At 39.6% G+C, this 144,179-nt stretch overlaps 8 protein-coding genes across 14 annotated transcripts; 4 read left to right on the top strand and 4 right to left on the bottom strand.

Annotated features, from left to right (window-relative positions):
* Positions 1–2,943: 2,943 nt before the first annotated feature.
* On the top strand, positions 2,944–47,320 carry LOC121862028 (bcl-2-related ovarian killer protein-like). 6 transcript variants are annotated; one of them, XM_042359970.1, is made up of 7 exons: positions 2,944–3,119; positions 5,120–5,531; positions 5,841–5,945; positions 7,297–7,417; positions 13,317–13,408; positions 40,626–40,749; positions 46,804–47,320. In XM_042359970.1, exons 1-7 carry the CDS (start codon positions 2,944–2,946, stop codon positions 46,815–46,817), a joined length of 1,044 nt encoding a protein of 347 aa, XP_042215904.1. In that variant the 3' UTR covers positions 46,818–47,320. The 6 variants fall into 6 exon arrangements, with proteins under 6 accessions (XP_042215904.1, XP_042215919.1, XP_042215896.1 ...); XM_042359985.1 differs by lacking the exon at positions 40,626–40,749; XM_042359962.1 differs by lacking the exon at positions 46,804–47,320 and having other exon boundaries at positions 40,626–43,034.
* LOC121862066 (histone chaperone asf1-like) lies at positions 44,317–58,326 on the bottom strand. Its single transcript, XM_042360002.1, has 4 exons — positions 58,090–58,326; positions 51,139–51,254; positions 48,862–49,038; positions 44,317–45,061 (listed from the first exon to the last, which is right to left on the bottom strand). Exons 1-4 carry the CDS (start codon positions 58,196–58,198, stop codon positions 44,864–44,866), a joined length of 600 nt encoding a protein of 199 aa, XP_042215936.1. The 5' UTR covers positions 58,199–58,326; the 3' UTR covers positions 44,317–44,863.
* An 11,183-nt stretch (positions 58,327–69,509) lies between these two features.
* On the bottom strand, positions 69,510–80,631 carry LOC121862067 (espin-like). 2 transcript variants are annotated; one of them, XM_042360014.1, is made up of 6 exons: positions 80,543–80,631; positions 78,474–78,695; positions 77,958–78,071; positions 76,440–77,099; positions 74,363–74,696; positions 69,510–71,843 (listed from the first exon to the last, which is right to left on the bottom strand). In XM_042360014.1, the coding sequence occupies exons 2-6, from the start codon at positions 78,692–78,694 to the stop codon at positions 71,748–71,750; spliced, it is 1,425 nt and encodes a 474-aa protein (XP_042215948.1). In that variant the 5' UTR covers position 78,695; positions 80,543–80,631; the 3' UTR covers positions 69,510–71,747. The 2 variants fall into 2 exon arrangements, with proteins under 2 accessions (XP_042215948.1, XP_042215940.1); XM_042360006.1 differs by lacking the exon at positions 80,543–80,631 and adding an exon at positions 79,598–79,827.
* A 4,534-nt stretch (positions 80,632–85,165) lies between these two features.
* Positions 85,166–91,691, top strand: LOC121863580. Its single transcript, XM_042362300.1, has 10 exons — positions 85,166–85,383; positions 85,573–85,685; positions 85,935–86,117; positions 86,535–87,032; positions 87,595–88,208; positions 88,857–88,989; positions 89,316–89,424; positions 89,644–89,867; positions 90,515–90,682; positions 91,527–91,691. The coding sequence occupies exons 1-10, from the start codon at positions 85,182–85,184 to the stop codon at positions 91,689–91,691; spliced, it is 2,409 nt and encodes an 802-aa protein (XP_042218234.1). The 5' UTR covers positions 85,166–85,181.
* A 2,483-nt stretch (positions 91,692–94,174) lies between these two features.
* On the bottom strand, positions 94,175–107,714 carry LOC121862081 (isovaleryl-CoA dehydrogenase, mitochondrial-like). Its single transcript, XM_042360025.1, has 9 exons — positions 107,528–107,714; positions 103,223–103,312; positions 100,553–100,774; positions 99,786–99,947; positions 99,266–99,431; positions 98,862–98,955; positions 98,147–98,237; positions 97,247–97,415; positions 94,175–96,778 (listed from the first exon to the last, which is right to left on the bottom strand). The coding sequence occupies exons 1-9, from the start codon at positions 107,672–107,674 to the stop codon at positions 96,645–96,647; spliced, it is 1,275 nt and encodes a 424-aa protein (XP_042215959.1). The 5' UTR covers positions 107,675–107,714; the 3' UTR covers positions 94,175–96,644.
* A 6,281-nt stretch (positions 107,715–113,995) lies between these two features.
* On the top strand, positions 113,996–119,388 carry LOC121862088. Its single transcript, XM_042360038.1, has 5 exons — positions 113,996–114,980; positions 115,939–116,042; positions 116,480–116,592; positions 117,586–117,689; positions 118,086–119,388. Exons 1-5 carry the CDS (start codon positions 114,288–114,290, stop codon positions 118,899–118,901), a joined length of 1,830 nt encoding a protein of 609 aa, XP_042215972.1. The 5' UTR covers positions 113,996–114,287; the 3' UTR covers positions 118,902–119,388.
* Positions 119,389–130,962: 11,574 nt separating this feature from the next.
* On the top strand, positions 130,963–136,242 carry LOC121862092 (heat shock cognate 70 kDa protein). Its single transcript, XM_042360054.1, has 2 exons — positions 130,963–131,110; positions 134,058–136,242. Exon 2 carries the CDS (start codon positions 134,063–134,065, stop codon positions 136,031–136,033), a length of 1,971 nt encoding a protein of 656 aa, XP_042215988.1. The 5' UTR covers positions 130,963–131,110; positions 134,058–134,062; the 3' UTR covers positions 136,034–136,242.
* A 174-nt stretch (positions 136,243–136,416) lies between these two features.
* Positions 136,417–143,651, bottom strand: LOC121863587 (glutamate receptor ionotropic, kainate 2-like). Its single transcript, XM_042362311.1, has 9 exons — positions 143,519–143,651; positions 142,918–143,049; positions 142,410–142,575; positions 141,837–142,078; positions 141,257–141,441; positions 140,167–140,397; positions 138,604–138,782; positions 138,206–138,353; positions 136,417–137,540 (listed from the first exon to the last, which is right to left on the bottom strand). The coding sequence occupies exons 1-9, from the start codon at positions 143,649–143,651 to the stop codon at positions 137,367–137,369; spliced, it is 1,590 nt and encodes a 529-aa protein (XP_042218245.1). The 3' UTR covers positions 136,417–137,366.
* Positions 143,652–144,179: the final 528 nt, after the last annotated feature.

A 144,179-nucleotide genomic window follows, 5' to 3' on the forward strand; every position in this document is an offset into this window, starting at 1 on the left:
CCAACCTAACCTAACCTAACCTAACCTAATTAGCACACAAAATCAGTTAACAAAGGCTTAGTTATGTATCTTAATTATATCTACTGACTGGTAATAAGTATCTAATTAAGTTTATATCAGATAATAAGTGTGATAATCTTTTTAGCTGTTATGTTCTTATCAGTATTTATCTGTTTCATCCCTTCTGTCAATATAACAGAAGGGTAAAACAGTAAGAGACGGAGGTAGTGTTATCAAGAGAGTCCTGTCACTGTTGTATGAAGGTCGTATTTCCGGTCACTGACAGACAGACAGACAGAGAGACAGATGTCACTTGGTAACTATACTGTTAAGCAACACGATATCCTCCGTGTTTGTGGGGGAGGGGGGTCATGTAGGGGAAATATATGGGGGAGAGGGGTCATGTAGGGGAAATATATGGGGGAGAGGGGTCATGTAGGGGTGGTATGTGGGGAGGGGGGTCATTTTAGGCATAGGTATGAGTTATATTAGGTTGAAATTACAAAGCTTCACTCAGGAACAACAAATCCTATCCAGTATCTATTTTGGGATTTCTTATATACGTATTCATATTCAAAAGTACGTCTATAAATATAAATACACGTGATAATAAAAAAACCTATATTATGAAATAAAAACTTCATTAATGTATATTATTTCACGTGGATATAGGAAAGGGATTATATTTCCTCAACACCACGTGATATGTTTACATCCAGGATCACGTGTATGGTTGGTGACGCCAGCGAGTGTTTGGTTTCACACACACACACACGCGCGCGCGCTACTGCTGTACTCGTGGTCTTGAAAATAATATCATGCTACCATTAAGCCCCTGTAATGGCCTCTTGATGTTGACGTGAAGTAAGTAACAAATTGATATAAACAGGTATTAATTTTTTATATATATATACAGAATAGTTTCATTATCAGAAATCTACGTGCTTAATGCATATACAACCCGCTGACTGATAAAAGCGCGGTAACGAATATCTACAGCGGTAACTGTACAGATTAATAATAACAGTAATAATACAGTTTTATTACCTCACATTTATTATATACACTGTCTTTTACAACCTGGCTCACCAAGAGAAGTTTCCGAGTGTAGTAATAACAGTATTATGTTGACAGAGGTTATATATTACATGTTTCATTGCCTGGTTTTATGTCTAGTATGTCTTGTCGGTGTTATTAGTATCACTGATAAATCGTATATTTATCAAAGCTATGGTTTCCCGTATAGATATATCTACTGATGAATTATAATTATTATATGTTTTATACCTGGTCTTACTAAAAGATATTTCTACCTTCACAGGCAGTAAAAAATGGACGGCGCCAAGAACAAGCATCCTGCTTCTCCCGCCAGAGTTTGTTGACAAACAGTGTAGGCTCGCACGCTAGCCTCCAGGGGCGGGAGACTCGTTCATCAAGATGTGTATGAAAGTTCACCGAATCTTCTTTTTCTCATATTTGTTGGTTTACAGTGATGGTAACAGTGATTATTAGTGTAACTATAATTTATTCATTAAACGAAGTGATGCATTCGTTATGCTACAAAAATCAGTGAATACAGCAAAGAAAAAGAATCAGTAAATGCAGTGTTGGTGGCCCTAACACACAGATCATTGGATAAACTTAAAACTACGGTAATACAACTAAGAACAATGTTAAAAAACCACTGACTTTATGCGGAAAAAAATATAATAAAAAAAATGACTTGCGCAAACTTTAACTTCCATTGAAAAATTTTTAAAGGAAACAAAAAGTCGCTCGATATTGATTGCGTTGATAGAGGAAAAAATATAGAAAATATCTAAACTAAAACCAGGACTTCAAGATGTGTATGTTATGCAAGTCAGCCATAGAAAAGAGTGGGTGTTATGATGCACAGAATATGAAGCAGCAGGACTATGGAATTATGGGTAAGAGTGACATTAAACCATGAAGAGGAGAAAATAAACGATTGTGGATTAATTAAGTGATAGTGATGGCGTTGACGGTTGTTAGGTTTGATGATGGGAACCGCCGTCATTAATAGCTTAAATTAAACAAAAAACTCAAAAGAAATTGATGTGAAATAACCAAAAAACAAAACACTAACGCCAGGAATAATAATATCACAAAAACAGTATATTACGTAACCATAGCAACTAAACCATAGAAAACGACGGAAAGCGAACACCAAAGAAAACGGGAAATTAGACGAAAATGAGTAAATAAAGGAAAACATAATTAACGGAAAGGCATAGAGTTACCACACACCGCTTGAGATCATTTTTGTGTAAATATCGTAAGATTAAACTCACCAGATTCAATATTGGTTTTACGTGTTGTGTGTTGTATGATTTTAAGACCTAGTGAACGGTGCTTGATAATCCTAGCAGTTGAAGCCTCGATAACTAAGACCTAGTGAACGGTGCTTGATAATCCTAGCAGTTGAAGCCTCGATAACTAAGACCTAGTGAACGGTGCTTGATAATCCTAGCAGTTGAAGCCTCGATAACTAAGACCTAGTGAATGGTGCTTGATAACCTTAGCAGTTGAAGCACCAAATGCTAATGCCAAAACAACAATTTAACAGGCACGGGGTTGTAATTACCTAGTAAGTGTTAAGACGGGTGACTATTACCAACTACCAAACAACAACTAAGAAGAACGTCTTGTTGCCGTAACTACTACAACCATCGTGATCATCTGAGACGTCGTGAACAACCACCACTACTACCACCATCGCTACGACGACTATTACTACCTCTCCAACTACCATCATCACTACCGAAACGACGACCTTCCTCCTCGCCAACTTCCATAACCACCATCTCAACCGCAACAACCATCACTTTCACACAACACCACCACCAACGACCCTCACAACCGCAGACTACGATAACCACCATTTCTATAACCCACAGTAAACCCCCACCCCCCTTAACCACCATGTCGAGCGGTTCCTTGGACGGCATGAACCGGGTGGGTGTGGGCGTGGGTATGGGCGGGAGTGTGGGCGTCAGGTTGAGGAAGTCTTCAGTGCCCATCGTGTCGCCTCAGTCGCTGGAGATCCCTACCGGACCTCTGACACAAAGGTCCTTATCACGCAGCAGCTCCCCGGCCAGGTGAGGGAGAGAGAGAGAGAGTGAGTGAGGTAGGAGGGAGAGAGAGGGTGGAAGGAGAGAGAGAGAGAGCAGTAGTAGAGAGTGGAGAGACAGAGAGAGGGGTAGTAGAGAGTGGAGAGAGAGAGTGAGGTAGTAGAGAGTGGAAAGAGAGAGTGAGGTAGTAGAGAGGGAGAGTTTTAGAGGAGAAAGAGAGAGAGAGCGCGGTAGTAGAGAGTGGAAGGACAGAGAGAGAGGGGGGGTCTTAGAAGTAGAGAGGGTATGTGATAAAAGGAGAGAGAGTACTGTATGTGTGTGTGTGGAAGGAGAGAGAGTACTGTATGTGTGTGTGGAAGGAGAGAGAGAGTACTGTATGTGTGTGTGGAAGGAGAGAGAGAGTACTGTATGTGTGTGTGTGGGAAGGAGAGAGAGAGTTGTATGTGTGTGTGGGAAGGAGAGAGAGAGTACTGTATGTGTGTGTGGGAAGGAGAGAGAGTACGTGTGTGTGGAAGGAGAGAGATGTATGTGTGTGGAAGGAGAGAGAGTACTACTGTATGTGTGTGTGGAAGAAGAGAGAGAGTACTGTATGTGTGTGTGGGAAGGAGAGAGACTGTATGTGTGTGTGTGTGTGTGGAAGGAGAGAGAGTAATGTGTGTGTACATGTGTGTGTGAAGGAGAGAGAGTACTGTGTGTGTGTGGAAGGAGAGAGTACTGTATGTGTGTGTGGAAGGAGAGAGAGAGTACTGTATGTGTGTGTGGAAGGAGAGAGCGAGTACTGTATGTGTGTGTGGAAGGAGAGAGAGTACTGTATGTGTGTGTGGAAGAAGAGAGAGTACTGTATGTGTGTGGAAGGAGAGAGAGAGAGAGGTTTAGTGATCACAAAATATAAATGTGTATTATTATTTTTAATCTTTATTTTATTTATATGTTTGAGTCGATACATTATTTTATTATTATTACACCAATATTTGTTATGCCAGGGGTTGATAATGACACTGGTAACACTGTCTTAGAGGTTAATAGTAACACTGTCTTAGAGGTTAATAGTAACACTGGGTTATGGTAACACTGTCTTAGGGGTTAATAGTAACACTGTCTTATAGGTTAATAGTAACACTGGGTTATGGTAACACTGTCTTAGAGGTTAATAGTAACACCGGGTTATGGTAACACTGTCTTAGAGGTTAATAGTAACACACCGGGTTATGGTAACACTCTTCCATCACCAACATAAATCAACCATTTTTTTTTCTTTGTTTACCTTCCTTTAAGAGACCTTACGTTAAGAGAGCGTCACGTGGGCACTATAGCACCGGCAATAAACACGCGACATAACTCATTTTACCACTGGAACCAAACCAAGACACTCTGAATGCCTTTGGACACTTGGACGATAAAACTGTTACCTCTTACAACTCTTGCTTTGTATTGTATTAAATATATAAAGACCGTGTTAAAACATGAGGAAAGACGCTTGTGGACTTAGTTTCTGGTTGGTGGCGAGAAGGAAGAAAATAGAGAAAGATTAACTGGAATACGAGTCCCTGATTAAGGATTTTTTTTGTATTTTGAGGATGAATTTATTTATTTTTTTATTGTTAGTATACAAGTGGCCCGTGTGACGCCGTCTTTACTGACTTTACTGAACCTTACCTTACTGAACCTTACCTTACTGAACCTTACCTTACTAAACCTTACCTTACTGAACCTTACCTTACTAAACCTTACCTTACCTTACTGAACCTACTGTACCTTCCGTAACTCTCCACCTCCCCCCCCCCCATCTCTACCTGGCCATTTTCCTTACCTGGGAGCGTTACTCTCTCTCTTAGCTTCCTCCCTCCCTCCCTCTCTCTAGCCTCCCTCCCTCCCTCCTCCCTCCCTCCTTCCCTCCCTCCCTCTCTCTCTTAGCCTCCCTCCCTCCCTCCCTCCTTGCGTGTGAGCACTACACCTTCCCACGGTTCGTCCACCTCTCTCATCAGTCACCACACGTCTTCAGTATAACCACACCTCTCTCTACACAGTAACCTTCACCACATCTACTCGTCCTTCGCCAGACGGAGGTTCTCCAACGTGAGTGACGATCTGCCCAACAACAGCACACGAACACCCAACATGTCTTCCTCATCCTTCGCCAGACGGAGGTTCTCCAGCGTGATGGACTATCGGCTCAACTCCTCACTAAAACCCAACATGTCTCCCTCATCCTTCGCCAGACGGAGGTTCTCCAACGTGAGCGACGTGGTGACGAGGAAGATCTCCACGACTATCGGCTGGCGGAGCGTCAACGTGGAAGCGGTGGTGACTCAGGCCAAGTGTTTAGTGACGCAGTACATCAGGTCGAGGCTCAAGCGTGCTGGCCTCTTACACAAGAAGTTGGGGCTACAGAGACTACGGTCTGTCGCTAATCTCGCTGGGGGCTGGGAGGTCTGTGAGGTGAGCTGTGAGGGACTGACCGGGGGCTTAATGCCTTACAACTAAAATCGCTCAACCTAATTCTCTCTCTCAACTGTGTCTCACCTGTCATTAATATCTGTTCTCTTCCTTACAACTATAGTATCTCTCACCTTTGTCTCACCTGTCATTAATACCTGTTCTCTTCCTCACAACTAAGATCTCTCTCCCTCACCTGTGTCTCACCTATCATTAATACCTGTCCTCTTCCTCATAACTAAAATCTCTTTCCCTCACCTGTGTCTCACCTGTCATTAATACCTGTCCCCTTTCCCCTCAACCCCTCTACAGGTGTTCCCGCGGGTATCGGGTATCGGTCAGGAGCTGGAGAGGACCTACCCGAAACTATATGCTTCTGTGGCCCGTCAACTATCTATCACCCTCACTTCCGACAAGGTGGGTACTTTCCTTCATTCTCTCACCTTTCTTCTTTCCCTCACCTGATTCTCTTCATTCTCTCTCTCTCTCTCCCTCCTTCCCTCACTTCTCACCTCCCCTTATGACCCTCATCTTCACTCTCCCAACACTCCTTTTATCCCCCTCTCTCCCACCCCCCCCCCTTCCCTCATCTCCTCTCCACTTATTTCTCCCTCTTCCTCTCCCTCCCCTTCCTTTTATCTCTTCTCAACCTTCCTTTACCTCATTCTGTTTGCATCACTGCCGCCGCCACCGCGTTGTGTCAGTCTTTGTTGACAAGTGCCCCTTCTCCTACCGTCTACCTCACCTCGCGCCCTCTGCCTCACCTCGCACCCTCTGCCTCTCCCCACACACACTGCTTCTCCCCACACCCTCTGCCCCACCTCGCATCATTCCATATTCATAGTCGCCGCATCCCATACCTCTCCTGCGGCACCTCCCCTTCCCTCTTCTTCTCTTGCTGCACCTAGCCATACATCCTCCCGCAGCCTATGTCAGACCTCGTACATCACCTGTGGTACTTCCTCCTCCCTCTTCTCTTGCCGCAGACAAACAGCCGCTGTTTGTTTTGCCCAATACACCTGAGACCGACCACACACCTTAATTACAGTTTTGTGTGTGTGTGTGTGTGAGCGAAAGAGAGAGCAGGTTTTTCTTGAATGGAATTTATTAGGGAGACTTTCGATTAGCAATTAACTGACTATAGACTGTACATTATATACCTGCACTATCTATCTATCCACATAAGGGCCTACGGACGGACGGACAGACAGACAGACGCATCATCTGTACTGGTCATGTTACCAGCTATTTATACAACGTGAGGTTGTGAGGTGTTTGTGACCAACAGGTGGAGGGGGGACTGATAGGGGTGGAGGGGAGGGGACTGGGGGTTGAAAGGGGACTGTGGGGTGCATGGGAAGGGGAATTGGGGGGGGGTGGAGGGGAGAATGTGGGTGTGGAAGGGGACTGAGAGGGGTGAGGGGAGGGAGGGTCGCTAATGAATGCTAGCTGCTCATAGTGAAACAACAACCCCCTTAAAAAATCATATATATATATTTTAGACTAATTGTTATGTTTTGTGTTGTCAGTGTCACCTAACCTTTCCCAGACAATGCCAGTGTTATCGGATATGTTATTTATAATTATGATCAGAAAGAAAGGTTTCTGTGTGTCTGTGTGTGTGTGTGTGTGTGTGGTTAGTGTCTCTCTTCTATTCTCTATCCCTTCATCTTCCTTCCCTCTCCCCACCCACTATCCCTCACTCCCACCCCACCATCCCTCACTCCCCACCCCACCATCCCTCAATTAACACTCCCTCCTCCTACAGGTGGTGAGGTCAGTGATGGTACAGGTAGCAGGTCATGTCTTCAGGGCGGAGGTCACCTGGGCTAGAATCATCTCCCTCTTCGCTGTCGCCGCCGGTCTCGCCTCCGACTGTGTCAAACAAGGTCAGTGTGTGTGTGTGTGTGCTTGAATGTGCGTGTATGTATGAATGTACACTACCCACAGTTGACTCAGGCCAGCCACAACCCACTGGACTGCATTACAACAACTCTGAAGCAATCGAGGCTGACAGGTGGGGGGGGAGGTGGTTAGGTGTTATAGTTTATGGTGATTCGACTACCAGGGTTATTAAGTATATATACAGGTACAGTACGTGTGTGTATGGTTAAGCGTCATGACCCTCACCAAACAAGGGACAACAACTACTGTCTAGGAAGCCGTATATATAATTTCAACAATATGATTAAAAAAAAACACGAATTACTTTTATTTAACAACAGAACCCAATACAAAGCCTTCACCACCGCGTCAATCATTATATAATAAATATTTACCTTTGATGATTTGGTCCCTGGTGCAAAAAAAAAATACAAAATAAAAATAAATAAAAATACTAATTGAAATGGCACCTGTGTTATTTACCAGGAGTGAAAAAAGGTGTAATAAGAGTAGCAGTAGTTTGTGTCATCTCTTGTGTTGGTATTTATTGTTATTTATGGTTATTGGCAACATAGGTGGTGGTATGGGTAGGTGGGTGGTGGTGGTGGTAGGTAGTGGTAGGTGGTGGTGGTAGGTGGTGGTGGTAGGTAGTGGTAGGTGGTGGTGGTAGGTGGTGGTGGTGGTGGTAGGTGGTGGTGGTAGGTAGTGGTAGTCAACAGTCGAGTTAACATTAATAATACTCGGCCATCTAGCGGCGACAGGTGGAATTAATTAATCTCTTGATGTCATTCAACTTTTTTTTTTAATTATCATTTCGCAATTTTATTTAGGACGAGTAGTATTTCTATCAGTAAAAAACAATAATTTCGATTAGTAGTTATTTGTAAATAACTTTAAATACGTTGTGTTGCTAGGGACTTGAATGACGTCACAGAGACCCTAGCAACGGCCGCCGCACCGCCAACCCTGCAACGGAGACTGATTGCATGAATAATAATCCTTTAAATCTGATACACCATAATTGGACCTTAGAAATATACGAAAAGGTGAAACAACGACCTGAGGCAGTGTTTGGATCCATCTATTCATTCTATTGTTATTTGTCTGGGGCGCGGCGAGGCTCTCAAGTCAACTCAGCTGCATAATGGGAAGTGAACAAGGGAGTGTGTTAGCCATATTGTTTCCTTGTGTATTAAAGCTGGCCAAGTTACCATTATCAACACCCAGTCTTTAACGCTCCTCGCTCGAAGCATACAAAGTGTTTGGGTCTTGCATATTAAAAGATAAATAGAAGATTATACAGTTGTAAATCTTAGTGTCTCGTAAATAAGTAAAGTAATGATAATAGTGTGTGTGTGTGTGTGTGTGTGTGTGTGTGTGTTCTTACCATGGCAACACTGGGTCAAATTTAGCATTACTAGGGCCAAAAAGTTTCTCGTTTTAGACCTTGTTGCATATAGATTAAACCTGCCCGTTCTTGAGTTATTTTGAGGGACGTACATACATACAGACAGACAGACAGAAGACGAGGCCAAAAATAATACCCTGCCCCACAGTTACAAGCAGACTAGTAATAATAATGACGATAATAATAATAATAATAAGAAGAAAAAGAAGAACAACAACAACAACATAGAAACCAAAGAACAGTAATAAACAAGCATCTCATATATTCCTCCACACACACACACACACACACACACACACACACACACGTCCATGCATCTCATCTCCAATGTTTAAGGAGCACAATACAATTTATTTATTTATTTATTTTTTGTTGTGGCGTCAAGAGGCAAAAACACTGGAGAAAATGTGGTAGTGGAGTGTGACTTGCCTGGAGTCGAGGAGGACGTAACGTGGGACTTGATGGAGGGTGAGGGGTGAGGTGAGGTAAGGATGGGACGGAGAGATGGGAGGAAGGGGGGAGGTAGGATGAGGAAGAAAAGGGGGGTGAAGGAGGGAGAAGAGATTAGGAGGATGGGGTTGAGGTAAGGTGAGAGAGATGGGGTGAGGAGATGGGGTTGAGGAGGGTGAGGGAGATGGGGTTGAGGTAAGGGTGAGGAGAGAGATGGGTTGAGGTGAGGGAGATGGGGTTGAGGTATGGGTGAGGAGAGATGGGGTTGAGGAGAGATGGGGTTGAGGTAATTGAGGAGAGATGGGGTTGAGGTAAGGGTGGGGAGAGATGGGGAGGATGGGTGAGGTTGAGGTAAGGGTGAGGGAGAGATGAGGAGAGGAGAGATGGGGTTGAGGTATGGGTGAGGAGAGATGGGTTGAAGGTTTGAGGGGGTGAGGGAGATGGGGGGTGAGGTGAGGTGGGGTGAGGAGAGAGATGGGGTTGAGGTAGGGTGAGGAGAGATGGGGTTGAGGTAAGGGTGAGGGAGAGATGGGGTTAAGGTATGGGTGAGGGAGAGATGGGTTGAGGCATGGGTGAGGGAGAGATGGGGTTGAGGTAAGGGTGAGGGAGAGATGGAGGTAAGGGTGAGGGAGAGATGGGGTTGAGGGGAGATGGGAGAGTGAAGTAGGGATGGGAAGGAAGAGTGAGGGAGAGGTGAGGTGAGGGAGGAGGGTGGCCCTTGTACCTGAGGGTGTAGTGTACCTCCTCCTCCTCCTCCTCCTCCTCCTCCTCCTATTCCCCTGCCCTCCTCCTCCTCCTCCTCCTCACTGCCCTTGCTGACTATTCGCTAAATTGAGGCAAATTGCTTCGACCTTCTCCCTCTCCTCCTCTTCTTTATTCTATCTCCTCCCTTCAGTCATCTTTTCTCCCCTCCTCTCTCTACCCTCCTTTCCAATACTCCTACTTCTCTCCTTTCCTCTTCTTCCTCCTCCTCCTCTTACTTCCCCATCCTCCTTCCAATTCTTCTCCTCCTCCCTCTCTTCCTCTCCCTCTCCGCCTCCTCCTCCACCTCCTTCTCCTCCCTCTCTTCCTCTTCCTCCTCCCCTCTTCTTCTTCCCCTCCTCCGTTACACGAAGGAAGTCTTGCAGAAGCCACATCCGGCCTCTTGGCTCAAGTGTCCAGGTGGAGGAGATGGTGTGACCGTCACCTGATGGTCTGCTTCTCCCCACCACTCCTCTCTCCAACACTACCATCTCCTCCCTCACTCCTTCCCCCAACACTACCATCTCATCCTCCTTCTCCTACATCACCATTACCACCACCACCACCACTCCTCCCTCACTCCTCTCTCCAACACTACCACTTCCTCCTCCTACATCACCACCATTCCTCCAGCACTTCCTTCCCTTTTCTCGTCATCTCTCTCTCTCTCTCTCTCTCTCTCTCTCTCTCTCTCTCTCTCTCTCTCTCTCTCTCTCTCTCATTCACACAATCGCTAAATATAAAAATAAGCAATAGACGGATAAATAGCGAGGCGGAAAAATTTAAAGTGAACACAATTTTTATTTATTTTTCATCTCGAGTCCTGAAATATGTAGAAGGACAAATAACCAAAATGAACACTGTTTTATGTATTTTTCATTTCACTTCAGTAGTAATATTTGAGGAGAAAACATGGTTCATTAAAAACTAACTTAAAGTTGTTTTTTGGTACTACTACTACTACTACTACTACTACTACTACTACTACTACTACTACTACTACTACTACTAATAATAATAATAATAATAATAATAATAATCTTAATTCACAAACTCTGGAAGCCATTAGGGAAACTTATTAAAAAATTTATATGTACCATTTTCTCTGGGGCCTGTTGGACCTAAGTTACCCTGTTGAAGAGTCTAAGTTTTGGCTGAGGTTTGAAGGAGACTCAAGTTTTAATATAAAGAAAAAAAATGGAAGAAAAGTTTATTAGTCAACAATCTTTTGGACATTAGTGAGTGTATTGCCTTTTGAATAACAACAACAACAACGAGAGCAAAAACAAAATAAAATCAATAACTAAAATAACAATAAAACAACATAAAAACAACAACAGCAAAACAACAAGAAGTTAAACCATCGTTCTCAAAGGGTTAAACCATAGTTCTCAAAGGGTTAAGCCATCGTCCTCAAAGGGTTAAACCATCGTTCTCAAAGGGTTAAACCACAGTCCTCAAAGGGTTAAATCATCGTCCTCAAAGGGTTAAACCATAGTTTTCAAAGGGTTAAACCACAGTCCTCAAAGGGTTAAATCATCGTTCTCAAAGGGTTAAACCACAGTCCTCAAAGGGTTAAACCACAGTCCTCAAAGGGTTAAACCACAGTCCTCAAAGGGTTAAACCACAGTCCTCAAAGGGTTAAATCATCGTCCTCAAAGGGTTAAACCACAGTCCTCAAAGGGTTAAACCACAGTCCTCAAAGGGTTAAACCACAGTCCTCAAAGGGTTAAACCACAGTCCTCAAAGGGTTAAACCATCGTCCTCAAAGGGTTAAACCACAGTCCTCAAAGGGTTAAACCATCGTCCTCAAAGGGTTAAGCCACAGTCCTCAAAGGGTTAAACCACAGTCCTCAAAGGGTTAAACCATTGTCATCAAAGGGTTAAACCACAGTCCTCAAAGGGTTAAATCATCGTCCTCAAAGGGTTAAACCACAGTCCTCAAAGGGTTAAGTCTGTGGTTTGTGGTTAACTCAGGGGGTATGGTTCTCCGCCACGATCTTATACCAATTACTACACCTCCTACCTGTTAATTCACCTGATGACCGCTGCTGCCACATATAGTATACACGCTCATGTTTTGGTGTGGGTGTGTGGTAGTAGATATGGATAGGTGTGTTAGTGGGTGGATGAGAGTGGATAAGTGTATGAGTACGCTTAAATAGATGGATGCATGGAGTGGATGAGGGTCGATGAATGAGTGGATGGGTGGCTGCACTCTTAATAGATATACGCGGGTGGATGACGGTGTAGAAAGATTTAGAAAGATTTGTGTGTGGATGATGAGTATAGATGGACAGATGGATGAAAATAGACGGATGATAAACTAAACATTTGGATGACCTAAAAAATCTACCTAAACACACACATACAGTATATATATATATATATATATATATATATATATATATATATATATATATATATATATATATATATATATATATATATATATATATATATATATATTTGACCTTAATAAACTAACATGTTAAATAAATATTCCATAATCAATGTTAATTTTAACCATACGCTGTTAATTCACGTATAGTAATCTTGTTAGATTTAAATTAACACAGTTTTGTGAACATGAAAATGACCATATGATTTTAATACCATTTTATTTTTAACATGTAACAGAAATTTGGTTTATTTTGTAGTTTTAGTGTGTGTGTGTGTGTGTGTGTGTGTGTGTGTGTGTGTGTGTGTGTGTGTGTGTGTGTGTGTGTGTGTGTGTGTGTGTTGACTGGGTACACGACCAGACACACAGACAAACACTCCACCAATCAAACCCAGTTGGTCAATACCTCTTACCGAGAGAGAGAGAGAGGGAGAGAGAGAGTCTTGAGGGGAAAGTCTTTATTTAATTCACATAGAACTAACTTATTGTACTTACGCTGGTGGTTGTAGTAGTGGTAGTGGGAAGGGTGGTGGTAGATTGTGGTAGAGGTAAGGGTGATTCTGATAGTGTGGTGATTGTGGTAGAGGTAGGAGTGTTTGTGGTAGAGGTAGGTGGTGTTTGTGGTAGTGATGGTTGTGGTGGTAGTGGTGAGGCAGTGAGGTGAGAAGCATTCATCGTCTGCAGCTGCTGGTTGTGGTTGTGGTGAGTGTTGGTTGTAGGTAAGGTAGTGGTTGTGGAGTGTGGTTTGCTAGTGAAAAAGATGATTATTATTATTATGATTATTATTACTGGTATTATTATCATCATCATCATCATCATCATCATCATCATCATCCTCATCATCATCACTACCCGTTATAGAACACATATTACTGTCAGTATAGTTATCTGGTGTTGTTGGCAGGACACCCCGAGTACGTGGCTGGAGTGATCGAAGTGGTGGGCCTGGTGACTGAGAGGCATACAGCTCCTTGGATAGCTTCTCAGGGCGGCTGGGTGAGTACAGAACTGAATTGTGTATTTTTTATGTATTTACACACATATACACACATACATACATACAGTAAGTGTCAGGCCAAACGTAGTGTCGATGATGACCTACCCGCCTCAAGATAAACACAAACACACACACACACACACACACACACACACACACACGGAGACTAATTGTATTCTCGTGGTGTACTGCAGGAAGTTTTGCTTAGTGGCTTTCGTGTTTGTGATTCTGATCTTCTTTTTCTTCTTATTCTTCTTCCATTTCAAGTCCTCTTCAGCCTCCTCCTCTCACTTCCCCTTCCCCCTATCTTCCTCCATTACATAATCAACCTAACACAAAACATACAAGTTAATATCCATACAAGGTAAAAAAAAAAATAATAATAACTTAAATTAATGGATCATATCTACAAAATTAATTATCCCGGAATTAAGCTCAGATACTGTATCTACCTAATCATTGAAATAAAAAACTTACATGTTAATAAATAGTGTAGCTTAATGAGGAAAGATATAATTAATAATAAAAAATTAAAATATTGTTACGACGCCTCCCCCCCACCCTCGAGGTGTGGTGAGGATGTTGGTACAGACGGACATAAACAGATATAACCTAATTGCTACATTGTCCTCTCTTGATAGTAATGGTGCAGGATGGCCTAATTAGAAATAACAAAAAAATATATACATAATACTGTACATGTTTCCTGTTGGCGTTTTGTGTTTATATTAATAACAACGGTGGTGAGGTGTTGGTTGTGATGGTGAGGGGAAATAGTGTGTTTCTCTATATATGTCTGTTTATATCTGTGTGTGTGTGTGTGTGATCGTTGTCCTTGGAAGTGGTGGGGGAGTGTTGTTATCATGCGTGTGTGTGTGTTGCCGTGTTTGTATTTTTTACAGCTGGTAATGCAGTTTCCTTTGCGTCACGTCTTCCACCGACCACTGCACGCCACGCACTGAACTGGTCCCCTGTTGTGTCCTGAATACTGTATATACAAGAGGTATGCGTCTCTCATTGGCTAATTTCACTAACCAATGAGAGACGACCCTCAACCAAAATAATATATAGGGCACGAGAGGAAAAAACCGTATAACACAAAAAAAAAAGAAAATGGTTATTACTGTAAATGAAAAAGAATTTGTTATGCCAAGTTTATTTTGATTATAACTCGTCTCTCATTGGTTAACGTATCAGCCAATCAGAAGCTTTCGATTCCACCAATGCATATCTATTGTTTACATATACACAGCAACAAGGAACCAGTTTTTATCTATTATTAACTTTGGTTTTAATTAAAGAAAAACAAAAAAATTATAAATACATTTGTAGGTGAGGAGAACTAAGATGCTAATGAAGAGAAAGTAGATAGAGATAAGTTATTTGTAGAGTAGTGAGGGAGGGATGGAGGGTGTGATGGAAAGGGGGGGAGTGTGACGGAGGGAAGAGAGGAGAGTGACATAGGGAAGGAGAAGAAAAGAGAGATAGGTGGAGGGGGAAGGAGAGATAGTGTAATATGGAGATGAGAGGGAGGAGTGTTGGTGAGAGGGAGGGAGGAGAGTGTTGGTGAGCGAGGGAGGAGGGTGTTGGTGAGAGGGAGGGAGGGAGTGTTGGTGAGAGCGAGGGAGGAGGGGCGTTGGAGAGAGTAGGGTGGGAGGGGGGGAGGGTTGGTGAGAGCAGGAGGAGGAGTGTTGGTGAGAGCGAGAGAGGGAGGGAGGGAGGGAGCGTTGGAGAGAGTGAGGGTGGGAGGGAGGGAGTGTTGGTGAGAGCGAGAGAGGGAGGGAGGGAGTGGTGCGAATTGACGTAAACGGTATAATGAATGACGTGTATGTAAGGAAATGACTTGACTCCAGTGTATGTACAGTGACTCCATGTAAGTATGTGTACAGTAACTGCATGTGTGAGTACAGTGACTCCGTATGTGTACAGTGACGCCACATAATTGCCCTGTACTGTACATGTTAATTCAATGCACCACGGCCATTGTACCTGGAATTAGTAATTGGTTACAGGTAAGGAAGTGCAACAACCTGTAGTGTCATGCCTTCTGTTAATTGTGTGTGTGTGTGTGTGTGTGTGTGTGTGTGTGTTAGGATCAAAATACACATAGATTTAAATTACAGAAGGCTCACATGTGTCTGTGTATGTGAGAAGGTGGCTGTACACATGTATGTATATGTATGTATGTACGTATTCTTATTGGCTGCCTTCCTTACTCGTGTCAGTGCCAATTTAGCCAGCTGGGTGGACATCGAGTACCGGGTGAAGGGTCTTTTCAACATAAGACGACTCCAGGCAAGAACGAAGGTGTCGGCAGCTTCCATTACTGAACTTCAGTATGCAGACAACCTCACCCTTGTTGCTCACACTGAACACGACCTACAGGAGATCCTGAACACCTACGCAGACGCGTATGCACACTTCGGCCTTGTGGTGAATGTACGTAAGACTCAGATTCTCTTTCAGCCTGTCCCTGGTTCACACACACACCTCCACCATCCATCCACCTTAACGGTACTACCCTCTCTAATGTTGACCACTTTCGGTATCTCGGCTCCCACCTGTCCACCACCGCAAACATCGATGAAGAGATTCTTCATCGGATCAGATGTGCATCTTCAACCTTGGTCGGACTCCGAAATCGTGTCTTCAGCTGTAGGGAGCTGAAATTATCCACAAAGCTGCACGTATATCGAGCAGTGGTCCTCCCCACCCTACTATATGGCAGTGAGACATGGGTCACTTACAGGAGGCACCTCAAGGCACTTGAAAACTTTCACCAACGTAGTCTACGTTCCATCCTCCGAGTTCGCTGGGAAGACTAGAGAACAAATGCCAGTATTCTCGCTGACACCAACTGTAGAAGCATCGAGGCTACCATTATCCATGAACAACTACGTTGGACTGGCCATGTTACCCGCATGGACGACAGTAGACTGCCAAAGCAGCTACTTTCCAGTCACCTAACGAATAGTAAACGTAACGCTGGCGGGCAACTGAAAAGGTATAAGGAGAGTCTTAAGACAAACCTGAAAAAGTGCCAAATCGACCCCCTCACCTGGGAGTTGATTACTCCACACCATAACGCTTGGAGAAGCACCACACGAGAAGGTGTCAATACTTTCGAGTTAACCCGACTTCAAACCGAGGCGGATAAGCGCCAACGTCGGAAAGACGCTGCCACCGCCCCTCCCACAGTAGATGGAGCCCTCCACATGTGCAACGAATGTGGACGACGCTGCGGGTCCCGTATCGGTCTCTTTAGTCACCTCAAAACTCACTAACCTAGGTGACAACCCAAATAACTCATATCATTGTATCATAGCTGGATGATCGTCATACTCGATTCCGAGTGACAGCAAAGTAGTAGTAGTACGTATTTTGTTTTTATGTATGTATGTGTGCGTGTGTTTAATAAGATAAGCACCACCTCCTGTGTTTCCCCGGGTGTTAATTGTGTAGTTAGCGCTGAACGACACACGCACAGCACAGTCGTTTGTCTTAATTACCTCACGGGGAGGAGCGGAAGAGGACAGGTGGGTGGAGATGAGGGTGGTGGTGGATGGCGTGTGGGTGGTGGTGGATGACGTGTGGGTGGTGGTGGATGGCGTGTGGGTGGTGGTGATGGTGGTGGTAGGTAGTAGTGGTGGTGGATGGCGTGTGGGTGGTGGTGGATGGCGTGTGGGTGGTAGTGATGGTGGTGGTAGTGCTGTGGGTATTTTTCGTCAAATTTACACACACAGGACTTTATTATTTATTTTTGTATTTATTTATTTGTCTACATGTACACTGCAATTTCTTCCCCTCTCCTGCTTCCTACATCTGTTGACTCTTATGTATTTTATTCTCTTTTCGCGTATCTCAATTCCAGGGTTATTAATTTAACTGTTTATATTAACTTTTTTTTTAATTCTCTTCCTTTTTTTTTGGAGGGGGGAGGTACATTTTTCTGGGTTTGTTTATTTGGTATTTTTATTAATTCTCGTTTTATGTTTATTCTGAGTGTTGTTTCTTTTCTTTCATTAATTCTCGTTCTGTTTATTTTCTCGTTCTTTGTTTTTATTATTTCTTATTGCATTGTCCACTGAACGAGTGTTACCCAAACAGTGTTACCAGTATGTGGGTGGTGGTTTAACCCGCCCATACTGTGTTACCAATGAAGGAATCCCAGAAACTCTCTAGCGGAGGCCACCCAAACAGTGTTACCAGTATGTGTGTGGCAGAGAGACAGACACTTACCCAAATGGACTAAAATATATTGAAATGGAAGTAAAGGCCAGGGAGGGAGGTAAGGGCTTAATAAGGGCCTGGGGGGAGGGAGGTAAGGGCATTGTAGGAGGGAGGTAAGGGCTAATCATCTCTAACTTGGTGAGGTCTAATATTTGAGACTCTCTTCTTGTTTGACGCATCAACATGATTATCATTTGTGGGTGAACAAGTGTTGGGCCAAGGACGAGTGGGAGAGGGAGGAGAAGGGAGAGGGAGGGGGGATGGAGGTGGGGAGAGAGGGAGAGATGAAGGGAAGGAGGGAGTAGGGGGATGGGAGAGAGAGAGAGAGAGATTACAGTGTCATTACAGCTAGCATGTAAAGAGAGGAAACATTTGACTGGCTTACGTAAGACAAGCCAGCAATGATGGTGAACTTGCTATGAAACAGACAGACAGAAACCACCAACCACACACACACACAGACCCTCACCAATCATGCCAAACAGATAGACAGGGAGGGAGGGAGACAGACAGATAGACAGGAAGGGAGGGAGACAGATAGACAGGTAGGGAGGCAGACAGACAGATCAGATAGACAGGGAGGGAGGGAGGGAGACAGACACACTATAATGTAAGAGAAAGGCGGAAGGTTGAGTCCCACACTTCTCTGTTGTGTTTTACGACCTCGTGTGACCCCGTGCCATCCGCCCACCCATCCACTCCTATCCATCCACCCACTCATCCACCCACCCATCCACTCCTATCCATCCATCCACTAATCCATCTATCCACCTCCCTTAACACCACCTTCCTACCTTGGGAAACTCCAATTAGGCAGGAAATGAGTGGAGCTCCCGTACGATAGTGGTGGTAGAGAGAGTGATTATGGAAGGGTAATGGTGGTAGTTGTGGTAGGAGTAATGGTAGTGGTGGTAGGAATGATGGTAATAGTGGTAGAGGTGGGGGTGGTGGTAGCAGTGGCGGTGATAGTAGTGATTATGAAAGGGCGATGGTGGTAGTAGTGGTAGGGGTTTGTAGTGGTGATGGTGGTAATGATTATGGAGGAGGGGTTGTTGTTGTGGTGGTGGTGATGATGATAGTTGATACTTGTGATAGTAGTGGTAATGGTGGTAGTGCTGGTTGTTGTCGTGTATAGTGTACAGTGCGTGGTATAGTGTTCACCTGTTACTCTGTAGTACACTCACGTCTTAATGATTATAAGGGGGGTTGCGTTTTATCTTCCTTAGTTAATGGTTTAATTTGGTAGATTCACGTTGTTTTATATTGTGACTCTCTCTCTCTCTCTCTCTCTCTCTCTCTCTCTCCTCTCTCTCTCTCTCTCTCTCTCTCTCTCTCTCTCTCTCTCTCTCTCTCTCTCTCTCTCTCTCTCTCTCTCTCTCTCTCTCTCTCTCTAAACAAACCTGAGAGAGGAGAGCCATTAACATAACGCGTGGTTTAGAGTGGCAGCACAGGGATGAGTCGACAACCTTTTGAAGGCTGGGGAGAAACACTTGGTTGTCTGAAGAGGTTATGACACATGACACCGAAGAGGTTATGACACACTTGACACCTGACACTGAAGAGGTTATGACACACTTGACGCCTGACACTGAAGAGGTTATGACACACTTGACACCTGACACTGAAGAGGTTATGACACACTTGACACATGACACCGAAGAGGTTATGACACATCTGAGACTGAATGGATTATCACACACACACACACACACACACACACACACACACACACTAAGATCAGAAAATCCTACCAGCTCAAACCCTTTAAATTCTTATCACTATGTTAGGTTAGGTAAGGTCAGATCAGGTAAGGCAAACCAAACTCTAATTACCTTGTTCTAATGAGTTCTGACCCGAGTTATGATTTTTTTTCCAGCAGAGGATATAGTTAAGGTAATTTAAACATTAACCAATTTAACTTAGAGACAAAAAATCCCTCTTGTTGGGTTATTGACTTTTAACCTTATGTTTAGTGACGTCATCAGAATATTAACTAGCGAGTTGGTGTTAGAGGCGAAGTTCCGTTATTGCGTGTTGGTACATTAGCCTTAACGCCATGATGAATCTATATAGTTACTTAGGTTAGGTTATCTTACGTTAGGTTAGGATAAGCAGTCTTAGGTCAGGTTATCTTAGGTGAGGTTAGGTTAGGTTAAACTCGTCTCCAGTCATCTCAGGGACCCACACTACACCCTTTCATAATTAGTGAACTGGATTAACTGTAGTGTGTAAGGGTGAAATTAAGCGTGAGATTTGTATTTGGTGGCGTCATTCATCAGGGTCTGGCACACAACACACACACACATGGCCGTATCCGAAACTTGAGAATATTGTGTTCGTATGTGTCATTGGTTTAGTTATTATTTTTTGTGAGGGATGTGAGAGGTGTGGTTCTGTGAGGGGTGTGATCAGTGATGGGTGTGGTCAGTGAGAGATGTGGTCAGTGAGATGTGGTCAGTGAGGGGTGTGGTCAATGAGATGTGGTCAGTGAGGTGTGGTCAGTGAAAGATGTGGTCAATGAGAGATGAGAGATGTGGTCAATGAGATGTGGTCAGTGAGGGGTGTGATCAGTGATGGGTGTGGTCAGTGAGAGATGTGGTCAGTGAGACGGGTGGTCAGTGAGAGATGTGGTCAATGAGGGGTGTGGTCAGTGAGAGATGTGGTCAGTGAGAGGTGTGGTCAGGGTGTGGTGAATGTTTTAGGGTTAATAGTTGTACCCTACGACCTTCCTGAGCCTCGCCCTGTGTCCGTATGCCCAGAGGTTAACTGTACTGCATCTAAAACTGGTTGGCTTCACCTACAGCACAAGACGGATCACGTGAAGATTAGTACCCCCCAGCTTTATTCATCTTAAAATTAGTTACCCCAGCTTAATTCACTTTTAAATTAACCACCCCAACGCTAACCTAACTTAGCTTAACCTAACCTAACCCCCAGATAGCGGCAGGCCAGGGTGTTTTATCATCAGGTGATATAAGTTGGTGTAGCGAAAAAAACAATTTCTAAGTGGTCCCACAATATTCCCTCAACACTTATATACAAAAAAATATATCATTAACATTACACGTTTCTCTTAACAATGGTCAAGATATAAAACTAACGTAAGCTTTTTTATAGTTATTGAGACACGAGAATGACAAGAAAATGGTCATAGTTGCGTTAGTGTGTGAGGCGGGCGGGCGGGCAGGGGTTGGTGAGGTTGGTAACTCCTGCTAGCATGGGGTTAGGTTGGTATTCCTGTTAGTAGGGGGTTAAGTTGGTACTCCTACTAGTATGGGGTTAGTTTGGTACTCCTGCTAGTGTGGGGTTAAGTTGGTACTCCTGTTAGTATTAAAAACATGAAAAAAACGCGGGAAAACATTGCGCGCCATCCGGGATTTTGGGTTCAGTCAGGTTAGGTTAGATTAGTCTTATTGATGGTTTAATAGATTATAAATACGCCTTTCTCTTTTCCAACGACGGTGAAGAGAATACAAAGAAAAAAAATAAGAAATTGTTTTGTTTGCCAGTGCAGTTTGTGTGTTTGTCGTGTCTGTCTGTGTGCTACTGTGTAAATCTACTCAGGCATAAATCTCCAGAAACTGACTGACTAGTGTTATGGTGAATTTGAGTGTAAAATCAGTAATAATGGTGGAATATAATAATGACCCTGTAGGGGGGGGGGGGCATGGCTGGACGATTGTGAAGCATATCTGCCTTGCTCGCTTGGGGCTGACACACACGTACAAGACAGCCCGTACTAGTGTTTTCTGTCTGTCCGGGTGAGTGAGTTCAGCGTCAGTCATACACGCTCCTCCTCCTCCTCTTCAACCAAACCAGGATTAGCATTTAAGACCTGCCCAATGTAAACAACTACGGGATCACCTGAAGAATCTCCACCCCAACTTATTTCATCTAAAAATTAACCCAATCACGGTATTTTGGGAGGGTTAGGTTAGGTTAAGTTAGTTCAGGTGTGGTTTGTATAAGTTAGGTTTAGATACACCAGGTTAGGTTAGAATAGGTTACGTTACGCCACGTTAGGTTAGGTTAATATGAAGGAGATTAATCTTTAGGTGAAGTAAGCTACGGTGGGAATTCTTCAGGTGTGATCCCAACAATAAAACCCCCCCATAAAACCTCTGGGTGTGCCTGAATCAACACAGCAACAACAACCAGCACCTCATGTCACCACCTGGTTAGTGTGATGTATACTGACTAGTCCTGACCTTCACCACGCCCAGGTAGGCCATTTATCAGGACAAGCAAGGTGAACCAGTACAAGCAGGTGTAATACATTAATATAATCTTCAAGGTTATGTTAGGGTAATGATATGTAACTTTGTACTGCTTCGTTTATGTGTGTTGATTTACACTACACTACACCATACTACACTATACTATACTACACTATACTACACTACACTACAGGATAAGAAAACGAAACAAAAGAAAATGGAGTCGCGCTGATGGGTGAAGGGGAGACTGACGTAAACTGAAATATGGGTATAAATTCACCACTAAAACCGATTGCTCTAAATTTGACATATGCGAGTGAGACAGTAAAAGTTCACCACTAACCTAACCTAAGTTACCTAACGCTTATTATGGATATCACCGTCAGGAGTGGTCCGTCCTGATCTTTGCTGGAGGAGGAGTGGGGGGGTGGGTTAAGAGAATGAGGAGGATGAGGTGCTGAAAGATATGCTTAAGGGAGGAGGAGGAGGAAGAAGACTTAAAGTAATAAACGAAGCTAATATGGGAGTCATGATAAAGAGACAGACAGACAGACGAAACGAAAGTGAATTGGCGCATCTTTTAAAAAAAAATATCTAAAACAAACACAGAAATTAAACAAAAGCGTAAATAAATATGTACACAATAACTCTAAAAAAATTACATACAAAAATATAACAATAAAAATATATACTCAAAATGCTGATGAGCCAAGGGAGTGTGTGTGTGTGTGTGTGTGTGTGTGTGTGTGTGTGTGTGTGTGTGTGTGTGTGTGTGTGTTAACAGGTACAGTAAAAATAACAGTACAAACACTGGTCTTAAAACAATACTTGACAGTGGTTAAGTTCAGCCGTCATACTCATGGGTGGATCAAGTCGTCTTTCTTATGGGGTAAAATCATCGTACTCTGGGGTATTAACTCATCGTACTCGAGAGATTGAGTCCATGTACTCAGGGGGAGATAAAGTCAACGTACTCTAGGGGTTACAGCGTATGAAGGCCTTGTGACCTGCCTATTGTTGAGCCGATAAGATCAATACTGGTTAATAGAGTTACATGTGACTTGCAAGATCCCTTCCCTTCCCTCCGCGATCCAACCCTGAGAAGGGGGGTGGCGAAGAAGGGGAGGAGGTAAGATGGAAGGAATTGGGAAGAAAGGAGGAGGTAAGGGAGGATGGAGGGGGGGAGGAAGAGAACGGATGGTAAAGTGGGAGAGGGATACGTGGAGGAAGCAGGGGAGGGGGGTGATAGGGAGGAGAGGGGAGATAAAGGAAGTTAGTGTAATGACAAAGTAATGAAGCCTCTTGGATCACGACAAACCCTGCCTGCTGTTTCCTAATACTACAACACACACACACACACACACACACACACTTACATAGAGACAGAGAGAGCCATACTTGTACAAACTCTCTCTCTCTCTCTCTCTCTCTCTCTCTCTCTCTCTCTCTCTCTCTCTCACTAACGAGGAGCAACACACACTGAGAATATTAATCAGTTGTCTGTAATTGGTCGACTTCCTGACTACCAATAACCACCGCTTGTTTATAAAGGGTTTAAATAATGACACTATTGTATTATACGGAATAAGTGGCATAATTTGTCCTTTATTTATCATTAACCAACGTAAAAAAAAATTGTTTACATAGAGGGTTAATGATATTGCTGACATAGAGGGTTAATGATATTGCTGACATAGAGGGTTAATGATATTGTTTACTGTTATGAATTGTGAGTTCCGTTCCGTGAACAGTAACAGAAGCTCAGTTGTGATTCCCTTATAATAACGCCTACAACAGGACCAATAGGAGTCTGTTTTGGCCGAAATGTTTTACCCGTTGACGTTGTATACCTCCGATGACGTCACACCACTGTCCAATTACTATGAGGTCAAACCATTGTCCAAATACCATTACGTCACACCACGGTCCAAATGCTCATTTTCTTTAGTATTATTATTATTGAGGGGATTCTATGGTAAATCTAAATTACGATAAATATGTCGTATTTTCATGGATTTTATAAACAGTTCCAACAATAACAACTGGAAAAAGTGGGTTTGGAATTATTTTTTTTTAAAGACTTATCCAAAAAAGTATATATAATAATAATAATAATAATAATAATAATAATAATAATAATAATAATAAGGGGAAGAAGAAAAGGAGTAAGAACAAGGAGAGGAACATGAACATGATGAAGAAAGAAGAACGGAGAACAATAAGAACAGCTAGAACAAGAACAGGCTGAACAAACGGAACAGGAAGAACAACAAGAACAGGCAGAACAACAAAAACAGGAAGAATAATAACAATAACAGGAAAAACAAAAAGAACAGACAGAACAGGAAGAACAAGAGCAGAAAACAACAACAAGAACAGGATGAAGAACAATAAGAACAGGAAAACAAAAAGAACAGGAAAACCAACAAGAACAGGCAGAAGAAGAAAAAGAACGAAAGCAACAAGAACAGAGATAAGAAAAACAACAATATTCACAACTACAACAACAACACAGTCATCTAGACCCCAACCATCACCACCCTCCTCGTCAGAACCTGATATAAACAATTAACAAAGAAAAAAACTCCCAGGATATGAGATGGGGAGAGGGGAGGTGAGAGGGGAAATGAATAGGAAGAGAAGAGGGGTGGAGAGGGAGAGAGGGGGGTGTGTGGGAGGAGAAGGATGGGGGATGGGTGGTGGGAGGAAGAGTGTAGGGCAGGGGTGTCAAACTCGTGGCTCGTGGGCCAAATGTGGCCCTTGGGATGGTCAGGTGTGGCCCACGGGATGACGGTAAAATTTATCATCCCGTGAAATCATGAAAATATAGATATAATCATGTTTATTTAGTAAAATGAATGTTACTTATTTAAGATCAGACAAACCCAAATGAGGTATTCCTGGTAAGCCCGATAAGGCAATGTGTGAAGCTGTAAACTTCAATCCTGCAAATATGTGATATAGCACTGAAGAGGGTAACTAAAATAAGAATTGACCCTCGAAAGGTTTTGAGTTTGACATCACTTGTGTAAGACTTACATTTTTGGTGGTTTTGGGCAAAAAATTAGATTTTGCTGAAAATCATAATATGGGTACTCCTGAGCTTGCTGATTATGACTATGTGGTCCACGATTCGATTGCAGAGTAATTAGTGGCCAAAATGACCCTTGAAAGATTTTACTGAAAATTTTCAGTGCTAATCACTCATCAACTATGGGTTTCCAAGGTGTGATTTAATGTTTGTGTGTTATTCTGAAAGTACTTAATTAGTTAAACCCCTTAAATTTCAATTCTGAGAAAAAAGTATATTTTGGTCAAAAATTTTGTAAGGTAAAAGACTTACATATTTGGTGATTTTTGGCCAAAAATTAGATTTTGCTGAAAATCATAATATGGGTACTCCTGAGCTTGCTGATTATGACTATGTGGTCCACGATTTGATTTCAGAGTAATTAGTGGCCAAAATGACCCTTGAAAGATTTTAGTGACATTTTTCAGTGCTAATTACTCATCAACTATGGGTTTCCAAGGTGTGATTTAGTGTTTGTGTGTTATTCTGAAAGTACTTAATTAGTTAAACCCCTTAAATTTCAATTCTGAGAAAAAAGTATATTTTGGTCAAAAATTTTGTAAGGTAAAAGACTTACATATTTCGTGATTTTTGGCCAAAAATTAGATTTTGCTGAAAATCACAATATGGGTACTCCTGAGCTTGCTGATTATGACTATGTGGTCCACGATTCTATTTCAGATTAATTAGTGGCCAAAATGACCCTTGAAAGATTTTAGTGACATTTTTCAGTGCTAATTACTCATCAACTATGGGTTTCCAAGATGTGATTTAGTGTTTGTGTGTTATTCTGGAAGTACTTAATTAGTTAAACCCCTTAAATTTCAATTCTGAGAAAAAAGTATAATTTGGTCAAAAATTTTGTAAGGTAAAAGACTTACATTTTTGGTGATTTTTGGCCAAAAATTAGATTTTGCTGAAAATCACAATATGGGTACTCCTGAGCTTGCTGATTATGACTATGTGGTCCACGATTTGATTTCAGAGTAATTAGTGGCCAAAATGACCCTTGAAAGATTTTACTGACATTTTTCAGTGCTAATTACTCATCAACTATGGGTTTCCAAGGTGTGATTTAGTGTTTGTGTGTTATTCTGAAAGTACTTAATTAGTTAAACCCCTTAAATTTCAATTCTGAGAAAAAAATATAATTTGGTCAAAAATTTTGTAAAGTATAAGACTTACATATTTGGTGATTTTTGGCCAAAAATTAAATTTTGCTGAAAATCACAATATGGGTACTCCTGAGCTTGCTGATTATGACTATGTGGTCCACGATTCGATGCAGAGTAATTAGTGGCCAAAATGACCCTTGAAAGATTTTACTGAAAATTTTCAGTGCTAATTACTCATCAACTATGGGTTTCCAAGGTGTGATTTAATGTTTGTGTGTTATTCTGAAAGTACTTAATTAGTTAAACCCCTTAAATTTCAATTCTGAGAAAAAAGTATATTTTGGTCAAAAATTTTGTAAGGTATAAGACTTACATATTTGGTTTTGAGTTTGATACCACTGGTGTAGAGAGTGATGGAGAAAGGAAGGCGAGAGGGAAAATAGACAGGAAAAGAGGGATTGAAAGAGAGAGAGAGAGTGGAGGGAGGGAAGAATTAGGATATAAGAAGAGAGCAGATGGAAGGAGGTAGGGCGTGAGGAAGGATGGAGAGGAGAGAGAGAGAGAGGGGAACCTCACTGAACAAATCAAAGCTGTGTGAGTACGGGGCTTATCGTGTCGTACGTGTGTCGGTCGATATGATGAGACTTACTGGAGAAATCTCAACCGTGCGGCAAAGAAGACAATACAGTCGACAGTCTATCAGTTATTCAGTCAGTCAGTCATTCATTCATACAGTCAGTCAGTCATTCATTCATCCAATCAGAGAGTCATTCATTTATTTATTCAGTCAATCAAGCATTCATTCACTCATTCATTCAGCCAGTCATTCAATCATTCAGTCAGTCAATCTTTCTTTCATCCAATCAGAGTCAATCAATCAGTCATTCATTCAGCGAGTCATTCATTCATTCATTCAGCCAGTCATTCATTCATGTAGTCAGTCAATTAATAAGTCATCCAGTTAATAAAAGCCAAATAAACAAGTAAAAAAAAAATCTGAACCGCGAATTCACTTTTTTTTATGCCGCAGTCAATGGCTTTTGTGTGAGAGAAACAAACAAATATTCTATACTTTTGTCTTTTCTTTTTTTTTGTAATGAGGAAACAAATAAAAGTTCTATCTGGTAACTTTATTGTCTGTCTGTTTGTGTGTCTTTGTCATTTATCTCTCTCTTTTACTCTATCTCATTTCTCTGTTTGTGTGTTAGTTCTCTCTCTCTCGCTCTCTCTCCTTTTTCTGTGTGGCAGTTCTCTCTCTTTCTCTCTATTTGTTTATGTCTCTTTTTTATCTCTCCCCTTTTCTCTTTGGTAGTTTGTTTTATCTCTCTCTCTCTCTCTCTCTCTCTCTCTCTCTCTCTCTCTCTCTCTCTCTCTCTCTCTCCTGGGGTCGTGTGGCTGCGGTACGGACATTTGACCCCAGGAGTGATAGTGGCGGCAGGCAGGCAGGCTGGGGTGTCGTTCGCCAGGCCGCAGGAACCCGCATGCGGTGGAGGGTCGGAGGTGATGGTACGGAGAGGGAATGACGCGTCTGTTTGTTAATGCCGCAGTACGACATCTTTCTCCTGAGTACTGTTAACGAGTCCGTCCATTTAGTACCACGACTTAACCCTACTTGAGTACAATGGCTAAATCCCTTTGAGTACACTAACACTGTACTCATTAGATTACTTCATCGTATACTCAAGGGGGGCTTACGTGTTAACTGTGTGTGTGGTGTGAGTGTGCGCGTCTATGTATGTGTTCTGTGACAGCACGTATACATGTATGTGTGTGTGTGTGTGTGACCCTGACAGCTAGCTATTAGGTAACAAGAACAACACAAGCAACACACTTCGCCATACCGGGTCCTGACTGGTTGTACAGTATATTTATATATATATTAGCTTGACTTAAACTCTCTCCTTAGACACAAGATTAAATTCCCCTTTTTAAATGAGACTTTTGTGTGTGTGTGTGTGTGTTCATATAAGGTCAAAAGTATTTAAAGATTGGTTTTTTTTTCTACTTTCATCTTAAGTAAGTTTATAAGTAGAAGATAAGTGTGTGTGTGTGTGTGTGTGTCTACTTAATCTTGATGGCACTACGATGATAAACAGTAATTAAAAACAATAGCGAGGAAAGGAAATAATAAGAATGATAATAATAATAATCATTATCATCACCATCACCACCATCATCATTATTACCACCACCACCATCATCATTATTATCACCACCATCATCATTAATACCACCACCACCACCATCACCATGCGGGGTATCACCAGTACCAGTATAGTCTGCTGGAGGTCACCATCATGGTATCCAGTTTCTAGGGCAAAGGTCATGGCAGCGCTGACCTGCTTCTCCCCTCTAATTGGTGGGTGTTGGCCAATCAGGAGCCAGTCGCAGAAATCAAGGAAGCGTTATTTCCTGGCTATTATAGAACACGGGAAGTGATGAAAGGGCAAGAAGGAGGAGGAGGAGAGGAAGAAGATGATGAAAGAGGAGGAGGAGAAGTAAGGAAGGAGGAGCAGGTGGTAGTACTAACAACAACAACATTACCAGTTCAGTACACAACTAAGAATTATTTGGAAGGAAGCGCCTATGAGGGTCTTCACCAGTGAGTGAGAGCCACGACTTATACATACATACATACTACTACTACTACGACTACTACTTCTACTACTATTACCACTTTTTAACTAATACTACTACTTTGCTATCCACGGTATGACCCCAGCTGCCGAAAAGCAAGGCGTATTTTTTTTACTCCAAGCGATATTTTTGGGGTAAATGAGAACTAACGTGTTTATCTAGTAAAGTTAGTCTATATTACTAAGAAAATGTATATAAAGGTGACTTAAAACTTAGGGCACAACTTGATTGACTTTTTAAAATAATCTAATTATCTTTAATTACTTCAAAGGTCATTAATTAACACTACTCGAATTGTTAAACTTTGAACCCAGGTACTTAAACTTGCAAACCATCACTTGTTTATATTTCATAACTTATCCAGAAGGTCTCTACTGATTTTTCGAAGACTGATAAATGAACTTGACATTACTGTATATATTTCACTCACTCGCCTCTTTCAGGACGACTCGACTCACTCCAAGTTTGTGTCCACTGTTCGAGGTGATCATGTACCTCAACACACCTCTGTGACTCAGCCTCTCCTCACGCATCATTCATTCTATCACCTTCAGCTGACCTGTTAAGCCTTCTGGTTACAGCAACACCCATCACCACTATCTCTTCCTCCCCCACCCATCACTACCCCCATCATCCCTTCCTCTTTCCCATCCACCACCACCACCATCTCTTCCTCTCCCACCCATCACCCCCCCTCCTCCCCCTCACATAAATGTTTTCATATCCTCATTATAAATAACAAGTAGAAACACACACACACACACTAACCTTCACACTCATCATCATTCACATCACAGCACACCATTTCACTCTGCTTACTAACTAGGATAAATTTACACCAAAAATAGGAGTTACTCACACATTGTCTACCTACTGAAGGGGGAGGGGAAGAGTGGGGTTGAGGGGTGTTGGGGTTCTTAGGTTAGATGAGGTGTGTGTACTGATCTCTTATAACATGTTTGTATTCTTGAGTTTTTATAAATATTGTCTCGTGTTCGTGGTAAAAATATCAAATGGACGGGAGAACACGTAGGATACTATGATGCAGAGCCCTGACTATCATTCTCTCTCTCTCTCTCTCTCTCTCTCTCTCTCTCTCTCTCTCTCTCTCTCTCTCTCTCTCTCTCTCTCTCTCTCTCTCTCCTTCCCAAGTGTGACCTTCACCTATGACCCATTGACAGACCGTATAAGACAATGAGCAATAGGACGTATCTCTATATCTCTTAAGCACTCCTTTGATTTACCAAGCCTTACACCTTTTCACAGACTGACCAGCAACCAAACCGTCTGCTCTGTGTGTGGGTCTAGATAGAAGTCATATAGTGAGTGACCTTGATAGTTCATGTCACTGGTTCCTCGTCGTAACTCACCCATGACTAACCCACCCATCCACACACACACACACACATGACCCCATCTATCCATCCCTCCCTTCTCCGTCCACTCGCCACACCTCCCTCACAAACCCGTTCTCAAATCTTGACCACATCAACATCTCTTCCTTCGCTTCATCTCCTGCATCCTACCTTCCTTTCACACAAACACCACAACCCTTCTTCCATCAAATACACACTCCATAATATAACCTCCCACAACCTCCAGCGACCTCCACAACACTCTAGCGACCTCCACAACCTCCAGGACCTCCCACAACACTCCAGTGACCTCCACAACACTCCAGCGGCCTCCACAACACTCAGCGACCTCCCAACCTCCAGTGACCTCCCTGTACTCCAGCGACCTCCACAACCTCCAGCGACCTCCCACAACCTCCAGCGACCTCCACAACCTCCAGCGACCTCCCTACTCCAGCGACCTCCACAACCTCCAGCGACCTCCCACAACCTCCAGTGACCTCCACAACCTCCAGCGACCTCACCACCAGCGACCTCTAACCTCCAGCGACCTCCCAACCTCCAGCCTCCAAACCTGCGACCTCCACAACACTCCAGTGACCTCCACAACCTCCAGCGGCCTCACAACCTCAGCGACCTCCACAACCTCCAGCGATATCCCACAACCTCCAGGACCTCCCACAACACTCCAGCGACCTCCACAACCTCCAGCCAGCCTCCACAACCTCCAGCGACCTCCTAACCTCCAGCGACCTCCACAACCTCCAGCGACCTCCCCCAGCACTCAGTGACTCACAACCTCCAGCGACCTCCAACCTCCAGCGACCTCCACAACCTCCAGCGACCTCCACAACACTCCAGCGACCTCCACAACCTCCAGCGACTCCCGCCTCAGTGACCTCCAACCTCCAGCGACCTCCCCCAACCTCCAGTGACCTCCACAACACTCCAGCGACCTCCCAACCTCCAGTGACCTCCACAACTCTCGCGACCTCCAAACCTCCAGCGACCTCCACAACCTCCGGCAGCCTCCACAACACTCCTGGCCTCCACACTCCAGTGACCTCCACAACTCCAGCGACCTCACACAACACTCAGCAGCCTCCAGCCTCTAACTACAGCGACCTCCACAACACTCCAGCGACCTCCACAACACTCCAGTGACTCCCACAACACTCCAGCGACCTCGACACAGGAGGACCCCAGAGATAAGCCTTCATAACTTCTGCACCAGTACACACCTGTGCCATCTCCACACCAGGCTCCCGATTCTCAGAGTATAGTGTGATAAATTTTGGTCGGTTACTACTGGAAGACACATGAACACTGGTGATTTGAAACAAAACAAAATCGTATCCAAAATGGAGACAGGCAAAAGCAGGGCTGACCTTAACCAGAAAACATTACAAAGCACGAGAGTTAGGTATGAAATGGCAACAAACTAACGTAGAGATTCAACTAAGCACGTTCTTGTAACAACAGTTAGGTTAGATTAGGTTAGAGACAAACTACATAATCTTTATGACTCTCTCTCTCTTTTTTTTCTTGTATCCTTGGTCAGTCACTTTTCTCTCAAATCTGTAATTTTTATCACTTTGTTGGGTCAGTCCCATCTCCTCCTCCTTCCTCCCCTCCCCCCTCCTCCCTCTCCTCCTCTCATCCCTCTCCTCCCTCTCACCCCAAAATCCCATTACTGGTGGCTGTCTCTCAGGTGTGTGATATAGGGAAAGGAATTTCTCTCTAGTGTCTTAAAATTTTTCAGTTCCTTTCAGAGTGTCATGTGTCACTTTTAGGTTCTTGAGTGTCATATGTCATTCTCAGTTCCTTCTTGAGTGTCATGTGTTACTCCTAGTTCCTTTTTGAGTGTTATGTGTCACTCCTAGTTCCCTCTTGAGTGTCATGTGTCACTTTCTTGTTTCTGAGTCATGTGTCACTTAGGTTCTTGGGTGTCATGTCATGTCCTCCCAGTTCCTTCCTGAGTCACTGAGTGCCATGTGTCTTTTCAATTCCTCCCTGTTCTCCATGTGTCACTTTCAACTGGCCTCTTCTGATTTCCTTTTTTTCTGTGTACTGTCTCATAATACCTGATTGGCTCTCTCTCTCTCTCTCTCAACCTACAGCTGACTGTCTTCGATCGTCCAGTCAACGGTACAGACAATAGGTTGTTCTTAAAGTAACGGTACAGACAACAGCCTGTTCTTCAAGTAACGGCATCCCAAAGCCTAGTAAGATCGCCTCCCCAAATTAAAGTAAAATATAAACAGTGAAAGGCCATAAGTATCAATAAATTATTAGTTAATCTTGACACTGACTGATTTATCTTCATAATTGGAAAAACAAAATAAATTTCATAATAAAACTTCATGGACGGTCAGATAAGCGATGAAAATTAAACCGTTTATCACCCCAAGGTTTGAAAATTATTGCCGCCTCGCCATTATGGAAGACGTCATCTATCACAAATACTGCTTCCTCACCAGTAACAACAAGGGTACATTATAACACCTTCCTCACCTTATGGCAGACTATTACTTGATTTTATCGCTTGTATAATGATCAGGTTACGGAGTGTATACGATTTAGGGGAATAAATTGTTCGGTGATGTTTTGTCCGCCTGGCTGGCTCGTGCCCGTCTTCAACATAATCATGTCAGTGTAATCTATCTCTAGCAAGTAACACAAGTTCATTAAGATATCGTTTACCTTATAAAGTTGTATTTTTTTTTACTCGCTTTTATTACCTTCGTTAACACCAAGTAAGGAAGTGTTCGCTGTTGAGGGAGAAAACTTTTCTCAAATATTTCGTCCGCCAAGATGCATTAACACGACAATCCCTCTCTCCAGCCAACACAAACTCGCTGTAACATCTTCCTCACCGTACATGGCAGCCTATTGTGATTATTATCTCCCTCACGAAGTACGATAAAAAAGAGTATTATTCACCTCGGCTTGAGAAGAACAAATCATGAAAGTACTTGTGGTTGGTAAGAGTGGAGAGGTGACAGGGTGGTGCATCTTCACAATAAGCTGACAGCGGCATTCATCTCCACTCCCACCAGCGAACGACCCCCTCCCTCCTCACCTCACCTCCCTCATTTCCTCCCTTCCTCTCTCCCCACTACCCTCTACTCCCGGAGTATGAGATGAAATTGCTGCTATTTAAGAAATACAGTCAGAGCGTGATAAGTATGAGACAAGACTCAAGGCAAAACACATACCTAGTGATAGCACTAGGATCCCGCTTCCTCTATCAAGGAATAAACAATTGAAATTGAATTGACAAAACACCTGCTAACCATCCCCGCCTGGGCCATCACCCACCGTCTTCATCAGTACACACACACACACACACACACACGTAGGACTAATAAGAAGAGGTGTAGATTAGGTGAAGCTTAATAACAGTACCTTAACATAAATAGCATAGGTTAGATTAAGTTAGATTAGATTAGTTAGCAGGTGTAATCAGAATAGCTTAAGTGTGCCTAGTAAAAAAAAGTACATAAGGTCAAAAAATGTAAGGTAAAGTCAGAAGAGAGAAAAAAAGGTTGGGAGAGATTATTTGAAGTCATGGTATCAGGTAATGGTTAACCGACCCACAAGACGCCAAGAAGAGTAATCAAGAACGTCCTGGTACACGTGTGGCTGTCTTGTTATGAGTCAACAGTGGGAGGGGAAGGGGGGGGGGAGATCTTGACGCAATAATGAAGGTGAGGGAACAATGAAGGAAGGAGGGATGTGAGAGGGGGGTAGGAGACGCAACAATGCAGGAAGGAAGGTGAGATGAGGGGTAGGGAGGAGACGCAACAATGAAGGAAGGAAGGAAGGAAGGAAGATGAGGGGATAAGGTCTTGCTTGACACAATGAGGGATGGAGGGAAAAGAGAGAGAGACAATCCCATATTATTCCTGCAACAACTATAAATAAACAGGCCGGAGTTTCTCAATGGATGAATTTCTGCATCGGTGACGAAGAACCAATGTGAGGGCAAGCAGCTGTGGGGTCAGAGGTGACGTCAACAGAAGGCAGCGTACCCCCCTGAGCTCTGACGTCACGGTGCCAAAGAAAACAAAAACACTGCATCGTTGAACACACACACACACACACACCTGTTATTGTTATCCTACTTGTTCAGTGTAAACAAATGCGAGATACTTGTAGTAGTAGTAGTAATCCTTCAATATTATTCATTCATCTACATTTCAATACAATAAGCTATCTATATATTTACTTACCCATCAATTAATTCAACTGGTTATCTCCAGCCATCAATTTCTTCTTCTCTCTATCTATCTATCTATCTATCTATCTATATTTACACATGTACCTATTCACTATCTATCTATCTCAATTATCTATACACCTATGTACCAATCCATCAACCTTACCCAACACAACACCACACCGGTCTGTTGAGCTTAATTGCGGAAGCGTGTACAAAAAAAACAACGGGTTACACACCTACCAGCATCACCTGTAGGGTGGTGGTAGTGATGGTGAAAGTATGGTGGTGGTGGTTGGGGTAGTGGATGAAGGGTTGGTGGTGATAGTTAGGGTAGTAGTAGTAGTGGTGGTGGTGGTGACTATGGGATCGTGGTGATTGGGAGTGGGGGGGGGGTAGTTAATGGTGTTGGTAATATAGTGATTAGGGATAATATGGGTTATTGATTGGTGGTAACCGTGGTGGCTAAGGTGATTGTAGTGGTGAGGATAAATAAGGTATTAGTAGTAGTAATAGTTTAAAAAAATAGTAATAGTACAGTAGTTAGCAGTAGTAGTAGTGGTGCAGGTTTTGTGTTGTTCAGTGTCGTTTTTGAGATCTGAACACTGTACTCTTTTGTTGGTTAATGAGAGGGAGAGAAGGAGGGTTACCTTATATGATGAGGAGAGAGGGAGGGAGGGAAGGGGGCAAATTGAAAGGGTAGGAGAGAGGGAAGGAAGGAGAGTAGGTGAAATGACAAAGAGAGGGGGCAGGAGGAGGGAAGAAAGAAGGAGAGGAAGGGGAGAGAGAGAGAGAAACGCATAGAGACACACAAGGCCGGTCATCAGTCATCTACCAGCGCCCTTACCTCTCCCGTATAAGGACTCAGGTGGGTGGAGACGTCCTGACAGCCCCCGTCCCTCACTCCTACCCCTAAAAAGGGATGGGTAAAGAGGACCATAAACAGGATTAGGAGGAGGATGGTTAGTTAAGGTCGTCTTGGAGTCAAACGGGCTAGATTCAGTACTCAAGTTAAACCCGCCACACACGTTACCGAAATTAGTACGCAAATTAATAAAAATAAAATACTTACGTTACTTGTATAGTGTGTGAGAAGTATATTAAGACCTAAAAAAGTGCCCCTTAAAATCAACCATTGCCCTAGGTTCATTTTTTTGTTTTAATGTCAGCTCCAGACACACCTACACACACACTACAGCTGTACCTCCACCTCATCAGTAATGGAAAACACGTTGCCACAATATCACGGAAAGACTCGCAACATTTCTGAACGAGTCGTGGTCGCAATGTGCCACTTTCCCCCCTAATTTACAGCAGGTTTTGATAACGTTACAGCACTTATTATTTTTTTCTTGCCATTTTCGTCGAACGTGAAGTGGGGAGTAATTTTTTTTATTATACTGTTGAAAATAACGGCAGCCATCACCCCGAGACGTTATTTGCACCGTCAACAGCCTTCCTTCATCATGATAAAATACTCACTTTTATTTTACCTTTTATTATGGAATGATGTCTGCATACCGTGTATATATTATTATTATTATTATTATTATTATTATTATTATTATTATTATTATTGTTGTTGTTGTAGTTATTTAAATATATACAATGGAATTATATAGTGAAATGTCAGACATAATTGGATGCGTTTATGTTCACTCAGGATGGATATACTAGGCTAGGATGGTTATTGATATTGAAACAGTTTATTTAGCCAGAAAAATACAGATAGAGTGGCTAGTTTAAATTTGTCTTAGTTAGGTTAGGTTAGATTAAAATTGGCTTAGTGCAAAGAGATTTAATAATACATCATACCGGTATGTTAATTACTGTCTGAAGAGAATAAAAATAATAATTTAAGTAAAGGATGCCAACAAGTGTGTATGTGTGTGAATATATTATTGTACCTGGTTATCTTAGCATATTTCCTTTCATAGACAACACTATCCATTATCATGTCTCCCCTTGATCCATCTTACATAACAAAAAGGAAATGAATTCAAATAACAGACAGACAGAGAAAGAGACAGAAATAGAGAGAAGAGGATGCTACTCATACAGCCTATAGCCCTGACATGAGCGTGGGAACGGCCCCCCGACCCTGGCAACCTGCGGTATGAACAATTGGACAGTCAAGGTGGTAGTAAACAAATTCCCACACTCTCTCAATAACGTAACCTGTGTCTGCACTATGCAACCAGTATTTAGAAACCATTATTCACTAACAGGTGATTAAATTAGAGTTGTATTTCTTTAACTATTTCGGAACTATTAATGTTGTCGTAAAAATTAGAGTTGTTATTTTAAATGCATTTAAACGCTACACTTAACATAGTTCAGAGTTCTCGTGGAAACAGCAGGGTTGGTCTTGTTCCACCTAAGTACACATTGATACATAATACAGGTGACATTTTCCAGTAGCTGTTACCTAGATTACAGTGGCTTCGTTACTTAGAATACAGGAGCTTCGTTACCTAGATTGCAGTGGCTTCGTTACCTAGATTACAGTGGCCATGTTACCTCTATTACAGGTACTTCGTTACCTAGATTACAGGAACTTCGTTACCTAGATTACGGTGGCTTTGTTACCTCTATTACAGGCACTTCGTTACCTAGACTACAGCGGCTTCCTTGCCTAGATTACAGTGGTTATGTTACCTCTATTACAGGCACTTCGTTACCTAGACTACAGCGGCTTCCTTGCCTAGATTACAGTGGTTATGTTACCTCTATTACAGGTACTTCGTTACCTAGATTACAGTGGCTTCGTTACCTAGATTACAGGTACTTCGTTAGCTAGATCACAGTGGCTATGTTACCTCTATACAGGTACTTCGTTACCTAAATTAGTGTATTTGTTACGTATATAACAGTGCGTTCGTTACCTAATTTACAGTTGTCAAGTTGCGTGAAGTGTCTGTTTCACAAAGGATACATAATTTGGAGTGTCTTAATTATCGGTTGTAATTCCTGACTCGGTGAAATAATGATCTTCACTGATGAGGACGAGAGAGAGAGAGAGACCTTAACGAAGCTTATCTTTCAATTTATTTATTAAAGTTTTAAAAAATAACGTTTTTCCCTGTGACTGTCAATGACCATTAGCAAAATTCCAATAACTTTCCGGACGAGGAATTCTTATAATAGATTTCCAAGAACCACCAAGGAAGGACACACACACACACACAGTCCTGCTCAATAAACCTCAAGAGTGTTGCTGCACTTATCTCATCCTCTGCAGTGGAAAACTATAGGTAACATTATTTCTAGCCAAGAGGGAATGAATGAAATGCCATGATTCTACTGCTATGAATTAATGAAGTGCCGTGAGTCCGCTAGCCATAAATGAATGACTGCATATAGTAATCCCGGTAGCCATGAATGAAACGCCGATAATGATTCTACTCGCCAACAACACGGGCGAGCAACATTAGTGTCAGGCACGTCATAAAGAGATGAATCCTACAGGCAGCATTAAGTCAGAACACCGCTCAGGCATCTAGGGTAGACTTGACTTTTTTACTTTCATCCTCTTCAACACTAATCGGCTCGTTAGCCACCTGGGCGGTCGGTCAAGTCTCTGTTACGCACTGTTGGCTAGTACTGGGCATGCACTGACTCCTGAATGTATCTGAACCTTGAACCTGCTCCAGTGCTGGTTAAGTCTGGTCGTGAAAGAGCTCACACTCGGTGCCGTCACAACACTCTCTGGCAGGTTGTTGTAAGAGTTCACAATTCTTTCTTCGATAAAGTTCGCCCTCACAGTTTTCTGGACTTGCTGCTTCTTTAATCTTGAGCTGTGACCCTTTGTGGGGCGGGCGTCCACCAGTTCCAGGTATGGACACTCGACTGAGTAGTGCCCTTTGAGATATTTATACACCTCAATTAGGTCCCCCCTTGTCCGTCTGTAGTATAAGCCATGCAGTTGCAGGCACTCTAATCTTTCTAGCTAGTGAGTCTAGTTACTGAGGTACCGAAGTGCAGGCACCAGTCTGGTGGTCCTCCTTTGGACATTTTCAATCAATTGACAGTCTCTATCATACCTCGGGGACCAGACGGGGTGACAGTACTCCAGACGGGGAAGCACCCCACTCTTGAAAATCGTGACGAGCGACGGACTATCAAGATATCTAAACTACCTACTTATAAGACCTACTAGTTTTTTTGCCTGATTCACCTTCTTCTCACAATGACTTGAGAACTTAAGTTCATTATCGACATACACACCCAAGTTCTATTCACATTCGATCTCAATTAATGTAGTTTCTTCCTCCTGTTGGGACATGTGATACGCCTCCTTACTGTTGGTGCGACCCAGGTGCATCCTCTTGCATTTCGTGACATTGAATCTTAGCAGCCATTTCTTCGACCATTCTTGAAACTCATAGAGATCCTTCTGCAGCTCTTCACAGTCTGTTTGGTTCTTTATTTCCCTAAATAACATGGCATCGTCTGCAAACATTTGTATGGAGGAGTGTATAGCTTCTGGCATATCATTTATGATGCAAACAAACAACAATGGGCCCAATACACTGCCCTGTGGTACCCCGCTTGTCACAGGTACACGTGACGATATCATACTATTTATCACCACACACTTTTCGGTCATGCAGAAAGTATCCGATCCACACTAGGATATTTCCCTGAATCCCGTACCCCTCCAATTTAATTCTCAGCCTATCATTGGGTATGCTGTCGAAACCCTTGGCAAAATGTAGGTATACCCTGTATATTGTCGATATTTCTGTTTTGTTCTAGAATTTTAGTCCAAACATCCAGGACCTAGAGCATAAAACCTTGTTGGTAGTCCTTTACAAGGTTGTTTCGTAGTAGATGTTCCATCACGGCATCTCTTATGATGCCATTTTCTAGTCATCGGGGACCTTTTCCTTATCCAAGCATTTGCAGATCAGGATCTTAAGGGGCTCTGCAAGCTCGTTATACAGGTCTCTTAACACTGGGGTGTACCATATCAGGGCTGGGACTCTTGTGAATAGCTTTGACAGTTTATATCTTATACTCTCATCTGAGAACACAATGTGGGTCAGCATTGTGTCAGACCGTCTTTCCTAAAGCACAGGAAGATTGTTAACATACTCTTTCGTGAACCATTTAAGCACATTGGTTTTCACCTTCCAGATGAAAAGCGTATGTAGCTCAGAAAACACCTGACCTATTACCGTATACACCTATACAGTACAGTATTGAAATTGTGAACATAATTTAAGTGTTCAAGATTATGGCTGAAATGATAAGGCTTATGCCTCAGTAATCATGTGGCCGTATAAGTATTTTCTCTTGAAATTGGAAATGAATGTGTTTAACTATTTTAGTACATCCAGAAGAAAACAAAAACACTAAAGAATGCCATGAAAAAACATAGGTAGTATGTAATTATCATTGCAAGACTAATAAAAAAATTTCCAAGAGTCTTAGGACTAGTAATTCCCCAAATATAAAAATTTTAATGATAGGTCTTTAACAACCTTTACAATTCATTTTATTTGATTGACCGATGACTCCCCTAGCAGCCCCTCACCATCCACAAATATAAATGGTTGCTAAGGAAGCCAAAAGTGGGCATAGTAGTTAACGGTGACACTGAAAACAATAACCTAATATTACTTCATCTTAAGTTAATGTTATCTATACAGTACAGTACATTATAGGGTTAATGTTTATGTTAAATTAATATTCTTTTGTTTTTAACTTTTAAGTACTGAACCTATATTGTCTTCAATATTTTAGTATTGCTAACCTAATGTAGTGCATAAGGTTATACAATACACAGGGTACGTTGTTATTTCTGACATCTTTTTGTTAATATTATTAATACTGAGAGAGGATGATACCATATTCCTTAACTACTGTACTTGTGTATGGAGTTCACTCTGCCGAATAAAATTGTCTGGCATTAGCCAAATAAAATATTAAAAGTAGCCTCCACGTAGTGAAGAGGTTAATAATATTGTTACAGAGTTCATTGTGTTTATATTAGTGATAAATTTATAGTGTTTCATTTTAACTTGGTCATATTGTTAGGGACGAGGGGATAATACCTGTAACAAATATTAATGGACGAAGTTGAGGGTACGAGGGCCAGGGGAAGGCAGAGACTGGGCTGAATGAATTAAATTAAAAACTGGGTCCCCCAAAGATACAAAACCTTGGAGGATTGATAAAAACAACCCGAGAGGACTGTGGCTGCCAACCCTCAGATATGAGGACGGTACTGTATTGATTGATTGGTACACCTAATATTCTTTTTAGTTAACTTATAGTTCTTGTAACAACGATCATTTAGATCCTATTAATAATTAGAGGCAATAATGTTCCCTGTTGTTAACATATGGTAATGTGTTTATTTCAGAGTTCACTGTTGACGTGGTCACAGACGCCAGAGACAGAGGGTTCAGTGCTGCAGGTGTTGGTGCTTGTGGTGGTGGGTCTCATCCTTGCTGCCTTCATGATCATCCTGGCCCTCAAGTTCCTGGGTGAGCTTGTCACCTGAGTCAACTTTTGCTCCTCTCCCTTTAAGGGTTTTATTAGGCTAAGAGATACCCTTATGGGTAATATAGCTCCCTTAAAGGTAATGTGATTTGCATTCATCTTCAGGATAATGTAGTACCCAGGAGGTAACGTAGCACCCTAAAGGTAACGTGATAACCCTCCTCTTAGGGTAACCCCATTCCTCTTCAGGATACCTTAGCCCTTGAGGGGTAACATAGCCCCCTAAGAATATTGTGATAGTCCCTCTTCCTTGTTCTGGGCTCATGTAATCCCCAGCTAGCTAGTGGTTGGTGAGGTGTAGCAAAGTAGTGATGACTCACAGCCTGTCACTAGTATGTTGATACCCTAGGCTAAAAAAGCCCCCCTCCCCCAACCCACACACACAGCTGAGCTAGGAATGTGCTGTTGGCCAGGAAAGTAAATGTGGTTGTACAAAAGTGCCACTAATTGAGTCAATATAGTGCCAGTGCCTAGGTTGGGGAAATACAAGTATTGTACAGGGTAGTTAAACAACGGGTTTGCCAACCTTGGGAAAGTGCCAGTGCCAAGAATAAGGAAGTGTCAGTAGGAAGGATAGGAGTGCTGGTGTCAAGAATAAGGAAGTTACAGTAGGAAGGATAGGAGAGTGCCAGAATAGAGAAATGGTAGTGTTTTCATATGATAGTGTTCAGTAATTTGTTGACTACGTCATGTGGTATTGTCTTGACACTTTTAACTGGTGTACAGAAACGACAGTCAGCCATATTATCAAAAGGCTACAGTATATTTGTGAAAGTTGAAGATAAATAGAGTACAGTGCTGAGGAATAAAAGCTTACCTTCCAGAATTTTTATACATGATACTGTCTTGTTAGCATCATTATTGGCAAGGCTTGTTAAGTTTAATCACACTAAAATAATGATTGGGGGGAGAATAACATATTGCTTTAAAAGTATATAGTATTAATGTATAGAAAAGGTAATGGTTTTAGAGACTTCCTGGATATTAAAACTTATATTCAGAAAACCAAATTAATATTCTGTTTTGTAAATGTTTTAATAAGTGGGGATGTGAGGAGAGCAGCATTGGTGACAAGGACAAATGAGTGTAGTTTTTTTATAAATTGACTAAAAAAAAATGATATTGTAGTAATTGTGCAAAGTTATCTTTTCATGAATAAGTCACTAAAAGAACAAAACCTGGCACAGTATTTTGACTTCACTGAAGAACAGCTTACATAGTTTTTATTTATATACATCACTTTACAAAAAAATGGCATTATTTGTATTAGTTAACTAAAGAAGTCTGCTTCTGATCTTAAACATTTAATGATATACAATAGTGATGTCACGTTTGTCAAATTGCGGTTATATCAGGAAGTCACAACTGCACAGTTGTGGTTGTTTGGTTTAACTTTAAACTTGGATTAATGCTGTAACCTGTGTGAACTTTTCAATTTATCTGCCTATGATTTTTTCCTATGAAGAAGCCATAATTTTGAGCAGCATATTACTCTACTTTAGTGTACAACATGTACTCAAATGTACTAAACTAGAGGACTAGAATTTTTAACTCTTAGTGCAAACTAAGAGATGTTTATACTCGAATTAATTGCAATCTTGCAAGGATTCCAGCAATGCAAGTTATATTCTGCTTAGTCAAGTCAGTGACATTTTGTAAGAGAAAAACTTTAAGCCTAAACCAAATTCAACCTGGAAAATCCTGACCATTGCCATCTCGCCTTCCCTGCTGGCTGGGAGGAAAGGGGAGGGGGAGTGTTCACAGCCAGCGAGCGGAGATTAGTTGAGAGTGGAGGGGGAGGGGTGATGCATGTCAGGAACTCAGGATTATACAAGACAGGGAATTTAAGTTATTCTCTTATAAAATAGCTCTGACTTGACTTAGCAGTATATAAATTACATGGTTGGAATCATTGCAATTAATTCGAGTATAAACATCCCACAGTTGGCACTTGGCAAAAAATTTAGTAATTAACCTCGTACATTTAAGTACAAGTTGTATATTAAAGTGGTCATGTTTTGCCCGAAATTATGGCTTTTTAATGGGGAAAACAAGGGGTTTATACTCATCAGATTGTCCAATACTACTACTTTTTTACACTCCATGTGTGAGTCACAAATGGTCATATGTAATTTAGCAAGTTACTCAAGGTTTATCACTGTAAAGATCTAAAAACATTCTTCACTGTATCTGTTATTGTAGCATATTGTACATAAAGGCAACACAGTGGTTGGAGGGCTCCACTGCCCAATGAATTTCTCAGCTCTCATTTGTGTTTGCTTCATAACCGCATAGGTTCGTGTGGTTGTTTCGGTTGTGATAAGTTATACGAATGCTCCACAGTTGCAAATATATATATATATATATATATATATATATATATATATATATATATATATATATATATATATATATATATATATATATATATATATATATATATATATATATATATACATACATACATACATACTTCGCGTTTCATACATACCAGCTGGATTCGGTAAAATGCTACTGACACCACATAAGAGGCACGGGCAGTTTCCCAATGAGGTTCACGGCGCCATCAGCTCGATGAACAGGCGTTGTGTGAAATATAACAGAGTCTAGAACTGCTTTTAGTGTCCTTGTGGCCTACCCGGTAAGCGTTCCCTAGTCACACTCAGTAGGTCGAGGGTTCGATTCCTTGCTGGTGAGGTTGTTGATTATATATATATAATAAATGACAAGCCTAAGCAGGAGTAAGCGGAAGAGGTGATTAGTCAGAAATATGATTATTCTTGTATTGATGCAGTACAAGTATTTGGATTGGAGGCTGCAATGAATGATTAGTTTTTTATACATGGATGTGTAGGCCAAGTTTACTACAATGTTTAATGGAGGATATGATTGGTTGGAATATCGCTTTGCCATCTTATCATGCATCAAGATATTACAGTAAGCAATACAGTAATATGAAATATAAGGGGCATGTATGTACAATACAGTACTAATTGGATGACTTGGGTGTGTAAAAATGAGGCATAGGCAGTGGCACAACAAAATAGTAAAATAGTCTTAAGTATAGCAGATATGACCCCTTTGGATTTGACAGTGAGCAATGAAGAAGATTTTAAGTAAATAAAGAGGTGGTCATGCTGCCTTTAAGAGCCACAATGCCAGTGTAAGCAGAATGTAAGTAATGTTTGAGGTTCACCACCAACCATCCAGTAATACTTTTAACAGCCAGACAGCCTCCTGGAAGTGACCAGCTGTAGTGTATGTGTCTCCAGAGGAAAACACTTAAGTAATAATATGGCCAGTCTTATCTGCAGGTAGGCTCTTGGGTGTTGGGGTGGAAACCAGGGTTGTATTATAGTGTTAAATACCACAATTACATCTTCAATGGATTGATTTTCTTATTTACCTTCACAGACAACAATGCTCTAAGTGTAATCTAATTTACAGAGAATAATGGCAGTGGTACTTATGTCTGCAATATACTGTAGAACACATTAAAAAAGATTGTGCACACACTCCCGTAGACAACACCAGATAATTGAAACAAATAATGACAAGAAATTTACATTTAATTAAAATAACTAACTATACACAGCATATCCTTTCAGACTGGGACTAGTGAACTAACATCTATACCATCAATTTAATTACTTTAGCCCACATTTGAGCTTAAATGTTTGTACGAGTTATGCCTCTTTAAAGCATCTACCTGCGTTCCAATGAACTGGAGCTAAGGTCACCCTGTAAGGGTGGAATATTGTGAATAAGCCCCAATGTTTCACAGCACACAAAGAAAAACTGCATAAAGTTAGAAAGACTTAGGCACAGATCATAAAATAAGGAATTATAAATAATAGTCAATAAAAATGAATTTATAAAATAAGGGCTCTATCATGAGTAAATAACATTCAATGTCTTCATTAACATAACAAACTTTAATATACGGCAATATGAAAATACTTTTTCTTTTTCTATGACTCAAACCGCAAAGGTTTGATTGAACAGGTACCTTATAATTTAACACTGAATCTACCGTCCATAAACAACATATACATATGAAAATTTATGCAAAAGAAATATCATCTATACACTAAAGGTTTACGCAACTTCCATAGCACAGGCACTATTACTGTTCTCCACTGCTATGACTGGCTTCATGTCCGATGAGTTTTGGGAGGTGGAGGCACCATCACTGGCATTTTCTGAAGGAGGGATGTTTTCGGAATCCTTAGCATCATCCCAATCAATTTTGAATTTTGTGACACGAGGTTGAGTTCCTAAGATGTTTCTCTGGAGCTGAAATATAAAATCTTCATCAAAACTAAAAAATGGAAAATAAGCAACAAATTTTTATGGCCACAGTATTATACATTTACTCTGGCCATAAAAATTATGTACAAAAGAAATCTATATAAATGGACCAAAGGCATGGACCAAGATGGAAGAAATATTTTAGCTCAATGACACCTAAGAAAGCAATATCTAAGGTCAAACAGGAATACAGTACAGGGTGTATATGGAAATATAAAAAGTCAGATCAAGAAAACTTAAAGCAAAGGATTGGTAGTGTCCCTTCCAATGGTTACTCATTGACCCATGCCAGGGATAAGTTGTAGAGGAAGGTAATGCTTTACCCTTTACTTGACCCCTTGCTACTCAAAATACAGTAGCCAGGAAACACATAAAAGGGATGGAATTGAGTACATTTCAATTTCTAAACATAAGAAAAGTTTATATTTATGATATTCATGCACAGCAAACCCATGCTGTACTGCAGCCTTAAGTATAACCAGTCTGCTATGTTATGGTAAATTTATCAAGAAAAATTCTTTTATATCATATCAATGTAATCAAACTCACCAAGTTATGGACATTTCACTACCACCATTGTATGGCTACTTCCCACTCTTACACAAGTTGTTGTCGTTATAATGGTATTACAGTACTTCGCTTCAACAATTACTGTAGTCTTCAAGAGTCTAACAAGGTTAGCAAAATACACAATTCCATCAACATAAAAAGAAAAAAAAATATGAGAACGGTCAATAATGCGTGGAGTAGCTGTGGTCACTGGAAGGCAACTATTCAACTGCTTGCTTAGTCTCTTGCAGCCTTCATCAGGTTTTTATTTTCAAGGTAATTTCTCACAACCTCTCCCCCATGTCATACTTGACTTACATCTTTCAGACTCTTGATCCAATTCGTCTCCTCCATACTCTCCACATGTTCAAATACCTCAGGCTACCTCTGCACAAACCCTTGTCAATGCTCTCAATACCCAGCTACCCACTTAACAGTGAACAAGGTTTCTAACCTCTTGGCATTATGTTACATCCATCTCACCATTATCATTTTAACTCTCTCTAAACTACATACGTCATCCTCTAACTGCCCGTGTTTCCATACATCACATTTTTAACACTGACACAATCCAGGGAAATACCTCCTATGTTGTAGTTCCCAGCCTTGCTACAGCCACATGATTACCTGTACAAACAGAACATTTAAAGTTGGCAACAACCTGCAAGTCTGCCATTTACACCACTGCATCTCTTGGGTACCCTCCACACAAACTATACATTACAGTACTGATTTACTGCCTTCACTCCTCTTACAGATATACATGGCCATTTTCCACCTTACCCATGCCACAAATCATTAACATTGTTGCCACATTCACTCTCATACCCTTGACTCCATTCCGTATTTCTACTTCTTAAAAATTCTCCACAACTTCTTTAATACTGTCTACCACCAGCCAAGACAATAGCATACAACTCTCAAGGCACAATAGTCCTCAAGTCCCCTGATAATGCCTCTAACACCATGATAAACAGAAAGCGGCTCAAAATAGGTCCTTGATGGACTCTTTCACCTCAAATTCCTCACCATTAACTCTTAAGAGGTTCTTGAGCCCTAATACAGTTTAACCATTTGAACAAGAAACTTTTCAACTTGCTTATTGCCCACTGTACTACTGTCAAAAAGCCTTCTCCTAAGTCTACATATAAAAAGTACAGGTTTCTCTCTTTCCCTAGTTACTTCTCATTGAAGCTGCTGGTCTGTGCTACCAGATGACATGCCCGCTCATGCTGCCATCTACCGAGGTCTGGGAAACTGTTTTTACCAGCTGATCGACTGTCTTCATTTGATATTACAGTATTTATTAAACCGTTAAAAACTTATTTAATGAAACATACAATATTAAGCATTTTTAATGCTTCTCCAAGAAATGAAATGTAAAAAAACATATGAGATGTTCTGTGTAAAAAGGGTAAGCACACAGAATGTTTGAAAATTTGGTACCTATTCCTGTCCATAACTTGCACAAATCTTTATCGATTTTCATCATTTTGGTCTTACTTTTGTAGTTTTAGGGTAAATACTTTATGAATATTTAGGAAAAAATTTATAACTTTCCGTAAAATGACCGATTACTAATAATTATAACTATCGACTACCTGTATTATTTATAAAAAAACAGTATGAGGTAAGTGTAAACCGTAATTAATAATTCTAAGAGCACATAAAAATTGAATAAAATATTACCAATTTTGACTGAGTATCATTTTTACCTATAAAAATATATATGTATCTATATATATATTTTTTTTAATTTGGATTTTAACCAAGACAACATCTAAAGGCATTCACCTAACTGCCACAACTAATAGGTAATGTTGCACAGTTGTTCTGGCATTAAATGGGTAAATTAAAGAGCACACACATGCCATATACAGAAGCAGGAGCCGGTCTACCCTGAGGCTGTAAGCAAGTCACCCAACCGAACGACCATAAATGCATGGAGCGGCACATTGTTTCTCCCGCCATGTGAAAAGAATATTTAGGGACTATTAAACTCTCATGTACACCCTAAAGGCAACCTTGAAACCACCAAGAAGAAGGGTGCTTTTGATGTATCTGAGTGTTCACACAAAAGAGCATACAGCTGCCTACAAGAAACCAAAGAATACAGGTTTTCAATACTGTGTACGTAATGTAATGGTAGGTTTGCCCCTCTTATGTGCAACACTTCATATTTAACAGTTTTCTTACACTAAGAGGTCACAACATGCTGGCAAGTACAATGGCAAATTATTCATGCATACACGAAGGGGCTGGTAGTAATGGGGTCCTTGTACATAAAATGAATCAGCAAATATTGAGAACTGACTTTGTATAAGTACACAATACAGTACAGTAATGGAGTCTTTGCACATTAATGAATCAGCAAATACCAAGAACTGACTGTGTATGTATGGATATAGTACAATATATAAATATACATCTGGATAAGCTAAACATACATTCACCACGGTGTCTACTGGCCAGACAAAACAAAATTCCCTGGCTTTTCCAGGTGTAAATTTGAGAAATTCCAGGTACAGGTACATTAATTCGGTATTTATTATGACAATAAAAAAATTTGAGGTTTTCAACATGTATATACTATTGGGAATTTTAAAGATGATACAAATGATATTAATCAAGAAATTGAAAACCTTTTTGTAACCAACCCCAAGCTTAGTGATGAACATCGGCAAAGACCTTGACTCCCCCTCCAAAATTTTCTCCTTGGATTTGCGCAATTCTAGTGGGTCAACATGGACGTTCCAAAAAAGGCGGAAATTCAGCAAAAAAATAAAATAAAAAAATAAAAAAATAAATAAATAAAAATAAATTCACATCCCTAATCAACCAATATGACTCATGATTAATATTTGGACCACTTAAAGTCACTTAATTTTAGAGCAAATCATCTCTGGCAATATTCATTGCAGAATTAGTAGGTATAACCTGTAATATTTGGTCATTTGATCACTGACATGAAATATGATAGGTACCGGTATACAACAATTCAGTTATTGGAATGGACTATTTACTGTACTGGAATTTGTTCCTAAAAGTTTAATTACTTACCTAATATATAGTACCACATTAATTTAGGGTAAGATTGCTGCCAAAATAACAATATTTTAAAGTTGAACTGAGTTCGCATTAAATTCCAGGTTTATTTGTAAAATTCCCTGCCTTTTCCAGACCAGTAGACACCCTGTTCACGGACATATTCATTAAGTGTTGTTATCCCATCTTACCTTGTCAAACTGAGGAACATCTGGTGGATTTTCCTGTAGTTCAGGATCTGTGTAAGAGTTGTTGACATAATAACCAACACGTACAAACTCTTGACCCTTATAACCACATGTTAAGAGCACCACAGTAACACCTACTGCATCCCCAACAGGAATTTTATTTTCATCCGGAGGATCAGCCTGAAAGAGGTACAATGTACAGTACTGCATAAGAACTCCACATCTGACTTTACATGGTACAGTACAGTACAGCACATAAAATAAATCTTATGCCTAAAGATGGTACAGAATTAATCTTAATACCTTTACAACAATAATAATACTGAAGGTAAAATGTAAAACAAAATAAAAAATGTCTGGCCTTATTTATCATAATTTGTTTTTTTATGAAGTATTGTAAGGTAGTCATCTGATATTGTATACCCACTGCTTCCCCAATTTTGTCTTCAAGCATCACATAATATGGGAGGTGGTGTATTGAATGTACTACAATACTTACTAGTTTCTTTTGCTCTTATTATTTGAACTTAATCATAATTATATTACCGTAAAGGATAATAATTTTCTGTAACTCATTATGAAACATCCATCCTGCATTAAATGTATGTATGATTATTTGAGGGGTCATGGTTAGAGCACATGCCAAATCTCAATCTTGTGGCCCATGAGATAATGGAGGGCCACTCACCAGGGGTGGGCACAGTTAAACGAAAAGTTAGCTTCGCTAACCGCTAATCTGCTAACTAAGAAGTTAACAGCTCAAAAAATTAGAAGCTAAAGCTAACTTTTATTATATGAATTTAGCTTCGTTTTTTTTTTGCTCTAAAACCCTTAAAAACAGACCTAGAGAGCTGAAATTTTCATATGTTGTCTTGTAGCTTAGACATAGAGCTTTCCAAAAAAGTATAGCATGCCAAGATCAGATGATGATCAAGGTGTACACAAATAATTAAATGAACAAATGAAATTAAACATAGTTTACATTCAAGTTTCAACATACACTTTATAATCATTATTTACTGTACGAAAAGACAGAAAGTATTAAACGAATCCAAAAACTATAGTACTGTATAGCAGATGTAGCAAATAACATCATGCCAAGATCAGATGATGATCAACTTATCAAGGTGTACACTGTACACAATTTCACAAATAATTAATTTGCATTCTCATACAACCTATCGGCCTTATTCATTATTCATGTAAATATGCAATACCAACCACATACACATAATACCAGTGCATTTTTATATAACTTATTCTTGGTCTTAGCCAAGTAAATAAACAGAAAACTCTAAACTTTAATGAAAAGTAAATTTTAGAAAATTTTGTTTGGCACACACCTTGGATGACATCCTGGTTATGAACTTATGTAGTACTTAGCATAACCAAATATATTGACACAAAAAGATCCTAATTAAATTAACAAATAAATGATAAATTAAATTATACATTAGTTTACAATTACATTCTATGATTCTTTCAACATACTCTGACAGTCTTTATCTACTGTAAAAAAAAAAAAAAAAAATTACAGTATTAAACTTTAATAATCGAAAAATTCCATTCGCTCAGCTGCTGCAGAGCGGCGTCAACAAATCATGTCTTGTCACGTTTACACGTACTAACACGCAGTCAGCCAAGCGTGCCTGACTGGCTGTTGGAGACACGCGTCGCGGCGTCACACGCTTACAACAGACAGGAACAAACATGTATAAATTTTGTTAGGGGACTTAAATTTAGCAGAAGCTAATTGGTCCGCTAATGGTTTCCAAAGTTAGCGAAAACGCTCATGGTTTCCAAAGTTAGCGAAAACGCTAATGGTTTCCAAAGTTAGCGAAAACGCTAATTCTTAAACGAGAAAGTTAGCTTCGCTAATTAGCGGAACCGTGCCCACCACTGCCACTCACCCCAACACTGTTCTGGGGTGACAAATGAATATCCACAGGGAAATTGTAACATAGCCAAGGAAACAGAAAAATCCTGAAAACCAGTTTGGTCTTGGTTCCAAAGATCCCAGATTTGAGTGTCTATGCCTGCTGCATTTATCAAACAGGATGAAAAATACACAAATGTGCTCTTTTACATTACATTCCAAAAACCAGATTCCCTAAAAAAAAATTCTTGGTTGCACTTTTTAGTATTATGTAAAGTACCACTAAGAGATGCTAAATATTTGTTAAGTGTGAGCATATAATCTTCCAAACTCTTAAAGTATGACATATTACACAATTACATTTAGTAATGTACGTCCTTCTGCAGAGGTAAGGTAATACATACCTGAAATACAAACATGTGTTTACCCTCTGGTACTGGCCCAACATATACTGTGTCCAGAGTCTGGTCATAGTTCTCGCTCTCTGCACTTCCTACATAAATTATCTTCCACTCCAGATCTGGAATGAAAATCACAAACAATAAAAACACTTTTTCATCCCTTGCATATTTAGTAACAAAACCACATCTACACTGTCTTCAGGGCAAATGCAATGAAATTAGACCATCAAACAAAAAGATGTATATCCCCCACCTCCCTTTTATAAAGATGTTAATCCAGTACTGTATTTTATACTGTACTAGACTGAATAAAGTACAGAAGAAGACTTGTAGAACCCGTGAAAATTAATCTACTGTACCTAAAAGAATATTAAATTGTATCAGCAACAAAGGAGATGCTAAAAACAACCTTAACCAAGATGTTATAGACAGATGGAGATGATTTTCATGGGGGATACATGAAAATAAAATGTGAATTTTTGACACATTTACAAAACAAAACTTATTTTTAACTCCCAAAAAGTGGGTGTGGCCTGAGTCAGCCTATATCAAGGGATGCTGGTATACGACATAATACTGTACAGTGAGAAAAAACTTGCCACTCACACAAAACATGAAAATTACATTACAGGTACAGTAGCTAAAACAACTACAGTATCTGTGCATACTTTGTGGGAAACAATACGAGACCACGGACGATAAATTTTGGTAAATGAGGGCGGTCACTAGTCACACGTAAAATTTTGGAGCATATCAACCCCAACTTGCACAGATAGTTGTTTTAGTTACTGAACAAGTCTTACTTGGTGTCAATATGTAGATCCACTATTATAGTTCACTTTAAAAGTAGTACTGTAGTTCTAGTGTTTTTTCAGTGAGTCAGGATTTAATATAGGAAGCTATACTAAATATACCTATTGGGTCTCCATTTTAAGACCATCAAAACCATATTAAAGGCAAAGTAATTTATATTCAATACCCTTTTTTTCTTATAACATTTAGTGACATTTACCAAAGTGGCACCCCAGCCATTCTGGAGTCAGTACAGTATATGACATGTATATACTGTACGGTATAGTATTTACCAACAGTGTGTAACTGAGACTGCCAATGTGGTTAACAAGCTGACCAATGGCAAGGAGAATAATGTAACCCCAAATTCCTTCAAGTTTTCCTCAGCAGCAGGCAGTCATATTCTAGTAAACATGGTGGCAGCGAATCTGCCTGTTCTAAATTCTACTGTAATAATACATCTCCATATCTCTGACAGCTAAAACCTTCTGAATGCAATTTGCAAATTTTTCTTGATTGACTTGTATGTTCAAAAAGAAATTTAACTGAATTTTGTAAAGATGAAACTTCTGTATAATACAGTACAAGACACACATTTCTGCTCACAAAATTCAACTCAAGAGGACTTGAAATACATTACAGTATCTTGGTAAATTTCATGTTGCATATATACAGTACTGTATCATGGTAAGACAGGAGTTTCTTTGTGTCCAATAACTACTGTAACTATTTAAAGTTTTTAGTAATACTACTCTACAATGCTTGCACTTAAACCAGCAACCTTACTTCATCCTCTCCGCTATTGACCGGCTTGTAAGCCGCTTGGACAGTTGGTTACATCTCTGTTACTTTTACCTTTACCCTCTTCACCACTGATCGGCTCGTTAGCCACTTGGGCGATCGGTCACGTCTCTGTTGCCTTTCTTTTTTCTTTTATCCTCTTCACCAATTGATCGGCTCGTTAGCCTCTTGGGCGATCGGTCACGTCTCTATTACACACTGTTGGCAAGTACTGGCTCCTGAATGTACCTTTACCTGCTCCAGTGTTGGTCAAGTCTGGTCTTGAAAGAGTTCACAATCGGTGCCATCACAACACTTTCTGGTAGATAGTTCCAAGAGTTCACAACTCTCACTCTGAAAAGGTTTGCTCTCACAGTTTTCTGGACCTGCTGCTTCTTCAATCTTGAGCTGTGACTCCTTGTGGGGCGAGCGTCCGCCAGCTCAAAGTAAGGACACTCGAGTGAGTAGTGCCCCTTGAAATGCTTATACACCTCAATTAGGTCTCCCCTTGCCCATCTGTAGTATAAGCTAGGCAAGTTCAGGCGCTCCAATCTCTCAGGGTAGTTGAGGTGCCAAAGTACAGGTATCAGTCTGGTGGCCCTCCTTTGAACATTTTCAACCAACTGACAGTCCCTAGCATAACTCGAGGACCAGACGGGGTGACAATACTCCAGATGGGGAAGCACTTCACTCTTGAAGATCATTACGAGGGACGGACCGTCTAGATATCAGAACGACCTTCTTACAAGACCCAATAATTTATTTGCCTGATTTACCTTCTTCTCGCAATGGCCCGAGAACTTCAGCTCATTGTCAACATACACACCTAGGTCCTTCTTACATTGTCTCAAATAGTGCAGTTTCTTCATCCCGTTGGGACATATGATAGCATCCTTACCAATGGTATGCCTCAGGTGCATCCTCTTACACTTCATGACATTGAATCTCAGCAGACATTTCTTCGACCATTCTTGGAGCTCACAGAGATCCTTCTGCAACTCTTCACAGTCTGCATGGTTCTTGATTTCCCGAAATAACTTGGTATCATCGGCAAACATTTGTATGGAGGAGTGTACGTCAGGCATGTCATTTTTTAAACAATCAAACAACAGTGGGCCTAATACACTACCCCGTGGTACCCCGCTTGTGACAGGCACAGATGATGAGTTCGTGCCATTAATCACCACACACTGCTTGCGGTCATGTCGAAAGTCTTCTATCCACGCTAGGACATTTCCCCGAATTCCATACCCTTCCAGTTTGATTTTCAGCCTTTCGTGGGGGTACACTGTCGAAAGCCTTGGCAAAATCTAGGTATATATTGCCGATATTACCATCCAGTTCCAGAATATGGGTCCAAATATCCAATACCTTCAGCAATTGTGTTAAGCAGGAGCGCTCCGGTGTAAAACCGTGTTGGCAATCCTTTACAAGGTTGTTTCGTAGATGTTCCATCGTGGCATCTCTGATAATACTCTCAGTACTTTACATATTATGCTGGTCAGGCTCACCAGTCTATAGATGTTCGTGGAGTGACTATCACTTTCCAATCACTGGGGACCTTTTGTTAGCAAGTATGTATCTGTAACTGTGCCAGTGTTGGTTAAGTCTGGTCTCGAATGAATCTTATATAGGGAGAATGAGAAAAAATAAATACATAATTTATTCAGTAACGTTTCCACGAAATTTTTTATTTTTGGGGTACAGTACAGTATTTTAACCGATAAAATTACCAACAATATTAGTTGTTCAAAGTGGGTCGGGCTTCAAGTACAGGGAAAATATGTGTGTGTGTGTGTGTGTGTGTGTGTGTGTGTGTGGGGGGGGGATAAACAAATTTTTTAAAACCTGATCCAATGTTTCCTAATCCGTAAAAACCCTAAAAAGTTTACCTTATTTGTGTATTCAGTTTAGTACGTGATGGTGTTGTTTTCGGTGTTCAGATGAGGGACCCATAAACTTTTAAGTAATTCTTAACATTTTTACAAGTAATGGAAGGTTAGAAAAGGTTTTCGAAGGTTTGTTTGTTGTTGTTGTTTTAGTATTTTACCCCACATTTTCCCTCTACTGTACTTCAAAGCCCTGCCCACTTTGAACAACTAATATTGTGGGTAACTTTATCGGTTAAAATACTAAAAAAATATAAATATCCGACAAACGTCATTGAATAAATAAAAAAATTTCCTCTTTCTCCCTATATGACTCAACATATAAGTAGGTGCTGGCAACTTCTAAATATTATCACACTCATTTTTTTCCAGATATTCTTATCATTATAGCATGTATTTAAAAAATAAAAAAAAAGCAGTACAGTATTTACTAGATCCATATAGTACCTGACCTAACCAACCAAAGCAGCCTAGCTATACATTTTTTGTGGATGTGAGAGTATGCTCAGACCAAGCGAATTGGTTGTAAACAAACGGGGCAGACAACAAATGTCGACGACAGATTTTTTGTAGGCGTATTTATGGTAAATAATTAATTTATTCACCCACAAAGCAGTTTTTACTGTTTTACCATGCAATTTTCCTCATCCTTCATGCCCTGACTAGACATAGACTAAAAAATTATAATTAAAATATAAAGCTTTTGCCTCTATTAAAATACTTGCTTTAGTAATGATAAAAACATCTGTGGAAAAAATTAACAAAATCGAACAACTTCTGGTGATAGCAGTTTCCCCATAAATTACTGAGCGTGTTATTATTGGTTAGGTTAGGTGATGAATCTATAGTAAGGCACCGGCCTTTCTCTCGCTGTTATTACTTGTAATATGTATTTAGTAATGTTTTGACGATTCTAAAACATTTTTATTCCATGATATTTCCGCTGGAAATTAAGGATAACCAAGATATTATTTTTTCAATAATTTTATACGTACTGTATTTGGTAAGTCAAGTGTTGTGATGATTTGTTTACATCTCACGGAGGTCTGAATTCCCCTCAGCCAGTGCTCCTTACCTCCGTCTTCGCTTCTTAAGCGCATGTGCGGGGAGGTGGTGTGGGAGTTTCTTTTTGGCTATGGCGATAGGAGACTCATTATTGGACAAGTTTTTTTTCTTAGCCAATGAGCAATGTGTGGGTGCGTCGGGAGCAGGGATTTGAATTTTCAGTACCAGATGTGGATGAACAGGTGGAAGAGCTGTGCCAACATTGTGTTAAGAGATTATTTTGCGTCAATTGCTGATGTAATGATTGCTTGTCAGACCATAGCTTACATCCCACAGAAAGACAACACATATAACAGTAGAGGCCCAGTTGTACACCCACGTAAGTTGAAACATCTTACAGTGAGATTAAGACCTGACCCAGGAGAGGGCATGGCCACTAGGTACTGGAGTTATCCCTGCAATATGACCGTGTTACAACCACACCTGGACAAACACAGCTGTTCAGACCTGACCCTAGAGGGGTCACTCACATTGACCCAGTATTCTCACTTCCACGGGATTAGCTTAACCCTGGGACATAACCGTGACTCAAGAAGCAACCCCTCCAGCCAGTACACCTGTCTAGACACACCCAGTCTAGTGTTAAATGGGAGAGGTCATCTGCTGGTTGGTGACCGCCCATGTAAAGGCCCTGCAGCTCATTCCACGGGGATTACTTTCACATCACTGAAGACAGAAGACGGAGTCACGTTCGTCACTAGTCGAGATCAGGAAGGAGACTTCCCTTCCCAGCACCGCGTCTCCAGCTAGCAGAGTCTCCCATAGGAGACATAGTCCAGCAGCACCCACTGGGCCTCCCTCAGGTCACACACGAGTCATTGTCAGAGCTATCCATAGGGTGAGTTACTTATGGTGGGAAGTGTATTCATTTCATGTTTGTGTCCGAGTCAGTATCTGGTAAGGTAAATATAATGTGCTATTAATATGTCTGTGTCACTGAGTGAAGAATAAATAGAGGTACTTAAAATCGATGTTTAAGAAGATTCCCCCGACGAATATAATGTACAGCTAAACAACTAACCGTCCACGCTACCAAACTTCTTCACTTTACATTCCTACACCATAAATTCTTCCTATACAGTACTTTCTACCACTAAATCCCCCCCCTCCCCCCATTACACCGAGTTTCATCAGAAAAAGTGTTAATTTCTTTCTTTTTTTAAAAACATGGTGTATTACCTAACGTTATTTGTCCAAAGTGTAATAACCAGTGTACACGCTGTGAAGAACACATTTGGTGGTGTCGCCACAGTTTTCTTCAGTCGAACAGTAAGAAACGGAAGTGCAACCCTGGTTAGGTTGGTTGGTTGGTATTTTATGAGATTTGCTACAAAAAAAAAAAAAAAAAAAAAAAATCCAACCTTTTCCCTTAAGAATTTTGGGGGTGGGAATCTAAAAACTAGTGATTTCCGGCAGAAATGAATTTCAAATTCGTTCGAAATCCTCAAATACCATAGGAAAAACATATTTTTAATATCCAAAGAACGAACGGCGCTTTTCTATAAACTCTGGTTAGGTTATTCAGAAAGGCCATCTTAGTAACTATCAATGTAGCTTGCCGTACCAACAGACATCAATGCTTTGCCTAGAGCTGCCGTTCCTATATCCTGTGCCAATACCCAGGATCTTACAATATCACCCAAAGCACTTTATACATCTCTAAAAAAAGCTAATGGTATTATTATCGTTTTGGTCATTGAATGCAGTTAGGTTTAGGTTAGGTATAAATTATGATTTTTCCAATAGTTTTGAGCAATTCTGACCTCCATTTCAAATAGGTAGAGGACAGAAATGATAATTTTACACTAATTCAGGTGCACTTCAATGGTAGAGTTATTTGTTAATCTAACAAATAAAATATTAACAAATAGCATTTTCTGTAATATAAATCTGCAAATAAGTAATTGCGTAAAAGGAAACTAAACTATTGTCTGTATTTATGTGCAAACAACCAAAACACACATGTAAATATTGTGCTTTAATGTAACATATCAAGGAAACGATACTGACCTCAGAAAATAAAGATGCAGTAGATAGTTTCAGAAAACAACAAGCAATATGCAGGAACCTAAGGTCAATTTATAATAGGGCCCCGTTCTTTCTTTGGGAATTAGAAATGTGTATATAAAAAAAAAAAAAAAATCACCAAATACCAACCTAACCTAACTTAACCTAATCAGGGGAGTTCCAGGGGATTAGGTAAGGTTGGGTAGAAAGGTGCACTAACATAAAAAGATAGAACCTAACAACTACGAGTATCAACAATAAAACAACCATAAAACCATCACCCAAAAAACTACCTCCCACCTGTCTATGTCTAACTACAAGATATCATACTACCAGTCACCAATATACCACTGTAACAAATATCACTAGAAACTTACACCAGGGAACGGCCTGTGGGTAGAAATTATTATACATTGCTCACCTTCCTGGAGGTCTTCCACGCACTCGAATGTTATTTCGAATTGGAAGGGATTAAAGAACGGCGACGGGTTATCTAGCACCACCACGTTCACTATATGTACTTTAGCCATTACTATAGTTGTTGGTAACCAATTTATTCCAATATATGTCTTAAAACTACACTTGATTGCACGGACACACAGTTGCAACCATACCCTCCTTTGGCGGCAAAAGTTGTGTGTGTTTGTGAGAGAATATGGCGCGAAACGTCACAGTAAACTTGAATCCTGCGAGCTGATTGGTCAAGAAGGTTTGCATGTACATCGCATCTTGTGATTGGTCAATTAAATGCGGCAATTTCGAACCTTGAATATGACTAGAGCAGTTAAGGTCGTCAACCGAGGCTCACACACATCTCAAAACGGTTGTACTGCACCGCGGTTAAACGTTTAAACCTGATTTTGAATACAGGTCTTTATACACCAATTGAATCCAATGATCACCACGAGGGCTCAGCTGTACTTGATGACTCACAAGTTCACACAACCCAGTGAGGTTGCCAAAATGAGTGAGTGCATGATGATTGATGAATGTCATAGATTGAAGACAAATAGAACACTAATAACTAACGTGTTAGATAACATTCATTCCAAGAAAACCTATTCAGTTTGTTTATTCGGTATCGCCTCCTTGGTGTTCTATGTTTGGTATACATCTCCCAAAGTTGGTTATAAATTGAGCGACGGCTTTTTTTAGCTGTGACTCGATACTTAAATAAATTTGTCAAAACTAAATTGGCCTATGGGCACGGCCATGTTTGATGACGTGTGTTCTTGCATATGGCCCTAAATCACTGCTATAAATGAGTTCGTAAGCTTTGAAGTCCCATCCTCTGCGTTATTACAGCTATCTAAAATACATTGAAAGTAAAACTGAAAAATAGACAGTTGCAAGTGAAAGTACATTGAAGCAAGAACTAATATAATTTAGAATAAAGTTAAAAAATGCCCAAATAACTACAAATCACTGTATCCAAAGGCCATTGCGTTTCGTGCAGACGATACCGCAGACAGCCTTGTAAACACAGCATCTTGTGGTGGTCATGGGTCATTGGAATAGTAGTCTCGCGCATCAAAGAAAACGTAACCTCGTACAACTCGTGGTGTCACAGGTCAACAACAAGCACGCCAATAACTTGCGTCGTTAGTTGATGATTCCAGTGATTTAAATTTTCATTTGCTGTATTAAGGTCACATAATTCAATCATAATGACCTTCCAAATAGTCTAGGTACAGTTATATAACGAATAGCTTAAAGAAACTGAAGATATATAATCAATTTCATTAATTATATTCTTAGATTTGGTATCTACTGTATTTAATGAGGGATAAAAAACGTAACCTGATCTAACCTGGCCATACTATGCCAGTTAACCAAGACAGTAAAAAATTGCCAAAAACTGACGATCGCCCAAGTAGGGTGACACTGCTGTACACTGCAACTAAATTATTTGGTCTTATAAGGTCGTTCATATATCTAGATTCTAGACAGTCCGTCCCTCGTAACGATCTTCAGGAGTGAAATGCTTCCCCATCTGGTCCCCGAGATATGCTAGGGACTGTCAGTTGATGGAAAATGTCCAAAGGAGAGTCACCAGACTCGTGCCTGCACTACGGCACCTCAGCTACCCTGAGAGATTAGATCGCCTGAAATTGCCTAGCTTATACTACAGACGGGCAAGGGGAGACCTAATTAGGGTGTATAAGCATCTCAAAGGGCACTACTCAGTCGAGTGCCCTTACCTGGAGCTGGCTCAAGGTTAAAGAAGCCACAAACTCAGAAAACTGTGAGGGTAACTTTTTCGGAGTGAGATTTGTGAACTCGTGGAACAATCTGTTAGTGTGTGTTGTGACGGCACCGAGTGTGAGCTCTTTCAAGACCAGACTTGATAAGCACTGGAGCAGGTTCAGATACATTCAGGAGCTAGTGCATGCCCAGTACTGTACTTGCCAACAGTGCGTAAGAGACGTGACCGATCGTCCAAGCAGGTAATGAGCCGATCAGTGGTGAAGAGGATAAAAGTAAAAGTTGTAAGGAGAGCAAGATCTTCATTTTTCAAACCATTTTACATAGGTTTAGGTACATGTTGGGAGCTGGTCATAAATTACCAAAAAACATTATTATACTATTGTATAAAACACTAAAAACACTCAATTCCATTCTACCTCAAGGATATGACCACTTTATTTTGTCACTTGTCACCCCTGATCGATCATTTGCCTTGACTGCACAGTTTACTCGAACGACCTTGCAATATTTCACTTCTCATTGACAATGCAGAATTTTATATGTATAACACTGAGGTGAAAGCTGTCAGTCACAATTTTGTGTTGTGACATAAGCCTATATTAAGTTGTATCTTTTTAGTTGTAAGAGTTGAACATGATCTTACAGCTGTGAATTTTTAATTACACAAACTATAGAATGACCTCAGTAAAATGTGTATTCCACTGTAACAAACCTTCTTTACCAGAGATTAGTAAGTTATTTAAGAGAAACATTGTGATTACTGGTTAGTGTGGTGTAGTACTGTACTGTAGTGTTTGCTGTGTGTGTAGAACTGGGATGAAAGCTCAGTTCCTTGTTTTACAAGACCACTACTATATCAGCTATCATGCCGCTGTGCTGTCATTGCAAGATTCAAGAGATCGCGATGTGAATGAGGATACTTCTCAAATAAATTTTACACTGTTCACCTAAAAAAAAAAAGAGAGAATAAGGGCATACAAATTTGCATGTAGCATTCTTTTGGTTGGCAAACATGTGACTAATGCTCTCATTATGACAGTAAGGTGTCTTCTTGTACACAAGTACTGTACAGTAAACAAGAAGTATCTGCCATGGATGTGGACTCTTATTAATATACCATTAAAAAAAGTAACATTAGTCACATTATCAGACAACTGAACGTGATTGTGGGGACCAGTAAAATTAAGTTATTTTTTATTTCTGTACAATGGATATTTTGATACTGGACTGTACTTTCAAACTTCATCCACTGATAGGCATTGTAAAAATTTGTGGAGGCCTGGATCCCTATTCTTTCACCTATACTGCATTTTAGATATTTTTCTGAAGCCTATTCCCAGGAATTACTTGGAAACTGTAGTGATTTATGCCCGAATAATTTATTAGTGAAACGACTGCAACCCCCATACAAATACGCAAGGTAGAAAGATGAGGCCCGACTACCGTAGTGCTAAATAATTTCACCACTGCCACACTATAAAATTCTTTGAAGATTACACTTTCTATAAAATTATCAAACAAGAGTAGTCTATGCACTGATTCAATGGAATACTGTACCTTGGTATAAGCAAATAACAAAAGGTCTACTATTCTTATTTATTTAACCATATTAATAACCTTTACTTGATGTTGAATACTACCCAGAATGTTAAGGTCAGACAAATAACCCAACTATGTATATTGTCCCTCCAAATTAGCACCGGAGACAATATGTAGTCAGAATTAGATCGCCTAAAATTCTACCCATACAATGTAACAAGGATATGCAGGTACTTTATATTATTTATAATGGTTGTGCATCCCTGGACTGCTGACTGGTGATATTTTACTCCATCATAGATACAGATGAATGATTTGCTGATATTCTTCTTTTATGATTCATGCACAGAATGAATAAAATACTGTAGATATAGAATTGGTTGTTTGAAGGCTTTGGCCCATTTAAAATTCATGAATATAATCACGTGACTATTTACATGCGAAAATATTTTAGGCGTTATTGAATACCCGGTATGGTCTTCTCTTAACACATCAAAACTATAATTCTTTATATTTGATTATTTACTAAGAGATAGTTTCCTATTAACCTTTGGTAAATAAACTAATCTTAGTTTAGGAGATAAATTTTCCACATAATGCCAAAAACAGTTAATAATCTATTTAATTTGTATGAAAAACATTTACAAGTCTATTTTACTTCATTTAACTTAACTATACTGTATTTACACTTATCGTGCTACTTTTCATGACACCTATATCCTTTATAACCTACGATAGCTGGAAACAAGTGCACACTTTCCATTCACTAATTCTTACTACAATTATAGTATTGCATAGTGTAATAACCTGAGGGTCCTGTATAGTACTAATGTGTAATGTGATACAACACACAATCCTTGAGTGTGAAATAAAATACTGTAATGCCTAACTATGGTTGAACTACCTCTTACTTTCACAAATAATTCATAACTAGGTATAAAAGTTTACAGTACACCTACTGTATGACATAGACCATACTGTATAATCATTATGCAAATCACTCATTCATTCCCACAATTTTTTATATTTGTCTCCAGGAGAATACTGTTTTTAGCCCAAAATAAGATTACATAAAGTATTATGTTGGGTACGTATCTGTTTAGACTGCTACTGCAATATCAATAGGGTTGGTTTAGTTATGGTAGATACTTACCATTCAATAAAGTTTAATGCAAATTACAATTCAGTATTATTAAAATTAGTGTTTCTTAAAAAATTAACAGTACTGCCACACTTAGGCCTTATTTCACACTTTAGTTTTGGACTTGTGCCAATATTTCACACTAACATAAATATGGTATTACAATATTTCTAACCATTACTGGATTTCATACCAGTAGAACCTTAAAATATCTGCTTAGGGTCTTGGCTCTAATGGAGGGAGAGTGAAGACAAAAATAAAGACTTAAAGGGATATAAAAATAAACCCAAAGAAATAAGGTGTGATAATACAGGTAATAATGACCCCTGCAGTTAACCAAGCCACTGAATGTATGCTGAGAAAAAGCAGTAAGATGGTACAAAAGATTTCCATGCAATAAAAGGGCTTTACTAGATATAAATAAATGGTAATTACCCTGTTCAATTATAGTTTATGTTATTTATGTTGGCTGAATATTTACACCATGAGTGAAGCTGTGATAGGATGTAGAATGTAGTTAAATATGCAAGACAGTAACTTAGAGTACAAAGTGAGTGAAACAGGGCAAAAGATAGAGTTAACAATACAATACAGTACCATGGATATAAATGTGTGCAGTGAAAGTTTACTCTGGTAGAGCTAATTATGACAATATCACTTGCCGATTCATCTCTATGTTCAGGCTAAGTAAAGTTCTGGACGTATATACGTACAGTAAATGCATTAAACTATTCAAGCATGGTGATACAAAATATGGATACTGTATAAATATTTTGCCAAGTCTGATGTACATGATGCACTCCATATATGTAACATACTCAAGATGGATGAGAACTGTAATACCATCAATAGAGCAAATAAAGTTCTCACATATGTACTGTACTTCATATAAATATTAAGTATAGACAATCACTCACCCATTACTTTCCTAAGCTTCAATCTATTTTACTCTTATGTAGTTCATGGAATATCATCCATAACAAGGAAGTAAGTTTTACTCATTGTAGTACAAAGTTAATCAAACTGCTAATACACAAGTGTATTCAGCACTAAGCTTATTTATGTCCATTATCAACAAAAATATCTTGCCTGGATGTCCAGTTCTTCAACCATTTGTATAAAACTAATCAATACTACAGTGAGCAGGCTAGCATCTTCAACACATACACAGTACAAGTGCTCTTCTACTTACGAACGTTCAACTTACAAACTTTCAGTTTCAATCATCATCACTGAGGGGGGTTACCTGCCAGAACAGGTGTTTAATGTGGATGAGACTGGATTATTTTGAAGAAAATTCCAGATAGAACAAACATTACCTAAGAGAAGAGTGAGCCAGGTTTTAAAGCTGTATTAAAGGGTATAACTGTACTAAATATCCATAATCTTTTCATTTTTTACAATATGTTTAGTATCTACTGGAGTAAAGTTGGGCTTACAAACAAGCCTCAGGAATGTAACTCGTTTGTAAGTAGAGGAGCACCTGTACTATACCATAACAGTAATCAGAGTTCTGTAATTATACATAACATCTTGCTTTGCTCAATGCTTGTTGTTTTGCAGTATTTCAAAATATCTGAATTTATTTAAGGAATATTTATTAGGTACAACAGTTACACTTTTTGAAAAAAAGTAACATTGGCCATCTGTGATATACTATACCGATATACCAGGGTAAACAAATACATTAATAGACAAAGTATTAGGAATAAATAAAATAAAGAAGACAATAAGTAGACATAAAAATAATATAAGACAAACAAGTTTATTTTCCATACAGGGATGAAATCATTTAATAAATTCATTTTTGATGTGGGAATCAAGTAGAAAATTTTGAAATTACAGTATACAGGGGCCCCCCAAGTTCGCGGATTTTTACTTCGCGGTTCTCGGTTATTTGCGAATGACACTCTGGATGTACCCAAGAATTTCTGTGGGTAGTTTTAAAGTTACCGGCATTTTCGCGGGCGGGACAGGGAGCCATTCATTCTACAGGCCGTAATTTCTTTTACCTGTATTGTATATATGTGTGTGTGTGTGTGTGTGTAGACACACACACAAACCACATACAAATAAATAATAATTGGAAAATCCTCTCACAAATAATCAGAAAAAATTTATAAAAAATGTGAGTCTACCCTCAAGTTCGTACTCTATTACAGTACACCCACCTCTTGTTTTACACGGGGGATACGCTCTTGAAAACCACGGCTTAATTAACAAATGCGTAAATTAAACATAATTTTCCCATAAGAATACATGTAAATCGTACAAGTTAGGGGAACCATCATATACCGTACTGTACAGGGTACAAACAGTGCTCTCACTTAAACCAAGCATGCGACCAACCTCCGACACACACTATCCTCTCTGAAGGAGGGTGATCTCATTTAATTTCACATCCATTGCGATTGTTTTTCGTGCCCTTTTAGCTTTAGGCACCCCAGAGGAGGCAGATGGAAGTTTTCCAGCCATGCTCAATGGGGAAAACGGCATTTTAACACTAAAAAGGTACGTGATAAACACACAATGCAAATGGGAGCACAGAGAAAAAGTAGTGCTGGTGTGAACTGAGAAAGCAATACGCCGGAAGCTTGGTGGACCTCGTCATAGTTGTTGAACAGAATACTCCATTGTCATCATTATCTTCATCATTAGTACAGTAGTAATAATCTTTATTATTACATTACCGGGTATTATAATAATTAATAATAATAATACTAAAATCATTTATGTTGATGACTGACTTCATAGTAATAACTTACAAGCACCTCACCAAGCATCACACACAACTCCACTGCCAGGTGACCAGGCAAATACACGTGGCAAATTTAAGTTGTCAAGCACGTTATTTAAAAAAAGGTGCGCGTAAATTAGCTTTTGGTATTAATTGAACAATCGCATTATTCCAAAAATGCTTAAATCAAACGCGAGTTAACTGTACTGTACTTATTAATAGAGCACGGACTTGAGGGTAAACTGTCCCATTTTAATAATTTTTTTCTGATTATTTGTGAGAGGATTTTCCAATTATTAGTTCTTTGAAGGTGTTTTGTGTTTGTGTCTATATACACACACACACACACACACACACACACACATACATACAATACTACAGGTAATAGAAATAACTGTCCTAAGGGCAAACACAGAAAAGGAATATACATTTCTTTGTACTCTAGTAAAAATGCCCCCCCCCCCCAAATGTTATTCGCGGGCATTTTAAGAACCTAACCCTCGCAAATTTGGGGGGCCCCCTGTACTAACAAAACTGTTTTTATAAACCACCTGAAGTTTATTATATTACTGGGTGTAAAGACATTTGTAGTATAGTACAGGGTTTTTTAAAAAATTAAATTTTCAACATAAAAGTAGTGATATGGCACTGAATAGGCAAGAAGCTTCCATCCTATATGTATTGAAAATTTACTAAATGACTTCTCAAAATATGGATACAAGCACACAGTTCTTAAGCTGTCCTGTATAACCTACACATCACAGCCACTGATACAATGTTAAGGTACTGACTGGAAGAAGAGCAGTAAATATTTTGTTACTTCGCTCTTTAACAGTTAATCCTTTTACAAATTTTATGTACCTGTGACATCCAGAAATTTCATTAAACAATATGATGACTTCCTTTGGTGCAACTTTTACTTAGTTCAAAGCTCTAACCTTGGTACAGTAGTTGCAGAGGCACTGTGGCTATATACCTCACCTACTCCATATCCCCAGCCAATCACACACACACACACATTTTAGAATGCAGTTGCCCAGGTTTTGTCACTGTGATCATATGATGGTCACTTTGATTTTCTGTGGATTTTTAAGGTGCAATGACAGCAGTGACGAGGAATGTGTGTCCAACAGATGTAACCTTAACAACCATTCAAATAATATCTTGCTGAAATATGTTAAGAATGATCTCTATTGGCATTAAGGAGAAACAGCTTCAAGAATACAGACTAATTAGCATGAGTGCAAATATGCCCTTCCTTACAGAAAAAAATATGTAGTTACAATGATTTTACAGCATTTTAATTCAATAACGAAATTGCAGTTATGAAGCTGACAAGAAGAAATTTAAAAAACCATGCTTATGACAAAAAAATACTAAAAAAATATATTAATAAATACAAATTTAAAAGCCCATATAAAATATTCATAAAGAGTACAGTACTGTACTGAACTATACTTTATATATGAGGGAAAATAATTTATCAAATGCAACTACAGGTGTTAACACATTCTGAGTAAAGTGCTATGTATCCTGTTAGAATATTTAGGATCTGATTCTGAATGTGGCCAATACATTACTGTACACACAAGTCCTAGATGGAAACTGTCAGATTAAATGTCCATACAAGAAAGGCAACTCAGATTAATTATCATATTAGACATGGACCGTGTACAGTACAGGAATGTAACAGATAAAGAGTCAGGGCATCCTTGGTTAAGAAAAGTAACAAAATAATGTGGTGTTTGAAATGAAATAAAACTGTCAGCACTTGAATACAGGTAATAATTAATACTGTACAATAAATTAATGTTTTTTATATGATATGTGTGAGTTCCAGTTAGAAATGTTACCCATTCTAACACATGAAAAAATATGCTTTGAGGAGCACCATGCATATCATTTGGTAAATAATTCAGTACAGTACAATAAAAGCTCCTGGCTTGGTCCCAAAGACTTCTCTGTGAGACATTGTGTAACACTTCAGTATAACCTACTCCTATATAAATATTGACTGTAATGTCAATACTGTACTAACCATTTATAGAAAATACCTAGAAATGAATTACAATACAATAAAGTACTAAAAATACAGTACTTGTACTGTACAAATATCATTGTATTCATTGGTTCAATATTTAACACCAAAATTTTCATAGGTTTCTACATCAAAATTTCCCTTCAACTGGACGTCAAAATGTCATCCAAACCACACTGACACTCTCCCATAATTATATGTGCTTTGTTGTGCATTTTTAATGGAAGAAAGTTAGTGTATGAATTTCTGAGAATTCTTATGTTGGCCAACACTTTACATATGAAAATAATTAACTAATACTTTCCAACTTGTTATTCATTACATGAAGCTACTCTTCAGGTATAAAAAAATATTTCTGAGCAGTGAAAGTTTTGATAAAGGTTCAGATATCACAAATATAATCCATAGCAGCATACCATAAACAGTTACCCTAAAGTTTCACTAATTCATGCAATTACAATTCCAAAGCAAGACAGTAATACAGTATACTGTATATAAGATGTTACCAACTTGCATTCTTTTTTACCTTAACACTAGAAATATGTAGCTTACACACAACACTTCAGTAATGCTGAAAACTAAATGCATTATTCAGATTAAAATGAAAAATTAAATACATGTATTGTACTATGAGATATTTCTGAGCACTTAAGTGGATTTATTAGGCACCTTTCAGATATATTTCCTATAGTACAGCTTAGGACACAGCCATAATGACATACTTACAATATAATGTACAGCACACCAGAGGAGAGACAAGAGAGTTTAGTGATTACTGTATACCTTCTTTCTAACATAGATTGTTAGTGGAGATAGGGTGCATGTTTATTTCTTAACTGGAGATATTCAAAATTGGAACTTGGAGATCCACACATAACTTTTAAGTACCAAAAGTTACATCTCAGCTTTCATTGTTTAATACATTTCTGAGGAATGTTATTTCTCTAGTATAACATTTGTACTCCTTGAAACTTTTTCTAATCATCAAAAGCAAATGCTGACTCTCCATCCATACACTGCCATCTGTTCTCCTTGACTGTCCAGTAATTACATGTCCCACAGCAATGCTCCATGAACAAAAATCCTTTACATGTTCAAGACTTTAAAGAGCTTCAATTACTCTGAAATTTTCATCTATCCATAAAAGGGAGCTGTAATATTTCATGTATGGTAGATCTGATAACATTTTTAAACAGGAATAAAGAACTTTTGTTTGTAACATTACATTTTGTTGATTCCCGTTACTTCACATGAACCAGCATCACCTATCAACATTAAATGATCAATTTAATATTTTCAACATGGAAGTAGTTTCTATTTACCCATGACACAAGCAGTTTCCTGCTGATGCTAATAATGGAGGATGCAGAAATTATCAATTACTGTATATTGTTTACAATGAACAGTAATTTTCTTTCACTAATAATGAATGGACACCACAAAACTATCACATTAATGATATGATAAAACTGGCATACTGTATATCAAGTGTCAATGTTCAAGTAGTATGTGAGAGTACTGTAATGAGTATGAAAAAATAAAAGACTATTAACTCTTAATGTCATACACTTATGAAGTTTCAAATGCTTCTATTAAATTTGTGTTGTGTCAAAGATGAAAGCTGGTTATTAGAGCACAGGAAACCAAGGATGACCAAAAAAATGGTCAAAGCTGTATTAGTGAAGGGTGTTTTATCTACCCAGCCCATCAGCTTAAATAAGGAGACACAAAGGCCTTCATACTGAAAAGCAGTGTTAGTCAGTTGGTCAAGAAAGGCAGGCATTGGACTGACTAACAAACCCCTTCACCTTAAACCTTAGAGGAGTGTCAACAATTTAGACTCAACAGGATAATATGACGTTGAAATGTGTCAGAAAGCCACACTAAACATGCTTTCCCCTTCTCTATTGTCTTGACTAGACTCTGTATGATGGTCAATCTATATGGGCATGAAAAAGCAGAGTTACTTTGTGATCAACAAAAATAACCAACTAGCTTGGCAACTGCCAAAATAAGCAGTAGCCTTTACAAATTTTATTACAGATCAGGGCCCTGACCCAAAGAGGTTTGTAAAATGAATATACTTCCAAATTAAACATGTTAGAATGCACCCCACTGGTTTACTCGCCCCTAACTACTTAACTTTAAGTACAAAGGTGAAAGTAAAACTGGAACCAATTTGACTGGCAGCTGTTTAAAAGTAGTGTGGATTTAACACACTAACTTTTCAGTGAACATAAAGAGGCGGTATGGCCAGACGTGCCCCCAACTGCCTTCTGCAACAGTATAGTTAGGTAGCCATTTATGGCTGGGTAGACTTGGGATGCCCCAGGCATAAACCAGTATCGCAAGGACAAGAGGTAAACGTTATATCCACTTGGCAATACACACACACCTATAAAATACCACTCTACCTGAACCAAATACATTCATTTTGTACCATTTTCAAGTTGCCATATAATTTCAATATTTTATTTATAGATATTACCAATTAGGTGCATTTTTACATCTTTTAAATATGAAGGATATTTTCACTATGAACCTTTGGGAATCCAACCCTAGAACTGTTAGCCTGGAAGTAAAGTTGCTAAAACATTGAGCGACCAAGAAAACTGTTTACCATAATTTGGTAATGTAGCACCACAATTTTATTAAATAAAACATTATTCACTTTTAAATAGAATAATACGGTATACAGTAAATAACCCTCAGAAACCAGTTTTGCAAATTACCAATTTTCACAAAGGGTACAGTTACACCCTCTCACTATCACATGCCTCAACTGTCGTATTGTACAGTACCTGCATATCAGCCCTTAAGCCACTTCTACCAGACTACAATGCCAACTTGTTGTAAATGTAAAATAACCCAATACCGTAATGCAAGTACCAAAGTGGTCTGAAATGCACTTTTGATGATAACTTGTCACACATTGGCGTCAATAATATTTTAAGTCAATTATTAATTTTCTGTGACATCCATGAACCTCAGCATACTTCAAACATCACTGGAAGTTTATTGGATGTTAATTCTTGTTATTTCCAGTGGACCGTAATCACATATGCATACCTACTACTGTAGACAGGAAGCTCACCCAGTCTGCTTCCAAACACCAAACATATCTACTGTGATTCAGGGGTTCATCCACCACAAGGGTTGGTGTTCACCTGATCAGAAAGCAGATCATGTTAGTGAACTAAATCATGATAACAGTGAATTGAGTGACAAATTTGTTACGGATACTGTACTGAATTTGAGTTGACTTTGGAAGAAATAGAGAAAATGATCCGAATACCTGGTAATACGTACTGGGTCTTGGGTAATGTAAGTGCCCTGCAGGTAACATATCCTTTCTGATGGAAAAAATTTGGGATGGCAGGTCACATGGTTCAAGACATATCCCACAACTGTTACAATATATTTTTCATGGGCCCAATTTAAATTTCACATGCTTTGTACTTGCTGAACATGTTTGTAGAGGCTTCTGGCAACTGCCTTGAGGCAATGTAAGGCTCTCACCCATTAGTAATGAATGCAGAACATTGATATAATTTTACAGTATTTAAAATTCTGGAGATAATGATGACCCTCCCATGCAGTGACAGTGATATTAGTGACTTTCCTCAATCTCTGACAAGTGAATCTTAGGGGAATTTGAGTGGTAAGGAAGAGGAATATGCTCCCACATCGGATTAGAGTGATTATTTGTTTACCCCCATCCCCCCCTCCCCACCCATGAACTTTGATGGTGTAAATAAATAGTTTATGATAAGATAAAAATGCTATTATATTTTATTGCTTTCGTTTTATATTCCCCGTCCAGTGAATAATGACCACAAGTTGCCATCAAAGGGTTAAGGCAGTGTTAATGAAAGAGTTACGACATTCTTTAAATACTGTACAGTATCATGAAAATTTACCTAAACACTCAGTCTTGATACTTATACCTAGATTATCAAGAATGATCAACATACGCGTAATTTTTTTCTTGATGAAATTGGCACTCTTTTTTAAAACAGGTGCTCACTGTATGTATATAAATATTTTTCATAAACAAAAACACACAAGGTATGTTCCTTCTACCTCTTGAACCACCTGTATCTGTTAATCAGTTGATTTGGAATGTTTGAAGTCATACTTTTTATATTTTATCACTTCAAATTATTTTCAATACATATATCAGTTCACCAAAAGTGTAGTAAACATTTAAGATGAGATTGGTAACCAATAAACAATAAAAGTTCTCATAATTTTCTAAAACTCCTGATGAAACCACATCTAGTGATTTCATGTCATAATAATTCTAAATAAAAAATCTCCAGCTTTCTTACCACTATAAAGTAAAATTTAATATGTAGCGTTGCTCAGCACCAAGAACCATTTTGTAATATACAGGCTGTAAGATACTGTAAAAGGTCACCGTGAAAGATCCGACGCCTCACTACAGGGGCTCACACTCTCCCTCGGTTCTGGAGCTTGTGGGACACGTTTTTTCAGAAGATGCTGACCAAACTGTAAGAAAAGTATTGATTAATAAAAAATCTACTCTTAACTCTACAATCAAAGAGGCTCTCCTAATCCTCTCATAAGTGAACTTCACTGCTTGTATAATATGCTATCAACTAAACCCTTAACTATAAGATATTCTACAGAGATCCACCCAGCTTCTAATATTATTTCTATTACATCAAACAATAGTTAAAACATTTCACAATCATTCGACCTGTCCTGTCTAATTTGCAGTAAAATCTGTTACACTGCAGATACTATACAGATTAATATACAGTATGAATCACATCTCTTAATAAGGCTTCTTTTCTCATACCTCACTTTACCACCTCATGATACTGCTTACCACAATTTCCAGTGCCATACAACTTGTTTCTTTTAATAAACAATACCCCTGTACAGTATTATATTTTAAATGTTTACATTCATTCATAAGAAAGAAAAAGTAACTTTGCATCTACTGCAAAACTAACACTGACTCATACTGAGGGGTGAATGCAAATGGGACTGCCTCATATATAAAACACTTTGGTACAAAGAAGCCATTGTCATACATGCTGTTATCAATCATTTTGCTCAAATGGAAACAAATCAAATTTTTAACTGATAAAAGTGTAATAGTGATGCCTCATTCCCTGAGACCTTCCCCTGTGGGAGGGTGGCCATGAAGGAACAAAGAGCCCCCAGGTTGTACCATGTCTCTTTTGATCTCTCCTGTGTCTAATGTGTACTGCCAGAGTAGTACAGGGTAGTTACAGTTACAAAATATATTCCCAAAACAGTTGTCACAACAATATACCTCATTGGATACCACTATCCTTGAATTTTCCTCTTTAAAGATCCTTAGATCTGAGAAGTGTCTTTCTTTGAGGGTGTGGCCTCTGCCTCTAGTTATCATAATTATCACCTCCACACTTCGCCCATCTTCTACCCTTATAAAATAAGAAACCGTCATCACTTACCGGTACTCTATCAGGAAACAAACAACATGCAGAAAGGATAAAGGATGCAAAAGCAAGCATACACAGTATAAGCTGCAAAGTAGGATAGAAAGAGGAAAAGTTAAATATCTAAATATATAAAATATGACAACTGAAACAATATTACTGAAGTTGAAAAATGAGCAAACATGCACTAGGTGATGCAATGTGAGTGAAGATATTGTACAGTACAGTACTTGTATTTACCCCTCTTCTTCACCTGTTAATGTATGCCCCACCCCATTTAAATGTTTGAGCCTGAAAGACCTGTAAATCAAGTCACAGATTTAGGTTGAAACAGGATAGATATGTCCTCCACTTTTCATCTGGAAATTTATGAACCAGCTGGGCTTTGACTTACAATGACTTGGAAATACAGTACTATTCTTACTCCTCATCAAACTATTACACCTCACCCCTTACAAAAATGGCTACACCTTTTATTCCTTCCAATCAAGTTCAGTAATTATAATCATTCTATTTTTCCACTCCTTGCCTGTACTGAATAGAGAAAACAGCTGCATTATACAAAATAACAGAAAACTGACAAAAAACTATTTGCCTGTCTTATCATATCTGTTGTGATTATCATTATCCTTTCCACAAATATTGTAGCTTCTGAGCACAGCAAATAAACTTCCTGGATAGCTAAATGCAGAAATCTTTGGTAAAGGTTATTTGAGCTGCTTGAAGGTCTCCAACATAAAAAACTGGGGCAAATCGCTGACTGAATTATTGATGTATGAAATTTTCCTTTGCCAAAGTGATCTTAAACCCTTGCTTTACCAAACAGTCCTTTCTCCTATACAAGAAAAATTTATCAATCATTATACAAGCCATCAACATTCTACTTACTATTAAAATCCTAAATACCTGTACAGTACAGTATACCGAAGATTAAAAATATAGTACAGTGCTTATCAGCTTGCCAACAACTTACACTATTAAGCACAAAAATATGAAAAGAACACATGACATGGAACAGCAAAGCATGGGTAGAAAATTAATAAAACACCAAGAAAAATGTACGTCTGTGGAAACAATAAATTAGTACAGGTAGTTGCAATGTAAATACCTGTATAGCTAATGAAAGGAACCATAATTGGAAAGAAAACCAATTCTGGTATTTTTTACCGAAACATTAGAGGTTTCCATAACCAACTACGATCAAGAAATCTAATCTTTTATGTTAAATTAATTTTGTGCAAGCTTCACTAAACATATTACTCACGATAATAACGTACCAGTTATTTCACAATCAATCAAATCTATTTAAACTTATAATTTTCACTTTTTTCTCAAACATTGTTCATTGTCAGAATTATTCCTTACCAAACTTTTATCACTTTTTCACATCACTACTAAATCAGTTCTTGTCAGTACATAATCGACTGCTGACCATTATATTTTATGTTCATTTACACTAACATGATATGAAAAATTCCCCACTAATTACCTTTATTCCCCAAGACAGTGTAAATATAATTCTTAAGATAGACTTGTTTCTGTTAAGTTATGCTACAGTACATATAAGCAACTTACAATAGGTAGTGAAGATTTCTCTACCTCTCTTGGTTTTGGTTTTGGTTTTTGTATTCTAGGTGAAGGCTTCTTCAACATCTTAAACAGATTCTGTGTTGGTGTTTCCTCTTGGAGTATCTTACGCTTTGGAATCTCAATCCGACTTCTACGGTCCAGCTGGGGCGTAGTGTCAGGAGATGAATCATATTCATTGCTCTCCTCATTAGCTTCCTTTTCTGGAGAGTCTGAGTGCATATTGGCAAACCGTTTCTTCAGGGCAGCAGCAATAATGGCAGCAGGATCATTCGGTGCAGGTGACTTTGGCCGCGATCTTACTGGAGTTCCACCCGGGGACCTGACCAAGTATTTCAATCAATCAACATAAATCTACACTATTTGATATGCATTATGATATGACTACAAGCTGTGTCTATTATCTAATATATATATATAAAGCCCTATTTCACTTTAGTGAGAGTCTCATCAAGGGTTACATAAATCTCAAAGAAAGGAGGAAATAATAGGGGACTGGTGCAAGATAAGTATAAAAAGTGAAAGGAAAGAGTTAGAACAAATAGAAATATCCACACATACCTGGTGCCTGGTCACACCTCTAACCTGCATATGCAGTACAGTATAATGTGAATCTATAACAATGATGCTAAATATCTAAATAATTTTTTAATTGCATAATAATTTAGAAACTGACTTAAATATTTCTTACAAATTCTGAGCTTATTCCCTTCTTCCTCTCCTTGATTCTACAGTTACATTTGACAGTAACTAATTCATGGTGCAGATGTATCCATTCACGACAACCTCAGTTACTAAAAAACAACGCTCATATTATAGTACGGGGACCATGTGAAGATTAGGCAACCCAGCTTACTTCACCTGATGATTAGACACTCTATTGCTAACCTAACCAAACTTAACCCAACCCCCAGGTAACATTACATACTAAACTATCTGTCCATCTTTTAAAATCTTTTCTTTTCTCTCATTAGGTACACCTGGTAAAATATTACCATTACAATTCCAGCACAAAACAAACTGACACTACAGACAAAGTGTTTCAAAAAGGCCCCTGAGGCATTCCTCGTATTGTTAGTCCTGCGAGTGTATGGATTCGGCCACATGTGCTCGAGTCAGAGTTAGTGGTGCCACACTAACACAATTTGAAACTTGATCAGAACTCTATGCCTCATTTCTCCACGTCGAATACACATTGTGAGCAGTGTTGTAGCAGCCTAATATTGTGATTTACGTAATTAGTGCTACCAACATTTCCTGTTATCTTACATAAAGAATGTGTATGTTCTATGAACTGTGGAATTACTGTATTCAGATGTTTCGGAACAGCATGGTATATTTTCCAATACGAATAAAGAATGACATAATGTGGCATTAGCCCAAAGTGAAGTAGCAATACAAATACAGATTCGAAATTTGGTTGTAAAATCATCTTATACCTTTACTATATCCACTAATTCTGCCAAACATATAATGCATTCCTATATGGCAACTCATCCACTTCCATGGTTACTGTAGTCCAAGGTGTGTGAAACATTTAATATAACATACAGTTTAACTTATCTTGATATACTGACATTCTTCAGTCATATTGTAACAAAGTATAATTCAATATGTCATTGAAATAGCTAATTTCGGCCTACCAAATTAAGTACAAAGTGTCTCACATTCAGGCCTACCAACCCTCGCGAGACAACGGGAATATTCAGTTGGAAAATCATTGGACCCCACCTGTATGGTAGTTTTTTTTACCGAGTGTACAAGGAAACAAAAAGAACATGAAATGTGTCTCTGCTCAAATACCAACACTTAAACAATAATGAAAGATAATGTATCATGTTTGAAAGACGAGCGAACTACAGATACACAGGTCCAAAGACTGATAAGGAGAATAAAATGTCCACTTACCCAAAAATATAACACAAACTATAGTATTCCTGTATTGTGTGCCACTCTATTACTGTACATCATAATCTGCACCTGATTGCAGTACAGTACTACAAAAATTAAATGACATGCACTACACTGCTTTGTTAAGGAATCTATTGCCATTACTTGCCCTTACCTTGATACTTTTTTCAACTTGACTTTGTTGAGGCCCTTAAGAACATCCGTCATTGATACTGGCCTTGAGATGCCGTTTTCATTAGCAGGAACATTTAAATCTTCTGTGTGCTTGTTTATATTGTCTTTGTTTTGTGCAATCATTTCAGAGAAAGATGGTTTCCTCAGGAGGTTGGGGTCTTGAGTACTAGTTGGCAAGGAAGACTTCTTCCATATGGCAGGAAGAGGAGGAGCTGGAGGAGGAGGAGGTAGACAGGATGGTGGGGGTGGTGGTGGGGGTGGGACTGGTGTTGAAGGGGTTGGACTAGATGGAGGGGTGACAGGACGCTTTGTTTGATTCAGTATTATGGAAATTTGTGATCGAAGCAGTGAGAGCTCATCCTCTAAAGCTGAAATCTTGGCTAAGGCAGAGGGATCTGTGAATGGAGAAGCTGCATGTATTGTTGAATGATGAAAGCTGTTGTGTGGCAAGTTTTCGTGCTGTTGGCGAGCAACAAAATTATCTTCTGAGTTGTGGATGCAATGGTGTGGAGGACCAATGTCTGATGCTATGCTAAAAGGAGTGGAAGATCTTGGAGTGGCATCACCATTTATATTTCTATCTACATCTCTACCAAGAGGGAAGAGTTCAGGTGCTGTTTCACATCTTGATAAAAGAGGTCTGTGGATATAAGTTCATTACCATTAATAACAACAAAAATATCATCTGAAAAAGTATTGTACGTACTATTATATACATCACACAAAAACTTATTTCATCACTTTGACTATTAAGAAATGTATTGCATGATTTACCATATTTTGATGATATCAATACAACCCTTCCTCAAAAAAGGGGACTTAGAAAACAGTGGCATGATCTCTCTCTCTCTCTCCCTCTTTCATGCATGGACATACCGTATACACAATGATGATAATTCTTTGGTATATGGTATATTCATTAAAGTAAGAAATTACTGCATGTCATATGACAGATAGATACTGGGTACTAAAGTTATATTTGTTTCTTACCAATAGTTCATTTATCAATAATGAATACCTATTACATCAACCCCTGGCTCAGGTTAAAAAAAGTATTTATATGAAGTCAAGACAGAGGGAAAGAAAGATGATGGATTCATTCTGAAATCTGTTTATGACTAAACCTGGAAAGAATAACGCGTGCATAAACTGGCCAAACTCTACAGGGCAGAAACCCAGCAAACCTTGTACTGTAGGTATTGATACAACAAGACATTAAGAGTTTATAATATAAATCTTGTTTCCCATTAAACGGTGTGCTTAAAAATGTCTTAGATGTCATTAAAAATAAGTTTTAGGGCAGATTTTTTTTGTAGGAACGTATTTCCAAATTTGTATTGGAAGCCAATGGGAAAATTGCATTTGATTTACAAATGGATTTCAGGAAAGAAACCCTTTAAAAAATCAAAGGGTAGGGGGTGCGGGGGTGCCTGTATGTAAATTAAAAAAATTCTGTCCTGCCCTCTTATGAACACTAACAGAGATTTAAATTACTCACCTAAACCTGGATGATCTTTCAGTATCAGCGAGCCACTTGGAGTCTATTCGACCTTGGGTGTGTGCAGAGAAGAGGGAGTCACACGATGTGCTCAAACTCCGGAGGGCAACATACCTAAAACAGCATCCTTCAATATCAACCAACATTAAATATGTATAAAATTAATAACATTCGGTCAAATAAGACAAGAAAAACAGAGGCAATATAACTAGTAAACTTTTTTGGGGTGGCGGGGGGCCTCTTCTAAGTCTTTTCTTACTACAGTATAATACAAGGTGGTTGGAATTAAGAGCAAACAAAGAATCTCTTACTGCTGTAACCTAGTGTTCTGATGTATGCTGTATTGTTTTCCTTTCACAACAACAAAGCTCCATAACAAATCATCTTTTCCAGCATTAAGAAAGAAAGGAAACAACTAAATCTGAGAAACTGTAAGGAATTTAAAACAATAAAAGCTACCAGTACCTTCAGAAGACAACAGCATGAATAAAAGCCCAAAAAAAATAATGTAATTACCTTAAATATGGTCTCTCAACAGGTTTAAGAGGTAGTGCAGAGCCAATGATGCGAATCCATGACCTTCTTCTTGGGCGTGAGACCGAGGAAATTATCTCCTCTCTTAGTCTGAGCACTAGACGACCCAACCCTACAGCCTCAAGGACCACCCACAATCCATCACCAATATCTAGCCATAGTTCCTCCACCACTCCCACTAGCACTGCCCAAATGCCACTCATCCTGTTAACATAAAAAAGAGGAGAAAGCAACAGTGTGAGATTTTATTAAATACATTTACAGTATTGGTAAATGTTCAGTTTGACTTAACCAACTTATTACTGTACTTAGAAGTAGAGTAACTTCCTAATAGGGAAACAAGGAAAAACAAGGGAACACCACTACTGAAGCAGAACAAACCCATCATAATCAAAACTAACAGAGAATCATTAGATTACCTGCACTTGTGTAAGATATCTTAGTTCTTGTGCTCTGCTTTATAAATGACAAAGAAAAGAAATTAAGATTACTTTACACTACAGCATTTCCATAAAAAATCTAGTTTTTGTGTTATTTTCGCTTTTTTTCACTTAAGAAAGTACAAGTTTGAGGGTATATTTTTTGTTTATTTCTAACCCAACCAATTAGCAGAAGTGTCAATGTTACGTGATACTCAAGTGCAATCACTTAATTCCTACTCAGCCAATCAGTACAAGCCTCAATGTCACGAATTTGAATTAGTAGGAAGACGGCATCTGTCTGTGATAGTTGCTCATTGGTAGATGGGTGTATTCAACGAGTACAGTATTTGAGATAAATGTCAGAGTTGTTGACATCTTTAGGCCTCATGGTGTTCTCTTTGGTTCAGTAAAGTGTCTCAGGTGTAATACAGACTCTGTATCGTCACGATACAGGTAGGTCAGGTCCTTTTGATTTCTCTGGTTAGGTTAAGTTAGACATGTATACAGATATTTGAGTAATTTTTGTGTTTTTACCCCATGTTGCTCATGAGGTAGGGTGTCCGATCTCCAAAAGTAACTAATTTCCGCCAGATATGAAGGTCATATTCATGTATTTCACAGTGGAAAAACACTATATAAACATATTTATGAAAATAATTCCCATGGTCACTACGAAATATTTACCCTTGTCTCTTCATGAGTTCAGGGTACAGGACAGTAATAGGAGTGAGTTGTATCTTGAAATGGAATCTACGATGGAAGAATAATCTGGCATACATTTCATTATCACATGTATATTAATAGGCACAGGATACAGGTATGGCAGCCATATGTGAATCATCGATGTTTATTGGTACGGCAGCCTAATGCACAGACAATACAATGGTACTACCAAGATGGTCTTCTTTCTGACTAACCTAACCTAACCTAACCTAACCTAACCTAATCAAAATAAACATAATGTAACCTAACCAAACCTAACCATTAACAACAGTCTATCAATACAGTTGCCATACCTATATCCAGTGTGATTTTTGGCTTACGGCTGCTGCACCTGTATAATCAATATCCACTATGAAATTATTAGTGAGCCACTCTATTTTTCCTACACCAAACTTTGTACCTCAAGGATTACAACTCTTCTTCAGGTTTAAGTGACACTGATAAAATCAATAATCATTTACTTTGGTTTCATGCTCTATTAATGATAAAGTTCAATTGTAAAACATAACCCAATTCTCAATACGACTGTACAGTATACTATAAGCCTAATGAAGTTGTTTCAAGTTCAACAATTATGAGGTAGAGAAACATCACAAGCTCAAAAATTAAGTCCAGTCATGAATTACCCTCCATAATCAACAGTCAAAATATATCACAGTATCTCAAGTTCATGTCACGGTACAGACAGAAGAGTAAAAAAAAAAAAAAATAAAAAAAGACTAAACTGGAATTATTAACTTAGCAACTTTTTTGTAACCCTGACCCAATGTTTTCTCTACGTTAACACACGGACATAACTATAATAGAAATTAATTTAATTGATATATTGAGATCTTAAAACCTTCTACATGATGTGACCTTAGCTGCTCAACACATGTAAAGTACAGTAAAGGCTGAAATACTTACTTAAGAGGGCATCTGTTTTCATCTTTCCCGTCTGAGTGACATCACTACTGTGGACCGTTTTCTTCCATATATCAGGCTTGTGAAACAGTGAATATAAAACGCAAATTACTGAATTAATCGCTAAATACATTTCATGACATCAATATTTTAAACTTAAATATCAATAGATATAAATACTCATCAATTTAATAAGACATATTTTGATCATATTTCAATACTATAGTGGTAAAAATCTCGAATGTTATCGCACAATTTAATTTTTCTCAAACCTATACTGTATATAAAATACAAACTACTGTATAAGAAAATTATATCACCTGTGACTGAATGATATATGCTTACTGTATATCAAAATTTGTGTCAACTATTAGTGAAATGAACAGGTTTTGAAATCTTTACTTTTAAGACGGCCAACTGAGAAGGAATACTATGGACTTCTACCTGTTCATAAGTATTCATCACCAGAGGAAAGTGAAAGTATATTCAGATCGTGTTGTAGGTAATGTGTTGTATGTACTACACGTCGTATGGATATAAAATACACACACAAGAGTATACAGCCCCTATATCTATTATCTATATACATATACAGTGTGCGTTTGCATATGCCTTATAATACGACGTGCAAATATTTCTTACGAGTCCTGAATAAGTGAATATACTGCACTGTGACTGCACACACATCCATGAGTTTTACGAATCATTATAGGCATACATTTCTGTGTATAGCTGCATGGAAATATGTATGCATGTATAGTACAGTATGTATTTTTTTGTATAATCAGATATTGGGATAAAATGGACATGAAAGCAAGCGTACTTATCAATTTGTAAGCTCATGTATAGTACAGTACATGTGTCAGATAACATATTCATCACAGCTATAGACACTCCCATCACAAGTCTACTGTATAGCAGCCTCTCCCTCCTTCACCACACTATAAACACACCACTCCTCTTAAACCACCAACACTAACATTTAATAAAAAAGTTTATTTATATAATCACCAGGTTGAAGTGGTGTTAAAGACACAATGGCTTATGTGCCATGACCAAATGACACTGGTATGCATCACCTGTCCATAATCTCGGTTCACGGCAGCTGGGACACCTTATCGATAAACAAGTTAAATCAACACGGTCATCCCTCCTATCAGCTTGAGGTCACATTTCTGGTTATTACCTAAGGAACGTCATCATCATTGTACCGTTCATTTGTAACCATTCCTAAATTAAGTCAAAGGTAAAGAGCTAACTTATCGTTTTTGATATATTACGTAGATGCAACTGTATTTTTAATCCAATCTTAATTTCAAATTAGTACTGTCATGTATTCGTCACCATAGTTCATTCAAAGACCTAGAGTACAAACTACATACGTACCTGTACCCAGTAAGCGGATTTACACCATTACTTTAACTATTTACGAGTTCAGTTAATGATAATCTCTCAGTGTTATTTTTATTACTGACTGTTTGTGTGAATGTGTATAAGGGGTTTTGATATTGTACGCATAGATGTGTAATGTAGATAAGTATGAAATGAATACTGTAGATATATATATATATATATATATATATATATATATATATATATATATATATATATATATATATATATATATATATATATATATATATGTGTGTGTGTGTGTGTGTGTGTGTGTGTGAGATGTATTTTGTGTCTTTATCAGATGAATATTATCTGTCTGAAATGCATACGGTTCATAACATTCACAAAGACGATATGACGACCAAATGCGATAGCAACGCTCAAAGATTCAAAGAACCCGACGATCTTTTTGGAACCTGCGTGTGTATAATATTAATGTATGTAAAGTAAATAAGGTGTTCATAGTGTGTCTATGAGCAGCATAAAAATTACAATATTGGACCAACTATGGACCCCTGACAATCATGACCACTTAAAAGACAGCGATAAATGGACCGTAATAAGAAGTTAAAACCTCTAAAAGACAGTGGTAAAGCCTAACATTGGAATATACGCCAACAAGTCATGAAGGTCATTGCTACGGAAACGTGATGTCACACTTGATCAATTTGTTCTGTGTCCGGTGTGCTGCAAACGCTGAACTGGTCCTCTTTATTTACAGCTGATGTAGTAAGTAACGGGTTTAGCGAGGTTTGTTAAATATGAAAGTAAATAAGTAGATAATATTGTAAGTATGTATTCAGCTGTAGTGTTAGGTGACACGACTACACCGTCACACCGCGAACAGGTAGTAGACGAGACTCTGGTCACAATGGTGAGTGAACTCGTGATCGCCACTGTCATGGAATGATGGACCACTTGGTGAAGGAAACTCATTAACTCTTCATGAAGAGGAACGGTTGTCACGTGTGAGTAATCGTTACCCGCCACACACGCACTAGGCTTCACAGGCCACAAAGGTTTCCTGTACAACTCTGTCACGCATTGGCGGCCATCCTTAAGCATTCACACCAGCGCCGATTTACAGTATTGACTCATTTAGGTTCGATTTCATGATAGTTCTTAGAAAAGTTTAAATATTTCAATAAGATGGCTATATTGCAGACCCTTTACTTCAGTAACTTAAGTCATTATAAACAACTTGACAATTTGAGGACAGCTGTATCTCCTGTAGTATGGTAATCGACAGCTAGACTCTTCACTATAACTTAGGTAATGAAGCCCAGCTGAACCTTTAGGTGCCATAACTTTATCCCTTGCTGTACGACGACTAATAATTAGACCTTCTAACTGCAATAAACAACTATAATAACTTTAGCATCTCGAGTAAAGTAACAACCCTTTTTTTTTAAACTCGCGAAAAATACAACTTATTCTTTACAGCACATTTGTTATATTTTTGTGTTCTAACTTTAGTGAATCAGGTATTGTACATTCTTAAATCTTCACTTAAGAACGTTTGTGAATTTTGAAGCTAAGCGTACCAGATAATTCTCGTTAAATATTAAATAAAGCGAACATGCACGCTAATCCATACACAACAACAGTACAAATGTTTGATATTGATATGACCAGACAGTTAAGAAACACCTTGTCATGATGAGCTTCACGCAATAAATGGGTCGTGAAAAATATATGTCTATTGAACTCTCGAACATGAACCACAGTCCAGCCACTGACCACCAGAGCATTGTAACCTAAATGATAAATGTTCACAGTATTTGAAGATCTTTTTCTTTTACAATGGATAAAAAATTGACGCAAATGCAACAATTTAAGTAGATAGTGATAGAAAAACAAAAATGCGTACTACATAATAATAGATTGACTGATAAGCAAACAACTATGGAAAGTGATAGAGATAGAAATTAATATATAAACATGTTGATAGATTGGTTAATAGATTAATTGACAAGCAGACAGTGAGTGAGTGGTGTGAGTATCTTGAGTGGGTCAGTTTAGGGTCACACTTCAGCCAGCAAAGATGTGGAGGCTGAGACTTCTGCTGCTGACCACCCTCCGCCTACCGCCTGCCTTGGCTCAGGAGTCAACAGGTACATTTGGCTGTTGTTGTGGCACGATACTGTTTGGTGAGCTATGTGTAGACGTTGATAATGTGGTTACGTGAGTACAGAAAACGTTAATAGTGTGTCTAAATGCTGTGTACTAAACCTAGCCTAATCAACTTAACATAGCCAATCCTACCTTAACAGTCGTGCAGGATGGCATGAAGACCTTAACCCCGACAGCAATGGGTCCTAGGGAGGTAGGAGTGCTGTTCCTCCAGGAGTCTGGGATACCCTCCGCGCAGAGTTACGCCCGCATGGCCACGCCCTTCCCTGCCCTCACCACCTTCACCGTCTGCTACTGGCTTAGACTAAACAGGTTCAGGGAGGAGTCAACCCTCATGTCGTACGCCGTATCTGATGACAAGGATAACGAGCTTAGGATGGGTCAGTAGTAAACTAGCACCCTGCTGTCACCTACCTAAACTGATTGCCATGGATGGAACGAAGACGTCTGATTGGCTGAATCAATAACGTTTTGTCTGTATCACAATTGATAATTTTCCTCTCTTGTGTTGTACTTGTTCTGACGGCAACTCGCCTCTTAGTGGTTAACAAATCAGTCATTCAGACGTCTTCTTTTAGTCAATGAATACCAGTATTGGGTCAGTGCCTATCAGTACTGTATTTGCAAGGACCGTGTTACGAATAAATTTACCACTTACTATGTGGCAGATACTTGATAAACAAATGTTGGTGCACAAAATTGTCTTGTTGCTAAAAAATTGTAGGCCGACAGTACATGTAACAAGGTTTAAACAAAAGGCTATTGTTAGAGACAGGGTTCTGCTCACTTTGTCGCTGGGATTTACGTGTATCAGTCTGTGTATAAATATTCATTTATGTCAGTAAAACTAATCAAAACCTACCCTTCGAGTCTCAGGTTAAGTTCATTAGTCGTATGCTTCTGTTCAAAACACACATACACACACACACACACACACACATATATATATATATATATATATATATATATATATATATATATATATATATATATATATATATATATATATATATATATATATATATATATATATATATACTGTATTGACCTCGTCCATGTGAGGGCCATATATTTCGTACACAGTTTGACACACGTGTGCCCATCAGACCATAGGATGTCGGCGTACAAAGTGTCGCTACACAGCAGATGGGCAGAGACAAACCTGGTGACGCCTTTCCGCTACTGGACACACTTCTGCTTCACGTACCATCACGGATCTGGCGTCTGGAACATCTACATGGACGGCAAACATGGAGGACGCGGCCAGTTGCCTGCGGTGACTGGACCTCTAGAGGCCAACGGCGCCTACGTAATAGGTTAGTGTTGCATGTGACCATGGCCAGGCTATTGTTATAAGCTAACTGGCATGTCAAGTTCTTAACCTTTGAGGATGATGGTTTAGGATAATAGTCTATTTACCCTCAGAAAATGATGGTTTAACCCGTTGGGAACGAGTGTAAACTGCGCTCCTCAAAGAGTTAAGTGTTGTGATATTTTCTGGACAGGTCAGGAACAGGACAGTATGGGTGGAGGGTTCCAGAGAGACCAGAGCTTCAGCGGAGAGATCACCCTACTCAGTTTCTGGAACCGCATCCTTGACTTCACTACTGTCAGGAAGGTAAACGCTTCCTCTCAACGCTGAACTTCTTTTATGCCTGGGTTGTTTACAAAGACGGGTTACTTCTCAGTAACTTAACGACTAATTTCCACCAGCTTTTACCTTTTTAACAAACAAAACTGATTGTACAAATTAATTGGTTGCTGAGTAAGTTGCGACGCTGCATCAATTTCAATGAATTATTACAATTACTAAGAAAGCCAAGAGCGGGCTGAGTATCAATGATGGATCAAAATCTTTTACCGACAGCTGGCGAGTTGTGAGATACAGGAGGAGGGGGACGTGGTTGGGTGGTCATCTCTCTCATGGAATATCTCCGGGGAGGTGTCGTGGAGGGTGCAGGACCTGGACGAGGTGTGTGAGCGAGCCACAAGACATATCACCATCTTTCACGACAGGTTCTCACTCTCTGGTGCTCTACATCTGTGTAAGGTAATGCTCGCCTCCCGTCCACTGGTGGATTCAGGTTTTCGGGGGAAAACTGGTGGGGTTGGGAGGCGGGGTTTACACACCCAGCCTCCCTGACCCAGTGGTGGATCAGGGACTTGGTGATATTTTATACACCATACAGGGTGCCAGTCCTTCTGTCACTGGTTTAAAATGAAATATAAATATGGAAGAGACTCATTCTCTCCGAAGGAGATAATATGGAGTGAAATTGAGGGTATGACCATACGAACTATTAATTTGTAACAATCGATTTGAGGTTAAATATTTCCTCAATTAACAAGGTAAATAGATATGAGGTTATTGATATGTGGATGGGCAGATGAAAACGTGATTTAATTGACAAAATAGTTATCTAATTTATGGAGGTACAGTATATGACATACGAGCGTGGTGGTGCAGGTAGTAGGCGGGAGGATGGCGGTGCCAAAGACGGAGAAGGAGAACACCTGGATCTACCACACGTCGAGGGACCGCGACAACTACTGCTCTGGCGGCCAGGGGTCCTCCTATATGTGGCTGGGAGCCAACGACCAGGAGCAGGAACGACAGTGGGTCTACTGGCAGTCAGGAGACAAACTCTCCTGGGAGGGGCCCTGGAGGGGAGCAGGACCTAATGGTGGCTTGGTCGAAAACTGTCTAGTCATGCTGTCTGGGGCCTTCCCCGGCCGGTGGTCAGACATCGCCTGCCTAGACTCCTATGAGTTTTGTGTCCCGTGCGAGTTCTCCTATAGGTCCAGGCTATACCTGAAGGGTCCTGCAGTGTGCAATGCCTCACCTTTCAACCGGGAGTATGTACTGGGGAAGGAGCTGGGGGGCCGAGTCACCCTCAATGGCTACTTCCACTCAGACATCTTCTGGCATCACCAGGAAAAGTCTTGGGTCATCGAGTCTCGTAAGGTAAACAAGACGTTCAGGCTGGCATGCTCAGATATTCAAAGGTTAATTTTACCCTTAACTAGATGTGTGAGTACTCATCTAACTGACAAAATTTAGTGCAGAAAGATGGGCGGTTACGATGATGCTGAAGCTCTCCTATAACTTGATACATTCTCTTTTTCTCAGTTGGGTTTGAAAACTTGAGTGTGAATATGCAGAAGAGTGAGTGGTGCCCACGTCCCTCAGGTGTCCCGGCACTTACTATTCTTATGTCATAATATAGTCATGACTGGTACTATTACAGAAACTTGTATTCCATTTACTGTATAGGACACAAGGAGACACTACTGGCAAGACACAGTCACTTAAAAACTAATCTGCAATACACTCCTTCTCCCAAAGAAGGTGAGAGTGGGTTGACGATATTGCTATTAGTGTGTGCATGTGTGTGTGTCACTATGTACATTAAATTACTATGGCACTGCTCAGAAATTGAGAGGTGACCACTGTTGGGTACATGGAGATACAACAGGGCATGCTCTCTTTAGCTCTAGTACATTTACAGTGGTCATAACTGTTACAGGTAGCAGGGGCTGTGGCAAACTGGAAGCCACCGGAGGAAGGAATGTACCCTCTAGGCACCAAGACGTGGGCGATAAATGGAAAAGTGTGTGGGCTGAGGACGGGGGACACTGTCAACCTCACCCTGTCTGTGTGTGGTGGGGGACAGTTCACTTGCGCTGATGGAACCTGCATCCTCCTGTCACAGCGCTGTGACCTCAGGGTCGACTGCCCCGACCAGAGTGATGAGGCACAGTGTTCTGTGGTGGATGTGCCCAAGGGGTACCGCAACACCATCCCTCCTCCTCCCATTAGCGAGGGCAACCCGCTCAGTATCAATCTCTTGATAGACCTCATTTCCTTCCCGTCAATCGTCACCCAAGAACTGACTTTTGATACCACTCTCGCACTTAACCTCCGCTGGAAGGACGTCCGCCTCAACTATCTCAACCTCCATGATGACCGCACCCTCAACCTGCTCTCTAATGAGGCCGTAGGTAATATATGGACGCCACGAGTGTTCTTCAGCAACGCTCATGGCAACGTATTCACTAACCTGGACCAGGGAGCCAGGGTGGAGTGTATACGTCAGGGCCACTCAAAGCCAGGCCCTCCCTACCTCACCCACGAGAGTCAGTATCTCACAATGTTATGTTCCTTTCACGCACTCTGCAAGAAAGCACAAATTATCTGTTTAATTATTTTTCTGTCTCTTCAGTCTGTCTACCTGATTATTTGTCTCATTCTGATCATTATCTGCCTGTCTCATTATTTGCATCTGCTAAATTACCTGTCTGTCAGTCTGTTTGCCTAATTCTCTCGTCTGTATATCTGCCTGTCAACTTGTAAGTACAGTACTTCTTTCAATCTGTCTGTATGATTGTGTGTTGTCTACCTAATTAGCAACCTTCCTGTCAACTGTTTGTTTATATGTTTGTGTCTATATATGATTCTCCACTTGTCTGTCTGTACACTGATGAATGAAGTTTGCATGATGTCTTTCATGTGACATAATTCAACCTTGCTTGGTCTCTGAGGTCAAAGTTTCATTATAATATGAGCCTGGTTCAGTGAACTTACAGTATATACTTGTTCTAACACGCCTTAGTGGGTTTCATTATTATGTAACTTAAGAGTGAACTTAAAATTATTACATATCTTATTGAAGTTAATATTAACAATGACTATGTTACAGTGAACTTCCTTACAATGTGACTATTACAGTGAACTTCTTTCCATTATGACTGTTACAGTGAACTTCCTTAGATTGTGACTCTATTACAGGGAACTTCTTTCCATTATGACTGTTACAGTGAACATCTTCAATGGTTATGAGAACAGTATGGAAATGGGTCAGCTATACACTGTCACCTATGGTTGCGACTTCGACCTTATCATGTTTCCCTTCGATGCTCAGGTGAGTCAAATAACACAGCCCACTGCTCCCACCAGGTGACCTAACTCTGCCCACTGTTACTCAGATCATAAAGTATTGGGCTAATATCTTTTAGACTAAAAGGAAGATGCAGTCACTTAAATTCAATCTTATAAGCACCCACCAAGGTCAACTATATTGCCTTCCTTCCCCTAAAAAGTAGTTTTGTGTGTGTGTGTGTGTGTGTGTGTGTGTGTGTATATTACACTGAGGACCCATCACATGTCAAAATGGTAAACAGATGTGAAGTTCACTTACTACACCTGTGATGACGGAACATGACAGCTACCCGCTTCTTCCCCTTACAGATATGTTCGCTGCACTTCACGCTAGTCTCAGCAGCCTTCTCTTACATGATACTGATACCCTACGCTGCCAACTATTCTGGACCCAAGGACCTGATTGAGTACACCATAGGTAAGGCTCCAGGTGTCCTCAATATATTACATCATCTATTGTAGCATTTTGCAACAAGTTTCTCACTCTCTCCTTGATGCATATGTGTCTGAAAAACAAGGAAAAATACTACAGTACAATAAAATACAGTAATGATAATAATAATACTGTAGTAGTAATAGTAATGCTGAATGAGTTACAATAATGATAATTCACTCACGACGAGTACACTGTGTCCAGGGCGCGTGACTATGAAGACAAAGGAGGAGGGGGAGTTCTCCAGTGTGTGGGTGGAAGTGAGGTTCGTCAGGCGTTATGGCTTCTACCTGCTCACCCTCTACATCCCCACCACCCTCCTTATCGCCATCGCCTACTGCACCTTCTTCTTCAACCCCGAGGACTTCAACTCTCGCATCGTAGTGGCCCTCACCGCTCTCCTCGTTCTCTCCTCACTCTTCACCCAGGTCTCCCTCTGTCTCTGCACTTGTTTATGAAGATACAATGTAGCATATTTAGCTATTTTACAATACTTAGATTTTTTGTTTAAACATACATTGGTCTTTAAATAGGTACCAACTATTTTTGTTTACAGATGTACACTATAGCTTTTTAGTAAAGCACTTTTCAAGTTTTCTCGACAGCTGATTGTTTACAAATGCACAACCTTCTCTTCTTTAATCTGTACTGAACAAACTAAATAAAAATTAAAGACATGGATGACCTGAAGACAGTGATTGAGGCATAAGCTAGAGGAATGGCTCAGTGAGCTTGACTTTACTGTCTTCAAAAATATTCCATTGGTGATCTTTCGTGTAGCACCATATACTTGAATCTGGAGCAAGTTTTCCCCCACACTCCTGAAGCAAAACCCTCAAATAAATTGCCTGACCTATAGAGAGAAGTTCGGTAATGAGCCGAGCTAGGGAAGAAGTGGTGAGCTAATAGAGAATAAGGTTAGAAATTCACTCCCTATTCATACTATCCTTCTGGTGTGTGATAAAGAGACTGAATAATACAGGACTTAGGTGATATAGGGAAACTTATAAAATCCACAATTGTTTTAAATAGAATATAATTGACAGACTTGCACACACATTCCCTCCCCCTCCAGACGTCCAACTCCCTGCCTAAAACATCCTACTTCAAGCTCGTGGATGTGTGGTTGTTCTTCTCCATTGTCATCATTTTCATAGTGGTGATACTGCAGACACTCATTGACTTCTCTGGCAACAAGAAGTGGTTCTCCTGCTTGGACAGAAAGAGCTCCACAATGATACAAGTAAGTTGAGGATCTATACCTACTGATAAGGAAAACAAGTCACATGTATGCAAGCATTATGTAGGCTGATTGGTCCACCATTATAGTATCTCTCCAATAAACTAGGTTTGTGTGGGTAGGTTAGGATATTTATATTCCTTAGGTTTTCAGTTTGGTTGTTTGGATTATATTATATCAAGTGTGTCATTGTGTGTGAGTGGAATACTAGCACAGTACAGTAAATGAAAGGTGAGTTGGTGTCTGCTCTTTGGTTCAGCCTCTCTGCAACACAAAAAGGAGAGAGTTTACAAATAAAGTGCTCGATATGCCGGCATTCTTTTATGCAAAAAAACTAAAACAAAAGGCAAATGATGTCAGTAACTCACAAAGTGCTTCTGCTAACAATGATCTACACCCCAGCAGAATTTCTTGCACCTAGTAAGTGACAAATATTTAGTTACACAGGTACATGTGCTCTATATCTGTAAAGAAAAAGATCTTTATTGTGAAAGAGCTCCACTGCCACAAGGTGAAAACAATATAAAAATGAATAAATGGAGGATGTTGATATCAGCGAGGCTTCAATGGTGTGGTACTGTACAGTATAGTATTTTAACTTGGAAGTTTTAAGTGATCCCATAAATCGTGAAGATGGAAATGAACCTGTTCCTCGTTTTGTTTTGTTTTTAGATACAGTAATACCAGGTCAATCTTTACCAAATACTGCAATAAAATTTCCCTCTTTCTCCTTTAGCCTTCTGCTCATCTTAATCTCCTCTCTCTTTTTAAAAAATCAACATTTCTCTTGATAAATAACCTGACCCGTGGCAACTTTCTCCACCATTTTCTTACTCGTCTGGTTCAGGTGCTGGAGAAAGGGGAGCCCCAGCCTACAGCCCCATCCTCAGATCCCACTTTTCCCAGAGTAGTAGGACAAGCCAACATGGGCATGGTTAAGTTTGGAAGAATGATCATTCCTACCATCTTCCTCATCTTTAATTTGGCCTACTGGGGTTCTGCTCTCACGTAAGATATTATCACTCCTCTTTCATTTCCTTTGATTTGCTTTCATGTCTACTTCCAGATATTTTCCGTCATCCTTTCTACATTCAAGCAATGATTATGCCTCCCTTCTCTACTTATTGATCAATTTATATTTATTCATTCAATGCAAACTTTCTCCTAGAACACAGACTACCAAACTCGTTAATAATCTCGGACCTTTTTTTATAATCATCTATAAGAGCTGTGTTATCTGTAAACATCATTCAACTCACCTCCTACGTATATCCGGTATCATTATTCACTACGTATATCCGATATCATTATTCACTATATATATCCGGTAGTATCATTATTCACCAAACTATCACTTCTTTCACTCACTCTTGTCTATACATTTCCAACTCCACTGTCCATGAATGTATTAAACAACCATGGTAATATTACACACCCTAACTTTCACTAAGAGCCTGGTATATTCCAGAGGTTTATGCTTTTATAATTTTTAAATACAGTACAGGTATATACATCCCAATTACTTTTACACATTCTCTATTTTTTTTATAGTCATTCTTGTCATAGTTTGTACACTCATCATCCATTCTATCTTTACCCTACTTTCCATCCTTGACCATTTCAAAGGTGAATCTGTCAACTCCTGGTTTCTTTCCTATTCTTGAGTTTGTTTACATCCAATTTCACCTCCTCTTTCTATGTGTACAGTAGACATATCTAACTCGTGTCTCTTTCCTCTGTTTTAGGTATCTGGCTCAGATAGACATGTAGATGAAGCTCCAATGCCTTGTAAGGTATCAGTGCAAACTTGTATGACGATTTTACTGAATAAATACCTTTTCATCTATCTAACAACACAATCATCTAAGTGTCGTAAACAATACTACAGTACAGTATAAAAAAAATTACTACTACAGGTTCTAAAATTAAGTTACAATAGATAGCAGTGCTTATTAATCACCAGGCACTTAATGTATTTCTACCTTGACTCTTGATAGTATATCCTAACACCGACTTGGGTCATTCCCTAAAATTTACAGTCCTTTGTAATTCCTCTGACAGTTCTATAACCGACTCACAGAAATTGATTATTATAAAGCATTTCTACTGGGAGGGTAAGAGTAATAAGCACTTTACCTGTTGATGACCTCCAGTACAGCATCCACATTTAGCAAGAAACCACACACCATTACCTAGGGAAACACTAAAACAACAATGGAGTAATTATAGTTCAAGATGAAAAAGAATCACAGTATATGTACAACCAGCAAATTATAAGAAGTATCCTGTAAATGGGAAATGGATGTGTGTGTATCATGCCAGTAACTTATATACTGTACGTACAGCTGAAGGACAAGATAGACCTTGTTCTGTATCCTACTAAAACCCTCTCACCATAAATGAGGATATTTTGTTTGCATCACGCTCACAAAACCTAAGCCTGTGCATATTTTATTTTGGCAATAATTTATTTGGGTTAATGTCCTTCACCAGGGGGCTCTGTAATGTTGGCAGCCAACCAGGACTTTCCGTGTCCCTAGGCATCCCCCAATTATTCAATCTGTGATATATACAGTAAACCCAAATGGGTACACTAATCATCCCTCCCCTCCCCATTGCATTCAGTAGCTTAAAATTATAGAGATCAAGTAATTATAACATGTGTCCACTAGAACAGGGTTTTACAGAAGCTTTGTGATTGATCAGAACACTTCACATCAAGCTCTCATTCAGCCATCTGAATCAGTACCTGTCGAGTAGACAGCACAAGCCAAATATGGACGATTGATCCTAAAATCCCTTTTTCTGGCTGAGCTCATAGCCAGGTGGTTTGGACCCCACACCTTCTTTATGGGTTTTCCCGACTTCCTTAGCTAGAAATTGAGTCAAAGATGGTGAAGCAAATTGTGATGATTGGTCACTCGGTTATAAGTCCTCCTGATTCCTGATGTCAATTGTTTCACTTGCTATCCTAAACTTCACAACAGAAGGTGTGCTGGGGATGATTGGTGTACCCAGTTAGGTTAAGATTATCACATACAATATTTACATATGTGCCTATTTTCTCTCCAAGATAGCTGTACAGTACTAATTACAGTATACCGTACTTCCTTCAACTTGTCATGTGGCAAGTTAGTGTAAAATGTCAATTGATCAAGGAAAAGTCATGGGAATATATTTTACACAACTGGTGGACATTCTGGGTATACAGTACCTGGGAGCTTTAAAGTTGAGGATAAGTTAACACTTGAGTGTGTGTGTGTGGGGTGGGGCAGCCTCAAAATAATGCCAGGTAAGACATCTCAGGATGACAATTGTAAGTCAAGGAGATATTTGTCCACTGTACTTGTAATTATATTTTTGTGTTCATTTTAGTTTTCTGTATTAAAATTATTCAATAAAGTAAAGTACATCGTTGGAACAAGAATGCAAAGAAATTTTTTTTAAGGTGATGTCAAATTAATCATTAATGAAAAATCTCAGAGGATTTAAAAATATACATTTTCTTTTTATTTCACTATAAAACTAGTTTTAATCATATGAACATCTGTTTACACAATAAAGAATACATCAAACTCCCTGGAATAGTACACAGTAAGCAAAATGCTTCCTGGTGAATATAACAAAATGCCAATGAGGAAGCTGTATAAAATAGTGGTGTACTGTAGTATCACCTCTGGTCTTACACCCCACATGTTGAACATATACTGTATACACCACAGCAAGTTCTTACTTTTACTGCACATAAAATTATATAATTGGCTGAGATAATACTCATGCTTCATCCTAGCATTGTACCTGCTTCTTCATGTATGTATTAACAAATTTTAGATGAGTCATATTAAGAGAGTTTTCAACACCAAAAAAGGTTTTGTTTCCTCAAGAATAATGAGAATCTGGTGTGTTTTGTTTTCCCAATTTTTATTAATGTTATGGAAGGTAAGCCAAATCACTGAATTTTTAGCTGCCTACACTGGATTCATGACACTCAATGCAACAAAACAATTTTCTTTCTTAGAAAAATGCATAATGTGGCTATTTTAATTTAACAGAGATTAGTAACAAGAACAAAGGTAATTTCTACATTGTTAAAAAAAAATTACTTTCAACTAATTGATCATACTGTTGAGATTATGTTCCAAATTAACCATAAAAATAACACTACTTTAGTATGCAGACAAATATACAAACATACACTATATACACATACTATACAACACACTATCATTACGAAATTCAATTATCGCACAGGTACATTTTCTTCCATTACAACTCATTTTCTCATCAGTGAATTAGTTCAAGACTGATATTGTATATTTTAGTTTGTACAATGCCTTCATAAACCTATCCCTCTCTGCTGCATTAGGAGTAGAGAGGCTGATGGAGAGAAAACATATACTAGTCACCTCAGTGGTAGACAGACGGTGAGTTGGCTACCTCAACCAATTATTTCATACATGAATATTATCTCAGGATTAATATAATAACTAAATCAAACTATACTCTTACAATGGCCCCTATACTAATAGCTCTATATACTGGTACATTTACATCATGGCTAAAGCTTGGTCACAACACAAAAATAGGAACAACTACCTAGCCAAGAGAGATGGGTGTTAGTGTAAAGTTAGCTACAAAAATATATATACTACAGTATATACCTATTATTCACAAAATATACACTAAAAGATTATAAACAACTGCCAAAATAAGCACAGTACAGTATTGTTAGCTGCCCAGTGACATAATCCACAATAAAGTTCTAATCATAAGGTTAACAGGTTGTGCAGTTCATAAAATACTGTAATCATGTTGCACACCAAATCAAGATTAAAACACAAGTGACTACAAATAATCTAAAGTATTTACCAGAGAAACCCATTGCAAGAAAAACCTACACGTAATTTGTTTATCATTAACGTGGAAAATAAACTCATACTGGAATTTTAGTTTCAATGATTTTACAGCAATTCCTAAAACTCATCGTACAGTCTGCTATTAAATGAAGAACCTGGCAGTGGCTGAGCTTAGAATCGTCAATTGTAGTTTAAGGTTTGTTTTACTCAAATGTTTTATGAAAGTCATCACTTCTCTGAACAAAAGATAATAAAAATGAACAGATAGTGTTAGATTAAGGTGGTGTAGGGGGGGGGGAAGCATAACAGAGGTTCTAACTTGAGAAGACGATGATTTTGGAAACTGTGTGCGTAGTGTATGTGTATATAGATGTTTACTGTACTGCATATTGTTTTAATGGGGTCATAACTGAAATAAAGCTAAATTTTTTAACCAATAGACATACAGTACAGTACTTTTAAACATATTCTTTACACACATACAGTACAATCATCGGGTCTAAATAAAGTATCAAGTTAACTTCGAACCCGGATATGGCTCCCGTGAAAATTTGTACCGGAAGATATTAAAATTAAGAATGAAAAATCACTGCAGTCATATCTCACTAGAAAATGCTGAACATGATCCAATTAAACAACCTTACTTGAATTATACACAAAAGTTACCAGTTTGACTTTTGATGATGCTCACACTAAAACAAAGCTTGCAAAGGTTTTTTTTTTTATCTTTGTACTGTTTCACAATTTGATTCTTTTCCGTTTTTCTTGCATGTTTTTCCCTGGGTGAACCACTGATACAGCAACCCTTTTTCACACTCCACATTTGTACACTACATGATACAATCCAGTACCTACATCTTGTGTCTTTAGTACTAATGCAAATACATAGCATAATTATCAAACTAAAACAAATTTATTTAATTCATCAATGTCCCTCTATGGGTCTGAACTATTTTAGACCCCACATTTTCACGAAGAGGACACAGAACTCCCAAGAAGGAACTGTTATTAAGTATCAAACATTAGTTTTATACTGTAGTGATAAAAAAAACTACCTCTTACTATTAGTCAAAATACTGATTTAATGAAAGACAGATATGGGTTCTTCCTTAACTGTACTCTGCATTGAGAGCCCGACCAATGACTAAGCGACGAATTTCACTCGTACCAGCACCAATCTCATAGAGTTTGGCATCCCTGAGGAAACGGCCAGTAGGGTAGTCATTGATATATCCATTTCCACCTGATAAATGAGGAAGATGCGAGTTAAAATGATTCTGGTGTCATGTGATAAAAGAAAGTGCTGTAAGAAATTTCATTTAATCACATAATAATATACTGTAGTGTATATTCTTAAATAATGTGAGTATTATTTTATGCCTCATATGCAGCACCTATATGGTGTAATATTTAACCTTTGTGGTGCTATTGTTGTCCAATGACAATTGTAAACATTTGAAGTTGCATGTAAACAGAAAACATATTGCCTTGCAAACATGATCAAGTTATCTTTCTCTCTTGATAGCTAGTACATGCTTGGCTATCATTTCAAAATACCGTACAGTATGTACAGTATATTTTATTTAAACCTCAGACTTTTTTTTATGCAAAGTAAAGATTAAATAAAGAAAGATCTTCAAGGGGGCAAGGGAAAAATGTACAAGTAATCTATAAACTTGATGCTTTTTATATAGCATATAAAAGAATTTACCTAAACACTGGATAGAATCAAGGCAAAGCTTGGTTGCTTTCTCAGCACAGTAGAGGATGACACCAGCACAGTCCTTCCTGTTGACATGTCCCAAGTCACACGCACGACCCACCGAATACAAGTAGGCTCGACACGCATTCAGAGAGCAATACATGTCTGCTATCTTACCCTGAAAGTAAAAGTGCACATTACTGGCCTGTACTAATAAGGATTCCTTACATTACAGTAAGAACAAGAAAATCATTGCTAATATCCATTACTTTCTTCTAAACAATGATGATGCAGCACACGACCCACTACAAGAACAAACATGCAAATAAATACATACAACTGTGAGAATACTGAGGCAAATAAAAATAGACAGATAAGCCGGAATATCACACACAAATTAAAAATTATGTCAGTTACCCATGCCTTACAGACATTCAACATCTCTCACGTTATAACTAATGTAATAAAGTAAATGTGAGGACTATCATACTCTGAAAATGTTCGCTGTCTATGGATTTATTTTATAAATTTTACTCACCCTCTTTTATGAGCTCAGCATAATATTCCCAATTCACAAAAGTATTCCAGAAAAATTAAAGTCTCAGAGCAAGAAAAGAATTGAAAGCTTATCAAAAAGTGAGGCAGTTCTTCAATGGCTCAATCTGTTCTCTTAGGCTGCTCAAAATTCTAGTTGATCTTATCGACAATCAAGTTATTCGGCGCGTTCATTGTTCTCATAAAGGACTGCCTGTATACTGAACATGTATCCTTTTCTTTTCCCTTTTTTTTTTATTTGCACTGAGCTTAGGAAAGGGCTTCTGCCAATAAAAAATGAAAAAATCAATTAAAGAATGAATATTACCCAACATACTTTAGCCACCAGAGCCTGATACTGGCAGATAGACTAACCTGCATTAACTGAAACTCTCCAATTCTTTGGTCAAACTGCTTACGAATGTGAACATACTCAAAGGCAACGTCACAGGCTGCTTGCATCAATCTGCAAGTTTATTAATGGCAAAATGAGTGAAATCTTCACAATGGCAATTACTGTAAGCATAAACACAAAGGTTGTTCAATACAGTATACAGTACTGAAAACTAAAGAAAGAGAAGGGGTGATTAGAAAAGAAAATTTGGACAGCATCAAATAAACAATACACCCAACAACAAAATACAATATTCTGAAGTGAACAAGAAAAACAATGGTACCCCTCATTTACTAACATCTATCACATGTAAATCTTAAGAGAACTATATCCATACTGTTGTTTTTTATTTATACAGTTCATATACTGGATCTACAAACAATAAGCACTTACTTAAAATACTAACATGGTGTTTCATCCACACATGTTGTCTTCATTTAACATTCTACAGGACCTCCCCCTCAGTTTACTATTACACACAGCAATAATAATGGTCTCATTAATTTGACATAGACTTGAAATTATGACTGTTCTCTTTGTCTAATGCTGATACATATTGTTCTTATGTTGCACCAAAATATTTGCATCAGTGTAAGAGTTAAGCTCCTGAGAAGAAATAGTTTATGGACACCAAAAATGACAATGCCATAACATACCACAATCATATTCAATATGCATTACAGATAAGGAACATACCCAACAGGGCCACCAGCCAATACCAATCTCTCGAGGTCTAGTCCAGAGAACAAAACATAGATGCCACCATTCTTCTTGCCCAGGATGTTCTTGGCTGTGGAAGGACAATGATTATGTTTTCCAATGTAGCATGGAAAATGACAGCAAAATGACAAAGATGATGACAAGGATATTAAGATGAGACTGATGCTCTATTAGTAGTTTCAGCTGTGCAATAGAAGAAGTATTGCAATCTCACTTTGCAATCAAGTTATACTTGTTCCAATCATCTGATAAGCACTATGTAATCACTTTGGCCCTATTTTGTCCATACTCTTGAATTTTTATCATTGGAGATCCCTCCTAATGCACAGATGCATTATTAATGACAATACGTACTTTACACAACACATCTTTTCTTATACCTGGAACTTTGCAGTCTTCGAAGATGAGTTCACAGGTATTAGAGCCCCGGATACCCAACTTGTCCAACTTTGGGCCAGTGCTGAAGCCTTCCATGCCCTTCTCTATGATGAAGGCTGTTACTCCATGCTGGGGTTTTGGTGTAGTAGGATCTGTTTTTGCATACACCTGAAATATTATAGTAATTAACCATTACTGACAACATGAATACAGACAAAAATTATTTTCTCAACCATTTTATTCAGAAACTTTATGCATGATAGTACTGTAAGGTAAGGGTCTCTTAGTAACATCCTGGCCTGATCCACTATGATTACCTTAATGTACAGTCGGGGACAAACGTTCATTCCCGTGGTGAAACCATGTCACAGGAATGAGTCTCCGAACTGTTGCTTCATTTTGCACGGGAGTGAACTTTTGACTGTACAGAACCTTCATAAAACCTGATTTCTTTTAGAGTGAATTATTGGTGCATCAAACACTACAAATTAAACATTAACATCTATTCTTTCCACAACTCACCACCAAAACATCTGCATCAGGTCCATTTGTAATCCAAAATTTGTTGCCATTAAGGATGTAGTGATCTCCTTTTTCTTCTGCCTTCAGCTTCATGGACACCACATCACTTCCAGATCCTGGCTCCGACATGGCCAGGGCGCCAAAGTGCTCACCTGAACACAACTGACAACCACCAAGAATAAGATTTTGAGAGTTGAATCACAAACATCTTTTCATCTTAATGTGTTGCATTGCTCACAATAGCCTTGTTTATGGTATACTGAGGAAAGGTACTAGACTTCATTTAAAAAGATGACTCAATACAAAATGCATACGCTGTATAGTTACAAATATCTTAGATTTAACAATGCAATAACAAGAGTCAGTATACTGTACATATGAAGTTATTAGCTGAACTGTTTTACTGCTAAACTAAAACTGCACTGTACTCTACTTAAAAAACTCTTAAACCCATCTTTGCTTTCTATTCTCCCTGACTCTGAGTTTTCTGTGTGTGTGTGTAAGATATCCTGTTTAAGTGTAGCAAAAACATACTGTAGTCCAGTTTAACTGCAAAAAAACATGAACACTTTGTCGCAGGTTATTATAATGTAATTATGCAAAAATATTCCTGAATCTGATCCCTCAATTTAGAGGAAATCATATACAGTACAGAGAATGAACCACTGGCAAGAGCTTCAGTCTTTGTAGTTACTAATCATCTATAACATTCCTTAGATAACTATATTGTACTGTAACACAAACTGATCACCAAACATGCTTATTACCTTGGGCAGATACTTCTCTTTCTGCTCATTTGTCCCATTGACATTAATCTGATTAACACAGAGGTTGGAGTGGGCACCGTAGGAAAGTGCAATAGCACCAGATGCTCGAGATATCTCTTCCATGACGATGGTATGGTCCAAGTACCCCATGCCTGAACCCCCAAAATCAGGATCTGCCGTGATGCCTAACAATCCCAGATCACCCATCTTACGCCAGAACTCCTGCAAAGTGACAACACAGAAGAAATAAAATTAACATCTAGTGTTCTTGAACATATAAAAGCCAGGTTTATTGTAACCAATCTCAGTGTGACTACCAAGTATGATCATTAACCTTCTTAAGATTGTTGAATAAATTACACATGTTGATTCTGCCATTAGCATAGAAAATACAGCACACTCAATTAATCTTAAACCATAAATGTGTACCCCTTAATACTATATTATATCTACATGTTGTCTTCAAACCTATAACTTCAAGGTTCATATAATATCACCTTCAGAAAATATGATCATGGTAAGATAAATATTCCTGTAATGATGCTAATTAAAGTGATATGGAAACACGTGACCAAAAACAGAAAATGAAGTGAAACTATAAATGGATTTCCTTTACAATATCCAGAAGACTTGCATCTCCCACTGTAGTAAATGACAAAGGAAAATATCAGCTTCAAACTGATAACAAGATTTAGATTGGATTATCATTATAACTATAAACCATTCTTCATCAAAATCCACTGCTCTTTGGTTGAGTTACTGCTTTCAGGAAGTTGAACATGAATCTAAGCATTGTGGAAAAAGCTGGCAATAACTGCCTCAAAACTGGTTAAGAAACTCTTCAAAAAAGTCCACATAAAGTTACATTGTGTCCAGTATAAGGGCATTAAGACAAGTTCAATTTGTTCTTGAGATATCGAATTCACAACATTGACACAGGCGAGCAGTATTTCAAAGTAGTGTACCCTCCTACTATGAGGTACGAAATACATGTACTGTAATATAATATGGGGTTATCACAGTTAAAGTGATGAGAAAGATCAACACAGGAACTTGGAGAATGATGCGAAAGAGTTGGGCAATGATTCGGTTAAGCTCCCTGATTACAGTATACGTATATCTTTCTTTTTTTTCATGTGGCGATCTAAACCAATATCTTTGTTTTAGTGCACATAATGCAAATATGATAAAGGAGCAAGAGACAACCAGGTCTGATACCACTTAGAAGACAACAACTAACCTAACCTAATACAGTCTCTCCTCGATTTACGACGGGGTTCCAGCCCGACGACCAGGTCGTAAGTCAAAAAGGCGAAAATAATACGTAAAAATTCTAAAAAGGGTGTCTCTTTTTCTTCTCAGCACCACCAGAACTCTCACTTTTACACTTGCTAGCTATTTTAAAGGGAATTTCAAACAAAAATTTTGTCAGTACACAGCGCGATCACTAATGTCGGGACTCGAAAATACATAATGTGAAAAATATTTTATACGACCATGGCCGTCGTATGTCAGGGTTGTCGTAAGTCGAATACAGTCAACCCTCACTTTACGCGGTTAATGTAACCCACAGGGTACCGCGGAAAGTGATTAACGCGTAAAGTGAATAACATAACATATGGGATTAATTGAAATAGAGACCGGGCCGACCCCCAAACTCCACTTTTTGACGACACACAACTATGTTGTAGTAAAAATATTATCTTAACTTTATGATAGTATGCACACACAATTAATAATTAAGAGAAATATCAATAATATTAGGTTTTTTAACACTTACATTAGTAGAAAAGATGGCTGGGCACACGGGGATGGGCGGTTGGTTCCGAGGCAGAGGGCAGATTATTGGCCCTCACTTGTATCAATTGTATCACTATCCACCACAGAGGCTTGCAGGGCCTCTTTGTCAAACCCCCCAAAGTCCATATAAGTCCATATCCTCACCATAATTATCACTATCACTGACTTGGGCTGACTGTGGTGGGTGGCGGGTGAAGAACTGGTAATGTTTTGATGACTGGGGGACCTTGTGCGCACCATGTTCGCGCCGCTTACACAACATGGCGGATGGCGGGAGGTTTGGATCCAAAAATGGCCCGGCTTGCCAGCCGCTCTCCGCGTAAAGGGGTACACGCACCGCGGAATGTGAGCATCCTGGGTTCCAGCAGGGCACCGCGTAAACGTGGAAACGCGGAATGTGGGACCGCGTAAAGTGAGGGTTGACTGTATGTCATAAGTCGAGGAGAGACTGTATATAATTTAATGATTCTGAGGTACAGTGTTGGAGTCTGTATATTAAAATAATAAACTGATGATTATGGAGCTTGAGCCGTGTGTGTGTGTGTGGGGAGAGGTTGGAATATATCCAAGCACCTCATCCTATAAGAGTGAGGCAACATCACGGTCAACTACTTGAGCTTGACACGTGCTCTGCCTTTATAGATACATAAGAGTTCTTCAGTAAAGATCAAGTGATGGTTTTGGCTGTGGTAGTAGGAAGATGGTTCATTAGTTAACATAATCATTTAAACAATACTGCAACAAATGTGAGAAAGGATATACAGTAAAGGCTATATAATGTGGTGACTAAGAAAGTACAATAATTATACAGTAGAGTAAAAGAATAATCAAAGAACAAATTCTGCATTAACCTGGGAATAAATAACTTACCCGCCGTTCTGCAAATTCATTCTGCTTATCGATTTCTGCTGCCTTGGGAGCCAATTCTTTTTGGCAGAAGTCGAAGATTGTCTTCCTTAACTAGAACAATGTAAGGTATTCATTAATGAATATAGAGGACAGGTTATCAAACAAAATAAGAATGCAATTAACAATTACTAATTTCATCCTAGTAATAAGTGTTATATTTAACTGTAAATGTGAGTACTGAGTGTTATAAAAAATATATACAGTATTGTATATGCTTTATATATGCATTTCATCTTTTCAGTTCAACTATGAAAGCAGTAAAAATTAAATAAAACACTGCACTGTTGGAATTTTCCACCCAATACAGTATTCTCAAAAAGATTACAACATTTAAAGCAATATCTAGTGGAAGACAAATTTTCTACATTAAATATTTAGTCTGGGAAAATTTAAGGAACCACAAGGAAAAGAATAATTTCACAAGTGTAACAATTACACGAGTACATTTTTGGCATGGTGGAGGAAGTAATCTTCACCGAGTGTGAAAAGGACCCAAACCAACCTAACCTAATCAACCTAACTTAACCTACGTGCAATGCCATCATATATATAGTGTGTTGTCAATGTGTACTAGTCATGTGACTTTTTTTTCCTGTAACTTTATTTCCGTTCACTATTTTCATAAGTGGAGCATATATTTTAAGTGTAAATTCCCTACAAATGTAAAGGGATTTTGTGGATTGTACATATAATGTGTGTTTGCAAACATAAAAGTGTTTTATTTTATGAGACTGGGGTTTTGTCCACTTTTCATATAATGGGTTGGGGTTTTGTCCATTGGGGTTTTGTCCACTGGGGTTTTGTCCGTTGGGGTTTTGTCCGTATACCGTTTGGTACCTGCCTACTACTACTACTACTAATAATAATAATTAACGATTTATTGAAAAAGTTCTGCAGCCCGAAGGCTGAAAATATACATTGGACATAAATTACTTATTACATACATTGGTGGTTTAACAAAAACCTTCATTAGAGAAAGGTAAAGGAACATACAGTGAACATACAGATTAATGTAGGTGATGAACAGCAAACACGTAGTGTAGTAACTCCCTCCCAGATGGTGTTATGCGGGGCCTCACGTGGTGTAGTAATTCCCTCACAGATGGTGTTATGAGGGGCCTCACGTGGTGTAGTAATTCCCTCACAGATGGTGTTATGGGGCCTCCGTGGTGTAGTAATTCCCTCACAGATGGTGTTATGCGGGGCCTCACGTGGTGTAGTAATTCCCTCACAGATGGTGTTATGCGGGGCGTCACGTGGTGTAGTAATTCCCTCACAGATGGTGTTATGAGGGGCCTCACGTGGTGTAGTAATTCCCTCACAGATGGTGTTATGAGGGGCCTCACGTGGTGTAGTAATTCCCTCACAGATGGTGTTATATGAGTGAGGTTTGGTCTTAAGCCTTCCTATCGTAGACGGATTAACGCATCGTTGGTTATCACGGGCCGTTATCACTGGGCACCTGGGACCTCACTGTGTGAAGTTCTCAGTAATAATGAAAATCTAGTAAAAGATGTTGGGATTGGAGACGAACTAGGAAACAGTGATCATAAAGCCATATATTTTAACATAATATGGAATGGCAGGAAGAAGGAAAATTCGGCCTTGATCCCGGATTTTAGGAAGGCTAATTACGGTAGCTTAAGGAGAGACCTAAGGGATGACCCTATGGTCAAAAGACTAATCCCCCCCACACCTCCGGAAACTGTCAACTTAGGACGGGAGAACCCCGAATTTAATTTAGCAGCTACTTATGAACAATTTATTGCGACAAGCCATAATGCTCAAAATAAACACATTCCTAAAAGAAAATTCAGATCGATACGGAACCAACCAAAGTGGATGAATAATAGACTCTAAGATCTTCTAGGGAAAAAGAAAGGAGTACCGGTATATAGAAAAGTTAAGAAAGGCGAAAATCACTTACTTGGTTACTATCAGAACCTAACAAGACAAGTAAAAACAGAAATTAGGAAAGCAAAGAGAAATTATGAAATCAAGGTAGCAAACGAATCGAAAAATAACCCCAAAGCTTTTTATCAACTGTATAAATCAAAGGTTAGAGATACAATAGGTCCCCTTAAAACTACGACAGGAGAAATGACTGATGATGAGTTAGAAATGTGTAGTACGTTAAATAGTCATTTTCGCTCCGTATTCACAAATGAAAACCTAGCACAGTTTCCAGAAGTTAATAAGGTATATAACGACAGTATAGAAAATATGTTGATGAATATCAATATTACTAGTAACGATGTGCTTAAAGTAATTAACAAACTGAAGCCTCATAAATCGCCTGGTCCAGACGAGGTATATGCTAGAATATTAAAAGAATGTAGAGATGAGTTGAGTAATCCATTAGCAGTTTTATTTAATAAGTCATTAGAATCGGGCCTAGTGCCAGAAGCTTGGAAACTTGCAAATGTAGTTCCGATTTTCAAAAAAGGTGATAAATCAATTGCATCAAATTACCATCCCATTAGTCTCACGTCAATCATAGGCAAGTTGCTAGAGTCAATTATTGCTACAAAAATCAGAAGCCACCTTGAAACATTCAACTTAATTCATTCTTCTCAGCACGGGTTCACCCAGGGACGTTCTTGTCTCACAAATTTGCTTAGCTTTTTCTCAGAAGTACAGTATATGAAGCGGTAGATAATGATAAGTCATATGATATAATTTATTTAGATTTCAGTAAAGCATTCGATAGAGTCCCTCATGAGAAATTGATAAGGAAGGTAGAAGCACATGGAATAGGTGGATCATTATTAAAATGGATTAGGTCATGGTTAACTGGTAGGAAACAAAGAGTCAGCATAAATGGATTTAAGTCAGACTGGGGTGCGGTCAAAAGCGGAGTTTCCCAGGGATCTGTATTAGGCCCTCTGCTGTTTGTTATATTCATTAATGATCTTGATTTAGGTATAACTAGTAGGATTAGTAAATTTGCAGATGATACCAAAATGGGGACAGTGATAAATTCAGACAGTGACTTTGAACACCTTCAAAGAGATCTAGATACCTTACATGAGTGGTCAGTAGACTGGCAAATGAATTTTAATACTGATAAATGCAAGGTACTACAGATAGGGAAGACGAATACAAACGTTAAGTATAAACTAGGTAACACGGAAATAGAAAACTCAGATTGTGAAAAAGATCTAGGTGTATTTGTTAGCAACGACTTGAAACCTAGAAAACAATGTATTAGCGTTCGCAACAAGGCAAACAGGATTCTTGGGTTCATATCTAGGAGTGTGAGTAACAGAACTGCTGACGTTATCTTGAAACTTTACCTAGCATTAGTGAGGCCACACATGGATTATGCGGTTCAATTCTGGTGTCCTTATTATAGAATGGACATAGATTCTTTGGAGAGAGTACAAAGAAGAATGACAAAAATGATCCATAATATTAGAAACCTTCCATATGAAGAAAGACTGAAAAGCTTAGGCTTGCATTCATTAGAGAGGCGTAGAGTTAGGGGAGATATGATAGAGGTGTTCAAGTGGGTAAGTGGGATTAACAAGGGTAAAATGGAAGATGTTCTGAAGCTCAGTAATAACGAAATAACTAGAACAAATGGCTTTAAATTAGATAAATTCCGATTCAGAAAGGATATAGGCAAGCACTGGTTTGGTAATAGAGTTGTGGATATGTGGAATAGGCTACCGAGTGCTATAGTAGGATCGGGGACGCTAGGGAGCTTCAAGACGAAGTTGGATAGGCACATGGAAGTGCTGGGATGGGTGTGAAAGGGATCTGCCCTGTATGGGCCAGTCGGCCTCCTGCAGTATCCCATGTTCTTATGTTCTTATGTAACTTGGGTACGACTGTTACTGTTGAGTTGTTCTCACTGACTTAAGCACTGTTCACCACTGTTTAACACTGGTTCCATTCCTTTCCTAAATGAAATAGTAACTTCTGGCGTGAACTTGTTGATATTCCGGTGGGGAGGAGGGTTCAGGGGAGGGGATTGGTATGGGCCAACTTAACAGTTGACCTGGCTGCTCCGAGAGGAGCGCCAGGTACGTCTTGACCCTTCGGTGGTCAAGGATGTACAGTTTAAGTGATACCCGTTCATTTTCTTGTTTTACTAGATTAGGTTAGATTTGGTTTATTCTGATTGTCAATTTCAATAATGTTTTGGAAAATTTCCCATTAAAAGCATCCATATATAAGACGTACCCATCTCCTTGAACTTTACCCAATTGTAGTGATTTTTTTTAATTTATCATTTCACCTACATATTAGTGTTATATGTACCTGCCGTTGGTCCTCGCTGAGTCCAAACACAACATCGTCAATGGGGTAATAAGATCCATGATTGCGGATCTGTGAGGCTGTTACACTCCTCAGTCCTGGGCAACCACGGAGGAAATTACTAAACTGCCGACAAACAGCTGACGCCATGGTATCAACAGACGACCTTCTTGCTTGAATGGTGGTAGATTATTCCTGGACTCCACATGATGTTACGATAATTACGTCATCAAAACAACTATATTGCTCAAATTTTCCTAAGCTTCAGCTGGAGAAACTGAGGTTATAAAAGCAGTAGAGAACTTAATGTTAAAACTTTACCACAACCAACGCGACTGTTCTATTTTTTTCCAATTACACATATTAACTAAACCTATAATGTAACTTTACAAACACTATCCCTAGTCGTCTGCTTTAAAATATATAAATAAATAATAGGTTTGCATCATACAGTAGCTATGATGTCATCGAAATGCAATTGCTTCTGCAATGATATGCCCTGGGATATTCTCATTTCTCTGTCTATATAAACTATTAATAGTAATTTAATGATATATTACAAACTGATATTTATAACATTCATAATAACTAGAAGAACTAAAGTCGTCGTTCAACTTTGATTTCATACGGGGGGAAAAACATCATCAACCAGTCTTTGATATTAACGCCAACAGTACCCTGAAAGTGTCGGGTGGTGGCAAGAGTAAGGGGAACAAGATCACAGTCTCTAACAACATTAGGGATATCTTGATAGAGAGGAACTCGATACATAGTACAGAGCATAATTATGTAGTATAAAAAAAGTCTCATTTCATCTAAGATGGCAGTGTGAACGTTGAGTATGATTCCTCCCGTACTTAGAAAAAAATCAGCCGATAACATCAAAATAATTATTATACCCCAAAGAACTGCCGATTGTACTTAAATAAGTTCTTTCAGGTTTACTTCCGTTTGTAGGCTGCTCTACAGGTTGTATATTATGTTGTGGTTGGTGACTCGGGGTACAGAAACTCCCCAGCAGACCTACGGTAGTTGTGTAATGAATTGTGGATTTAACATTACTCTGGTTTCCTCCTGGACACTGATCGCCCGAACGGAAGCTGATTGCCGGTTGAAATGATAAATTGAATAAATTATACTGAATTAAATCAGATCTGCTTCCAGAGTGTACTGTACACCTGGCATTATCTTCATCCCTGACAAACGATATAGAATCATCGAATTATATATTTATTTTGTGATTTTCTGTCCTATTTTTAAGTAGCTTTTGGCATATACCTCTACAATCACTGCTCTGGCCAACTACATATAACAGTAAAATGCCGTCGTCCTACACCCTGCTGCCATAATGCATTACAAAAATTGTGACCAAGTCCCAGGCTGCTGATTTTCTGTCTTATTTACAGTTTTACACACATTTGCAGTGTTTCAATTGTTTCTCTTACTTTGACAACACAACTTACTGATATTGTTTCTCGCTATTGATTTTTTTATTCCTTATTTATTTATGATCCTTTATAAAATTATTATTATTATTATTATTATTATTATTATTATTATTAGTAGTAGTAGTAGTAGTAGTAGTAGTAGTAGTAGTAGTAGTAGTAGTAGCATGAGGCATGACGAGGTAAGGGATCTCACAGCAAATATGTTGAAGGAAATCTGCCGGGACGTCATGGTAGAACCGACCCTCCTTCCACTGGATGGCGAGATCCTCCAACACAGGACCTCAAACACATCTAACGAAGCCCGTGTGGACGTCAGTGCTCGAGGATTCTGGACGCGGGGACAGCGAGCTTTCTTCGACATCAGGATTTTTGATCCCATGGCCGTTTGTCACCGTAACCTAGCTCTCGATGCTGCGCATAGGAGGAACGAGAACGACAAGAGAAGGGCATATGGGGAGAGAATTCAAAATGTTGATCAAGGCAGCTTCACTCCTCTAGTGTTCACAACCTCTGGTGGGATGGGCCCAAGTGCAAGATGTTTCTACGCCAGACTCGCGGAGCTGATCTCCGAACAGAAGCAGCAGCCCAGAAGTTATGTCACAGCCTGGATGAGATGTCGACTGTCCTTCTCTCTCCTTCGGTCGGCTTTGCTCTGCCTCAGGGGAACGAGAGCTTCTGCCCCTACTCCGACAACTGCTGCAAATATTGACTATGAGGCTACAGTCACTGAATGCCGCATGGATCTGCGGCTCAACTAATCTAACACAGATAGGATAGCTTCTTATGTATTAGGATATTTAATATTAAGGTAAATAAATGGTGGCGAAGGTGTGGCTATTGGGGGAGGCTGGAGGCCACGTTAAAAAAAAAAAAAAAAAAAAAGTAGTAGTAGCAGTAGTAGTAGTAGTAGTAGTAGCCACCATACAGTCAACTGAGGGAACAACGCAGGGGGTCCCTGTCGCCATGGCAATGTACGCACTAGGCCTGTCTGTGCTCCAACATACAATAAAATATGAAACAACCGAGGTCAAGCAAGTGGCGTACGCTGATTCCCTAACGGGAGCAGGAAAAGTGGAGGACATCAAAAAGTGGTGGGACCTGGTAACATCACGAGGTCCACAAATAGGGTACCATCCAAACGCCAGCAAGTCCTTCCTCATTGTGAAGCCAGAACACTATGAAAGGGCAATGGAGGTGTTCGGTGGAAGTGAGGTCAAAATAACAAAAGATAGCCAAAGACATCTAGGTGCGGTAATTGGCACGAATGACTTCAAGACCAAGTACGTAACGGGAAAGGTGAATGAGTGGGTGAAGGAAAGCCAAGCTCTGTCTGATATTGCTAAAACAGAGCCACATGCGGCTTTTGCGGCATTCACCCGTGGAGTCAAGCATCACTGGAGATACCTGATGCGCACTATCCCTGATATTGGACCCCTCTTCCGCCCTCTGGAAGAAGCTACCAATGTCGCTTTTATCCCAACACTAGTGAAAAACCCTTACTTAACGCCCAGCATAAAGGTCACTCCTTGCACTACCACCGAGACAAGGAGGAATGGGATTGACTAATCCAGTGGAACTTGCCGCTACAGAACATCAGAACTCTGTCAAGCTCACGACAGCTCTCACCGAGCACATAATAGATCTGAACGCAGCAAGTCAGGTGGATGCCAACGAATTAAACAAGATTCGACGGTCCATTATGGCAGAGCGGCAGCACACCCAAAGTGATAAACTGCAACAACTGTTGCAACAAGTACCAGGGAACGTGAAAAGAAAAGTAGCTATAGCGCAGGAGGTGGGCGCCTCAAACTGATTAACAACGTTACCGATAAGGGCAAAAGGTTTCATCCTTAATAAACAAGAATTTACAGATGCCATTGCTCTAAGGTACGGTAGGCGTGTGCGGCTCATCTTATGACATCGACCACGCCATGGTGTGCAAGAAGGGGGGCTTCGTATGCATGAGGCATGACGAAGTAAGGGATCTAACAGCAAATCTACTGAGGGAAGTCTGCCACGACGTCATGGCGGAATCGCCCCTCCTTCCATTGGACGGTGAGAACCTCTGTCACAGGACTTCAAACGCATCCAACGAAGCCCGTGTGGACGTCAGTGGTCGAGGATTCTGGACGCGGGGACATAAAGAGTTTTGATCCCATGGCCGCATGTCACCGCAACCTAGCTCTCAATGCTGCACACAGGAGGAACGAGAATGACAAGATTAGGGCATATGGGGAGAGAATTCAGAACGTTGATCAAGGCAGCTTCACTCCTCCGGTGTTCACAACATCTGGCTGGATGGGACCAAGTACAAGATGCTTCTACGCCAGACTCGCGGAGGTGTTATCTGATCGGAAGCAGCAGCCCAGAAGTTATGTTAAAGCCGTGTTGTTCCCCTTTGCCTGGAATTTCATCTTGTGTACTGACTCATATGTGTTCTGACTCACGTTTGCTGACTCATGTGTGCTGACTAATGTGTGCTGACTTACCTGTATGTGTGTTGACTTGCCTGTTTACTGACTCATATATATATATATATATATATATATATATATATATATATATATATATATATATATATATATATATATATATATATATATATATACGTAATGAGAGGAACTCACAAGAAGAAGATTACATTTAGGTAGAATATTGATAGTAAGAGAAATGTAAAGCGAGGAAGACTTTGGTAGCGTGGCCGTGATAGTTATTTGAACTGGACTTACACTTATCTTATCTTATATGTCAATACACATCTATTACGTTCTTAAGGACGACTTCTCAAACACCGCTTCGTTACAACTCTTTATTAATTACGAACATGACATGGACACATTAATAACACCTTCTATTGAAGTTACTAGGACATTATATTTACGTTACTAGGACATCATATTACGTTACTAGACACTCTGAAATTTCTCGGACACGAACATGAAATGAATACACTTCCCACGTAAGTAACTCATCCCGTGGAAAGCTCTGACAAAAACTCACGTGACCTAGGGGAGGCCTAGCAGGTGGTCCTGGGTTGTCTCTATGGGAGACTGCTTAGCTGGGCACGGGTGTGTCGAGGGCAACTCGCTCCCGACCGGAGGCGACCGGAGGCGGCTTGCCTCCGGCCCCTGACTTCTCTCGAGCAGGACTGGGGACGTCATAGCTGGCCCTTCCTTGTTACAAGACACACTCTCTCTCTCTCTCTCTCTGACTCCCTCTAGCCGCTCCCCTGAGGGAGGGCTACGAGCGGGACTGAAGACGTGGTAGCTGGCCCTTCCTCGTTACAAGACACACTCTCTCTCTCTCGAGAGAGAGAGAGAGAGGGAGGGTTACGACGTCCTATATATTGGGAGACCAGCCGTCAGGTTGAGCTGATCGGGGGGGCGGCGAAGGGTCTCCTTACATTTGCCCTCGCTAATGTAGGGTCAGGTCTGGACTTTTTCAGAGACTTCAAGTTGTTGTAAATTCTGGAGAAATCTTCAGATGAATGCTTGTCTGTTAACATCGTTGGTGGGGCCGTGTGACGTGAGAGGCCCTGGTTGATTTGTGACCCCTTGACTTGGGCTCGAGGGTTACATTTTACGTGGTTAATGTGAGGATAGGTCTGGGCCTTGTCTGAGATGTACTGTAGTTGTGTATATTGGGAGAGGGTCGGCAGGTGGTTTCTTACATCTTTGTTGGGGTGGGGTGACATGGGAAGGGGAGCTAGTTGATTTGTAATTCCTTGAGTGGTTACCCTTACACTTGACCCCCCTAATGTCGGGTCAGGTCTGGACTGTTTCTGAGTCACCTGTATACTGATTCATATGTATACTGTTCGTGACTCATAAAATATGTATACAGTACTCGTTCTATCACAGTTGTGTATGTATCTCCAACACAGCAGTATACATGTACAGTCCCCTTTCACTAGCGCGTTTACAGGGCCTCGTCATATACACATTCCACAAATCACCCCATTGAGATATTTGTTTTAATATTGCTTTACCTTAAATCCATAGCAGGTTTATTATTGAGAGTTTCTTTCTGTCGAATATAAAAAAACACAGGGCTGCCACACTGCACAAAACCTAACAAGCCCCTGTAAACGCACTTGTGAAGGGAACTGTACTATTCAATAACCCTCGCACACAACAGGACCAGATAATATGCAAACGTGTGGTTGTGACAGCTTAACGGGATCCCGGTACTATTTCTCATCACGGGACCTCCATAACTATTGCTTCCCTTAAGTATATATATATATATATATATATATATATATATATATATATATATATATATATATATATATATATATATATATATATATATATATATATGTGTTACCACAAAATTAATAAACTACAAGTACTCAACAAGATGTTTCAACAAAATTTCCTGCCATTGAAAATATATAAAATATATCAACAAGTAATTTAAATAACACCAACAAAGTGAAGATACAACAATTAAGTTACAATAATGACTGGAATATTAGACTGAACAAGTAAGAGTCAGGCAGGGGGTTGGGGGGGGGAGTGTTGGTTACCTCGCAATCATGGCGTGGGGTGACGTCACTATCCACAAAGTATCGTTTACACTGAGTAATCATAACGAAGGAGATTGACGTCGACGCTCACAGATAATTGGATAGTGAAAGATAAACAAATGTAAACAGGTGAATGATAATGATTTTGAAGGATATGACAGAAATGTATTAAGAGGACGTTTCTGATTAAGGTGAAGAGTGAAGACAGTCTCGATGTAAAGCTTGAGGAAACTTTTGCCGTTTATTAAGCATGGCAGTTAGTTGTCTTGTTTCATCTCCCCTTACGTGGAGGATTAATTAATTATAACGTCACGAAAATAGTACACTGTAATTAGGTGTTTATAAAGATCGTCACGAAAAAATGTACTGTGATTGTGCGATTACGGGGATAATACGTCACCATCTTAAGGTGTAGGCTATGACGTCATGAAAATACTCCACAGTGATTGGGCGTGATGAGAATGCCTCGCCTGGCAAGTTCCTAGACACTGTATATGCCAACTTATCTGAGTTGTGCTCTTGTTGTTATTAACGTGTAATACAGTATACTCCTATCACTGTATGTTAGTGTAAATTTTAGTGATATTTTCGTATTAGTATCTAAATGTAAATATTCGTCTGAGTGATTTAGGTGTCATACAAAGTGTAGCGTATACTGTATTAGGTACGAACGCTGTATAAGGAAAGTTTACATCTGTTCCTACAACTAAATACGACAGGAAGTTCGTTGTGTGCCTATCTGTAGGGCTTGGAGATCTCTTGTTAAAAGTGGACATCAACTGCAATGTGGCAAAATTGGAATACTAAGTATATTGTCAAATTAGGTATCATATTACTAGGGACAGTGGTATTTGTCGTGGTCAGTTTGTACAGTCATGAGGCGGTCAGATCAGACAGTGACCCCACGCCCGCTGTATCGATGGAAACAGTGTCAAGACCTACATGTCACGCCCTTTTCACCATCTCCGACGTACCTCTGCACACTCCTGAGTTCCAACAGTATTTCGGAGGCAATGTAACAAACAGCGAGAGTCCTGGAGGAGAGAGGAGCAAGTTACCAGGAAGTCACGTCACCCGGATAGAGGAGACCGTATTAAGGGTGCGACTCCTCCTGAAGAAGAGGTCCTCTTCATCTGGAGCTACCACGGAGGATTACCGCAAGCTGGCCGAGCTTCTGCCCTCCCTCCTGTCTTTCTCAGAGGACCACGCCGCCAGGGAAGAGGAGGCAGGAGCTAATAGGATCCCCAAATTAGTCAGCACGAGCAGGATTACAGCTACCGGAGGTGTTCTGCCCTACGTCCCTTGTGCCATAGCATCCTACCACGACCCTGCCTCCATCACCACCTGCTTCAGGAAGAGACTCTCAATCAGTGACTCGCTCTGGCTCTTCTTCCTGGGAGACTCGAAGATCAGGAACATCTTTTACGAGTTTCTGCGGCGGACTGACCAAGACTATTACTACCAGCTCAAGTTACCAGTAAGCAGCCTAGTGTAGTGTGATCATTAATGTTTGTTTACGTATTTGAATTACTTATAAAGTTAACCTGTCCAACTTTTATCAGCTTACTAGTAGGGTGAGCAGTCGGTCAGTTCTCTGTTGCACTTCTGTTGGCCGGTACTGACGGGGTATAGATTTTTTTTAATGTATCTGAACATGTACAGGTGTAGTGTAGTCTAGATACACAACACCTCACACTCGGTACTATCACATCACTTACTGACAGAGAACAGGAGGTCAGTGATGACCACAGTACTGACAATGATGTCATGCACTAACACGGAACCCTGTTAGGTGTGAAGTTCGTGGTCCACTCACGGTAGTACTACCCCTTGTGTTACACCCACAGTTGAAGAGTTGGATTTAAAGCTCAAGACTAGCGCACAGAATGAACATACTGTACATATCAAACATAAAATAAGACTTCGTCCCTAAATTGTCATCCAGTAATAATAATAATAATAAACAGCAAGAAAATGGAAACATACAAGAATTAAGCTGGGATTACATTCAAGCGTTTGCAGTGTGTTTCAGTTTTCAATCGCTACAGGGAGCGATTGGCATGTTCAGTACTACAAACGCTTACAGCTAGGATTCCATTCACGCGTTAGCGGTTGCGTTAGCGTTAACGCCACAAATAGATCACATTGAAATGTACATGGTTATTTCCATTGGCACGGTTGCGTTAGCGTTATGCGTTTGCAGTACATGCCAATCACTCCCTGTAACAATTGAAAACGCAAACACACTGCAAACTCGTGAATGGAATCCCAGATTTAGTCTACATTCTACAGTATTGCACAAATAAACGTATTATGTAAATCAGTACAATTATCAACTCTACCACAAACTAACCCCCAAATAAAAAATACCCGAATATCTATAAATCCACCTGAACATACAGTATACATTTTTGCTTTTGTTTTTTGTCCTGCAGAACGGCACGGAACCATTAAGGGAACTGCTTAAGACTCCCACCAAAATCCACGACGACATAGAAGCGACCACAAGCCTGTTCCCACGTCTCCGGATCACATTCAAGTTAGGGAGATTATTATTATTATTATTATTATTATTATTATTATTATTATTATTATTATTATTATTATTATTATTATTCTCAACTTTCTATAAATTTATCCCATAAATTTTGACCAGCTACATTTACATACGGTTTTCATATGATATTTACTGAATTAATATCTAGGTGACTTATTTGATTTATACTTAATACAGGATTAAATCTACAAATTCGACACGTTTCTTTTTTTCCGATTTTCGATGTTTTTCCGTTTTCTTTCTTATCTTATTTTCATTAATCTTTATATCCAGGGAGGCTCTACAAGACGAGAATTGTCTATGTGTTTGTTATACCTCCTCCAATGCAGATCCTTGAACATTTTTTTTTTCACTTTTCTGGTCATTTGAAGATTAGGCCCCCAGCTTATTTCACCCTAACGCAACTACTACTATTACAGGTACAGGAAGTTCAATGATATCGTACCATCAATGATCAGGAAGTCGAACGAGGTGAAGTTGCTGACCAGCTGGGCTACAGGGAAGGCCACGCCCCCTCACTTGCTGCTAATAGGTGACCCAGACCCGCATCTTAACCTGTAAATTAGGAGAGAGAGAGTGTAGTAGTTGTGATTTTGCAGTTTTATTATAAACAAAGAGTGATGTTAGTATGTTGTGTTTGCAAACAATGGACCACCAGGTGTTCCAATGTGTAATGATGTAAAAATTTATAGTATGTTAGAGAACATTGATCAAAGTAATTTTTTATTATTGAAACAAGCACGAGTACACATAAGAGAAAATGAATGTATAAAATATAACAGCTGGGAAAATACCATGCATGTCATTTCTAATTGCACCTACACTTACATTAAGTTTCAGTATTAACTTCCTCGGTTCAATGGCCTATCACTAAGCTCCTACTTTTAGCGACCTTCGCAACCATCACAAATAATGGAAGCTGGTTGGCTGCAACCAGTAACTAATCAACTTCAATTAATTGTGACAGTTGCTAAGAATATATACAGGTAGTAGGCAGCTACCAACAGGGAGGTACTACCGCCTGGGAAGATATTGGAAGCATAATGTGTTGTCTAATGATAGACCCTGCTGCCATATGGCATCACAAAAATTGTGACCAAGTCCCAGGTCGCTGATCTAGTTTTCTGCCTCATTTACACACATTTGCAGGGTCTCAATTGTTTTTCTTGCTTTGACAACACAACATACATATATCGTTTCTCTTTATGATTGTTTTAATTTTTGCATTTATTTATGGTTCTTTATTACTATTCATTATTATTATTATTATTATTATTATTATTATTATTATTATTATTATTATTATTATTATTATTATTATTATTATTATTATTATATTTTCGCCCCCCAGGCCCCGATGTGGGTCAGTGACCTATGTGCTCGGGTGGGCTAATGCCCATAAAAAAATGGAAGGAGCATAGATGATACACAACTTTATGAAACACGTCACACCATTCTTCTCGATTTCATCAAGTGTCTGTATATATGTCTTATTAGTTATAGAACCACATTTCCCCCTCCCTAGGATACACCCCGTGGATGATGCAGAGGATGAGGACACAGTATCCACATGACCTGCTTGGTGACCTGATGGAGGTACACCGAATCGTAATGCCGCTCCTCTACCAGGTGAGTTAACCCTTTAGCCCTGTTCCTCCTATTCTTAACCCTGGCTCTCCCATTCCTAGCCATGATCTTCCTATTCCTAACCAAGATCCTAGGATAGTAGGTAAGGGAATAGTAGAAATAGTTGCATATTGACAGGCAGTAGTTTAAATGCAGTTGACAGTAGATCAATATAGTAAAGATAAAAAATAATAGTAGATATCGACCAAATTATTGTACAAAAAACTTAGGTTACCATGAAGGTGGTAAACCTTAAGGTGAAATAAGCAAGGAGGGCTAATCTTCACGTCATTTGAAAATAGATATTGATGCGGAAATTTATACAGACAGCTAGCCAGACATACAGACAGGCAGAGAGAGAACCTTAGACGAATGTTGAAATTGTGATTGGTTTTTCAGATTAGCCAGAGAACGCGGCTGTTAGTAGTGCCTCAGAGCCGCTACCGCCCTCACGCACAGCAAGGTCTCCTGGACACCATGGCCCTAGCGAACGGCGACCCCGTCAACGACTGGAGTGAGATGATGTTTCTCCAGTACTATCGACTACATCACCGTGACACCAGGGACGACCACCACGACACCACGGACGACTACCAAGACACCACGGACGACCACCACGACAATAGGGACGATCACCACATCCACGATCACGTTTTCGACTATACAAGTGGCTACAACCACACACAAAACGATGTAAAGAACCGCACCTACGATGACCACAGCAGAGTCTACCTGAGAGATGACACCAAGGGCGACCACCACGACACCAGGGGCGACCACATCCGTGACATCTACGATAACCACCTCCCTCGGAACACACCACCGCCTTCCTTATCAAGACCTGTACCTAACCGGAACAACAAGACCGCACAACTACCTCTATTGAGATCCGGGAACAATGTGGTACCTTCTGGAGTCAAGGGAGATCATCTGGCAATTTATAGGACCAAGAGGGACCATCTAGTATTAGCTGGAACTCATGAAGAACCGTGGTGGTGGGATACAAGTCTGCCGCTAAACTTGGCTGCGGTGAAGGATTGCGAGACACTGTACAGGCGTGGGCTGGAGGACGTGGACGTGTATAAGGGCGAGCACCTCCTGTGTAAAGACCAAGTCCATGCAGCCCGCGCCACCCTCGGGGACATGGCCACTATGATGTACAATCTACTGTGCAACTCCGTTCTAGGAGCGCACTCCAGCTTCTGTTGTCATTGAAATACAATTTACAGTTTGCAACACCTTGACAGCCAAGAACTAGGTTTTCAAATTGTTCGTACAATGGATTTTCCTCCTAATTTAAGATGCAGGAACGTATTTATCAGGTTGATAACCCAAATAACATCCATTTATACATATAACTTACACCTGGAGTCCTGTATTCTTCTTTAACTAGATACGTTCACCAGCACCGAACACAAACTTAACGCGCAGAATCTTTGTGAATCCAGACCCACAGCGTTGTACATCACGGAACGGTCAAGTCAGTCAGGTCAGATGGGATTTCATGCTTCAAATGATTTTATGTGGTAGTTGTGGCAGAGTAAATTGTTACTGAGAAATGCAACTCTGAATTCGACTTTATTTTTTTGTCCAGATCCTCATTCATTTACTGGACAGAGAAAGTGGGTCCCATTGGCATGACTGCCCGTTAGGGACAATGTGGATACAGCACATCACTGTATACTAAGCCTTCGGTACACAAGGAGGCAGCATGGCCGGTACTGCACTCAACCACACTCACCTCCCCAAGTTGCAAACTTAGGTACCCATTTACAGCTGGGTGAACTGGAGTGCCCAGGATCGAACCACCGACCCATGGAACAGGCTTGCTCTGTATCCACTCGACCGCCTCACTCCAATTATTTTACGGAAATCAGAGTTGAATCGGAGCGGGTTAGTAGCGGGATCACGGCTCTACAGTACATCCTATGTGTAGTTTTGTGAACAAGCTACAGCTGTGTGTTTTAGAGTTTTTATCTTAATAATTAACATTGAGTGGCTATCATTAATTTACTTTATACTGTACTCGGCGCGGCAGAAAACGGCAGCAATTTTTAATAGTTGTTAAAGCAAAGGAATACACTCTAACAATAACAGCGGTAGTTTATGTTATATCTTCGTCATCTCATCTCCACCAGAGTACAACGTTTCAAGATGAATATAAATAAGCAGCTAATTCACCATTGACTACGTTCAGCTGCCAAGCAACATCCTTCAGGCTCGAAAAACATCCATCGATCAAGTCAGTATTAAAAGCTACCCAAAGTTTCTTGAACACTGATACACGGAAAAGTATTACCGGTAAATGTCGGTAGTCAGAATACGACGACACTAATGAACGTTTAAACTGCTAGGGGAACATATGAGCACGGGGGTGGAGGAGACTGCAGTGGGAGTAGGTAAACAAAGTGAAAGGTTACAGGGAAATAGTGTTAGGAATTATGAAAAAACTAAATTAGACAGGGAGTTTAAACCTAAACGCGTCTAACTTAAATGTCTACTACGCTAACAGTAGAAGTATGTGAAACAAAATCAGGGCGTTGCTATATACCGAAAAAAATCGATATAATAGCATTTACCGAAACATGGATGAACCGAGACTCACGTGAGTTACCTGTCGAATACCAAATTGCAGGTTACAAATTAGAAAATGAAGCGGAATAGCAATCTATGTCATGGATAATCTGAAGTGTGAAATAAATGAGTAAATAAAAACTGAGCGGAATACAGAAACAATTTGGATATAATTAATCGACGGTAGGGAAAAATTAATCACAGGAGTAATATATAGACCTCCTAATCTTGATAGAGTCAATGAGCGACTTATCTGGGATGAAATGCGCAGGGCGTCCATACACAACAAAGTCTGTATAGTAGGCGACTTTAACCTTGGCCAAATAGACTGGACTGACCTTACAGGTAACTCAGAATCAGAGGATTTTCTCGAGACGATCCAGGACTGTTTTCTAAGTCAACATATAACCGAACCCACCAGGGGTAATAATATACTCGATTTAGTTCTGTCAAACAGAGAAAACCTCATTAGCAATGTCGAGGTAGGGAACGAACTTGCAAACAGAGATCACAAAGAAATTAGATTCCAGTTAGATTTTCAGGGCATAAGTAAGGAAAATTCCACTAAAGTACCAGATTTCAGAAGGGCAAATTTTTACAGTTTAAAGAGGCAGCTGAGAGAGGGGGCGTCGCGCTTGGCAGTGAACCTAACAGATGACACGGACCTGATAACGAGATCTGAGATTGCCGAGTTCCACGACAATTTAAATAGTGAGTTACTTAATGCACAAAGGCAGAACATACCATACAAAAAACTCAGATCAGACAACAATGACCCTAAATGGATAAATAATTATTAAAAGAATGTCATTGGCCAAAGGAAGGCTATAGATAGAAGGATAAATCGTGGCGAAATTCACCTCCGGGATTACTATAGGGTATTGGCGAGTAGGGTTAAAACCGAGATAAGGAAAGCCAAGAGGAATAATGAGGTAAGGATAGCAAGGGAGGCGAAGACAAACCCCAAAGGATTCTACCAAATGTATCAAACTAAAATACGAGAAAAGATTGGACCAATACGGTCAGACACCGGCGAGCTCACTGATAACGATAGAGAAATGAGCAATAATTTGAATAAATATTTTTCAACAGTTTTCACCACCAAAAATTTAAACATGATACCCGGGGCACCGACTTTATTCAGAGATAGTGAAGAAAACAAATTAAGCGAGACAGTAGTGACTAGTAACGATGTTAGTGAGCAAATAGACAAACTAAAGCCAAATAAGTCACCTGGTCCAGATGAGATATTTGCCAGAGTATTAAAGGAATGTAAGGAAGAGCTTAGTATGCCCTTAGCAAAGTTGTTTAACATGTCCTTAAAAACAGGTGTAGTACCAGAATCCTGGAGGATAGCGAATGTAATACCGATTTTCAAGAAGGGGGATAGATCACTATCCTCTAACTACCGCCCAATCAGTCTAACATCAATAGTAGGCATATTACTGGAAGCAATCATTTCAAACTCTATTCGAAATCACCTGGAGAAGCACAGATTGATCAATGATTCCCAGCATGGCTTCACAAGTGGACGTTCTTGTCTAACTAATCTATTAACATTCTTTGCATCAGTTTTCGAATAGGTGGACGAGGGGCACAATTATGATGTGGTATTTCTCGACTTTAGCAAAGCCTTTGACAGAGTCCCCCACGAAAGACTAATCAGAAAGGTAGAAGCACATGGCATCAAAGGTAATATCCTTAAATGGATTAGGGCGTGGTTACAGGACAGGAAACAGCAAGTGAGCATTAATGGCACTAAGTCCCATTGGAGCAACGTCACAAGTGGAGTTCCCCAAGGCTCAGTACTTGGACCATTATTATTTATTATATACATAAACGACATAGATATCGGCATAGACAGCAACATAATCAAATTTGCTGATGACACTAAAATAGGACGTGTTATTAAATCTGACGAGGACTCCACAAAACTACAGGAAGATCTAAACAAATTTTTCGAATGGTCTGAAAAATGGAAGATGAAATTCAACGTGGACAAATGTAAAGTACTCAGTATAGGAGATGTAAACAGGGAAACCAGATACCAGATGAACAACGATGCCATAGAGAAATCCGACTGCGAGAGAGATTTAGGAGTAATGATAAGTAGGAACCTTAAGTCAAGTAAACAATGTGTTTTTGGTCGTAACAAGGCTAATAAAGTACTTGGGTTCATACAAAGGAGTGTTAGTTACAAGACTAGCGAGGTCATCCTAAAACTGTATCTTGCTCTTGTGAGACCACACCTGGATTACGCAGTTCAGTTCTGGTCACCGTATTACAGAATGGATATAGAATCCTTGGAAAGAATTCAGAGGAGAATGACAAGACTAATCCCGGGCATTAGGAACCTTGAGTATAGAGACAGGTTAAAGCATCTTAATTTGCACTCCCTCGAGAGACGTAGAGCGAGGGGCGACCTGATAGAGGTGTATAAGTGGAAGGCAGGGCTAAACAAAGGGGACATTACAAAGGTACTCAAACTATCCAACCAGGAGCGAACTCGTAACAATGGTTTTAAATTAGACAAATTTAGATTTAGGCGTGAAATAGGTAAACACTGGTTTGGAAACAGAGTAGTGGATGAATGGAACAAGTTACCAAATATCATCATTAACTCGAATAAGCTGAATAGCTTCAAACATAGGTTGGATGCTTATATGAGCAATAGGGGTTGGGTGTAAACGGGACTGCCCAGTATGGGCCAATAGGCCCGCTGCAGTTTCCTCCATTCTTATGTTCTTAAGAACATAAGAACATCCTTAAGAACATCCTCTTTTCTGATAGTGATATTCTTTAATTTCTCTTCTTCCTTTCCCCTAAATATCAGTTCCACCTCTGGAATTCCCTCGTGAATTTTTTGTGAAAACTGATAAAAATTAGCCCTACTTAAAGTAAAGGGATGACCACAAGTCCAGCATTTACTTAAAGTACTGGGATTACCACGTGGTACAGTAGTCCAGCATTTACTTAAAGTATGGGAATGACCACGGGGTACAGTGGCCCAGCATTTACTTAAAGTACAGGGATGACCACGCGGTACAGTAGTCCAGCATTTCCTTAAGTACAAGAATGACCACGTGGTAGTTGCCCAGTAAGAGTACAGTAATTCTCGCTGATACAGTAATCCTGCAAATAGTCAATCTCGGGGCCTGGACAAAAGCCCCTAGGACAAAAGTCCCCTCAATCCCACATAGCACTGTATCACGACAGCAGCATTCAATATAGTACGGTTTAATAATTTCCACATGGTACACCACCTCACTGTCTGAGCCCTGTACCACGTGTTGACGTTCAGCTGTACCAAGCTTCGAGAAGGCGGGAAAACACGGGACCTGACGGCACGAGGCTTGGCCCTGGGAGCTAGGAGGAGCATGTCTGTCACGTGATAGCCATCGCCATGCCGGACTTATTCTATTTACTATATTATCAACAACGATTTAATTAAAACCTAATAATAATAATATATATCAAGCTAAAGTAAAGGTAACTACGGCCATCTTTATCTGAAGTGGGAAATACGTATTGTGGTGAATGAAAGTGCTAAAAAAATAGGACTGGCATCGTCACATGACGTAGTTTTCATATTTTTCCTAGGATGGTACCAGTTCGTCGCCATGGTAATGACTGGGGAAGATTTTATAAATATGTCCTGACCTAACCTTACTTATGGTAAGCAATTTCAACATAAAGTATCTGAATAATATTTGACTAAATTTCTTCACGAGCCAGAGGAGTCACGATTTCTAATTAATCATAAAAGTGTATTTAGGCAGAGAATATTTGTTAAATTGAAGGGATCTAAAGAACGTTTACCTCACAAGGAATAAAAATATCGATAGAAAGCAGTAAGGGGATTCTCAAATATACCAAGGTTCCTGACATTTCCTGTCATACTTTGGAAGTATATGATAACTGCTGACTCAGAAGGATATACTGTTCATAATATATGTAGGTACAGTATTTCACAATCTTTGGAACACTCCAGAACATTCAAGACAGGATTGGTGACGTGGAAAAGAATCCATGCCACACGTCGCTTGTAAGTTATCATTTTATATAATTTACTTACAACATGACTATTATTCTCATAATATATCTCATGAAGTACAGTAAGGTATACTATGCACAATGAAATAGTTTATCGACCATTTGCAGAGAAAGATATTGTTAATAACGTTTCAAAAAGAACTGAAGGCGCAACGTTTTCAGACGACATACCAACCTCTCCGACGCCCCAGCCTCGCCCTTACCCTGCGTGATAACGTGGCACGTGAGCTAGAATTTCTCTGTTGTACCTCTATTTGCACGTGGGTAATTATTCCTGAAACAGTATAAACCAATGACCAAATGCTTTATTTTCATTTAAGGATTTTGGTATGAGAAGTGAAACATTCAATACTTAATTTCATGGGTTACGTAATCACTCGGGAGAAGGATGGCGCTACTCCTCATGGTAAGAATTATGGGGAATTTTTCTCTGACTGATTTTACTGCTCGTTAGTTCAATAAGCTTAAATTTTAGATATTCTCTGAATATCTGCTGATTTATCTGGGATAATTTTCTAAGGTAGGTTTTATTGTGGCACATTACACCTCGATCAACAGTACATGTATCTGACGAGAATTTACCAACCATAAATGGCATTTTGTTATACACAGTTTAAGACCCTACTGTTGTAGCATGTAGAAAGAATTGATAAAAAAATAAGTTTCTATATGTATACATAGGCACATGTAAGTGACTGCTACTCGCACCTGAGACAATCACCCTCTTCCATGATACTTGGAGAGGTACCACATACGATGTAAAAAAAAAAAATAAATAAATTACAGGTTGATCTACTTCACGTTCAAGCAGGACCCTCCCTCCCACCTGAGAGCCCTCTACACTTGCAACCTGCGGACGACTCTACCGCTCGGGCCATGTTAGTTTCTCGAACCACATGGAGATCGCAAGTGGGTATGAAATCAATAAAAAATTCGCTATCATTTTGTCAATTTGGGATGATCAACTTACATCAACAACATCAACCTAGAGAAGTCGACTTGTGAAAGAGACTTAGGGGTACTTGTAAGCCCGGACCTACGGCCTAGAAAACAGTGAGTTAATGTTCGAAATAAGGCAAACAGAGTATTAGGTTTTATATCTAGAAGTGCAGAGGTCTTATTGCAACTATATCTTGCGCTAGTCAGGCCGCACCTCGATAATGCGGTTCAGTTCTGGTGCCCTTGTTATAGAATGGATATACATTCACTAGAGTCGGTGCAACGAAGAATGACGAAAATGATTCCGGGACTTAGAAACCTTCCATATCAAGATAGGTTAAAGAAACTAAACTCGCATTCCCTAGAAAGACGAAGAGTGCGGGGAGATATGATAGAAGTATTTAAGTGGGTGAAAGGAATCAATAAAGGGGATATAGATAAAGTTCTTATAATATCCGAGCAGGATAGGACTCGTAGCAACGGATTTAAGTTGGATAAGTTTAGGTTGAGGAGGGAGATGGGAAGGAACTGGTTCACAAATAGGGTGATGGACGAGTGGAACCAGCTAAGCAATTTTGCAGTAAGTGATGGAACGCTGGCAAGTTTTAAAAGGAGGCTAGATAGATTCATGGATGATAGAGAGTGGTAGTAACTCTCGACAGGAGCTGCCATGCACGTGCAAACCGGCCTATTTGCAGACTCCTTATTTTCTTATGTTCTTGTATTCTTACTCGATTACAAATGGCAGTGGAGAAAGTGTGTGGTGAAAATATATACCTCACTCGGACACACCACTCTGTTCCTCCCTCCCCTCCCTAGATATCAGGTACCCCCAGGGGCCTAAAATAACCCTTCCTCCCCCCTCCCCTCCCTAGATATCAGGTCCATCCAGGGACCTAAAATAACCCTTCCCCAACCAACTAACACCCCTCATAAAAACAGGGATCAAGGCCCTCCTTTATCTATAACGTTATTAACGTCTATCAAGTTAGCAATCACAAAGATCCGTACGATGAATATTTATGATGACTGACAATGTAAAGAATTCACCTATTTAAACTAAAACACGCAGAAATGATGAACACAATAGTATCAATATTTACAATATTTACATTGGGGCTTTCTACAAGTTAAATATATAAATGTCTATATGAATTTAGACACTGGATTGGGGTATTTACAGAAATTCTTTTCTGCAAGTTAATTCATATTGTACTGTATAGTATCTATAATAAAAGGGTAGTGTCTTGCCCTAGATACAGTAAGTACAGAAATATGTTTATAGTGCACTTGTACAGGAATTCCCACATGGCAATAGCCATCGTCACTGCCTTAACCTAGATGTTATGTAAAATGTAAATGTACCTAAAATCTACTGAACTAAGTTATCAAATCATCTACAGTTATGCTTTTTAGTATATGATGGTTATTAAGGTGACTAGTGTATCGACTAATATTGTATTTTTGAAGCACAACAACTTAGGGCATACGCAAGCTAACTTACCCTGACTTTAACCTGGTGACATCATAACGTTAACCACTTCGATTAAAAAAGTAACGAGAAGTTGTAAATGAAGTGGATTAGTGATGTGAGAGTCATGGTTATAATTAGTGAGGATGAGAGGTGCAGGCACCCACCTACTCACTACACTTATCCCACCCACCCCTCCCTTCTTCCTCTTGAGACCCGACCCTTCCGTGCTTCTCCCTTCCCCACCTAACCAACCGTCTAACCCAGGGGTCACCAAACTACGGCCCGCGGGCCGGATCCCAAGTCCTTCCCCGGCTCGTGGTAGCTCCGCCTACGCTCTGACGTTACCAGAGCTTTCGTTCTGGCTTGCAAGTATTGAACAGAATGATTATGCGGCCCGCGCTCGTCATTCTTTCAGTTATCCGGCCCACTGTGAAAAAAGTTTGGTGACCCCTGGTCTAACCCATGGAGGTATAATACCTCCATGATCCAACCTCACTCTTCCTCCTTCTCTCCCTCTCGTACTCTTTCTTCTCTCCCTTTCCTACGCAGTTTATCCAAAATTTGCTAGCCCACACTGAGTAGTCTTCAATTAGAATACGACGTCCAATGTACAGTATATGAACCTCTGTCCTGCATGGCAGTGAACAGTGACATCATCCACAGGACTCTGACCTATATACACTGCTATTGAATATGATGTATTTCTTTGTGTACGAACCTCTGTCCTGCATGGCAGTGAACAGCGACATCAACCCACATGAATCTGGCCTATATATACTGTTAATGAATATGATCTATTCCTTTGTGTATGAACCTCTGTCCTGCGTGGCAGTGAGAAGTAATACCATCCTCAGTGTCAAGACCTGACCGAATTACTCAGAATAGGCAAACTGTACTACAAGCTTTGCAAATAAATTTGTTAAACTAAACTCCACCTTCCTTGCCTTACTCTTCTCCTACCTTCCTTCCTTCCTCCCTCTCTTCTTTACGCATCCTCCTTCCCTTCCTTACTCTCCCTCCCTTACACCACCCTCCCCCTTCCACCCCTTCTCCCTTCTAATCTCACTCGGTTAATCTTTGCCTCGACACACATTACGCAATCCAACCCTCGACTTTCAATAACCTCTTCAGTACTAGTGAGTACTTATATAACAGTTTATATATGACCAATTCTCCGACCTAAACTGTGAATTATTATTATTATTATTATTATTATTATATAATGACAAACAGCATTCAAGAAAATTGAGTGTGTATTTTCACGATACTAAGCAACAGTGTGATTTTATAGTCACCTTTAAGCGGTTAATTACAAGGATATTTAGCTAATACAGTTATGAGGAAAGTACTCTCCATCTTCTAATAGTAATTGTCATGAGAATGCGGTCGAGCTTCTATGGTATTTTGTATGGCATTAACGGCACTAAATTCGATTGGAGCAACGTCACTAATGGAGTTCCCCAAGGCTCAGTACTTGGGTCATTATTATTTATTAGATACATTAATGACATAGATCTCGGCGTAGACAGCAACTTAAGTAAATTTGCTGATGATACAAAAATAGGTCGTGTAATTAAATCTGAAAAGGACTCCGCAAGACTACAGGAAGATCTAAAAAAAATTCGAATGGTTTGAAAAATGGCAGATGAAATTCAATGTGGACAAATGTAAAGTAATCAGTATAGGAGATGTAAACAGGGAAACCAGATACCAGATGAACAACGATGTTATTGAGAAATCCGACTGCTAGAAGGATTTAGGAGTAATGATAAGTAGGAATCTTAGGCCAAGTAAACAATGTGTATTTGCTCGAAAAAAAAGGCTAATAAAGTACTTGGGTTCATACAAAGGAGTGTTAGTTACAAAACTAGCGAGGTCATCCTAAAACTATATATTGAGCTTGAGGGACCTCACTTGGATTACGCAGTTCAGTTCTGGTCACCGTATTACAGAATGGATATAGAATCCTTGGAAAGAATTCAGAGGAGAATAGCAAGACTAATCCCGGGCATTAGGAACCTAGAGTACAGAGACAGGTTAAAACATCATAATTTGCACTCCCCCGAGAGACGTAGAGTGAGGGGCGATATGATAGAGGTGTATAAATGGAAGTCAGGGTTGAACAAAGGGGGCATTACAAAAATACTCAAACTATCCAACCAGGAACGAACTCGTAACAATGGTTTTAAATTAGACAAATGTAGATTTAAGCGCGAAATAGGGAAATATTGGTTTGGAAATAGAGTAGTGGATGAGTGGAACAAGTTACCAAATATCATCATTAACTCGAATACGCTGGATAACTTCAAACATAGGCAAGTTGGATATATGAGCAATAGGGGTTGGGTGTAAATAGAACTGCCCAGTATGGGCCAATAGGCCCGCTGCAGTTTCCTCCATTCTTATGTAGTCTAATACACCCTCCAGGTCAAACACCCGCCAAGGTTAGGTTGTGTAACACATCTTGGCGCTATGCTATAGTTAGGCTATGGCCGGCGGAGCGATGGTAAGAGGTCTGTCGAAATAGCAGGAGCACACCCGTCAGAGGACACCTGCTATAAAGGACACGCCCATGCGACTGCTGGGACATGACCTTTTAACCCCAAAGATTATAATTATGCGTTCAGAAACTCATCTATATAGCCTAGTCCTGTAGCCGCATATAAGTAGGTATGTGCTTAATCCTTATATAATTATGTGCAGTATCTTCTTATATGGCAGCTATGAACTTTAACCTTAACCTGTGACAATGACCTTGAACAATGACGTTGACCACTATGAGACGTTGATTTGTGGTATGTAACGGAGTTGTGACCTTTGCTTAATACGGTCACCTTAATTGTGACCTCTTAACACGAAAACAAACAGATTTCTAAAAACAAAATAATAATCCATTATATTATGCTTGAAGAATTACTCCTCGACCCCCCATCGCAATGTGACCATTAGAGGTGGTAATAAATGGGATCTTGAAGAGGTGACGAAGTGGAAGGAGGAAGGGGAGGATTAGAAGTCACACAAAGGCATCACAAATGTAGAAGGGAAGTGGGGTCTGTTTACCTCCATAAGTCCACCTGGGGTAGATATAACAAAAGAACATAAGAAAATAAGGAGTCTGCAATAGGCCGATTGGCCTGTGCATGGCAGCTCCTGTCGAGAGTTACTACCACTCTATCATCCATGAATCTATCTAGCCTCCTTTTGAAACTTTCCAGAGTTCCCGCACTTACTACAAAGTTGCTAAGCTTGTTCCACTCGTCCACCACCCTATTTGTGAACCAGTTTCTTCCTATCTCCCTCCTAAACCTAAACTTATCCAACTTGAATCTGTTGCTCCGAGTCCTATCCTGCTCGGATATTATAAGAACTTTATCTATATCCCCTTTATTGATTCCTTTCACCCACTTAAATACTTCTATCATATCTCCCCGCACTCTTCGTCTTTCTAGGGAATGCAAGTTAAGTTTCTTTAACCTATCCTGATATGGAAGGTTTTTAAGTATTACAGTATTACGATTATTATGATTGGTTCAAATTATTATTATTAACATGGCTGGTTATAATTATTATTATTAATTACTATTACTCTTCCAACACTGGGTTCATATTTGAAAAACACTTTAAAATCTTCAAAGAAATACTCCAAATTACCGGCGTTCAGACGAGAGTATGTGGAGGGGGAGGGTGAAAGGGCTCCCCTATGAGGCTATACAGCCTAATACAGGTATTACTTTAACGCCGATAATGTTCAGATATAGTTACATTAAAAACCGTCTTAAGTTTACAGGTAACGATAGTAAAGGCGATGAAATAAGTACCATTCGTCATTTTTGTTATCAGCAATAGGCTAAACGCGCACTCATAATAACATGGCAGTACGTATACAGCAGAGAAGCTGGGCCCTTTTGATAAACAGTGTTGCCGGAGTTATTTTTATTTATTAGAAATTAGTAATCGCGTCTTGTGAGATGCAGCGTATCATTCTGAACGGGTCCTAAGCGCACTCTATCATGTGAACATGTTCTGATGCACACGCTGCATCCAGACATGCGAATATGTTAACGCTACTGGTACGAAACGGAACGGTTGGCAGCCCTGACAAGCGAAGCCTCCCCAGCATGACGCATGTGTGAACTTCCCGCCAGATTCTGGCCAATCACAACTTCTGTTCCCTGACGTCATAAGCATTTTCTCGACAACGATTGGCCAACGAATGTTACAGGCAGACCTTCTAGAACATTCCCAGCTCGTCCAGAGGTCCTTCTCGATTGACGATATATCCGGAGGTCGTCAGCCGGTACCTTCATACCAGCCGTGACTTGGAGAGAGAGCAGTTATACGAACGTGTGCTCCTGAGGATTATTGTGTATATATATAAAAAATAGTAAGTATTTTTGTCTTAATCTGTGAGCTGAGTAGTCGCCATACGTAGCTATAAGAATTTTTTTTCTTTGTTTAGTGAGTGTTAGTGAAGGCAAGCTAGCCGGTTAGGTAACGTTGCAGTGGGTGTTACCATTGCCATGTATTGATCCATTTTAGCACTCCTCTAGTTAAAATAGTTGTAGCTCGCTGTGTGTAGTAGAAGTAATGGTGTAACTAAATGAAGGAGTATATGATAGGAGAAACCGCTAAACTTAAATTACAGTAAGTGTGGTTGGTAGTACCCTGCAGTGTGCTTTGACGAACAATGGTGTAACGGAATTGGACAAAGAAAGGACCCCATAATGTAACTTGTTATGGCCTAATTTTGCACCAGGTATAATTTGTTATAGTAAATAATCATGGGAGTACATTTGTTAATTCACTTTGCCAATATTGAACTGAAACATTGTGGTGTAAGTACTGTATAGGAAGCGTGTTATGTATTGTTAGTAATACGTTTTAGGTCTGGGATAATGGGATAATATTAAAAGATACATTTTCATCAGTTATTCAGTAAAGTGACTAAATTAAGACCTAAATTAAGACCGCTATAATTAAAACTTAATTTTTATTTTATTGGGTGTAAGATTAGTAATCAACTGGCAGAATTGAAAGCAGGCTAGTTATATTGACTTGGTTAACCTGGGTTATTCACCGTAATAATAAATTAATATTTTCTCTTGCACCCCATAATTGCCCCGATAAAGACATGTAAATTGGGGGCATGTTCCTAATTACTGTACAATATACAAGTAAAATACGGATTTTTATAACATTCTTAGACCAATGATTTTGGTTTTACTGTAAACTTTGATGTTAAATTTATCGTTCTTTTCATGTGAAAGGGCGTCACGGGTTCCATGCTATATTTAGAACCCCACGTGGTGTCTAGAGGGTGCGTTAAGTCAATGATTCAAATTTGACCTGGTAATAAGATAGACATTTAAAGTACACTTGTGCATTGTCTTCCCCCATAAACGTCGACATTTACGTAAATATTGTCTTCGTGAAAGCTGCCGAGATGCTGAAAACTGAATATTTGTTTAATCCTGGTTCCTGTATACTGATGATCGGTTTCTATGTAAAGTGTCGAGGCTGCCACTGGGAAGGAATCGATACATTTGACGGCTGATACTGCGTACGAAACTGCCGTGATCTAAAAGAATAGAATTGTTAAATATTTATTAAACTTTGTGGTTAAGTATTTATAATTTTTGTGGTTTATTAATTTTGTTTTAATATAGGGAAATTGTGCCTACGTAAAATGAATCTACTGTAGAAAATGGGAGAACTTAAATGTTTTTTTATTCATATTTGGTCAGCTGTTTGTTACGGTGATAGTTAGAAATGTATTTTTTAAAGTATTTTATTTGGTTGAAAGTATTTAGCATTTGATTATAAATAGTACATTAAACGTCTGTGAAGGTACGTACAGTAGAAGTCACCCAAATATATGAAGTGGAACCATATGCAGCTTTAAAAGTCTGACCACACGAAGGACTACATTTTTGTGTTTGACAGGGTGTAAAATTAACTTGTACTACCATGTATAGGAATTTGTTCATTTTACCGCCACCACTCGCCGTCAAGCACTGTAGTGTGGTGTCCACTTCATTTTTTAATCTGGACTAATTTTCAGTACCAGATTAGTATAAACTGAGGGGGAAAAACACTGGCTTTAAAAATACACATGCGATAGTCATGATAAAGGAAACCCGAGGCGAGTTGGAATATTTTAAGTGCAAACAGTAATGTGCGGTTTTACTTTATTTTTATTTTATTCACTTCAATTTTATTTTACTCATTTACTTATTTTTTTAGGAATATAATTAATTTTATTTGAACAATAGTTTTATTTATTTTTTAATTTAAAATTTTTGATGTTTGCGTGTGTTCATTAACTGTTGGTAATAATTTGCGCAAACTCTAGTAGTGTCACTGTGTTGGTATAATTTGCAGGTGACTGTACACCCACTAAAAATTATTCGGCGCTCGTGTCATATTGCATCACGCCGTTAGGGTGCCGATAATTTTTTAGTGGGTGTACATTAATGTTGTACACCGAACATTACTGTACACCCAATAAAAATTATTCGGCATGATACAATATGACATGGGTGTTGAATAATTTTTTAGTGGGTGTACATGTGCACATTGTGAATACGTGTTTGCCCATTCCTTGTACCTGTCAGGTACTGTCTCCCTCCTAATTTACGCCAGCAAGTTTGTCCCCCTTATTTTATGCCAGCAAAGTATGTAATTTTGCCATTTTTCATGCTCCAAGTAAGTCCCTTCCCCTAATTTTAGGCCTATCAAGTAGGTCCCTGTTTCACCTTCCCCCTTTCAATTTATCTGCCAAGTAGCTCCCTCCCCTACTTCACTTTAGGCACAGGATACAGCAGCCGGATGAGAAATGTCAATGTCTTGGTATGGCAGCCGTATGCACGTGGTTGGTGGGTAGATTATACAATGATAGTGACTATGATAGCTTTTCTTAATAGCCTAACCAATAGCTTTTCTTAATAGCCTAACCAATGTCAACAGTCTGCCAATAAGGCTGCCATACCTATTATCCAGTGATTTTTTTTTTTTTATTCTTAAGGCTGCCATACCTGCATCTGTTCAATTTGTTAGCCTAATATGACCTTTCCCCTCTTGATTTATGTGTCAAGTTGGACTAACCCAATCCCCCTTTATGCCTGTCATTCTGGACCTTCCCTTCCCAATTACAATTTGTATGGTAATTAAATTATGGTAAAAAGTTTACGGAAATCCGATTGTTTTCCCAAATGTTGTGCAGTTGAAGATTATCCAAAAGTTCCCCAAATAAATCTTTAATTTGTTACATTAGGAATAACTTTATAAAGTTTAGGTGAAGTTTCAAAACTAATTTAAAATTTATTTTCCAGGCAATATGGCAAAAACGACTGCAGTTGGAATTGATTTGGGCACCACCTATTCCTGTGTAGGAGTGTTCCAGCATGGGAAGGTGGAAATCATCGCCAATGATCAGGGTAATCGCACTACCCCTTCCTATGTGGCCTTCACAGACACAGAGCGTCTCATTGGAGATGCTGCCAAGAACCAGGTGGCCATGAACCCTAACAACACAGTCTTCGACGCAAAACGTCTTATTGGCAGAAAGTTCGATGATCACAATGTGCAGAGCGACATGAAACATTGGCCCTTTGAAGTGATCAACGAGAACACAAAACCAAAGATTCAAGTAGAGTATAAGGGAGACAAGAAAACTTTCTATCCTGAAGAAATTTCCTCAATGGTGCTTATCAAGATGAAAGAAACGGCTGAAGCATACCTCGGTACGACAGTGAAGGATGCTGTAGTTACTGTTCCTGCATATTTTAATGATTCTCAGCGCCAGGCAACCAAGGACGCTGGCACCATCTCCGGTCTAAACGTGCTGCGTATCATCAATGAACCCACCGCCGCTGCCATCGCTTACGGTCTAGACAAAAAAGTAGGCGGTGAGCGTAATGTCCTCATCTTCGATCTTGGCGGTGGGACCTTCGACGTTTCCATCCTGACCATCGAGGATGGAATCTTTGAAGTAAAATCTACTGCAGGTGATACACATTTAGGTGGCGAAGATTTCGACAACCGTATGGTTAATCACTTCCTACAAGAGTTCAAGCGAAAGTACAAAAAGGATCCCCAAGAAAACAAACGTGCCCTTCGTCGTCTCCGTACTGCCTGTGAGCGTGCGAAGCGTACTCTATCATCCTCAACTCAGGCCAGTGTAGAAATAGATTCCTTGTTTGAGGGCATCGACTTCTACACTTCTGTTACTCGTGCCCGTTTCGAAGAATTGTGCGCCGATTTATTCCGTGGAACACTAGAACCTGTGGAGAAAGCTCTTCGTGATGCCAAGATGGACAAGGCCCAGATCCACGACATCGTTCTGGTTGGAGGTTCTACCCGTATCCCCAAGATCCAGAAGCTATTGCAAGACTTCTTCAATGGCAAGGAATTGAACAAGTCTATCAATCCTGATGAAGCTGTGGCTTATGGTGCTGCTGTCCAGGCTGCCATCTTGTGTGGTGACAAGTCGGAAGCTGTGCAAGACTTGTTGCTGCTCGACGTAACTCCCCTCTCCTTGGGTATTGAAACTGCAGGTGGAGTGATGACTGCCCTCATCAAGCGTAACACCACTATTCCCACTAAGCAAACACAAACTTTCACTACCTACTCTGACAACCAACCAGGTGTACTTATTCAAGTTTACGAGGGTGAGCGTGCAATGACGAAGGACAACAATCTTCTTGGAAAGTTCGAGTTGACTGGCATCCCACCTGCACCACGAGGAGTACCACAGATTGAGGTGACCTTCGATATTGATGCCAACGGTATCCTGAATGTGTCTGCAGTAGACAAGAGTACCGGTAAGGAAAACAAGATAACAATCACCAACGACAAGGGCCGCCTCAGCAAAGAGGAAATCGAACGTATGGTCCAAGATGCGGAGAAGTACAAGGCCGAGGATGAGAAGCAAAGGGATCGCATCTCTGCCAAGAATTCTTTGGAGTCTTATTGTTTCAATATGAAGTCAACAGTGGAAGAAGACAAGTTCAAGGATAAAGTTTCAGAAGAGGACCGTAACAAGATCCTAGAAGCTTGTAATGATGCAATCAAATGGCTAGATGCAAACCAGCTAGGCGAGAAGGAGGAATATGAACACAAGCAGAAGGAAATTGAGCAGATCTGCAACCCCATCATTACCAAGATGTACCAAGCGGCTGGAGGTGCTCCTCCCGGAGGCATGCCAGGTGGTATGCCTGGAGGCTTCCCTGGTGCTCCTGGAGGTGCCCCTGGTGCTGCCCCTGGAGGTGGTGGCTCGTCTGGCCCAACCATCGAGGAAGTCGATTAAACTCCTGCCATTTAGTCCATACCATAATCTTTGTCCACCGAAATCTCTGCCTACACTAGCCTGTGCATTCCATATCACAGCAAAATTGTATGGTGTCCTGTGACCATGTAAGGATATCTTTTTATTATTTTTCATTTAAGGATATCTTGTATTTTTCATTTTTTTGTAGAACCATTCCATCTATCATGAAAGTAAAAAGTGAGAACATACTGTTTTGTTTCTATTCCCCTATTTTAATGAAAATGTTAAGCAAATCTTAATTACTGTACATGATAAAAGTAGTGTACCGTGTTATTCAATGAATTACAAAGTTAAGATTTTTGGATCTTTCAAAAACTTTATATACTTTAAAACTTTAAATGTATAATTAAATTTGACCGGGGTGAAAAGATAAAGCTGAAGCCAGAAGTGGTTAGAGGTAGTTAATAAGAACATTCCATGTGAACAAATAGGCGCATGTTATTTTAAAAGTTTATTGAGATCGAGCCAATGGGAAGTTGCAAGTGCAAATGACGGGGAAACCAGGATTCTAAATATTGTATGAAGGACTCCAATAACACTAGAAAATAATGACCAGATAAACCATCCAAATCTAGCCGCCTCATTCGATGACAATTAATTTGAAAGTATGTGGTAGGTTAGTTTGTGTATTCGAGCAGTCATATAACCAAGTGTCTCGACCTGTACATATTCACTACACTTTCAGGGTATGAATACAAACTGTGGATGCATTATTATTTATCATTACTTAATTATAATTTTCTGCTGAAAATCCTTAATTGGTCTGATCTTAACTGCCCAAAACTATCTTTAGAGGATGTAAACTTGCTGTTAGGCACTTGTTTTAGATGACTTTGAAGCAAAATGATTGTATTTCTATTTTTCATATATGCATTTATAGACGGAGGTTATGGCACCAAATTTGTTTATAAACTAATAACAGAGAAAACCCCGTTCTTGTACTATTGTACTTGATAAGTAATAGAAGTTAAGATATCTTGTCTTCACCATTAATCTTTAAATGAAAGTGACAGAACAAGGCTTTTATGATTACACAAGTTTTTTCTTAACAAATACGACTGAACAGTTTTCATGTATTTTTAAACAAGGTAAAGAAAAAGATCCTTAATTTCTAACAATCTGCAGAAGTTCAAGGTTGTCTCGATAATCAAGACCAGAACAAAGTTTTGTTGATAATTCTCAACAAATAATAATGAAGGTAGTGAAGGATTTGTTTATATCTACAGTATTTTGGCATGATAGGGCAGCAGTGAATAAAGAGTTTAATTTCCAAACTGAACACTGTGAAGTAACTTGTGTGTGTGCTTCACAACTACCTTCTTAAGGGCGGCAGTAAAGAGGTGTTAGGGAACTGTCCTGCATTACGGAAGAACTTGTTGGTTATCGTTTCAGCGAGTAGGGTGAAGGCGGCGGCGACATAACCTAGTATCAGTAAGTAAAAGGCTCCCTGCAGCTGGCCGAGCCCTAACACCACCCGCTCAGACACCTGGAATACCAAACAATATCTGTAGTGGAGGCATAAGGGGTAGACCTTTGCGTGGTTGGACAGTGTTTGCAGACTGCTGTGATACTCAGGGTCATGTAGTGGCAAGAACATGTCATGAAAACAATCATCATAACAGGCTTCACTGCTCTTGAGCTGTTAACTTGCAAAACTAGGATAACCTTGTCCAGTGGAAAAACTAATTAGTGACATTTCGCAAAAAAAAAAAAAAATTACAAATTTAGATTTACAAGGTAGTGCGATAAGCTACCCATTTGGGTCAATTAATCCTTGTTACACATCGGTGATTTCCTGTATTTCAATACTATAATCTAGAGAATGATTGAAAAAGTTACATTAGTTTCCCATAACCGTATCAAGATATGGTGTAAGCTACTAGGCTGCTCATCAACTTGTGTCATAGAACTGAGCAAACACTCCTAGAGCCTTCATCCACAACACGAGGTAAATGGTATAAATGCGTGTAAACCTATGGAAAAAAAATTAACTTTCGTGCACTAACAAGCGAAATCCCGTGGAGCGTGGGGTCTGAGACCCACATTACCTATCTAGGGCTAGAAAGCAATCGTAAATAATAAGTAAGGTGAGTTACTAGGGCTTCCCTTTAGTGAGGACCAACTAAGTGGAAAGGAAGAAACGTGTCTCACCTGAGCTGCTGTGTCCTCCATGGAGTTGTTCTTTCGTGCCTCCCTAGACGACGTGAGGATCAGTTCGTTCATCCAGTAGTTAATGAGACCGCCCTGCAGCAGGCGTTGTTTCACTGCGTCAATACGTTCGCGGAACGGCGCGCCCTTCCTGTCACATACACACATGTTTTTATCTCCCTTCGCAAGCTTTATGCTAACAGCTTCAGTTTACTCTGTCGTGATACGTAAATAATGAATTGAGAAGTGAAAGTGGGTACCATAAGCAGACTGCCCTTTAGCTTAAATTCAATTAGGCTTAGGTTAAGTTTGGGTTATGCTGTCTGCATTTTTTTTAGCTTAGTTTACTGTACGTGGGATTACATATGTTGTACGAACTATAACCTGTGTAAGAGACAAACCTGAATCCCCAGCCGTAGCCGCCGTAATTGATGTACTCTGAGCGCCCGGTGTACGTGGGCGTATAGCCGCGGGCATTGGTGTAGCTAGAAGCGATGATGGTTCGAATGTAGTATTTCCAGGTAAGGAAGGCGTGGCGGCCCTGCAGGACAAGCGCCAGGTGTTCCTCAGCATCCAACACCTTCATGGAACAATACAAAACTTGAGCGTTTGGCGACCAACACAAAAGCAATGAAAAACCCGCTCCAGGAATTGGAAAATGTACCATGCTGGAAGATATCACGAACAGCATGGCTCTAAACTGTATGACATAAACATATATGGGTATGGTTTTCTCGGGGTGGTCGTACACATACAGTGTGCGGATTCAAGGTCTATATGATCGATCCTGTATAGATCTAGCGCGGAATAACAGCACCAACGTTGAGAACAACTTACAGTACAAGTATTTATTTACTAACATTTCAACAATAATCTGACCAAAAGAAATACACGATAGAACACACACATACAAACACACACACACACACACACATATATATATATATATATATATATATATATATATATATATATATATATATATATATATATATATATATATATATATGTGTGTGTGTGTGTGTGTGTGTGTTCTATCGTGTATTTTTTTTTTCGTACAATTAAACTATATCCACCAATCATATTCTTAAAATACACCTCATTTTGATGTAATAAGAATACGTATTTCTTTACTGACACTTCATCTTCAGCCCTTCTCTACAGTACAGTAAAAGGCATCCTAATATTAAAATGATGTGGTCTGGTTAGGTAAAATACGGCTGAGTAAAGTTTGGGTTAGATTAGGTTTAGTGTAGGTTGGGATGGTTTAGGTAGGGTGTATTAGGTCAAAGTAAATAAACTTTTCACTTTGGATTAGGTTAGGTTAAATCTGCTCCACCTAAGGCTGCGTCACACTAGCATTTCTATAGTCAACTTTTTTCACGAATCGTCGGCGTGTCGTTGGCTGTTTGTCAAACGGTACAGACCGTCTGCACTGACAACTCATACGACAACTTCGGCAACTTACCGGCGTCAACTCAAGATCTATAATTGATACTACTAATTTCTACGTAAAATATAAAGCGAAAATTATTATGAAATAATTATTACTCTTCTCGCCAAGATTATTCATTATTATGTTTAATTTCTTGATTTTAAAAAGGTAAGAAAATGTCATTTGTTGTTTACATTTTGACCACGCGGAAATAACATGACGGAGCCAACTGGTAAAATAATTTCCCAAGTATGGACACGCCTCTCCGAGGGGTTCTTGGTGGACCAGATAATGTAGCGCCGCTGTCTCTGGGATCACCAGGACTCTTCATATACCAAAGAAGGCTGCACTTTTTTCGTCAGTTAGATCCATCTTGTTTGTTGACAGTTGTCGAACGAGGGAAACTGGCGAGTTGGTTCTAAACGGATGTGTGACGATGCACAACAAAAAGTTTGACGATTTTCTGAAAGTTGACAAAAAATATTGACGAAAGAATGCCAGTGTGATACAGCCTTTAGTGACCACTTACTTCAATCCGTTGGTTGACTTTTTGGACAGTGGGCACGGAGCTCTCCTTGAACCACTGCCAACCCACACCATACGTGGGCTCCATACCCCATGTCCACCCGTCCTCCTCCAGCAACTGATCCAAAGTGTCGATAGTGGGAGACTTGTCGGGTACAGAGAGGTGGGCGATCAACGAGGAGCGGTAGGTTGCTGTGATCAACATGCAGAACACCCACCACCACCCCACCAGCACCTGTACTACCACACCGAGGATGATACATTGTTTAAGTGTACACCAACGCTACCTATCACATGATCCATGATCTTATTTTGTCTATATTTTGAAAAACTTAATAGAGCATCATTCTTTACTGTAATGTGTACGCCTTTGCAAATAACTTGATCATTATTATTTATTTTCAGGAGTAAATTGCGTATTGCTAATACAGCGTACAGTATTATAGACACTAACGAATACTGACAAAGTGTTACTAGGCTATAGGCTCATGGCAGTTTTTATTTGTCTTTTGAGTTATTAAACATTTTAAAAAAAGATCCTGTTTACATAATCAACATAATAAACCCTATTATCCAAAAGAAGAGTGTGTAATAATAGACAATGATATGGTTCTCCCAGATAGACCCATAGAATAGAATAAACTAAAGAAGATTATGTAAGAGAAACTGAAAGAAATAAGTATTTTGAGAACTTGTATTAAAATAAAACTAAGAAAAGAAAAACTTAGATACAAGATATAAAGAAAGAAAAGATAGAATTAGAAAGAAGTCAATTTGACAAATAATAAATATAAAGACCATACTGGATGCTAACCCCAGAGATTAAAAATTCCTCTTATACAGCATCTGATTACATTTACAGAGAGATTATCGAAGACGCTAACTAACCTTCTCTTTATGATTATCTTTTTTTATCTCATTCCCCACTTCCCTTCCTTTGGATATACACGACTCTCAGGTATACATCTCCATTAACGTCGTTAGGTGAGACGAGATTCGCTTACCTTTTCGCCTTCTCTTTCCCTAACTTGTTTTCCTCCTTCCCTCTATCCTTTTCTCTCACCTTTTTTCCTCCCCTTCTTCCTCCTACGTACCTGACTAGTGACGTTGGCAGGCAGTACATTTGGGGGATCCTCCAACAGTATGCCCCACGACATCATGAGAGCAGAGCTGACCCTCATTTCCTGCCCTCCAGAAATCCACGCCCACGCCCTCTGCAGCGCCCACATGGTCAGGCCCACCACCATGCTTAGTATCAGGATGGCCGCCCACAACACGCCTGTCGGGTAAAAATTTTTTTTATCATTTACAGGAATATTTCACCGCCACCTACCTGTATGTTTTAGAATTACTAAAATTTGCTTAGAATTGTAATTTTTAAGTATATCTCAAGCATAATAATAACTCGATTGTTAAAATACACGATTTACATTTATAAAATGTATTGATTTTATATCAGACGACACGAATCAAACCAAACTTAACAAATTTTACACTTGATAAAATAATTGGTTCGTGATACCTTTCAAACAAGCTTTGTATTTCTTGTCATACATGTTTCTATTGTTGATTATGTCTTAATCTAACTTAACATCTTCCATAGACATTCACGTTGTTTGTGAATCTTTCTCCTGAGTTACAGTATATACGGTACGTGTTATCAGAGTGACTCACTTGGGAAGGGCCTGACGAGGGCAAAGATCTGCGGCAGAGGTCCAGATTTAGAGGTGACGATGACCAGGGGCTCGGACACGTACACCCGTGAGTAGTCGACGGCGGCCATGCGGGAGTGTAGCCAGGAGAGTAACATGGAGAAGTCTGCCTGGTGGTGCTGGAGGGTACCCACAGTGCCCGTCCAGTTACCATCTGCCTGAGACACTCCCCACTGGTCGTCCCATGGCGTACGCACCTCATACCTGTGAAAATAAACATCTGATAGTTTTCTTGGCTTTCCTTGGTCCAACTGCTTTACTGTTTACGACTGTTTGTGTGCCTGTACTGTCTAGGTATACGGATTATGTACACTATACCTACGTTGTCTACATACATAATGAACCATTTATATACTCTCTCTCTCTCTCTCTCTCTCTCTCTCTCTCTCTCTCTCTCTCTCTCTCTCTCTCTCTCTCTATATATATATATATATATATATATATATATATATATATATATATATATAGAGAGAGAGAGAGAGAGAGAGAGAGAGAGAGAGGGGGTGGGGAAACGGGGTGGGGGTGGGGGACTCACGTAAAGTTGAGGACCCTGGAGATAGCGGTCAGCATGCGGTAATCCAGGGAGTCGGTAAGGGTGACCGTGGTGGCAGAGGCGTTAGAGTCTCGAGTGAAGCCCAAGAAAGGGAACCAGTCCATGGAAACGATTCTGAACTTGTGGCCGTGGAAATTCTCGAACTGGTCTGTGTGGGTTGGAGGTTAAGGTTAGGCGAAATAAATTGGATTAATTAAGTTTTTGGTTAGGTTAGGTTAGCGTTTGGGTGTTTAATCAGCAGGTGAAATAAATTGGGTTGAATAAGTTTCAGGTGGTGGGCGTAAAGGTTGACCAGGGAATAAAACATGGTGGGCGTAGTGAAGATAAAGACTGACCAGAGAACAAGACATGGTGGGCGTGGTGAGTGTAAAGACTAAACCACAGAACAAGAAGTGGTGGGCGTGGTGGGCGTAAAGACTAACGAGAGAACAAGACGTGGTGGGAGTAAAGACTAACGAGTGAACAAGACGTGGTGGGCGTAAAGACTAACCAGGGAATAAGACATGGTGGGCGTGGTAGGGAGAGTGTAACTTCCAGAGATCGAGGAGGAAGACATCAGGCTTGCCTTGGTTACAATACAGACAGCGCCAGTACACCTCCACATCCCCACAGAGCATCGAACCTGTGTACTCAGCGAGAAATATGTCGGTTAAGTTATATGTTTGGCCATCCAGTAATACGGCTGTATGTTGGAGAGAGAGAGAGAGAGAGAGAGAGAAGCATGCCAGATGGGTTTTTCAGATAGAAATAGGTAAATAGATAGATGAATAGGTAAACAGATGACTGGATAGATGATAGATAAAGATACACAAATAGACAGATACAGTCGAACGCGCGGAAATATTTGGGGTTTCATATATTATCGCAAAAGATAAACGGTAATATCATATCTTGAGTGTGAGAAAGTTTGTTGACATACTGTGTGTTGTGTATTGGAGTATTAGAATAATCTCTCTCTCTCTCTCTCTCTCTCTCTCTCTCTCTACCCGGTCTTTTCTAACTCTACTCACTATTCTTCCTCTCTCTACCCACTCTCTCTCTGTCTCCTCCTTCTGAGCAGTTTTCCTCACGCAGATGAACCTCCCCCACACCCTGGAGTGTCGTGGGGGCGCGGGACTGGAGGATATCGAGTTGAGGAGCGAGGTAGAGGGCGTGGGCGGTATTGCGGAAGGCGTGGTGGTTGAGGAAGGCGTGAGGATGGGCGCGGGGACCCACCATTACCATCTTGGTCCGTGGCCACAAGTACGTATGGATATCTTCAAGGAACCTATGTGTGTGTGTGAGAGAGAGAGAGAGAGAGAGAGAGAGAGAGAGAGAGAGAGAGAGATTAGGTTCTAACTTCAGCTTGGTCGTGCATTATAACTACTAAAGAACCACGTAACATACTCGTCAGTTCAGTTTCTCTTTAAAAGAACCCCTCATAAGGTTCTTCGCCTTAGCTAAACGAGTAGACCCACCCAAGTCCTCCCCCTCCACTCTTTAATCCCTCAGAAAAACCATTCAAGAACCGTATAAGAACTTCCTTGTCTCACTTGGTCACAAAACCCGAATGAACCACAATACAAGAACCACCGAAGTGACACATAACTTCCTCACCTAACTTCGTTAAGAGAACCCCTGATGAATCACTGAATCAGTTCCTCGTCTCAATTTAATCCCCGTGGTTTAAACAGCATCATTAACAAACCACACAACTCGTTAACGGACCCCCCCTCCCTCCCCGACATAAACCTTTTATTTCACTACCTTGTA

The sequence above is a fragment of the Homarus americanus genome, unplaced genomic scaffold (genome assembly GCF_018991925.1).
Source record: "Homarus americanus isolate GMGI-L3 unplaced genomic scaffold, GMGI_Hamer_2.0 scaffold40248, whole genome shotgun sequence".
In the NCBI taxonomy this organism is placed as follows: domain Eukaryota; kingdom Metazoa; phylum Arthropoda; class Malacostraca; order Decapoda; family Nephropidae; genus Homarus; species Homarus americanus.

Coding starts and splice junctions, on each gene's coding strand:
- LOC121862067 (XM_042360006.1), bottom strand. CDS start 79,692: ATGTATGCCAGATTATTCTTCCATCGTAGATTCCATTTCAAGATACAA. Junction 78,696..79,597: donor GAACTCATGAAGAGACAAGG/GTAAATATTTCG, acceptor TTATGTTAACAG/GATGAGTGGCATTTGGGCAG. Junction 78,072..78,473: donor GTTGAGAGACCATATTTAAG/GTAATTACATTA, acceptor ATGCTGTTTTAG/GTATGTTGCCCTCCGGAGTT.
- LOC121862092 (XM_042360054.1), top strand. CDS start 134,063: ATGGCAAAAACGACTGCAGTTGGAATTGATTTGGGCACCACCTATTCC.
- LOC121862081 (XM_042360025.1), bottom strand. CDS start 107,674: ATGGCGTCAGCTGTTTGTCGGCAGTTTAGTAATTTCCTCCGTGGTTGC. Junction 99,432..99,785: donor CTGATGCAGATGTTTTGGTG/GTGAGTTGTGGA, acceptor ATAATATTTCAG/GTGTATGCAAAAACAGATCC. Junction 97,416..98,146: donor GAGAGTTTCAGTTAATGCAG/GTTAGTCTATCT, acceptor TTTTACTTTCAG/GGTAAGATAGCAGACATGTA.
- LOC121862066 (XM_042360002.1), bottom strand. CDS start 58,198: ATGGCTAAAGTACATATAGTGAACGTGGTGGTGCTAGATAACCCGTCG. Junction 49,039..51,138: donor AACACATGTTTGTATTTCAG/GTATGTATTACC, acceptor TACCTCTTTCAG/GCTGATCCTCCGGATGAAAA. Junction 45,062..48,861: donor ATGTTCCTCAGTTTGACAAG/GTAAGATGGGAT, acceptor TTTATATTTCAG/CTCCAGAGAAACATCTTAGG.
- LOC121862028 (XM_042359962.1), top strand. CDS start 2,944: ATGTCGAGCGGTTCCTTGGACGGCATGAACCGGGTGGGTGTGGGCGTG. Junction 3,120..5,119: donor CGCAGCAGCTCCCCGGCCAG/GTGAGGGAGAGA, acceptor CTCTCTACACAG/TAACCTTCACCACATCTACT. Junction 5,532..5,840: donor GGGGCTGGGAGGTCTGTGAG/GTGAGCTGTGAG, acceptor ACCCCTCTACAG/GTGTTCCCGCGGGTATCGGG.
- LOC121863587 (XM_042362311.1), bottom strand. CDS start 143,651: ATGGTAATGGTGGGTCCCCGCGCCCATCCTCACGCCTTCCTCAACCAC. Junction 143,050..143,518: donor CGCCCCCACGACACTCCAGG/GTGTGGGGGAGG, acceptor CTGAGTACACAG/GTTCGATGCTCTGTGGGGAT. Junction 142,576..142,917: donor CCACCATGTCTTATTCCCTG/GTTAGTCTTTAC, acceptor CAACCCACACAG/ACCAGTTCGAGAATTTCCAC.
- LOC121862088 (XM_042360038.1), top strand. CDS start 114,288: ATGTGGCAAAATTGGAATACTAAGTATATTGTCAAATTAGGTATCATA. Junction 114,981..115,938: donor ACTACCAGCTCAAGTTACCA/GTAAGCAGCCTA, acceptor TTTGTCCTGCAG/AACGGCACGGAACCATTAAG. Junction 116,593..117,585: donor CCCTCACTTGCTGCTAATAG/GTGACCCAGACC, acceptor CCCCCTCCCTAG/GATACACCCCGTGGATGATG.
- LOC121863580 (XM_042362300.1), top strand. CDS start 85,182: ATGTCGGCGTACAAAGTGTCGCTACACAGCAGATGGGCAGAGACAAAC. Junction 89,425..89,643: donor CCTGATTGAGTACACCATAG/GTAAGGCTCCAG, acceptor CACTGTGTCCAG/GGCGCGTGACTATGAAGACA. Junction 90,683..91,526: donor AGAGCTCCACAATGATACAA/GTAAGTTGAGGA, acceptor CGTCTGGTTCAG/GTGCTGGAGAAAGGGGAGCC.